We start from the raw sequence: 143,170 nt of genomic DNA on the forward strand, positions 1-143,170 counted from the left end.
GGAGGCTCAGGGGTGACCTCATTGCCCTCTACAACTACCTGAAGGGTGGTTGTAGTCAGGAAGGGGTTGGCCTCTTCTCCCAGGCAACCAGCACCAGAACAAGGGGACACAGTCTCAAGCTGCGCCAGGGGAGGTTTAGACTCGAGGTGAGGAGGAAGTTCTTCACCGAGCGAGTCATTCGGCTTTGGAACGGGTTGCCCAGGGAGGTGGTGGAGTCATCGACCCTGGAGGCGTTCAAGAGGGGATTGGACGTGGCACTTGGTGCCATGGTGTAGTCATGGGGTCTGTGTTGATAGGTTGGACTCGATGATCCTCGAGGTCCTTTCCAACCTAAGTTATACTGTGATACAATTCTACATTTCTGATATAAAACAAATGGGTTTATACCATAAAGAGGAGGAACATTCCACAGGAGGGACAGGTAATTTCAGAAACATTCTGAGGAGTGGCTTTATGGATCTGGAGTGCTGAATGTGTGACCTCCTCGAGTAGTTTACTCAGTAGTGAGGACCTTCTGCCCCTTCTCTTGGACTCTGAGCTGCTTTTCTAAGAAGGATGCATCTCTGTAGCTATACTGAAGATAGCATTGCCCTGGCAATACAAATAGACTAAAACTTGGTGATGCCTTTGAAGATTAGGCTCTGACCCTCAAACTGGCAGCCTGAATAGACCTGAGATCAGCACAGAGGAATGATATAGAATTGCTGCAGCTCTTATCTCCTGGAAAATGAGACAGCTGCATTCTTCCACAGTAGAAGATCTGGTGCTGTCTTTACCTTTGGACAATCTCCATAAGTGATGGGCTACTGTAGCCAAGATCTCTTCTGACAGGATACAGGGAAATGGAATCAAATGCAAGGATGAGTTTTTGCCATACAGCCCATGAGGTAATGAATAGGCTGACGTTTCTGATCGCATTAACATCTGGATGGAAGGAAAAAACTACATTCTAACTACAGAGGTCAGCTCTGGGAGGCAGCTACTGTTATTTTGGCATGGCACATCATTAATCTGAACAATTGGTTCCTCATTCAAGCATTAAATACTGTGGAACTTCTGCTGCTGAATTCTTCTGCAGAAAACTATGCATCCAAACAATTACACATTATGTATGGTTGATGTAATTCCGTTTTCCAAAGTGGTATCATATATCCACTGAAGCAGGATTTCTGTCCAGGCCAACTTAGGAATAAAAGACTTCTTGTCTCTAGCTGATTTCAGAATGCTTTGTTTGGAGCCCAAATGAGAGAGGCTCATGTATGTGTAAAACTAACTCAGAGAGGTGGGAATCCTCTGTCCCCTGGGAATGCCACTACTACATGGTTGATACTGCCTGTAAAATAGGATGTAGTCCTCACAGATATCACTGCTGCAGTTAGATTACACAGTTAGTACAACAGGATTAAAAAGCTAAGAGATCTGTTTAAATGACAAGTGGCACCAGGTGACCCAGCCTTGCAAGAAACCTTACTTGAAATAGAGATGCTGTGTGTCTTCTGTTTCTGACAGACACAAGCTGGACACAAACTGAAAATGCACTCCATGGTGGTATAAATCCACTATAACTTCTGAGTTATAGTGTTACATAAAATCATAGTTACATAAAATCATATTAGTTATATAAAAACATAGAATAGTTTGAGTTGGAAGTGACCTTCCAAATGAAGGCCATCTAGTCCAATCGCCCTGCAGTGAGCAGGGACATATTCAAACTAGATCAGCTTGTTCAGAGCCCTGTCCAACCTGATTTTGTATCTTTATTTTGCATCTTTCCAGGGATGGGACATCTACCACCTGTCTGGGCATCCTGTTCTAATGTTCCACCACCCCCATTTCCAAAAATCTCTTCCTCATATCGAGTCTGAATCTACCCTCTTTAGTTTAAAACTAAGATCCCTTCTCCTATTGCAAGCGTCCCTACTAAAAAGTCTGTCCCTAATTTTTCAATCATCTTAATTCTCTTTGTATCAACTGTTGATTCAACTTCCATATACCTTCTCCCTACAGTCCCACTATGCCACTTAGTTATTATTTCCAGATGTATACATTTAGCAGATCATAGTATCATAGTATCATAGTATCATTCAGGGTTGGAAGGGACCACAAGGATCATCTAGTTCCAACCCCCCTGCCATGGGCAGGGACACCTCACACTAGATCAGGCTGCCCAGAGCCTCATCCAGCCTGGGCTTAAACACCTCCAGGGACGGGGCCTCAACCACCTCCCTGGACAACCCATTCCAGGGTTTCACCACTCTCATGGGGAAGAACTTCCTCCTCACCTCCAGCCTGAATCTCCCCACCTCCTGCTTCATTCCATTCCCCCTAGTCCTGTCACTACCTGAGATCCTGAGCAGTCCCTCCCCAGCCTTCTTGTAGCCCCCTTCAGATACTGGAAGGCCACAATTAGGTCACCTCAGAGCCTTCTCTTCTCCAGACTGCACAGCCCCAAATCCTTCAGTCTGTCCTCATAGGAGAGGTGCTTCAGCCCTCTGATCATCCTTGTGGCCCTTCTCTGGACACCTTCCAGCACCTCCACATCCCTCTTGTAATAGGGGCTCCAGAACTGGAGGCAGTACTCCAGGTGGGGTCTCACCAGAGCTGAGTAGAGGGGGAGAATCACCTCCCTTGCCCTGCTGGCCACACTTCTCCTGATGCAGCCCAGGATCTGATTGTCTTTGCGGGCTGCAAGTGCACACTGAGAGCTCATGTTGAGCTTTTTGTCCACCAGCACCCCCAAGTCTCTCTCCTCAGGGCTGCTTTCCAGCCAGTTACTGCCCAGCCTGGATTTGTGCCTGGGATTGCCTCGACCCAGATGCAGGACCCTGCACTTGCTCTTATTGAACTTCATGAGGTTGGCTTGTGCCCACCTCTCCAGCCTGTCCAGGTCCCTCTGGATGGCCTCCCTTCCCTCCAGCGTGTCTGCTGCACCACACAGCTTGGTGTCATCAGCAAACTTGCTGAGGGTGCACTCAATGCCACTGTCCATGGCACCCACAAAGATGTCGAACAAGACAGGTCCCAGGACTGATCCCTGAGGGACTCCACTTGTCACTGGCCTCCACTGGGACATGGAGCCATTGACAGCCACTCTTTGGGTGCGGCCATCAAGCCAGTTCCTTATCCATCCAGTGGTCACCCATCAAACCCATGTGTCACCAGCCTGGAGACCAGGATGTGGTGCGGGACAGTGTCGAAGGCTTTGCTCAGCTCCAGGCAAACGACATCAGTTGCTCGCCCCTCAGCTATTAATTTTGTCACCTGCTCATAGAAGGCAACCAGGTTGGTCAGGCAGGATTTGCCCTTGGCAAAGCCATGCTGACTGTTCCCAATCACCTCTTGATTCAACTTCCACATACCTTCTCCCTACAGTCCCACTATGCCACTTGGTTATTATTTCCAGATGTATACATTTAGCAGATGAGTTTCTCAGGCTTCTGGAAGAAAAACTACCACAGAAGCCCTTTACCTTTGGTAGGTTAATGGATTTGTGATGAAATGACAAAGAATACTTTCACGTCCCCACTCAGAGCAGAGATGAAAGCCGCAAAAGCAGCGACTGCAAGGCTCCACATTCCCTGCAGTACCACAGCAATGACTTTGGTTCTGTTCCTTTGCCTTTGTGTCTTAACTTTCATCTAAGACTCCCCACAAAGCATCCAGCTAAAATTACTTTTCTTAGCCCGAGACATCTCAGGGAGGGGGACAACCCCCCTTGCTGTTTCACTAAATAAATGCCACTCAATCAACGATCAAACGGTGATGTTTATGTGCAATCTGTTCCTAATTCTCCTAGGCCAGGTGCATCTTAGGTCAACAACAAAGACTGAAGTTAACAAGCCCATTTCCTTACTACTTGGAGCTGATGGAAGATGCTTCAGCGGGGTTTTTGGAGGGCGCTTTACAGATCCTTTTGTTCCTTTCTAATACCTTAATGCAAGATACGTGACACCACCCCAAATGCAAAACAAATAGGAGAGAAGAAAGGGTTTGACTGAAGACAAAATTCAAAGGATGACCCTTCCCGTTTAAGTCTTTTCCGGGACTGCTATATTGATGGTTCAGGTAAAGCTGTTCTGGAAGTGGTAATAACTCCACTGGGAAAGACACCAAAAGACCTTGAAGATTGTTGTTGTTGGCTTTGTTTGGTTCATTGATGGTTCAGGTAAAGCTGTTCTGTAAGTGGTAATAACTCCACTGGGAAAGACACCAAAAGACCTCCTTGAAGATTTTTGTTGTTGTCTTTGTTTGTTTGCTTATTTTTGTTGTTGGTTTGGGGTGAGGGTGTGTGGGGTGTGGGGGTTGTTTCTTTGTTTGATTGGGGTTGATTTTTTTGTATGCTAATGGAGAAATTATGAAGAAAAGCAGGCAAATGACGTTTGTTTTAACCAGTGCTGAGACTACTCTGTGTGTGAAAGTATCAAAGAACCCTCACAAATGCCAATGAAGCCATGGCATTTATATTGCATGATTTGTAACACAAGAGCTGACCTCATCCTTCAAAGACTGCAAATTTTATTGACACCTTCTACTGACTGCAAGGACAGCTGGATACCTAGTGGTGGTGCAAATCAGTCTGTATCTGGCCTAGGTCAGTTTATGGCAAAACTAGTGAAAAATAGCATTCACATCTTTAGTCTTAACTACAGAGTTGTTCTCTTCCATCTCTGGAGATATTCAAGACCCACCTGGATGCATTCCTGTGTGATCTGCTCTAGGTGATCCTGCTCTGGCAGGGGGATTGGACTGGATGAACTTTCAAGGTCTTTTCAAGCCCCTAACATTCTGACAGTCAGTTATTCTTGCAGCCTACTAAATAAGGAGTTTACAAACTTCCTTGAGCAGTGCTAACCGTGGCTGCCAATGTCAGTGCCTACTCTCATTCAGTTTTGCATTTCTCCACTACAGATGCATTTCCCACACTCTGGGAACTTCCACGCTAGACATGTAGCAAAACATGCTCTGAAAATCAGATTCTTCTCTTGCCTCATAATAGCTAGAAAAAACCTGCTGTTTGACCATGGCAAAATTTCCCCTGATGATTGATTCCTAGGTCTGTTTGGCTGATTATAATTCCCCAACCTTCCCTTATGTGATTCACACCCATACATCTGCTCGAGCTTCAGCATATAATTGTTATTCCATACAGACAGCACAGTATTTATTCAAACAAGAGTGCTCTTGTGTATTTCTCCTTCTTTTTTCATTTAGCTTCTCCTAAAGAACTAAATCAGTCATAATACATGACATTGTGTGGGTGTGAATAAAAACCTAATGTTGTTATCCTCTCAAAGGCAGCAGCTGATTACTAAGACAGAATAAATAAAGGAAGTATGTTAAATGGAGTACTGTACATTTACAGTAGGGACAGTGCATTCCAGCTTTCTCTAAAGTACTGTGGCTAGTTAAAAAGAAAGATGATGATGTCTGTTATTTTCTCACATCCCTTTTCATATTATAACACAAATATTTGCTCATCTGCAGATCTGTTGCTACAGTACCAAAAATAACCTAGGCCGTGACACTGATGCTGCAAGGCTCTGACTCCTGTGTTATCATTTTGTCCTGGGAGAAGCAGAAAGGATGCTGGTGGAATGAGCAAGTTGGTACTGCTTGGATTATCTTCATAAAAGAAGCTGCAATGAGTTTGAAAACATTTGTGCTCTGCCAGAGTCAGCTGACTTGGTTCTCAGGACTCTGTGTGGACTGTTGTTTTGTGTTGGCTTTTTTTTTTTCACTTGGCTCACACATGTGTTAGGACTTCTGGAGAGTTCAGTGAACCCAGATCTCAAAGCAAAACCATTTCACTTACATTTGCTAGTGGAGTTTTTAAAAGCTACATTTAGTTGTCTGGGAAATATTTTAAAGGCAATTTTAGGGTCATTTAGCTTGCTTTGTGCAAAGAAATTCCATACATAGACTTCCATACATAGGGCTGGCAGTTCAGCTTCATACAAGGAAGGACCCACTTGTAAAAAAATCGTGTACCTACAAACTTAATGCCAAGTTGTGTGGCATCTGGGTGTGGAATTTGAGCTATTGTCAGTAGCACCTGTTCAGATAAAAGCATAGAATTATGTTTTTTCTCCCCCCAAAAGTACAAAGATTCTCAATAGAGAAATTAGGTTAGGCCACACCTTGAGTACTGTGTCCAGTTCTGGGACCCTCAGTTTAGGAAGGAGGTTGCCTTGCTGGAACGTGTCCAGAGAAGGGCAACAAAGTTGGTGAGGGGCTTGGAACACAGCCCTGTGAGGAGAGACTGAGGGAGCAGGGGCTGCTTAGCCTGGAGAAGAGAAGGTTCAGGGGTGACCTTATTGCTGTCTACAACTACCTGAAGGGGGGTGGTAGACAGGCGGATGTTGGTCTCTTCTCCCAGGCAGCCAGCACCAGAACAAGAGGACACAGTCTCAGGCTGTGCCAGGGGAGGTTTGGGCTGGAGGTCAGGAGGAAGTTTTACACAGAGAGAGTGATTGCCCATTGGAATGGGCTGCCTGGGGAGGTGGTGGAGTCACCATCCCTGGAGGTGTTCAGGAGGAGACTTGACAAGGTGCTTGGTTGCATGGTTTAGTTGATTGGGTGGTGTTGGATGATAGGTTGGATGTGATGATCTTGAAGGTCTCTTCCAACCTGGTCTATTCTATTCTATTCTATTCTATTCTATTCTATTCTATTCTATTCTATTCTATTCTATTCTATTCTACTCTACTCTACTCTACTCTACTCTACTCTACTCTACTCTACTCCTGTTCTGTTCTGTTCTGTTCTGTTCTATTAATAGAGGCTTCCTTCCTGCAACTTTTGTGCTTCCTATCACTGTTTTCCATAGTACTTGAAATCAGATCAAGAGCAGATGAAATGAGTGTGTTTTTATCTACTCATCCACACTACAGCTCTGAACAAGCATTCAGTAACTATGTTTCCCCTCAAACTCACACCCCTTCAGGTACTCCAATTCCAAGTTTCACAAATGGAGTCAAACCAGGAGCTGGCACTCCTGAGACTAAGAGACTCATATGCAGTGAATTGAAAGCTTGCACAGAAAGACTCAAAAGCAGCTTTTTTCTGGAGTCCATTGCATTGTCACAAAGTTCTGTGGGGGAAAACTGGTGAAGGGAGAAGGGATTACATAAATTTAGTTAGCAAAACATTTATAAAGCAGTAGGGTAAGGAGGGCTGCAGCACCTCTCCTGTGAGGACAGAGTGAGGGAGCTGGGGCTGTTCAGTCTGCAGGACAGAAGGCTCTGAGGAGACTTTATTGTGGCCTTCCAATATCTGAAGTGGGCTACAAGAAAGCTGGGGAGGGACTTTTTAGGGTGTCAGGGAGTGATAGGACTGGGGGGAATGGAACAGAAACTAGAAGTGGGTAGATTCAGGTTGGTTATTAGGAAGATGTTCTTCCCCAGGAGGGTGGTGAGACACTGGCACAGGTTGCCCAGGGAGGTGGTGGAAGCCTCATCCCTGGAGGTTTTGAAGGACAGGCTGGATGTGGCTGTGAGCAACCTGCTGTAGTGTGAGGTGTCCCTGCTCATGGCAGGGGAGTTGGAAATAGATGATCCTTGAGGTCCCTTCCAACCCTAACAATTCTATGATTCTATGTCCAGCAAATTAGTTGTGGCTTTAATGGTGGAGCTGGGAAGAGGTAGAAGAGACAGGTAACAGAAAAAAGCAAAGGGAGATATGAAAGCCTGGTTAGAAGACACAGGACAAAACCTTCAGGAAAGCAGAGGTTTCAGTTATCACAGTGAATAAAATATTGTACTTCCAGGCAACTAATTCACACTTAGGTGGGGTCAGTAGTGCCTGTAACTGCTGGTGATATGACACACAAGATGGTGATCTGAGGATTGTTTAGCTGAATAGGTAAAATAAATCAATTTTTCAGTAGAATCAAACAAACTTGCTAATACTTAACTTTGGACTTTTCCACCAATGCATTTCAGCTCTCACTCTGGATTTCAAGAGAGCAGACTTTATCACTTCAGGGATCTGCTTGGCAGAGCATCATGGGATAAAGCCCTGGAGGGAAGAGGGACCCAAGAAAGTGGGTCAGTATTCAAGGACCATCTCCTCTGAGCCCAGGAGCAGTGCATCCCAAGAAGGAAGAAGGCAGGCGACAGTGCCAGGAAATTGGCATGGATGAACAAGGTGCTCCTGTACCTACTTGGGGAAAAAGGAAAGTCTCTAATGGTACCAAGAAGGGGGCATGTAGAGGGACTGTAAAAAGTTGTCTGAGCAGCCAGGGATCAGGTTAGGAAAGCAGAAGTGCAGAGGGAATTTCGTTTGCCTAGGGACATAAAGGGGACTAAGAAGAATTCTGTCAGGTACATGGGTGACAAGGAGGCTAGAAAAGATGTGGGGCCTCTCTGAAGGGAAAATGGACACCTGGTCACAAGGGATACACCTCAGTGTTCAACAGCAAGGGCTCTGGCTGCACCACCCAAGCTCCAGAAAACAAAGGCAGGAAGTGGGAAAAGGAAGATCTGCCCATGATTAGCAAAGATGAGGTTCAAGACCATCTAAAGAACCTGAAGGTGCACAGGTCCATGGGGCCAGACAAGATCCACCCATGGGTCCTGAGGGAACCTGCAGACGAAGTTGCCAAATCCCTGTCCATTGTATTTGAAAGGTTATGGCAATCTGATGCCTGGAAAAGGGGGGAACATAAACCTCATCTTAGAAAAGGGAAAAAAGGAAGACCTCAGAAACTCTAGGCCACCTCAGTCTCACCTCTGTACTTTGGCAAGGTCATCACAGTATCACAGTATCACCAAGGTTGGAAGAGACCTCAAAGATCGTCAAGTCCAACCTGTCGCCACATGGAGCACATCCCCTTGAAGGCTTTGCTAAGGCATATGGAAAATGAAGAAAAGGTTATTGATGGTAACCAACATGGCTTCACCAAGGGCAAATCATGCCTGATGAACATGGTGGCTTTCTATAATGGAGTTATACCATCAGTGGATAATGGAAGACCAACTAACATCATCTACCTGGACCTGTGATAGGATGAGAGGGAATGGATTGAGTCTTGAGGAGGGTAGATATAGACTAGACATTAGAAAGAAATTCTTTACAATAAGAGTGGTGAGACACTGGAACAGGTTGCCCTAGGAAGCTGTGGATGTGCCCTCCCTGAGGTGTTCAAGGCAGGGCACTACAGGCTGGAGTCAGAGTGGCTGGAGAGCTCCCAAACAGAGACAGACCTGGAGGTGCTGGTTGACAGCTGCCAAAACATGAGCCAGCAGTGTGCCCAGGTGGCCAAGAAGGCCAACGGCATCCTGGCCTGCATCAGGAATAGTGTGGCCAGCAGGAGCAGGGAAGTCATTGTGCTCCTGTACTCTGCATTGGTTAGGCCACACCTTGAGTACTGTGTCCAGTTCTGGGCTCCTCAGTTTAGGAAGGACAGTGAGACTCTTGAATGTGTCCAGAGAAGGGCAACGAGGCTGGTGAGAGGCCTTGAACACAAGCCCTATGAGGAGAGGCTGAGGGAGCTGGGATTGTTTAGCCTGGAGAAGAGGAGGCTCAGGGGTGACCTCATTGCCCTCTACAACTACCTGAAAGGTGGTTGTAGCCAGGAAGGGGTTGGCCTCTTCTCTCTAGCAACCAGCACCAGAACAAGAGGACACACTTTCAAGCTGTGCCAGGGGAAGTTTAGGCTCGAGGTGAGGAGAAAGTTCTTCACTGAGAGAGTCATTAGTCATTGGAGTGTGCTGCCCAGGGAGGTGGTGGAGTCACCATCCCTGGAGGTGTTCAAGAGGGGATTGGACGTGGCACTTGGTGCCATGGTCTAGTGATGAGGTCTGTGGCGACAGGTTGGACTTGATGATCTTTGAGGTCTCTTCCAACCTTGGTGATACTGTGGTTCCATGATTCCAACACAAACAATCCTATGAATCTATGAAGTGGAAAAGTTTTTCAGATGATTGCATTGAGTTGCCTTTGGCCTTTCCTTTCAAGTGATGCTGTCAACACAAGGTTTTCTGATACTTTTGATCTTGGTATTATTATTTTTTTAAGATGACAAGCTAACCAACAGCAGGCTTTGCTCTTTCAGGTTGGCACAGATTTGAGTAATGATCCACAGGTGGAAATCTGGTACCTCTTGCCAGCTGTAACATCAGCCCATTCCCAGCTGCTGGGCAGATTTTTTTGATAGGTTTTGCAAGGATTTGGGGGGAATTTTTTTTGGCTGATACACCACAATGAAGCATGAAAAGTTAACTGATGTAATTCCTGTGTTTTACCATTTATTAGTTTCCAAATTCTACTCCCATTTTTCACTTCACATATGGTGATTTGTTCAGGGCCTTGAGTAGGTGAGACATCAGATGCATATTATTGGCTATAATACTATATTCACTTTAATTTAGTGTTGTTTTATTACTCATAGAAACAGACTAGCCAAAGTCCCCAGATATGCTAGTGTGATATGGAGGTTTGTCTGTGGCCAGTTTGCAGCTGTCAGCTCTTAGGTGGCCACAATGTCCAGGGGATTTGCAGGAGCTGTAGAATGTTACTAGTTCTATAAAATTACTATTTTTGCCTGCCAGAAAATTCCTTTCCCAAAAGCCTGTGCTTGATAATATTCCCCACACTCCTCCTATGGCAAATCAACAGTGCTACAACTACCTCAAGGAATGGTTCTGAGATGCCTGAATGCATTGCTTCCTTTAGATTTAACATCCCCACAAAGATGGGGCAAGCCAGGTCTGTGAAAATCAAGGATGAAAAATGAGGTAAAGAATTACACATAAAACCAGGTGAGAACATCACATGTAGAACAACTACAGAATGCTCTTGTAGCTGACACATAACTGGATACCTCTGTTTGCTTCAGTACTCTGACAAAGAGTTCTCATGATGTGCTCCAGCCTTCACAGCCACTCAGTGTCCATAGAAAGAGAGCCCTTTCCAGATAAGGCCTAAGATTAACTACTTATTCATTTTTCCTTACATGGTCCTAGAGTTATGTCCTTAGAGTCAGGCTTTGTTAAACTTCAGAGGCTCTTGATGGGTGTGAAAGGATCCAGTTACCTTAAGAACTTGTGACTTCCTCCTGATTCATGCTCAGTCAGCAGATGAATCCATAACTGTATAAGCAAAGATGATGGTTTCACCTGGAATCAGGCAGTATGGGTGTCAAAGGATTATTTCTTCTATTTCTATCCAGCCAGCCATTTTGAGCCTAAATCTGAACTGCTCTTTCATATAAAGCTCTTCATACATCCACCTTGAAATATTACATAAAACCTAGCATTGGAAGCCTAAAATAATGGAAAAAAATATCAAGCCAAATGTTGCTTAGAAACACATGGTGACCAGAGCAGGCACAGGGGCTGGCTGGAGATCCAGTGCTCTGTGTTGCAATGGGTCTGAGCTTGGTGGAATGGAATGGAATGGAATGGAATGGAATGGAATGGAATGGAATGGAATGGAATGGAATGGAATGGAATAGAATTAACCAGGTTTGAGATCATCAAGTACAACCTATCACCCAACACCATCTAATCAACTAAACCCTGGCACCAAGTTGCCTCAGGGGCAAGGCAGTGGCCCACCATTCCATTCCTTCACTGATCACCTGCAACACTGCTGACCAGAGGAGTCACACTAAAAAACCCACCCAAAACCCAAGCAATATCTTGTGCAACTGATAAAGAAACAATTGGTTGGCCACCACGAACAATAACTTGACTGCAGTCCCACCCCAACACTCTGCACAGTTATAGATAATGAGGTATAAATATGTCATATTTCATTTGGACTAGATCAAGATGTAGATGCCAAAGGGCTGGGACAGACTGATGAGTTTGTCCCTTTCCCTGCCTCCAGAAGAGACAGTTTTTAGGTAAGATTTGCAACTTCAGCTATGCTGAGTGCTTTAGCAGGAGATTGAGTGTGTGATTGCAATTGTAGGCTGGAGCTGGGTCACACCCAGCACTGGGTCACACCTAGGTCACATCAACATTCACATGCAAATAAGATTCCTGGGTTTAACATCCTTCAGAGATTCCAGATAAACTGTTACTAGTACAGACATGACTGTGAGATGAACTAATGTCTCCCTCAAGCTTGTCAAGCTGTTCCTGTGTCACCATCAAGCAAGAAAGAAGAAATAAAGAGTAAATTCACTGTTGGGAATTCTAGACTGCATTTTGCATGGCATGATTACACTCTGTGCAGCACCAAGCATGCAAGTCCCACAGAACCCCAACTGGAAAGTATCTCCATTGCACTAATGAATCCCCAAATATTTGTATAAGCCTCATGAGCAAAGCTCTACTCATGAATAATAATGATGTTTCCTGTCTTTTTGAGTCATTCTACCTTGGAGTTCCTTGGAGTGATGTGATTGTTCTGCATCCTGGAACAATAATCTTCCTTTCGTGAAGCCTCAGTAAAATGGAATACTTTGCAAATCTTCTTGTCATGTCTCATACTTGCAAAGCACTCTCACTGTCTTCTACCTTCTACCATTTCTTGCAAAGTTTGATCCTGGCAAAAACCCCAAAGCCTCCAACTGTAGTTACTCCAAGCATAATACCATGAGCCAAATGAATCCATGATCTAATCCTAAGGACATTGGTGGATTTAGTCCAGAGACAAATGCAGCTTGAAGTTATTTTGAAATGGAACATACTCTCAAGTCTCAGAAGAGCAATAATGTTTGTTTAAAGGTTGGGGGGATCATGTCCTTAGAGCAGAGATAATCATATGACTTACTGTCCATGCAAAGAACTTGAATACAGGAATTTTTCTAAGTAACACAAATAGATGTTGCCTACGAGTAGTCTCTCTTCTCTTTTTCTTGCTGTTGTCTGTTTTCACAGAATTGCAGAATCACAGGAAAATTCAGGTTGGAACTGACCCTCAGGATCACCAAGCCCAACCTACAAGGGATGAACTACAAGGTTCATCCCTAAACCATATCCCCAAGCACCACATCCAAATGACCTTTAAACACATCCAGGTTTGGTGACTCAACCACCTCCCTGGGCAGCACATTCCACAGAATCACAGAACCAACCAGGTCAGAAAAGACCCCAGAGATCACCAGGTCCAATGCCTGACCACTCTTGCTGTGAAAAACTCTTCTACCCAGCTGTAGCTTGAGGCCATTCCCTCTTGTTCTATCACTAATTATCTGTGAGAAGAGATGAGCACCAGCCTCTCCACAATGTCCTTTCCAGTAGTTGTAGAGAGCAATGAGGTCTTCCCTCAGCCTCCTCTTTTTCAAACCAAACAGCCCCAGCTCCTTCAATCACTCTTCTAAGATTTATTTTCCAGGCCCTTCCCAGCTTCCCTGCCCTTCTCTGCACTGGCTCCAGCACCTCCACATCTTTCCTGTATTGAGGTGCCCAAAACTGGACACAACACTCAAGGTGTGGCCTCATCAGAGCTGAGTGCAAGGGGACAATCACCTCCCTGCTCCTGCTGGACACAGCATTTCTAATCCAAGCCAGGATGCCACTGGCTTTCTCGGCCAACTGGGCACACTGCTGGCTCATATTCAGTTGCTTGTCCATTAGAACCCCCAGGTCCCTTTCTGCTTGACAGCTTTCCAGCCACACTTCCCCAAGCCTGTAGCATTGCTTGGGGTTGTTGCGACCCAAGTGCAGGACCTGGTGTTTGACCTTGTTGAAGCTCAGAAGTTCACCTGTTTTTCTGATGTGTCCTAAAAGGACTACTACTAAGTATTTTTCAGTAAAAAACCAAACAACAGAACACCAACCACAACCCCTCCAAAGTTCTACTTTTTCAAACCTAATTTATTGTGCAAGTTGTGGCAGAACAACTTTGCTGTGTTCCGGTTCTCTGCAACTTACAGCTTGCTCTGATAAACCAGCACATGTTACGTTGCCTGGTGCAGAGAGGCTTACAGTCAAGTTCCAAACTAAGCTATATTTATCAGAGATTAGGGCATTTTGCCCTGTACCACTAATATTAATGAGATAATAACTGAGCAGAAGTAACTCTTAGGAAAGAGAAGCTGAAGAAGATCTGCATGATTGTTCAAAAAGTGATTAGAAAAGGCTTATCAACAAGACTGAGTGAAGCTACTGACTTTAACTTCCCCAGCCCTCCCTTTATTTTTTAATCCAAACTTTTGAATTCATCAAAGTTTATACCTCTGAAAAAGGAGGGAATGAAATGACAGTACACGCTGTCATAAATGTAATTTTCTTTCTGCTGCCCCGTGGAAGCTTTGATAGCTGCCATGGGTTATATAAATTTCACTGTGTTCATTGCATTTCACAGAATCACAGAATGCTAGGGGCTGGGAGGGACCTCAAAAGCTCACCCAGTCCAACCCCCCTGCCACAGCAGGATCACCTACAACAGATTACACAGGAACACATCCAGGCAGGTTTTGAATATCTCCAGAGAGGAAGACTCCACAACCCCCCTGGGCAGCCTGTTCCAGTGTTCCATCACCCTCACAGGGAAAAAAAATTCCTCATATTTACATGGAACTTCTTATGCCTCAACTTCCACCATTGCCCCTTGTGCTGTCACTGGGCATCACCCAGCAGAGCCTGGCTCCTGCCTCTTAGCACTCACCCTGCACATCTTTATAAACATTGATGAGGTCACCTCTCAGTCTCCTCCAAGCTAAAGAGCCCTCAGCTCCCTCAGTTTCTCCTCGTACAGAAGATGTTCCACTCCCTTAATCATCCTCCTGGCTCTGAGCTGGACTCTCTCAAGCAGCTCACTGTCTTTCTTGAACTGAGGGGCCCAGAACTGGACACAATATTACAGACGTGGACTCACCAGTGCACAGTAGAGGGGGAGGAGAACCTCTCTCGACCTACTGGTCACACCCCTTCTAATCCACCCCAGAATGGCATTGGCCTTCCTGGACAGAAGAGCACATTGCGGGCTCATGGTCATCCTTCCATCTACCAGGACCCCCAGGTCCCTTTTGCCTTCACTGCTCTCCAGCAGGTCTGCCCCCAACCTATACTGGTGCATGGAGCTGTTCCTTCCCAGATGGTCTAGCTTTTGATCTAGCTTCTTTTCATTGCTGTACTAGGTCAGCATTACTGCAGTGTTAAGGAGGTTGCTTAAGGAGTATCATTGATCTTCTCCCTGCTATCTCTGGTTGTGCGACTTACGGAAGCAGATGGATGAGTCTTTCAAATGATCGAGTTTGGGACTGAGGTATAGCTCAGCACCTGCAATCCTGCATCAGTCAGCATTGTGTCTCTGATATATAACCTCAATAATGCACAGAAGCCCACGTTAGATGACATCCTGTGCATGAGGGCAAGGGGTTTCTAAAATTTAGTAGTGGAGTAGGATGTGTTTCTGAGGAATCAGTTCAATGCCTGAATATAAAATATGAATAGGAGACTCCCGTCAGTTTTTTAAGTCATAACATCTTGCCCTAAACAAGATGACAGTTGTGGAAGCTATTCTGACTCATCTTCAAAGGCTGCAGGCAAATATGCATAGTGAAGGCATAAGAAAGCATCATTCCAAGGAACAGGAAATAAAATCACACAGGCTGAAAGGACTCTGGAGTCAACCTCATCTAACCTTCTACTGAAAGGAGGGACAATGTAGATCTGATTGCTTTGGGACTCCTCAACATGAGCAGAAGCTTCTGTACCGTGAGGGCAACAGAGCACAGGAACAGGCTGCCAAAAGAGGTTGTGGAGTCTCCTTCTCTGGAGACTTTCAAAACTCACCCAGATGTGGGTGTGGCCCGTCCTAGGTGACCATGCTTTGGAAGGGGGGCTTGACTAGATGATCTCTAGAGGTCCTTCCAACCCCTAGCATTCTATGATTCTATGACTTGTACAGTCAAATTATGAGTGTCTCCATGACAGGAGATTCCACCAGCTCTCTGGGCACCTCTTACAGCAGTTGATCACTGTCATAGTGATTTTTTCCCCTTACATTTACTCAGAATTTCCCATATTCCAAGTCATTGCTTCTCATCCTTCTGCTCTGCACCTCAGAGAACAGTCTGCCTCTGTCTTCTTTACATCCCTTTATAGCTAGTTATCCTAGAATCATGGAATCACAGAATGCACCGGGTTAGAAGGGACCTTTAAAGGTCATCTACTTACCCCTTCAGGTGGCTCAGTTGGTAGCCCATCAGACTCTTTATAGGAATCCTGGTCATGACTTCAAGCCTGCAGTGGGCAGTAGTGTCCTCCCTACTCTAGTCATGAGGTCTGTGGTGACAGGTTGGACTCGATGCTCTTTGAGGTCTCTTCCAACCTTAGGAATACTGAATACTGAATAGTCCAACCCCCACTGCAGTAAGCAGGAATGTCCCCAACTAGATCAGGTTGCTCAGAGCCCCATCAAGCCTGACCAATAATGTCTCTAGGGACGGGGCCTCCATCTCCAGGCACAACTTGTTCCAGTGTTCCACCACAACTTGTCATTGGTCTGGAAACAGCTCTACAGTCTTCCCAGGAACACGGATGAGGCCAACTGTCCTGCAGTTTCCTGGATCCTTCTCTTGTCCTTCTTGAAGATAGGTTCATTTGCCTTTTTCCAGTTATGTAGGACCTCTTTTGATCCCCCTAACTTGTAAAGATGTTAGAAAGCAGCCATGCAATGGCACTTACTTGCTCCTTTAGCATTCTTGAAAGGGTCTGGTCCTGTGGTCTTGTGTACACCTGATTAGCTTAAGTACTTCTGTGATAAGACAAAGGCTGTCTGCTATGGTTGATTTTCAGAGGCTTTTAGGAAAGCATCCTCCATAAGAAGAACATCTTCCAAGTGAAAACATCAAAGCAGCCTACAATTATGAATTGACTCAGCTAAAGCTTACTCCTAAAAATGTGTATTACTGTTTCCTGCAGTGGAGTAAGCTCAGAGAAAGCTATTAGAGATGTGAGATGATACATAGGGAATAAGGATTTTGTTAAGCTGTTTCCTGGAAAGCAAGGGACCCACCAGACAATTTTAATTCTCCTTTAGAAACGCTTTCACGATCAGGTTCACTTTTATTATGAACTGAAATTCCTTCTGCAGAGGTAAATACTTATTTAGCTAGCCTGAATTATCAAGAGGCTCCAAAATAAAATTGAAAAGAGGTAGGAAAAGAATAGTATGTCACTCCTATTTCTCCTTCTTTAAAGTGCAGTCATGCCTTGAATGGTCTAGAGAGCAAAGCTGCTGAGAAAGACAAATACAGAACTGGCTTATTTCAGCCAGAACTTGGCACCCATAACACCCATGATACAGACATTCCATTTTGTTGCAAGAACTCTAAGCATGAAAACAGACTTTTGTGTCTTTCTATTTCCTCTTCCCATCTATCTTGTTAACACTGAAAGGTCACCTGTCCCAGAAAGCCTTGTGTGAGCTGCTGTAATGCTGTTCATTGACCTTGTGTTCCTTCTACAAGCGCATATCAGATACACCGCAGCATTTTAAACTGTTACATGGATTGACAGAGTGCAGTCTTAGTACAGAACTTTGGGACACATGCACACCATATTCTCCTCTCTAGGTGAGTTCCCTATATTGACCCTGTCTTTACATCTTTCAGCCTGAGCCCCAAATATCTGTACACTTACTCTACATTCCTTTATTTTCTGAGGGTTAACTTGAGCAACAATATGTTCTGAGAACATTTGGCTAGAAACCAGGGAAGCATCGCTATTTCTTGGGTTTGATTTTAATAAGTTGTTCATTTTTTTGTCCCTTTGGTTTTGCAGTGGCTTCCCCTTTCAGCAGAATGCTAGCTAAGGGAGGTTTAGGCTGGATGTTAGGAAGAAGTTCTTCACAGAAAGAGAGATTGGCCATTGGAATGTGCTGCCCAGGGAGGTGGTGGAGTCATCATCACTGGAGATGTTTAAGAAGAGACTGGATGAGGCACTTGGTGCCATGGTTTAGTTGATTAGATGGTGTTGGGTGATAGGTTGGACTTGAGGATCTCAAAGGTCTTTTCCAACCTCGTTAATTCTATTCTATTCTATTCTATTCTATTCTATTCTATTCTATTCTATTCTATTCTATTCTATTCTATTCTATTCTATTCTATTCTATTCTATTCTATTCTACTCTATTCCATTCCATTCCATTCCATTCCATTCCATTCCATCCCATCCCATCCCATCCCATCCTATCCTACTTAGTTTGTCCTGTCTGTATTTGTATCACTCTCCTCTCTGTCTGGCTAGCACTACTGCCTTTTTTTTTGTCTTTCCAAAAGACACAATTGCACTTGAAGATTGAGGGACAAAGAAGATGCTATAGCAAAGAAAATACCCCCAACTTTTAATATTCCTCATTGGCTCATCACTCTATGGTTTGTGCATGCTCTGAATGTGCCTGATCCCTGCCCTCCAGACAGATGGAAAGGCTCTTGATGTTCTGAATTGAATGCAGACAACATTAGGAACAATATTGCCAGAAGATTAAATCCTTTTGAGATCATAACACTAAAGAAGTGATCTTACATCTGACCTCACTTGAAGAGACAGGAGAAAAGATACAAATCCCACTAGGAGGCACACAATTGGACTCTGGGGTAAGTGTCCTATCTCCCCTCCTATCCAGCTTCCATGTATTATACTGATCCTGCTTAAACCACTTCTCTTCCTTTTTACTGTCTCAAAGGGCTCTTCACAGTCTTCTCTGTTCCTCCACAACTGAATTCCCTGTCTAATGCCCTTGGCCTCTCTGCACACACAAACTATATTACCATGCACACCCAACACAAGTGTCTGTGGTCCAGCACACAGATTCCATAGGTCTATGCAACAAGAAGCTGCCTTAAACTAGAAAAAAAAGAAATAAAATGGTCACCTGTTGTGAAAGGCTGATCTGGAAAGGACTCCCTGCCTTGTTCTATTATTTGTCAGATATGATTACATCTGCCTTTTATTACATCTGCCTTTTATCTTTCATCTTGTTACTTGGTGACAATTGACTGCCCAAGGCTGGCACTCCGTTGTAATTATTCCCTTGGTGAAACTGCAGCCCCACGCTCTGCACTTGCTCTCACAGATCTGCATGCAGCATCTCGAACACATCAGCCTTCAGCAAACAGCCATGCCATTATTTATTTGTTTATTAAATAAGGGACATTTCTCCATGGAAAAACTTAACAGAGGTAGAGAGCATCAATTGCAGATTACACTGACTGCTTCACAAGGCACTAAAATAACTTGACAGGCTGGAGAGGTGGGCACAAGCCAACCGCATGAAGTTCAACAAGAGCAAGTGCAGGGTCCTGCATCTGGGTCGAGGCAATCCCAGGCACAAATCCAGGCTGGGCAGGGACTGGCTGGAAAGCAGCCCTGAGGAGAGAGACTTGGGGGTGCTGGTGGACAAGAAGCTCAACAGGAGCTCTCAATGTGCACTTGCAGCCCGCAAAGCCAATCAGATCCTGGGCTGCATCAGGAGAAGTGTGGCCAGCAGGGCAAGGGAGGTGATTCTCCCCCTCTACTCAGCTCTGGTGAGACCCCACCTGGAGTACTGTGTCCAGTTCTGGAGCCCCTATTACAAGAGGGATGTGGAGGTGCTGGAATGTGTCCAGAGAAGGGCCAGGAGGATGATCAGAGGGCTGGAGCACCTCTCCTATGAGGACAGACTGAAGGAGTTGGGGCTGTTCAGTCTGGAGAAAAGAAGGCTCCCAGGTGACCTAATTGTGGCCTTCCAGGATCTGAAGGGGGCTACAGGAAGGCTGGGGAAGGACTTCTCAGGATCTCAGGTAGTGATAGGACTAGGGGGAATGGAATGAAGCTGGAGGTGGGGAGATTCAGGCTGAAGGTGAGGAGGAGGTTCTTCACCATGAGAGTGGTGAAGCCCTGGAATGGGTTGTCCAGGGAGGTGGTTGAGGCCCCATCCCTGGAGGTGTTTAAGCCCAGGCTGGATGAGGCTCTGGCCAGGCTGATCTAGTGTGGGGTGTCCCTGCCCATGGCAGGGGGGTTGGAACTGGATGATCCTTGTGGTCCCTTCCAACCCTGAATGATACTATGATATTATGAACTTGTATTTAATGTCTGCTAAGAAAGCAGCTGCCCTGCTGCTGTCACTTGTAGCACCCTGAGATTTCCATTTACCCATTTGGACAATTTTAGAGAATTAAGCATCCAGCAACATCCTGAGCACTATGTCCACAGCTAACAGATGCAAGCTAAAATATCCATCAGTAGGTTACCTCACAGTAGAAGTTTAATAGAGTCATAGAATGGCTTAGGCTGGAAGAGACCTTAGAGATGATCTAATCCAACCTCCTGGCCATGGGCAGTGATGCCTCTCAACCAGACCAACCTGGCCTTGAACATCTCCAGGGAGGGCACATCCACAACCCCTCTGGACAATCCATTCCAGAGTCTGGCCACCCTCATAGTGAAGAATTTCTTCCTAAGATCCAATCTAAACCTATTCTTGTTCAATTTAAACCCATTTTCCCTTGTCTTATGGTGGACACAGTATCACAGTATCACCAAGGTTGGAAGAGACCTCGAGGATCATCGAGTCCAACCTGTCACCACAGACCTCATGACTAGACCATGGCACCAAGTGCCACGTCCAATCCCCTCTTGAACATCTCCAGGGATGGTGACTCCACCACCTCCCTGGGCAGCACATCCCAATGACGAATGACTCTCTCAGTGAAGAACTTTCTCCTCACCTGGAGCCTAAACTTCCCCTGGCACAGCTTGAGACTGTAAATGTCCCTCTCCAGCCTCCCTGCAGGTTCCCTTCAGGTATTGGAAGGCGGTCATAAGGTCCCCCATGCCCCCCCAACCCCCGGAGTCTTTTCTTCTCCAGGCTGAAAAATCCAAGTTCCCTTAGCCTATCCTCATAGGCTAGATCGTCGATGTACTAATAAATATGTAAGGAGCTCCACTCAGTGGCAAGAGAACGTATTTCCAGCTATGGTATTTATATATATAACACGAGAAGAAAAGAGTCTTTGGAAATGCAAATATGTAGACTCTCTACTTAATTCAGTCTCTGCATGATTTAGTTTAATCAAAGCACTAGAATCATGACCCTCCACTAATTGTCTGCAATGTTACTGAGAAAATTCAATCACTGCCTGTGGAAAGCTGTTGTTTAATCAAGCAGACATGGAATTAAAAATGTTAAGTAAAAAGCCAGTCTTGCCCAGCTGCTTTAGAACCTATGATTGGCATACTTATTATTCCATGCAGTAATGGGGTGAATTACAGTGTATGATTACATGTCCCTGATTAATCCCAGACAAGCTGGGCTGGACAAATATTTATTGAACAATACATGGCAGTTATTTGGGCAATAAATAGACAGATATGAACCTCTGAATAAAAGGTTCTTAATGACATGTCTTTGTAACACTATTGGAAGCTGATACATAATCACCTTGGCTAAACCAATACAAGCTCTGTATTTTCATTTTTTTTGCTGGGCTTGCATTTGTAAGTAAGCACTTTCTCCACCTTTTTCTTCTTTTTCTTATACCCTCTAGATTTGCTTGAAAAACTAAGGCCTATCTCACAGTTCCTAGCAAATAGAAACCTCTGGAGGTGTTCAAGCAACCTGTGGATCTGGTGCTTAGGGATGTGGTTTAGTATTGACCCTTCAGTGCTGGGTTGAAGGTTGGACTGAGAACTGAAACTTGTTTCTAGTCAACAGTGGGCATTTGTACAAGGATTTTAGTGAAAGTAGATGTGGTAGAAGGGCAACGAGGCTGGTGAGAGGCCTTGAGCACAAGCCCTGTGAGGAAAGGCTCAGGGAGCTGGGATTGTTTAGCCTGGAGAAGGGGAGGCTCAGGGGAGACCTTATTGCTGTCTACAACTACCTGAAGGGAGGTTGTAGCCAGGAAGGGGTTGGTCTCCTCTCTCAAGCAACCAGCACCAGAACAAGAGGACACAGTCTCAAGCTGCACCAGGGGAAGTTTAGGCTGGAGGTGAGGAGAAAGTTCTTTACAGAGAGAGTTGTTAGCCATTGGAATGTGCTGCTCAGGGAGGTGGTGGAGTCACCATCCCTGGAGGTGTTCAAGAGGGCACTGGACATGGCACTTAGTACCATGGTTTAGTCACGAGGTCTGTGGCGACAGGTGTGACTTGATCTTTGAGGTCTCTTCCAACCAAATGTTTTCTGTGATTCTGTGCTCTCCCTATTAAAAATAGCCCAGCCTCAGGTCATAGAATTAGTGTATTTGTAAATATTCTCAAACTGTGGGGAATAAACCTATTTAAATGGAGAAATGTATTTAAAAGGAGGGCAGTGCAGGGAAGATGCCAAAGACCAAAGGCTGTCAGGCTCCAACAGAGTACAAGCAGCAGAAGTCCATCTGATAGAAATGACCACATTAGGATATTGTTCCTCAGCAGGAGGTCGTTGACAGTGCCAAATCAGTTCAGCATCTCTTTTTGCTCCTGCTCTCTGTGTATTCAGCCCCTTGCCTTCTCATCCTTGCTCTTGCTTCTGTTTGAAACACTTCCTCTGGAACATGCTTCTCCTTCTGCTTGCAGCTCTATGACTAAGTGGTTTTCCTTCTTCAACTGCAAACATGCTTCATGGTAGTCTTTCCCCTCCCCATGCTCAGTTTATTGAATGCTGCATTAGAAATATCTACCTGGCATTAGGCTAGCAATGCAGAGTGTAACCTAGAAAGCTGCAGGAAGAAAACATGATGAGGCCGTTGCTAAAGAACCTGTCTGACTGAATTATGTGCAATACATGCCGAGTTAGGCATAGGACAAACCTAGACTTGTAGAATCAGTAAGGCTGGAAAAGACCTCAGAGATCATCAAGTCCAACCTGTCACCCAACACCTCATGACCACTAAACCATGGCACCAAGTGCCATGTCCAATCCCCTCGTGAACACCTCCAGGGGTGGTGACTCAACCACTTCCCTGGGCAGCACATTCCAACGGCTAACAACTCTCTCTGGGAAGAACTTTCTCCTCACCTCCAGCCTCAACTTCCCCTGGCACAGTTTGAGACTGTGTCCTCAGCAGACTTTGTTACCATGCTCTGTCTTTGCATCAAGGATGTAAGAAATTATAACAGCCAGCTTTATTTTCAGCATTTCTGTATGCCCTTAGTCACATTTCCCAATGGTAAGAATGCCCTCTGCACTGCAGATTTGCAGTTTACAAAGGCATATCATTGCTAATGATTTAAAAGCTCTTCCCAGTTGTGAGAGAAAAGCAGAAAAAGGAGATAAGTAACCATCATACTGATTCTTTAGCCTGTTGAAGGAAGAGAAACACCACTTCTCTGATTTTTAAGTAAGGCTCTTGATAGGGTCTTCCAAAAACATCTTCAGATACTTCTGAGGGCAATTCTAGGCATTAGGACCAACTTGGCTCATCTTTATGTAAACCTGAGACCTCTGCATCTCCTTCAGCCTGTCTTAACCAGCACCCCTCTCCTTTATTTAGAATAGAATAGAATAAACCAAACCATGTTGGAAGAGTTCTTCAAGATCATCGTGTCCAACCCATCAACCAATCCAACCCACCCAAACAGCTAACCCATGGCACCAAGCACCCCATCAAGTCTCCTCCTGAACACCTCCAATGACGGTGACTCCACCACCTCCCCAGGCAGCCCATTCCAATGGGCAATCACTCTCTCTGTATAGAACTTCTTCCTAACATCCAACCTGAACCTCCCCTGGTGCAGCCTGAGACTGTGTCCTCTTGTTCTGGTACTGGCTGCCTGGGAGAAGAGACCAACCTCTGCCTGTCTACAACCTCCCTTCAGGTAGTTGTAGAGAGTGATAAGGTCACCCCTGAATCTCCTCTTCTCCAGGCTGAGCAGCCCCAGCTCCCTCAGCCTCTCCTCACAGGGCTTGTGTTCCAAACCCCTCACCAACTTCGTTGCCCTTCTCTGGACTCATTCCCACAAGTCAACCTCCTTCCTAAACTGAGGGGCCCAGAACTGGACACAGTACTCAAGGTGTGGCCTAACCAGTGCAGTGTACAGGGGCAGAATGACCTCCCTGCTCCTCTGGCAAGGCTTATCAGATCCTGCAGTCATTGGAAGGGTTCTCAGGCTCCCCAGGGAGGTGCCTGAATTTCCATCTCTGGAGGTGTTTAAAAGATGCATAGCTGTGGTGCCGACGCACATAGTTTAGCAGCAGACTTGGAGATAGATAATGATTGGACTTGACGACCTTAAAGGTCTTTTCCAACCGCAGCGATTCTCTAAGGGGAGCAGAAAAAAAAACAAAAGGCAAACCTACTTGCTTCCTTTTGGGTAGAACTTATCTGCTGCTGGGTTTGCAGCCTGGAGAAAGCAGAGGAGGAACAGCACCACATGGGAACAGTAACGAAATGGGAAGGCGCTGGGAACGGGACGTAGGGAGGGATTATAACAGCACTGGAATCGATTTATGCGAAACCCTCAACTCCTGAAGTACACACTGGAACTGATTAATGCAAAAAGGTTTGTAGTGAAAACATTCGAAGAGCCCCGGGCCCTATCCCGGAAACAATAAGGTATTATTCCTTCAGGAGTAATACTCTTGCAGGAATGAGGGAAGAGATAGGCGCGATTATGCCACGGCGGTGGCGGAGTCCCTTACGGCTGAGTTCAGAGCAGCCGGCGGGCGGCAGCGCTGCGAGCGCGGTCCGTGACGGCTGTTGTGCCACAGGCGCCAGGCACACTCAGCTGCGCAGAGAGCCGCTGCCCCTCGCTGGCGCTGGCGCTGGCGCTGGGGGACCCACACGCCCGCCACGGCCCCGGCTCCCGCCGGAGGCACACAATGTAACACCAGCGCAACGCCAACCCACCGCCGTCCCGCGCCCAGTGGCACTTCCGCCCGAGCGCCCCCAGTGACGTACTTCCGCTCCGGAGCGCTTCGCTGTCGTCACTTCCGCTCTTGTCGCCGCCGCAATCGCCGCTTCCTGCCCGGGCGGAGGGGACTCGTGTCCCTTTCCACTCTCCGTCTGTGCGCGTCCCGCCACCGCCCCGCACCCCTTTCTCCCCTCTCGCCACCGGGGCCGCCGCCATGGCCATGAGACAGACCCCGCTGACGTGCTCTGGGCACACAAGGCCCGTGGTGGACCTAGCCTTTAGCGGCGTCACCCCCTACGGCTACTTCCTCATCAGCGCCTGCAAGGGTGAGCGGAGACAGGCGGCGGCGCCCGTGTCGCTAGCCCCTTTGTTTTAGTCTGTCCGGCGTGGATGGCCTCGGCTCCAGGGGTTCGGTGTGTGGGGAGAACTGGGCCGTGCCACCACCTGGCTGCCTGCAGGCCGCGTGTCGCCTTCCTGCGGGGATGCTTGCTGGGGCGGGCGGGAGAGCGGGAGGAGGTCGCGGGAAGGGGCCGATGCTTGTCAGAGCGGTTGTGTCGGGGTGCCCGGTTCGCTCAGCGAAACGCTGTTGCTTTTAGAGTTACACCAGTTTATGGCGTTGCCAAACGAAAACCGGGGAGAACAGTTCGTTTTCATGGGGGTCAGTTATCAGGTTGTCCCGGGGGGTGTCAAAGCCCGCATCCCCCCAGGTTGGATTCAAAACATGAGATAAAGTCTCAACTTTTTTTTTGCTTTTTTTTTTTTCCCCTTTCCTCTAAAACTGCCTATTTCTACCATCGGTGCACATGAGCTGTCGATTTTAAAGTTTGCTCACGTTTAACCAAGGTAGCTTGTCTTGCTGAGCACAGAATGATGACGTCCCTCTCCTTTACCATGAGAGTTCTCATCTCATGACGTGAATGCCATTTTACCTTCATATATGAGTATGTTGATCCTACACGTGTATAAATAAATTTAAAGAGACATGCCTTTCTGCCCTGGAGCGCTGCCAGTTCAGCTCCCATCTTCTTGGGGGAACAACTTTTTGCTAGCCTCCCACAAAAGGGAATTGTGTATATTTTAAACATACTTGAATTAGAAACATACAACTTATTTCTGCTTATTGTGAGTGTGAAAATGTAGTTCCTGATTAAAATATCCACACCTGTGCAGCCTGAAGAAAACTATAACATAAAGCCTAAATGAAGTGTGCATTTCTATCTTCTTTATGCCTTAACACAAACACAAAACTTTTGTCTCACTTGGAGTAGTATTTTAATGTCTGTACAGTTTTAGAGGCGTGCAGCAAGTACAGCTGCATAGCTGAGCTCTTCAACTGAACTCTTAGACAGATCAGCTTGGTACAGGATGTGTTCTTTGCACATGCTGGCGCAAGCAAATAGTTTTTAAAACAGCTTCCTTTTTTATCATGTTGCCTGAACGTTGTGTTTGTGTTTTGTGAAGATGGTAAGCCTATGCTGCGCCAGGGCGACACAGGAGACTGGATTGGAACGTTTCTGGGTCATAAAGGTGCTGTTTGGGGGGCCACTTTGAACACAGATGCCACGAAAGCAGCTACAGCAGCAGCAGATTTTACGGCGTAAGTGATCTTGTACTTTGGTTTTCAGTCTGTTGTACCCTTAGGTGACACACAGCTGTAGTCAATGACCAGTTCACTTGTTTTTTCTTTAGTAATTGTTAGCTCATTTATGACTGGCCAGATGGAAAACTAGGCTTCCAGATTCTTGAAAGCATTGATTCCATCACAATGATCAACTATGATTCCTTTTTGATGAATACACTTATTTACTATACCAGTTTGCTGGAATAACATTCCTGTGTGGTTCTGATCTCTGGCACTATAGTTATGCCTGAGCTGAAAGAGTGGTTTATTTTTTTGTTTGTTTGCCTGTTTTGCTTCTGCCACTTAGCCTCTTTTTATTGTAAGAAACCTCTTGTGAAAATTCTAGTGGACTATTTCTCATGTGTTTTTTTTTGTTGTTTCTTTGTGCTGTTTGCAGCATGTGTTGATATTTGGCAAGTTGAATCCTGTTAGTGTAGGGCAATGTCTATTAATAAAGATGCAGAGAAGGGCTGCCTTTGTCTTTAAACAAAAATGGTAATGAATCTGTGTTCTCCTGGAAAAGGGTAAAGAAAAATGGTGGGGTAATACAAATAAAGCTCTAGTAAAAGCATATAAAGCATTCTTATTAAATAACTGGGATATAACTTACAAGATCCCATTTATGATAAAATGTTAACATGGTGTCAGGAAAGACTGCTTACAAACAAATCTGTCCAGGTTGACTCATCCTGGTCCTACTAAAATGGAAATGTTTTCTTTTGCCATTCAGCAAAGTGTGGGATGCTGTGTCAGGCGATGAACTAATCACATTGGCTCACAAACACATTGTCAAAAGTGTGGATTTTACACAGGTAGGGAAAACTTTTATATGTTATTCACCAGGGATGTGAGCTCCTGAGTGGGGTTTGGTTTTAGTTGCTTTTCTACTGTTACATGTTCATTTTAATAAGCAAATAATCCAGTGAATGTCTTGCAGTTTTAAAGGTTATATGTCACTGGAGGTGTTCAAGAGGAGACTGGATGAGGCACTTGGTGCCATGGTTTAGTTGATAAGGTGGTGTTAGGTGATAGGTTGGACTTGATGATCTCAAAGGTCTTTTCCAACCTGGTCCCTTCTAGTCCCCTTCTAGTCCCCTTCTAGTCCCCTTCTAGTCCCCTTCTAGTCCCCTTCTAGTCCCCTTCTAGTCCCCTTCTAGTCCCCTTCTAGTCCCCTTCTAGTCCCTTCATAACAAGTGTGTTAGAGGCTGTCTTGAGAACTGTTATTTTAAGGCTCATGGATGAAGGCTGATATTTTGATTCAAAATAGAGTTGACCCTTTATAACTTCTGTTTCAGGATAGCAATTATCTGTTAACAGGTGGACAAGATAAACTGTTGCGTATCTATGACTTGAGCAAGCCAGAAGCAGGTGAGTCTGCTTTTAGAACTGATTCTTGTTTTCTTGGAATTGAATGAAAGACATCAAATTCAGAGCTTTTTTCTGTTATGAATAACAGAAGACAAAGTTGAGGATTGTTATATAGCATTTATAACCTTTTGCCATAGTTAACCTGCATGCTTTAAGTTTGTTTTTGCAAGTGAGTTAGAGTTTATCTGCAGTGGACTTCAAGGGTAGGATGTTTCACTTCAGTGCAGACTCACTAGAAATAGGTCTAATTAAAATTTAGTAATCTGAAAGAAAAAAAGGCTCCAGGTACTTCAGTATCAACATGAATTGGAACATAATTAACTGCTGATGATTGATGCAAAGCTAGAGAACCTTGATGTTGAGCTAGGGAAACGTTTAAATAAAATGTAGTCAATCAGCTACCCACTTTACATTTATCCTGTTCCTGGAATAAGATCTACAAATGAAGTCGTAAGTGCTTGAAATAATGGAAGTGGAAATCCATACAGCTTACAAAAGTTCTCCAGACTGCTGCATGACATCATTTCGTTATCTTACGTGTATTAAAATGTTTGGCTTTGTTTTAAAGAACCTGACGTTGTCAGTGGACATACTTCTGGCATTAAAAAGGCTTTATGGAGCAGTGATGACAAACAGATTCTTTCAGCTGATGATAAAACTGTCCGGTAAGGAAAAGCAATTTTCATTTTTGTAAGCAGCTCACTTTTTATTTATTGTTATAACCTGTTTGAGAAGATACTGCATCACAAAAAAACCTAACTAAGTAACACAGGTAGTTTCATCCTAGGTTGTCATAGCTGCATGCCTAATACAGTTCTCTTCTGCTGTCAGAGATGTGAATTTTGTAATAATTCTCATTTACCTCATAAATGTGGCCTGCCTGACAAGAAAATATGGTCTTTGAGAACTGCACAGTAGAAGAGATTTTTGCCTTTTTGCAATCCTCAAGGAGATGAATTTGTGGATGGGGTGCTGTGCATGTACACTGGGCCGAGGTATTGCTTGCTGCCTAGTCTTTTGCATCCAGCCTTGGAAGACGTGCAAGGCATGGACTATCCAGGCACTGGGATAAAAGACTGGGAAGAGTATGTGGAAATAGTGCACTATTGATAGACTTAGCCTTCTTTCTGAGTTGAGTAGTGTTCTTATAAGATATCCAGTCATGGGTAAGTGTTTTATTTACTTTATACCCTATTGATAGGAGATGTGCAGCAACCTAGACAAAGCTGGCTGCTGGGAAAATGAGTTGACAAAGACCCTTCCTCAAACTATGTTATCCAGAAAAGATGGGAGATGTTCCTGACAATTTCCTCAGCTTTTTGGCTGATATGGCCAGTGTTGTCTCATCCCTACCTGTCTCACTACTCATACATTTATGGCACAAAGGAGAGAGGACTAGATTAGTTTTTTCTGCTTTGTGAAAAGAATGGGAGAGTGAAGGTCACTGGTGCAATTTCCATGTAGTCTTAACTGAAAATCTGAAGTACTTGTGGAATCAAACCATGTTCTTTGACCTTCTTGATCCAAATCTTGTCATGGATGAGAGTGAAAATGGTTTCATTTGCTGAAGTAATCAGAGTGTTTTTAAATTGTTTTCATTTCCTCTTAAGCCTCTGGGACCGGAGTACCATGACTGAAGTGAAAGCCCTAAATGTTGCAATGTCAGTGAGCAGCATGGAGTATGTTCCAGAAGGGCAGATACTTGTGATAACCTATGGGAAGACTATTGCTTTTCATAGTGCAGAAACGTGAGTAACAACCACTGAACTTTCACAGGTTGAGTGGCGTGCTTGGCTGTGTGTGCATGAAAACTGACTGCACAAGGCTAAAATCACCAGTTATCAGAACTGGCATTCATGGACATCTTTGCCATCTTGTCAGAGGCAGTGTGTGAAACAACTCCTCTCTTCTATAACAGTGAACTGTAACAGTCTAGAAGATGCTAGACCATAAAGTTTTGGTGCTGATTTTGTTTTGCACTAATTGTAATGGAAGGATGTTGACTTGCTGGAACGAGTCCAGAGAAGGGCAATGAAGTTAGTGAGGGGCTTGGAACACAAGCCCTGTGAGGAGAGACTGAGGGAGCTGGGGCTGCTTAGCCTGGAGAGGAGGAGACTCGGGGTGACCTTATTGCTCTCTACAACTACCTGAAGGGGGGTTGTAAACAGGCAAAGATTGGTCTCTTCTCCCAGGCAGCCAGCACCAGAACAAGAGGACACAGTCTCAGGCTGCGCCAGGGGAAGTTCAGGCTGGAGGTCAGGAGGAAGTTTTACACAGAGAGAGTGATTGCCCATTGGAATGGGCTGTCCGGGGAGGTAGTGGAGTCACCGTCACTGGAGGTGTTCAGGTGGAGACTTGACAGGGTGCTTGGTTACATGGGTTAGTTGATTAGGTGGTGTTGGGTGATAGGTTGGACACGATGATCTTGAAGGTCTCTTCCAACCTGGTTTATTCTATTCTAAATAGGTTTTAGCCAGGGTTCAGTTCAGTGCTTCTCAGAGGACTGTTTATATATATGATCTCTTAAAGCAAGTTACACTTAAAAAAGCAGTTGCGTCTTAAAGTAGTTCTGAAGGTGTGAACTTCTTTGGCGTGCTCTGATCTCATTTCTGACTTGATGAGCATGATTTACAGGCATTAAAACGTCCTTCAGAAATTGTGTGGATGTATTCTTAAAAGCAGTTGTGATTAATAGAATCAGTTTCTTTGTTCTTTGCTGTCAGGATGTTTTTTTTGTTGTTTTGATTAACTTCATTAACAAACTTTTCTCCCCCAGTCTAGAGCAAATTAAATCATTTGAAGCACCTGCTACAATCAATTCTGCATCACTTCACCCTGCAAAAGAATGTTTGGTTGCAGGTGGTGAAGATTTTAAACTCTATAAATATGACTATAATACAGGAGAAGAATTAGGTATGTTTCTCTTCTACAATCAAAAATGAGTTGTGAAATGGGTGTTACTTTAATGCAGGAATGACTATTAAAAGAAACTCTTGTACTCAAAAAGTTTTGGCATAGCCTGCTCTGCAAGAGGATGAAAAGGCACATTATCAGTTAAGCATTTTTTTCCCTGGCTCAATATAACTTGAATTATTCTTTTAGAGTTCATTAAAGCCTCCATTAAACAGCTTTTTGCACCTATTTAAAGAAGTTAAGTCATTCTGTATTGCTGCAGTAGCAGGCTGTATGTTAACTTGTGTGCTGCTGTAGCATTCATGAGCTATGTCTAATGAGTTGCAGCTATTGCTTTTATGAACATGTCATGTGTTGGTGTTACATATGCCTTAAAAGTCCCTTTTTAGGTTATTTCCATTGATCCATTCCTTGATTAAAATTGGATTGAGTGACTGGAGGAACAGAGCATGCTACTGACTGACTTTGTAGTTTTGTTTAGAATGATTAAGCACCTGTTTTCTTGCATTTAATAAACATTGAAATGTTACTTAAATTAGAGGTGGCTGAGATACCAGTTAAGAGAAGCTGTGCTTTGCATCATAAGTGAAATAGTGAGAAATTGCCCCTCGCTGGTAATTTTTTTTCTCCCTCCTCCTCCTAATTTCACTTGTTGACTGAAGTGTCAGTTGTTGACTGAAATTTGAAATTAATGATCTCAATATGTTCTCTTGTAGAATCTTACAAAGGACACTTTGGTCCAATTCACTGTGTTAGATTTAGCCCTGATGGAGAGTTATATGCAAGTGGCTCTGAGGATGGTACACTACGGCTGTGGCAGACAACAGTAGGGAAGACCTATGGTCTTTGGAAGTGTGTAGTTCCTGGTAAGTGTGAGCTTTTCCTGGTGAAGCTTGGCTGCTCTGTGTGCAATTCTTACATAATTTTTTATCATAAGTGCAGTCTATCATCTGAATTTCATAACAGTGACTGTACTGTCTTCTGAGCATGTCTATACCCACTCAAGTCTGTTAGATTAAGGATTTACTTTTGTAGCTGTCATAAGCCAGCAGCGTGCCCAGGTGGCCAAGAAGGCCAGTGGTGTCCTGACCTGTATCAGCAATAGTGTGATCAGCAGGAGCAGGGAAATCTTCTGCCCTGTGCTCAGCACTGGTTAGGCCACACCTTGAGTTCTGTGTCCTGTTCTGGGCCCCTCAGTTCAGGAAAGATGTCGAGTTGCTGGAACGTGTCCAGAGAAGGGTAAGAAGGCTGGTGAGAGGCCTCAAGCACAAGCCATATGAGGAGAGGCTGAGGGAGCTGGGGTTGCCTAGCCTGCAGAAGAGGAGGCTCAGAGGAGAGCTTACTGCTGTCTACTGCTACCTGAAGGGAGGTTGTAGCCAGGTGGGGGTTGCTCTCTTCTCCCAGGCAACCACCAACAGAAAAAGAGGACACAGTCTCAAGCTGTGCCAGGGGAGGTTTAGGCTGGATGTTAGGAAGAAATTCTTCACAGAAAGAGAGATTGGCTATTGGAATGTGCTGCCCAGGGAGGAGGAGGAGTCACCCTCACTGGAGGTGTTTAAGAGGAGACTGGATGAGGCACTTGGTGCTATGGTGTAGTTGATTAGATGGTGTTGGGTGATAGCTTGGGCTTGATGATCTTGAAGGTTTTTTTCCAACCTGGTTAATTCTATTCTATTCTTAATCCTATTTAAGCAGTTCAAACCTGTAATCTTATTGAATATAGACAGTTTTGTGGATAGTGAAGCAAACATTCTGATGTATCTTTATGTTTTAGAGGAAGAAATTAATACCACTTCTATAACTCCTTAGGATATTCTAATATCTAGAAAGTGTGAATTATAAGTTCATTTTAGATTGTGCTTCAATTCTGTAAATGTGGGAGCAAGGAGCAAAGCCTAGAAGAGCAGCAAGTGAGTATCCATTGGTGAAATTGTTTACTCAGTGCCTTCTCAACACTAAATTAAGTGGGGAAATGAATTTTTTTATGTAGCTGGGTGCAGAGAACGGGATGGGGAGAACTGAAGGTACTCACTATTTTTCTCCCTCCCTTCTACAGAAGAGGAAAATGCAGAAGCAGCAAAAGCAAGGACCACCCTTCCAGGAACTGCAGAGGAGGAAATAGGTAATGCACTGAACTGCCAGCTTCAACTCAGCTAGGTGTTAACATATCAGTCAAGAGGGTAACAGTCTCTAGTATGGATGAAGTATTTTCCCCAAGTATCTTCTGGCATTTTTCACTCAAAAGATCTGAATGCTTTTTCCTGAAAATGCCCATGTGGTCAGTGTCAGACTAGTGACTAGAGCTGGACAGACTGAACAGATAGGGTAGAATAACTAGATCAGGTTAAATGGGTTAGCACACTGAACTGGTCTTCAAGCAATCCCCGCAGCATTTCTTTGGTTTGTATGTCTAAGGTGAAGTGCAGTAATACTCTTTTTTATTTAACAGCAGAAGATCTTCCCTCTGAAAACTCAGATTCAGTGTACAGCTCAACTCCTGAAGTTAAGGCCTGATGACTGCACCTGTTACACAGCGTATGGACATACAAAACAAAGTCAAGTGAAGAGTGATAAACAGCAGCCTTCCAGAGTGTGCTCTCTACATAAGGCAAGGATGGGCAGTAATTGATGAGAATGCGGTGGACCTGGCTAGGTGTTGTCTGTAAGAGAACTGAGTATCCAAATAAACAAAAAAGAAAAAAAAAAAAGGAAAAAAACCAAACAAAAAGTAAACAAAACAAAAGACAGGTAGTAGAGTTCTGCTGTCTCTTTAGCATGACTGCCTACTGTCTTTTCAAAGAAGTGTGTAAGCCAAACTCCAGTCTCCAATTTCAGTTAGACTCATTGTAGCATGTTTTCTTTTGGAGAAGAGATACAATGGCTTTTACCCAGGTGGGTGGTTGGTTGGTTGATTTTCTTGAAAGTTTAAGAAGTTTGGCTTTAGTTGAAAAGGGGGTTCTGTACTTGAAGTGTTTGGTTCGGTTTTTGTTTCATTGTATGCAGCTTCTGAACATGGAACTGTTTTCGGTTGTCTCTAAATAAAAATGCCTCTCAAAACTTGTATCTTACTGTTGAGCCTTGGGTTCATGGAATGAAAAAGCAACCAAGTTAATTACCTAATCCTTTCCAGCAGCTTGGGTTTCTACTATGAAAGAAAACCAGGAAGAGTGTTTCAGTTGTTGGTGTAGAGGGCAGGGGGCAAGTCCTTTGGAGATGTGAGCTTTGTATCTTTTTATTCTTCAAAGTCTGAATGTAAACATGAGTCTTTAAAATCAAAACCACTGAAAACTCCTAAATTGGACATGTTGCCTGAAGTATTTGGTTGTACATGAAAATCTCGGAGGTTGGCTATGAACCTCTCTAAAGCTTGGGTTTAGTCCTCCAGGCTGGATCAACAAAGTTATTCTTTCAAGGTCACAGATTGTATTTTCTTCATTAAAGAAAATATTGCCATTCTTCTACTTGTCACTTCCTTTAATGTTATGCTGAAGGGTTTATATAATACTTCTGTATGGAAAGGTGCAAAGTTACGTAGAGGTGGTGTTTATTCACACTAGTCCATGCTCTTCCCTGCCCCCAAGAATACAGTACTGCTGTCACCTCTGAAAATTGAAGTTTAACATGTGAAAACTAGGGCATACAGGAGATTTGTGTTCAGACTGAAAAACAGAAAATGTTTTTCTGTTGTGCATCACAGTCAAACCGTGGAACAGGTTGCCTGGAAAGACTGTGAAGTCTCTGTTCTTCAAGGTACTCAAAACCCAGCTACATGTGGCACTAGGTTATTGTATCTGAACCAGCTTAAGTAAGGGGCTGGGTTGAGGAGGTGGGCAGAGGTCCCCTCCAACTATTGGTGTGGGGGAAGTAAGGCAAACAAATCCCATGATTTGTGGCTTTTTAGTGCAATGGTATTGTTGAGAATGTTACCAAACAAGCCTAAAACTAATTTTGGAATAGTGTCCATTTGAATTTTACTCCAAAACCAAGCAACTTGCCACCCTCTGATTTACAGCTAATTGTTTCAAGCCTAAATGGAATTGGTACTAAGGCTATGAAGACTCCAAATCTAATACCTCAGCCTAGAAGCTGTTCACAAACTGAAAGATGTGTTTAAAACAAAAACTTTGTATCCCTCACCCCATAGTGATATGCATTGCAAGCCCTGCTTTTGGTGCCCTATTTCAAGTAAGGTGTGTCAGAGAGACCTCTGGAATAGCGTCTTTGGATTTTGGAGCTGTGGCTGTTTGATGCTTTACGTGATGCTGCTCTTTGTGGTTTCTTTGCTTACACTGAGTGAGTAAGGGTGAAGTTGCAAGGTATTTAATCTAAAAGAAAATGTTAACAGCATTTAATACCTTTTTTCATGTGAGTTTGTGTCATTACAACTTTGGGGAGAAGCGGTTAAAAACAGCCAAAGCCATGAAGTTGTCAGTGGCTTTGTTACTGGAGTTGCATTTTGCAGGTGTTAGTAGGAAGCTTTACAGGGTCGGTAAGTTGTTGCAGCTCGTGTAACATGTTCACAGTGAGCACCCTGAAGATTCAACTCGGAGAAAGTGGAAGATGTCTGGACACATTTCCATCAAGGTTTGGAGTTACTTTCCACTACAGAAACAGCCTGTCTTGGTAATTCCTGCCGCAAATCGGCAGCAGTCTCATACCTTGTGGAAGTTGAGCGCTAGAAGGGGAGGCCATGTGCCGTTACCAACAGCTCCGGTACGGTGGGCTCGGTACCAAGGCGCCGGCGGATGGGGAACTGCATATCCTGGGAGCTGGGGCAGCTCCGCCGAGCCCGCCCTGCCCTGCTGCCCGCCTGCGCGGGGCGGGACCGGCGAGGCCGAAGTCTGCCCACCCCGCCCAGGTCTGCCAGCGGGGGCGGGGAGCCGCCGGTAGTGTGGGCCATGTCGGGCCGAAACCCGGGCACCGAGCTGGGTAAGGGGCGGCGGCTTGCGGGGAGGGCCTGGGCCCCGGCTCCTCCGGAGGCAGCTGTGAGCTGCGGAGCGGTGGTGTGAGGGGTTCCCGAGGCGGCAAGCCGGCGAGCAGGGCTCGGCAGTGCCGCCTGTCCCAGGAGCGGGCGGAAAGGTGCTGGTGTGCGCCCGGGCGGGGGAGGCGCCGCTCGCCAGCCCCCGGCCGATCCACCTCGGCGTGTACGGGCCGGGAGGCTGCCAAACCTTGTGTTCCTGAAAAGCCCAAATAGCCATAGACTTAGGTCTCCTTTAGATCGTTTAACGTGTGCTGGTAACGTGCTGTTCGGGCCCTCTTTTTACCCGGCAGGCCTGCAGGAGGCTTACCTTCCCTTTGGCACTTCAGGTTGCACAGGAGCTGAGGCTTGGCCGTCGCTTTGGGCCTCTGCTGGAGAGGCAATGAGCAGTGCCACAGCTCGCAGAATGGGCAGCACCGCGGGGCTGTCACACGGCTGGGCTCGGGCGCGTCCGGTGAACTGAGACGTCTGATTCTCGCTGAAGAAACTTCCTTGCGCTTCCTTTTACCCAGGAGCTTCGAAGCGATTTTTGTTAGTTTGATTCTGATTCGTAAACCAAGTATGTTAGCATTCTGCCTGTTGATTACTCGCTGATGAGGATTTTCCAGGTGTTTGCAGGTGGTCTGTAGGCTTGAAAGGTAGCTCATTGAGACTCTCGAACGTGTCCAGAGAAGGGCAGCAAGGCTGGGGAGAGGCTTCGAGCACAACCCTGTGAGGAGAGGCTGAGGGAGCTGGGGTTGTGTAGCCTGGAGAAGAGGAGGCTCAGCAGAGACCTTGCTGTCTACAACTACCTGAAGGGAGGTTGTAGCGAGGAGGGGGTTGGTCTCTTCTCCCAGGCAACCAGCACCAGAACAAGAGGACACAGTCTCAAGCTGCACCAGGGGAGGTTTAGGCTGGAGGTGAGGAGAAAGCTCTTCACAGAAAAAGAGATTGGCCGTTGGCATGTGCTGCCCAGGGAAGTGGTGGAGTCACTGTACCTGGAGCTGTTCAGAAAGGGATTGGACATAGCAATTGAAGCCATGGTTTAGTTGTCATGAGGTGTTGGGTGATAGGTTGGACTTGATGATCTTTGAGGTCTTTTCCAACCTTGTCGATTCTATGATTCTCTGCCTCGGGTAAGGCAGAGGGCAACTAAGGGTATTTGCCATTTGCCGTCTGGAGATCCTCATCTGCTAACTGCTGGAGGGTGGGGAATGAGAAAGGGCTACAGCTTTCTGACTTTGCACCCAGCAAACCCAAACTGCAGTGGTGGTGAAGAGGAGTAGGTGGATAATTAAGTGGAGGTGATAGAATAAGCAAAGGACAGCTGGTATGGAACAGAGAGATCTCAAAGTTAGCATGAGCAGAGTTCAGGAGGCCACACTGCACGGTATCACGTGGCTGTGCTGTCTGTCACAAGCAGGAGGCTTTCTGCAGAGCTAAGGTGCATTTCAAATGATTAGCCTGTGGACAACAGGGAGTTCACAGTGTTTTCATTCATATGTTTCAAGTCCTGTAAGTGTGCTTTCAGGTTGCACTCTGATAGGCTTATTCATAGGCTGTTTGCAAGGACAGGTGGGTTTCAGTTGTAGTCTTTCGATTAGCTTCCTTAACAAACTTTTCTCTCTCAGTCTAGAGCAAATTAAATCATTTGAAGCACCTGCTACAATAGGTTCTGCATCACTTCACCCTGCAAAAGAATGTTTGGTTGCAGGTGGTCAACAAACATGTTAATAATATAATGGTAAAAATCTCAGGGTCAGTCAGGAACAAAGCTACTGTGGGACTTTGCAAATGCACTGCAGTTACTTTAGGTGCATGTTGTGCTTTTTATCACTGGTAACCTAATTTTACAGTTAATTGTCAGTGTTTGTTGGGGAGTCCAGAAACTCGAATGTGAAGTCAGTTCAGTTCCTGTCAGTCATCCTCCGACAGACAATACACAGCGAGGACTTTGGAAGGTTTTGCCAGCTTGTGCCAGCAGCTTTGACAGTAATTCAAACCATTTGCCTGGTGTCTCACAGAGCTTTCTGTGGGATTTGAGTTTTCTAACAGGGACACCTAGTGGTCTAATGTCTTTTACTGAACAATAGATTATTTGTCTGCTTTTTACATGCTTGCTACCTAATGTCATTATTTAAGCAGCTTTTAGAGAGCATGCACTTGTTTGTCGGTGACAAGGCAAACTCTTCTCAAATCATGCTATGCAATGCTTTCCCACGTATTTTTTTTTCCTAAATAAATATTTTTTTTGTAAAAGGCCTTAATCCTTCCTCCCCCCTTACCTCCCTCCTGTTGTCCCTGTTCCTTAGTAGAAGAGCAAGGTGTTTACTTAGAATAAAGAGCATGTGCATGTAACACAGATGAAAGTACCATGATTTTCATGGGCTAGTCAGCGTGCCTCTGGTCTAACAGACTGATACAGAAAGTCATGTAAAGAAGGTGGATAAGGAGCTTTTCAAGTTTGTCATTCCAGAGGGATTGCTTGTGGAATCATTCTTAGGTACTTGGGATTCACTGCAATACTTTCAAGGGGCTGAAAGGAGTCAGCCTCTCCTGCTCTGCTTCCAAGAATGCTGGATTACAATGGACTGTGAAAAGCATCAGAATCACAGGATGTCAGGGGTTGGAAGGGACCTCTGGAAATCATCAAGTCCAACCCCCCTGCCAGAGCAGGACCATAGAATCCAGCACAGGTCACACAGGAGCATATCCAGATGGGTCTTGAAAGTCTCCAGAGAAGGAGACTCCACAACCTCTCTGGGCATCCTGTTCCAGTGCTCCATGACCTTTACAGTAAAGAAGTTCCTCCTCATGTTGAGATGGAACTTCCTGTGCTGTAGTTTACATCTATTGCCCCTTGTCCTATCACAGGGTACAACTGAGCAGAGCCTGTCCCTTCCTTCCTGACACCCAGCCCTCAGATATTTATAGACATTTAATAAATCCCCTCTCAGTCTTCTCTCCAGACTAAAAAGCCCCAGGTCTCTCAGCCTCTCCTCCTAAGGCAGTGCTCTAGTTACTTCATCATCCTTGTAGATCCCTGTCCCTCCTGAACTGGGGAGCCCAGAACTGGATGCAGTATTTCAGTTGAGGTCTGACTAAGGCAGCAGGTGCAAGCTGTTAATGCCACTTCCCAGCAAAATACTGATACACACGAATGAGCATCTGTTTTGTACTGTAAGCTGGTAACATCCTCCTTTGGGTTAACTGTGGGCATGCCAGGCATCTGCCACATGGGTTTTCTGTTCCCTGCAGATGAAGTTTTGATGCAACTTCAGAAGTCATGGAGAAAAAACACATTTGGTAACCTTGGGTAGAGACAGCAAATGGCAAGCAGGATGTTGAAAAGCAAAGAGGTAATTTGTGGAGCCTGAACTTACACCTAGATACAAGGCTTTCTTCAGGCCACTCAGGAGGGAGACTGGAAGGAGGAATGGCCTGAATAAGGTTGTGTGACAAAACAAGCAGCCTGGATTTCCTGTCATGTAGTTTTGTCATTTATTGTGTTGGTAAAAGGGTGAATCCTGCCTGACCAACCTAAGTGCCTTCCATAGTGCAATGACTGGATATGCTGGCAAGGGGAGAGCAGTGGATGTCATTTATTTCATCTTTAGCAAGGCTTTTGACACCATCTTTTGCATTATGTTCTATCCACATTGGGACATTTGGATGGATAGATAAGAAAATGGTTACAAAACTGGTTGGATGACTAGGCTGAGAAGGTGATTATCAATAGATCATGCTCTACTTTGAGGCTGCTAATAAGTAGGATAATGCAGGGAGTCTAGCCTGGGATCTGTCCCATTTAGCATTTTTTTTCAGTGACCTGTTAAGAGGCAATGGACTGTTTGCTCATGAGTTTGCAGATGAGACTGAATGAACCAGATCACTCAGAGGGACCCAGAGTTCTGGGGAAATGGGTCAACAGGAGCCCAGTGCCATTCAGTAGGACTGAGGGCAGAGATCTGCACTGGGAAAGGTGAACCAAGGCAACTGCCTGGGGAGCAGCTCTGCTGAAAGGCTCCAGAGCCAGATGGGCAGCAAGCTGGGCAGGAGTCAGCAGTGCCCTGACTAGTGATGACCAGTGGCCTTCTGGGTCATGCCAACAGGCAGTGGCTTGTAGAAAGGGAAGGTTTGTCTCCTCTGCTTAGCACTTGTTACAGTGTATCCGCAAGACTGTCTGGGTTTGTTGTTCCCCAATAGAAGAAAGAGGTGGACAAGCTGGTGCAAGTTCAGCAGAGGGCCACCACGGTCAGGGGCTGCAGCACTTGCTGATGGAGCTGGGCAGGTTCAGCCTGGGAAAGTGACGGCTTCAGGGAACCTAACAGCAGCCTGATTGTCCCTATGGGGAAGGTATCAAGAAAGCAGAGCAAGTCTCTTCATAGAGACAGCAGGCTTGTCTTGAGACACAGAATTTCATACTGGAGATAAGGAAAAACTTCTTCAAGAAGGACAGTCAAATGATAAGACAGGTTGCCCAGGAAGTCTCCATCCTTGGGTACTCTCAAACCCCAACGGAACAAAACCCTCAGCAGCGTGGTCTGAGCTCAGAGCTGGCCCTCTGAGCACAAGATGTTGGACAAATGACCTTTAGACATCTTCCAACCCAAATCATTCTGTGATTATATAGTTTTTACCTCTGTCTAGGTATGTGTGTATTCGTACGTCTGCATTCTGAGAAGTGAATAGTTACAGGTCTTTTGCAAAGCCTGGTCTTGGGACTCTGAGAAAAGGAAAAAAAATCTTATCTGTGTTGCTCAGCCCTCCTAGTTGAAGGGCCAGAAATACATTCATTATGTTTCAATTGATATTTTTAATTATAGTTGGTATTTCTGAGCCATTTACATGTGAGAGCTAGCCTGTTGGCAAGTGGCATTTAGATAATGAAGTGTTGCATCCCTTCTCAAGACAGTGTAATTCTGTTCTAATATATTAATAGCTGGTTATAGCTTGTACTGTGCCTCTGCTTCTTCACTGTTCCTTTATAACACCTTTGGAATCTGCTGGTTTTTAATCACATTTGAAGGACAGATAGATGTCTTGGAAAGAAGTCGCTGAGTGGAGTGACCAAATTAGTCCCTCCCTTGAGGAAAAAGCAGGCACAGCTCATCAATTATCATAGTATCATAGTATCATTCAGGGTTGGAAGGGACCACAAGGATCATCTAGTTCCAACCCCCCTGCCATGGGCAGGGACACCCCACACTAGATCAGGCTGGCCAGAGCCTTATCCAGCCTGGTCTTAAACACCCCCAGGGATGGGGCCTTGACCACCTCCCTGGACAACCCATTCCAGGGCTTCACCACTCTCATGGTGAAGAACTTCCTCCTCACATCCAGCCTGAATCTCCCCACCTCCAGCTTCATTCCATTCCCCCTAGTCCTATCACTACCTGAGATCCTGAGCAGTCCTTCCCCAGCCTTCCTGTAGCCCCCTTCAGATACTGGAAGGCCACAATGAGGTCACCTGGGAGCCTTCTCTTCTGCAGACTGAACAGCCCCAACTCCTTCAGTCTGTCCTCACAGGAGAGGTGCTCCAGCCCTCTGCTCATCCTCGTGACCCTTCTCTGGACATGTTCCAGCACCTCCAGATCCCTCTTGTAATAGGGGCTCAATTATGTGACTTTTCATTACATCTTTTTCTAGGGAGTTTATGCAAGTCCTGTTTTACTCCACAGTCATAAGGACCATGGGTTATTGGGGTGAGGAGAGGTCTCTGGACCTGGGAAGACCAGAGGGAAGAGCAGAGGACTTGTCCCTGCAGGAAGCCAGGCTCCCATTGTTCTGTAGCTTGCTTTCTGAGGAAAGACTTGTCAGTGGTTTTTAAAGTTCTTTGAAGGATGTAGTGATCTGCTCCATTTGATCTACATTTGACACTGTGTGATTTCATGAATGGCACAAGATAGTAGAACTGATTTCTAGTTCAGGGCTCATGCTGTGGTGTTCTGCTTTGAGTATCTGAATACTGGTGACTTGGAGACTAAACTTCTCTTGTGTAAGGAGAGTGGAGTGGAGTGGAGTGGAATAGAATAGAATAGAATAGAATAGAATAGAATAGGAATGGAATAGAATAGAATAGAATAGGAATAGAATAGAATGGAATAGAATAGAATAGACCAGACCAGACCAGGTTGGAAAAGACCTTCAAGATCATCAATCCATCTCAGAATGAAATAGGTCCATAGCAAGAGGTACGATGGATAAACAACTACAGCTTTTGACTCAAAGGAACTGAATAACCCCCAAATCTCTAAGCAGCTTACATCTCTTCAGTGGCTTTGCTTGGCTGTGCATGACCAGCTGGGGTCACCCTGTGACCAGCTGAATAGCTCAGTTCTCCACTCCAGCAGGCTCAGGACACAGTTTCACTCCTGTCTCCAGAAATAACAGCTTTCATCACTTCCCTTACCCATTTTATCATGTGTTCACGGTAAGAGCAGGAGTACACATGCTGTTTCTGGCACAGAAGAGGAAATAACCAGTTGGGGAGGCAGCTTCTTTTGGGGACAGCGCTGCCTTAAAATGCCTGTGAAACTACAGCCTCAGGCATTCTTGAGCTTTCTGTTTCACCATCTGAAGGGATGCCATCTACACATTTTTTTTCCCCCCCTAAGCTTTTGAAAAGCTGAGTCTGTTTTACGAGGAATGTGTTAAGTGTCTTAGATATTTATGTAATTACACTAATGAAGTAGGTTTATTTATTGTTTTCCCAGGAAATGCTGGGTATTTTTGGATTCGTGTCCTTCAGAGAGAGGAGATGAATTTCCTGTTAAGAGTTTGAATATCATTTTTTCAAATGTCTTCAGAGGAAGGAGGGAGGGGGGAGGGGAGAGAGAAAAAAAAAAAGCAAACTTGAAGAGTGATTACAGAATATTGGCTAATTAGCTATAGTGTAACTGCTTTAATTACTTTTATCCCTGAAGCCACATGACTGTGCAGATGACTAGCAGATGACTTACTTGAAAAAAAGAAAAGAAAAGAAGACGTGTTCACACTGCAAGGTTAATAAGCCTAATTAAATATAGTTTTCCTTAGCCAGATACTAAATCATAAAGCTTGAGGGAGGAGGGGGTTTGGGGGGGAGCAGAATGCAAAGGCAGTCAGTTCTGTTTTAAATAATAGTTTTCTGCTGATTTTTAATGGTAAAAAAAAAAAAAGGTTGGGATTGTGAGTGATTGTTCTGAACAGAGACACTGAAAGATTTGGTGAGACCTCACATGGCAAACTTTGAAAGTCTATTTAGAGACAATTATGCTGAGACATATTTGTTTTCACTTGCCCACTGCTTTAATTAATGGGGAAGTGGGCTTGAATAAAAGGTCTGTGTTAGACAGAAGTCTCCATCTGCTGCTGTGTACTACCAGAACTTTTGTCCTTCCTCACCATGTGGGGTTTTTTATTTTTTCTCTTCTTTTTGTGTGACACCATTTTATTTCCTCCAGTGAGCTGCATAATGTCTCACAGTTGTACAGGCAGAGTGGGATTCTGATTTAAAACAAAATCAATAAATATTTGGAGGCTTCTTAAAGTTTTCTGCCTGTGCTGTGCACAGGGGTTTGGTGTCCTACAATTTCACAAATTTCGAGGAAATTTGTGTCTCAGGTGCAGAAATAAAGATAGTCATAGAGTCATAGAATGGTTTGCAGTGTGCCCAGGCAGCCAGGAGGGCCAATGGCATCCTGGCTTGCATCAGGAACAGTGTGGCCAGCAGGAGCAGGGAGGTCATTCTGCCCCTGTACATTGCACTGGTTAGGCCACACCTCGAGTCCTGTGTCCAGTTCTGGGCCCCTCAGTTTAGGAAGGAGGTTGAGTTGCTGGAAGGTGTCCAGAGAAGGGCAACAAAGTTGTTGAGGGGTTTGGAACACCGCCCTGTGAGGAGAGACTGTGGGAGCTGGGGTTGCTCAGCCTGGAGAAGAGGAGACTCGGAGTGACCTTATCACCCTCTACAACTACCTGAATGGAGGTTGTAGACATGTGGATGTTGGTCTCTTCTCCCAGGCAGCCAGCACCAGAACAAGAGGACACAGTCTCAGGCTGCGCCAGGAGAGGTTCAGGTTGGATGTTAGGAAGAAGTTCTATACAGAGAGAGTGATTGCCCATTGGAATGGGCTGCCCAAGGAGGTGGTGGAGTCGCTGTCATTGGAGGTGTTCAGGAGGAGACTTGATGGGGTGCTTGGTGCCATGGTTTAGTTGTTTAGATGGGTTGGATTGGTTGATGGGTTGGACACGATGATCTTGAAGGTCTCTTCCAACCTGGTTTGGTTTATTCTAAATAAAGTTTATTCTAAATAAAGTTTGGGTTGGAAGGGATCTCCAGAGGTCACCTAGTCCCACCTCCCTGCAGTAGATAGGGATGGCCTTAGCTAGATCAGGTTCCTCAGAACCCTGTCAAGCCTGACCTTGAATATATCCAAGGGTGGGGATCTCAATTACCTTCCTGGGTAACCTGTTTCAGTGTTCCACCATCCTCATGGTAAAGAACTTCCTTCTAACATCCAATCTAAATCTGCTCTTCTCTAATTTCAGATCGTTTCCTCTGCAAGCCTTTATAAACAGTCCTTCTGCAACCTTCTTGTAGGCCTGCTTAAGGTACTGGAAGGCTGCTAATAGATCTCCCCAGGACATTCTCTTTTCCAGGCTGAAAAACCCCAACTCTCTCAGCCTGTTCTTGTAGGAGAGGTGCTCCAGCAAAATTATCTCTAGAAGGGTTGAGGCAGACCCCCTCCCCACCACGGGCAGAAATAATGGACTCAAACAAACGGTTTGCAAAAGTGATGGAAAGTTTAAATGGAAAGCGGTGAGTGTGTACAGAGAGCCAGAAGCACAGTGACAAAAGAGATCCCAAAGCAAACCCAGGAACATCCCAACCCCACTTGAGGGCACACCCAAGACCCCCAGGGCTCCTTCTTCCCCCCCCCCCCGCCACTTCTAGGCTAGTCTCAGCTGGCCAGATCTGAGACTGCCCATCCCCCATGGCCTTGGGCCTAGCCAGGCCCATGGCCGGGAGACATCTACCCCCAGTTACCAGGTGACAGCAAGGTGAAGAAAGAGGCAAGTGCCAGACCCCAGATCTCATAGTGGTGCAGAGAATTATGGTAGGAAATACCTGGTTTCCTGTGTCCGCCCACTGCGCTGGACCTCTGGACACAGGAAGCACCCCACATAGCAGAAGGCACCCAGCCCAAACTGCTACAAATAACAACTCAAATGCTTTGTTATGCAAGGGTTTGCCCAGAGGTATTGGTGACCAGAGAATCATAGAATTGTTATGGTTGGAAGGGACCTCAAGGATCATCCACTTCCGACCTCCCTGCCATGGGCAGGGACACCTCACACTACAGCAGGTTGCTCAGAGCCACATCCAGCCTGGCCTTAAAAACATCTAGGCATGAGGCTTCCACCACCTCCCTGGGCAGCCTGTTCCAGTGTCTCACCACCCTCATGGGGAAGAATTTCCTCCTAACATCCCATCTGAATCTACCCAGTTTAGTTTAGTTTAGTTTAGTTCCATTCCCCCTAGTCTTATCACTCCCTGACACTCTAAAAAGTCCCTCCCCAGGTGTCTTGAAGGCCCCTTTTAAATACCAGAAGGCTGCAATAGGGTCTCCTCAGAGCCTTCTCCAGACTGGATGGCCCCAACTCTCTCAGTCTGCCTCCATAGGAGAGGAGCTGCAGCCCTCTGATCATCCTCTTGGCCCTTCTCTGGACACATTCCAGCACGTCTAGATCCTTCCTGTAAGGGGCTCCAGAACTGGAGGCAGTACTCCAGGTGGGGTCTCACTAGAGTGGGGTAGAGGGGGAGAATCACCTCCCTTGACCTGCTGGTTGTGCTTCTCTTGATGCACACCATGTGGGGAGTGGTTCCTGTAAAGATAGGTTCACGCATGCAAACAATGCTGTTGTATTCTGGGTGCCAGCAGACATACAAAGGACTGAATAAATATTACCATGTTCTGGAATCAAGAAGTGAGTCAGCAAGCAATGGCAGAAGGCTGTTTTGTGAGGCTTGTTTTATATTCTATGTGTATCATAAACTTCACAGTCCAGGTCTGGCAGTGCAGTGTCTCTCATCAGCAGTGCGTTCATTCAGTTGTAATGGTAAACAAAACAGGTTGTGTGAGCCATCCAGTACCCTAAGAGAAGTGAGTGCTGTTATGGTATTTTGGATTTGGCATAAGTACAAAAGCCCTTAAAACAATTATAGTGGTTTGAGCCTTAACTGGGAGTGAAGAGCTCAGATGGGGGCAAGGCTGAGAATCTCTCCCCTGCTCCCCCCCCTCCTCCCTCCCAACAGAGAGGAAAAAAAACAGAAAGGGAAGGAGCAAACCCACCAAGCAATAATTTGGAGTTGGCCTGGAAGTAGAGAGGTAAAGAGTTTTCTTTAATATATATATATATATATAAACACAGTAACAGGTAAGGTTCACAAGGGCAAGGAACAAGGGTGGATGGGAGGGAAAAAAAAATCAAGAATACAAAACCAGTCTCTCTCTGAAGAGGTGTGGAGGCAGCAGGGAGAAGGATCAGGCCTGCCCATGTGGCAGAGGAGCAGGAAGGGAGCTGCAGGAGCCAAAAAGGAGCGCTGATGGCTGCAATGTCCTCCCTTTTATACCCTAGCTGGGCGGGGGGGGGGGGGGAGTGGAACAGACTCAGTTTCCCAAGGGGGAAAACACCCTGTAATGAGGGCAAAGCACTCGCAAGCGCTCCACCCCCTGTTTTCAGGCTGGGCGTTAACCCACCACAACAATATGAAAGCACAACTTGCTCTTCAGAGGTTCCAAACCGGGTTGCAAGTATCATCTGATGTCCCACACTGTGTGTTAAAAGAACACAAAAATAGAATAGAATAGAACAAAAATAGAATAGAATAGAATAAACCAGGTTGGAAGAGACCATCAAGATCATCGCGTTCAACCCATCCACCAATCCAACCCACCTAAACAACTAACCCATGGCACCAAGCACCCCATCAAGTCTCCTCCTGAACACCTCCAATGACGGCGACTCCACCACCTCCCTGGGCAGCCCATTCCAATGGGCAATCACTCTTTCTGTATAGAACTTCTTCCTAACATCCAACCTGAACCTCCCCTGGCACAGCTTGATATTATGTTCTCTTGTTCTGGTGCTGGCTGCCTGGGAGAAGAGACCAACATCTGCCTGTCTACAACCTCCCTTCAGGTAGTTGTAGAGAGTGATAAGGTCACCCCTGAGTCTCCTCTTCTCCAGGCTAAGCAACCCCAACTCCCTCAGTCTTTTCCTCATAGGGCTTGTGTTCCAAACCCCTCACCAACTTCATTGCCCTTCTCTGGATGAGCCTTTTCTTTTTTCTCCCCCTTTCCCACCCTAGAACTTGGCTGGCTCTCCAAAGTGTATGTGAATCGACCTGCAGTTGTGAAGCATGCAGAAGAAATTAAAACATGGAGAACTCTGAAAGGTAATTGGCAAGTAAGTGCTCTTTTTATGCATTCCGCTGCTGTATTTTTAAAGCAGTCACTCTCCTTCTCCAGGCTGCAATATTGAATTTTTTTCAAGATTCATGTAAACTTAAAAGATGTGCTTGTCCATGTCTTATTTTAATAATTTGTATTTGATGATGATGGGATGGAATAAGGTGACGCGTTTATCCAAACAAGTTAAAAACCTTATAACTCATGAGTGGCAAAGCCGCAAATGAATTTAAGTCATCTTTATTCATGAGTGGATTAAATTGTATATTACTATCCCCCCACATTTATTCTGTTTCCCAGACAGACTTCTCTGCATGCTGCCTTCTTATTTTTTAATTTAAAGCTGTAAGATATGATCATGGTCCCTGTCAGGTTTGACCTACCTGGATGATTTTTCTTTACTTAAGCATCCCCAACATGTGTGATTCTTTTACTTAACTAGTTCCTAGCTAAAACTGAAAAAAATCCCAACTGGCCATGACACTAGGGGGGGAAAAAAAAGGGGTAAAAAAAAAGAAAGAGCCCACTAATGTTAAAAAGACTAAAATTCTTGACTCCTGACATAAGGTAAATGATCAGTTATTGTCCATCTTCATACAAAATAGGTTGACATAAGCCGTCACTAAAGCCAGTGATGCAAATTCAGGTGACCCGCCTGGTGGATGTGGGGCAGGCTGTGGGTGTAGTCTACCCCGACCTCAGCAAGGCCTTTGACACCGTCCCCCACAGCGAACTCCTGGCCAAGCTGTCAGCCCATGGCTTGGATGGGAGCACACTGCATTGGGTTAGGAACTGCCTGGAGGGCCGAGCCCAGAGAGTGGTGGTGAATGGTGCCACATCCAGCTGGTGGCCAGTCACTAGTGGTGTGCCCCAGGGATCAGTGCTGGGCCCTGTGCTCTTTAACATCTTTATTGATGATCTGGATGAGGGCATTGAGTCCATCATCAGTAAATTTGCTGATGACACCAAGCTGGGGGCAGGAGTTGGTCACCAAGTTGGGGGCTGGAGGGTAGAGAGGCTCTGCAGAGGGACCTCGACAGGCTGGACAGATGGGCAGAGTCCAACAACATGAGATTGAACACATCCAAGTGCCAGGTTCTGCACATTGGCCACAACAACCCCATGCAGTGCTACAGGCTGGGGTCAGAGTGGCTGAGAGCAGCCAGGCAGAGAGGGGCCTGGGGGTGCTGGTGGATGGTAGGCTGAACATGAGCCTGAAGTGTGCCCAGGCAGCCAAGAGGGCCAATGGCATCCTGGCCTGCATCAAGAACAGTGTGACCAGCAGGAGCAGGGAGGTCATTCTGCCCCTGTACACTGCACTGGTTAGGCCACACCTTGAGTCCTGTGTCCAGTTCTGGGCCCCTCAGTTTAGGAAGGTGGTTGACTTGCTGGAAGGTGTCGAGAGAAGGGCAACAAAATTGGTGAGGAGTTTGGAACACAAGCCCTATGAGGAGAGACTGAGGGAGCTGGGGTTGCTTAGCCTGGAGAGGAGGAGACTCAGGGGTGACCTTGTTGCTCTCTACAACTACCTGAAGGGAGGTTGTAGACAGGCGGAGGTTGGTCTCTTCTCCCAGGCAACCATCACCAGAACAAGAGGACACAGTCTCAGGCTGCACCAGGGGAGGTTCAGGTTGGATGTTAGGAAGAAGTTCTATACAGAGAGAGTGATTGCCCATTAGAATGGGCTGCCCAGGGAGGTGGTGGAGTCACCATCATTGGAGGTGTTCAGGAGGAGACTTGATGGGGTGCTTGGTGCCATGGGTTAGTTGGTTAGGTGTATTGGATTGGTTGATGGGTTGGATATGATGATCTTGAAGGTCTCTTCCCACCTGCTCTAGTGTATTCTATTTTATTCTGTTCTGTTCTGTTCTATATGAACTTCAGGGCTGACTGGTATTCATTGAACACCCATTTACAGTGTGTAGCAGTTACCCTCAAGCACTCCTGTTGCTGCTCTTCTGGACAATTTGACAGAAACTGGCCTGGTGTGCATTTTGGTTTCTCCAGTTTCTACATGCTAAACCATCAGATCAGCAACATAAGCTAGTATCTTCTGCAATGTGGAGTAGGTGAGGCATGGTAACACTGGTTTCTACCATCTCAGCAGTAGGATTGAAAGCACTGTGAGGGGAATTGCAAGCAGAGCTGGCTGCAGATGCTTGGGCAGTCAAGGGCAAGGTCTGAGAAACACCACGCAGCAGACTTAAAGGCTCCCAGTGAGCTCTTAGCCATGGAGTTGTAATTGGTGTCTAAAGTTCAAATGGGTTCTTCATGCACTAAATAGCTGCTCTGCCAGAAAATTTGTGTGGTTCCTTCCCTCTGCATGCTGAACAAGTCTTTTACTTGCAAAAGTAACTGAAAACCTGGAAGTGGGAGGAAGGAGGCAGTGAAGGATCAGTCTAATAGTGCAACACAATAGAACAAAGCAAGAATAATTCAATTATACATAGTCCTTAAAAAAGCTGTTCAAAATAGTTGGCACCCTGAGCTTTAGCATGTTGGGCCACTATTCTGGGGTGGCTGAAGCTATGTCTACAAAGAGATCTTGCAGATGACAGCTTGGGAATAACTTGATGTAGCTGAAAGATCTTGCTGGAAGGTGGAGGAAAGAAACTTCCTGCCTGTTGCATGAACCTGAAAGTTTGTGCTTTGAATGTTATGATTGAATTAAAAAAAAAAGGACATAAGCTGAAGAAAGTTAGACCAGATCAGCATTTCTCAAGAGTTTCTTAGGCATTTAAAGTCCCTTGATACCAAATTTTGCAGTCCAGTGGCTCTGACTTTGGAAATAGGCTCTAGGTGAGGAGAAAGTTCTTCACTGAGAGAGTTGTTCGTCATTGGAATGTGCTGCCCAGGGAGGTGGTGGAGTCACTGTCCCTGAAGGTGTTCAAGAGGGGATTGGACGTGGCACTTGGTGCCGTGGTTTAGTCATGAGATCTGTGGTGACAGGTTGGACTCGATGATCTTTGAGGTCTCTTCCAACCTTAGTGATACTGTGAAATAGTGTCAGTGAGAAAATCCAGAGGTTTTCCATAACCTTGGCTGTCTTCAGGTAGTGCAGGTGCAGTAGTGTAAAAATGAAATCTTTTGATTTGACCTAAGTCACTATGTAAAGAACAAAGGCATAGAGAGCCATGAACTTTGACTACAGAGAATCATTTGGAAGAAGGGGATTTAGTATCACTCCCTCCACATGTCTGTAGGACAAATAATTATTTCTATTACTTCTCCACTCTCTGTTCAGTGGAACAGGTTGCTGAGGGAGGTGGTGGAAGCCCCATCCCTGGAGGATTTTAAGGCCAGGCTGGATGTGGCTCTGAGCAACCTGATGTAGTGTGAGGTGTCCCTGCCCATGGCAGTGGGGTTGGAACTGGCTGATCCTTGAGGTCCCTTCCACCCCTAACAATTCTATGATTCTCCTGTGTGGAGTACACAGGCACTGAGCTGCTCAAGTAAGGTTTTACATTTGAAGAATGCCAGAGGCATCTCTCCTGTGTTTGAACACTATCCTTGCAGGATAGTCACCTGCTGTTTATTTCACAGAGGTGATTTTGAACCTTTACATGTTTAAATGAGAGCAGCAGCACAGATTCAAGATTTGAAGCCCATTTCCCACAACACATATTTGAAAATCCCTTTAAAAAAAAGTTCATAGCAGTTCTTGGAGCTCTCTGACTACCTCTGTCATGATGATTCATGTCATAAGAGAGGAGACAAGAATTCTCTTGAATGAAGGATAAAAAAAAATCCAAGTGAAAGCAGCTTAGAAACATTTAAAGTGGGAAACCCTTTTGAGGTGTTTCAGGGTGAAAGTAGAAATTAGTTAGAGACAAGCAGTCAGGCTTAGACCTGTTCAGTCACCCCAAAGCAGCTTTCAGTGTAATGTTTACTGCAGGTTCAGGAAAGGACTTAAGATCTGCAGTGTAAAAGGAACTTAAGATCTGCAGGGTAATACCCTCTTGCAGAAACAAGCTTTGCTGTCTTCACTGACAGTTTCAGATCTTCATCAGTGCTACAGACAGTGAGATTGAATGCACACTCCACAAGTTTGCAGATGATACCAAGCTGAGTGCTGTGGTTGGTAAGACAAGAATGGGGTGCTATACAGAGGGACCTAGACAGGCTAGAGAAGTGGGCTAAGGAGAATGTCCAGAGGTTCAGTAAGGCAAAGTGCAAGGCACTGAGGTTGGGGCAATCCTTAATATCAGTAGAGGCTGGGGGATGATGAGACAAAGAGAAGCCCTGCAGGAAAGGACTTGGGGGTACTGGTGGATGAGAAGCTGGACATGCCAATGAAGCCACTTGCAGCCCAGAAGACAAATTGCATCCTGGGCTGCATCAAAAAGAAGTATGGCCAGCAGGTAATTCTGCCAGTTTGCTCTGATGAGGCCTCACTTGGAATACTGTGTCCAGCTAGGCAGCCCTTAACACAAGAAGGATATGGACCTGCTGGAGCAGGTCCAGAGGAGGGCCACAAAGATATCAGAGGGCTGGAGCATCTCTCTGACGAGGACAGACTGAGATAATTGGGTGGCTCAGCCTGGAGAAGAGATGGCTCCGCCTGGAGAAGAGATGGCTCCAGGAAGACCTTATAGCTGCATTTCAGTATCTGAAGGGGTCCTAGAGGAAGGCTGGGGAAGGGCTTGTAGCAATAGGATGAGGGGCTGTGGTTTTAATCTAGAGCAGGGTAGATTTAGGTTGGACATTAGGAGGAAGCTCTTTACAATGAGAGTGGTGAAATATTGGAACAGGTTGCCCGGAGGTGTGGTTGAGGCCCCATCCCTGGCAACATTCAAGCTGAAAGCTGATGGAGCCCTGAGCAATCTGATCTAGTTGGAGGTGTCCCTGTTCCTGCTGGCTGCTGTGTTTCTAATACAAGCCAGGATGCCAATGGCTCTCTTAGCCACATGGGCAAACTGCTGACTCATATCATCTATGTTACAACCCATATGTTTCCTCGTGTTTAGAGTGAGAGCCAGGCTTCTGGTTCTTGCATCTTCTAAGTCAGTTTGGCTTTGCAATGGTAAACTGAATTACTACATTCTTGGTTTCACTCCCTTGGTAGGCTGCTTGGCTGCTGAAAGCTGTCACCTGCATCGACCTTACCACACTTTCAGGCGATGATACTGCTTCAAATGTTCACAGACTGTGTTTTAAAGCAAAGCATCCCATCAGAGAGGATCTGCTGAAAGCCTTGGACATGCACGATAAAGGTATGACAGCTTTCGGGGTGTGTATTTTGCAGAGAAAATGTTTATAGACTAGAATAAAATTAACCAGGTTGGAAAAGACTTTTGAGATCATCAAGTCCAACCTATCACCCTACACCATCTATGTTTCCTCCTGAGTTTTTCAGTTTTCAGAAAGGTGAAAAAATGGCCTTTTCTTCCTGTGATGGAAGCAGTTATAGTGGGGCAGCACTGCAGAGAGAACAAACTAGGTCCTACATTGTCTTATTGAAAGAACTGTCCTAACTGCAAAATATCTGCTCCTTTGAGTTACTGTGAGAATACATGGAGAAAAAAAAATCCATTTTCAGGCAGCCAAAATGAAGGATGGACTGAGGGCAGCACTGTAAGGTATGATAATTAATGAGAAAATTTGGTGTGGAAGCCACAAGTGTGTAACCTCAGTGTATGCTTTTAATAACAGTCCACTGAGATGTGACTGACACGAGCTGAGTGTTCTGTTCATCTGCTGGTGCCTTTGAGAGATCACAGAAGGGAGAAGTGCTCATGTGGCTCCTTTGGATTTCATTCTTAACTTCTGTTTCTGTAGGTAACTGTTGTGCCTGCCACCTTGTCTGTCAGTAAAGATGCATTCCACAGCCCTAAGCATGTTTTTATTTCTTTCAGAAAACATGCTACCTGCTTGTTTTGGTATTTAAGATAGCAGACATCTTTGCAGCCCAGTCTGCTTTAAGGAATTAGTCCTGTAGTGAGTATGGGGCTGTGTGTGTGTGATGTATTAACATGATTAACACACACACAGACTGAAGGAGTTGGGGCTGTTCAGTCTGCAGACGAGAAGGCTCCGAGGTGACCTAATTGTGGCCTTCCAGTATCTGAAGGGGGCCTACAGGAAGGCTGGGGAGGGACTGCTCAGGATCTCAGGTAGTGATAGGACTAGGGGGAATGGAATGAAGCTGGAGGTGGGGAGATTCAGGCTGGATGTGAGGAGGAGGTTCTTCACCATGAGAGTGGTGAAGCCCTGGAATGGGTTGTCCAGGGAGGTGGTTGAGGCCCCGTCCCTGGGGGTGTTTAAGGCCAGGCTGGATGAGGCTCTGTCCAGCCTGATCTAGTGTGGGGTGTCCCTGCCCATGGCAGCGGGGTTGGAACTGGATGATCCTTGTGGTCCCTTCCAACCTTGACTGATACTATGATACTATGATACTATGATACTAGGGTTCCCAGCTAAGGCAACAGAGTTGATGGGGCAGAAGAGAGCCCTGAAAAACAGGTGGTAAAACCTTCACTGACATTACTGAAGCAGACTCCATCTTGAGACTGTTGATATAACTACGTTGATCGATTAGAGGGTAGAAGGGCTCTGCAGAGGGACCTTGACAGGCTGGAGAGATGGGCAGAGTCCAACATGATAACATTCAACAAGTCCAAGTGCCAGGTGCTGCACTTTGGCCACAACAACGCCGTGCAGTGCTACAGGCTGGGGTCAGAGTGGCTGGAGTGCGGCCAGGCAGAGAGGGACCTGGGGGTGCTGGTTGACAGCAGGCTGAACATGAGCCAGCAGTGTGCCCAGGTGGCCAAGAGGGCCAATGGCATCCTGGCCTGCATCAGGAACAGTGTGGCCAGCAGGAGCAGGGAAGTCATTGTGCCCCTGTACACTGCACTGGTTAGGCCACACCTTGAGTCCTGTGTCCAATTCTGGGCCCCTCAATTTAAGAAGGACATTGAGACTCTTGAACGTGTCCGGAGAAGGGCAACGAGGCTGGGGAGGGGTCTGGAGCACAGCCCTGTGAGGAGAGACTGAGGGAGCTGGGGTTACTTAGCCTGGAGAAGAGGAGGCTCAGGGCAGACCTTCTTGCTGTCTACAACTACCTGAAGAGAGGTTGTAGCCAGGTCATGGCTGGTCTCATCTCCCAGGCAACCAGCACCAGAACAAGAGGACAATCTCAAGCTGTGGCAAGGGAGTTTTAGGCTGGAAGTGAGGAGAAAGTTCTTCACAGAGAGAGTGACTGCCCATTGGAATGCGCTGCCCAGGGAGGTGGTGAAGTCACCATTCCTGGAGGTGTTCAAGAGGGGATTGGACGTGGCACTTGGTGCCATGGTTTAGTAGTCATGAGGTGTTGGGTGACAGGTTGGACTTGGTGATCTTTGAGGTCTCTTCCAACTTTATTGATTCTATGATTCTATGAACTATAAACAAAACTTCTTTGTTCCCAAGCAGCATTTCTGGGTTCTTCCAGTTGCAGTCACTGACATCTCAGTGAGTCCTATTTGACTTTTGTCCTGTCATGTTGGCCTTATGATGACCTAACAGAAATAATCCCAGTGACATTTGGGGCATGCTTTTACTGGTGAAATACTTCAGTTTTCGGTGGACATTGGTGCAGTGATTGAAGTCATACCAGGTAGAACCAAAGGGGAATCAGGCCTCTGGTTTTAAGCTGGACACATAAAATATCAAAGATTAATCTTTCTTTTTCATATTTTTAGAACTTGGATTTATGGACTCTTCAGATAGTTGAAGTATTAAATATGAGGTCAATTATCTGAGACTTGGAGAGAATAGCAGCGTTTTAACTTGGAGTGCAGTAGGATTGCATTAACATAAAGACTGCTCAGTTGCTGCTGGGCTCAGCCTGCCTCAAGAAGTAAGGACAGATCTTGGCAGTGTGGTTTCTCTCACAGTACTCTGATGACTAAGCATGTCATAACTGTACCTGTTGGCATTAAACAGTAAATCTGTTGCTAGAAATCTTTGTGTTTTAACTCCTGCTGATGTAAACTTGCTCCCAAGGTCAGATGAAGGAACACAAGGGAGGTAGCAGTATAGAAAATTCCCTGAAATGTTTGAGGAAATACAACTGAAATATCATAGTTTAGGTGTTTAAGGTCCTTGTGAGAATGCAGGAGGGGGGAATAAAATCAGTGTACACATGCTTGCAGTATGGATTGCACTCTAGAAGGTGGGAATCTAGAATATTCTATTCTATTCTATTCTATTCTATTCTATTCTATTCTATTCTATTCTATTCTATTCTATTCTATTCTATTCTATTCTATTCTATTCTATTCTATTCTATTCTATTCTATTCTATTCTATTCTATTCTATTCTATTCTATTCTATTCTATTCTTGGAGACAAAAAGATCCTCAGTATCTTTAGAATAAACTTTATTAGAATAAACCAAACCAGGTTGGAAGAGATCTTCAAGATCATCACGTCCAACCCATCAACCAATCCAACCCACCCAAACAGCTAACCCATGGCACCAAGCACCCCATCAAGTCTCCTCCTGAACACCTCCAATGACGGCGACTCCACCACCTCCCTGGGCAGCCCATTCCAATGGGCAATCACTCTTTCTGTATAGAACTTCTTCCTAACATCCAGCCTGAACCTCCCCTGGTGCAGCCTGAGACTGTGTCCTCTTGTTCTGGTACTGGTTGCCTGGGAGAAGAGACCATCATCCGCCTGTCTACAACCTCCCTTCAGGTAGTTGTAGAGAGTGATAAGGTCACCCCTGAGTCTCCTCTTCTCCAGGCTGAGCAACCCCAGCTCCCTCAGCCTCTCCTCACAGGGCTTGTGTTCAAGCCCCTCACCAACTTTGTTGTTCTTCTCTGGACTCGTTCCAGCAAGTCAACCTCTTTTCTAAACTGAGGGGCCCAGAACTGGACACAGTACTCAAGGTGTGGCCTAACCAGTGCAGTGTACAGGGGCAGAATGACCTCCCTGCTCCTGCTGGCCACACTCTTCCTGATGCAGGCCAGGATGCCATTGGCCCTCTTGGCTGCCTGGGCACACTGCTGGCTCATGTTCAGCCTGCTGTCAACCAGTACCCCCAGGTCCCTCTCTGCCTGGCTGCTCTCCAGCCACTCTGACCCCAGCCTGTAGCTCTGCATGGGGTTGTTGTGGCCAATGTGCAGAACCTGGCACTTGGATGTGTTCAATCTCATGCCCTTGGACTCTGCCCATCTGTCCAGCCTGTCGAGGTCCCTCTATTCTATTCTGTTCTGTTCTGTCCTGTCCTGTCCTGTCCTGTCCTATCCTATCCTATCCTATCCTATCCTATCCTATGAAAAAAGTTAACTGTGGCTTTTGCAGGCATCACTGTGGCAGCTGTTTGTGTATATCCTGCCAGAGTCACCGACGCTGTGAATGCCTTAAAGGCTGCTGGTTGTAACATACCAGTAGCTTCAGGTGAGTCAATTAAATACTTGGTTGCTATAAAATATTGAGAAAAAACCAGCAGTTTGGACTTGATTTTTTTTTTCCCATCAGAGAGAATAAAGAGAGGAGGCAGCAGGTGGGAGGAAGGAGATGGAGGGAGGGGTTTGCTTCTGGTATAATCTTTTGTTTTCTTTCAACTTCAAGCTTGTCAGGAATGCAAAGTCTGTTTTGCTGGAGGCTTTTCAAAGAGGTCCTTAAGATTTATCAGTGTTTTCATCACCCAAATAGAAATTTAGAATGTGTACTGGACTATGTATCAGTAGACACTAAGTAAATGATGATGGTAATACTAATAATGCAGTATGATATTTAGGAGTTCTAATACAATTCTTTTCTCCCTATCAGTTGTTTGGTTTTTAAGTATAATCCTGCAGGCTGAATTCAGTGAAGCTGTGTGCAGAGGCAAGGGTTATTGCCTGCTGAGCAGCCTGCCAGGTTCAGGACTTGTACTTACAAATCTAATAGTGCCAGCTCTTCTCCAGTCACCACGCATGAGAGACAAGTCTTGAATCTACAATAAGCAAGAAGCAGAATCAACTAATTATGCGGGTTGGAAGGGAGCTCTAAATGTCATCTGGTCCAACCTCCTGCTTAAAGCAGGGACTAACTTTGAAGTTACATCAGGTGTTTAATGCTGAGATCCATGTTTTCTGGCTTTTTTTTGTTGTTGTTGTTATGTAGGGGAAAAAATGTACTAAATGTATTTATATATCAGAGAGAAAGAGGATCTCTGACAGGGCCATTATTTTTAAGGTTTGCAAAGTTACCCTTGGGTTTTGTGCTTGAACATCATACAGGTGACCTTAAGTAGACTTCATTGAAAGCAGTTTTTGCTGTACTGTGATTTAGCTGTTAAACGTATTATTGCTAGGATTTAACATGAAATAAAGAATGAGGAGAGTTAAAAATGTATGTATTGTTTCATGTATGAGTTCACTCCTTGCTTGCTCAATTCTACTGGAAGCAATAAATACTGTAGGCTGCTTTGGAAAAGTTTAAGGCATGTGAAAGAGACCTTTTCACCAGATGCATTTAATATGTTGCTGGATATTGGGTCTTGAGGGAAGAACTAGTTCTTGTGAATGGAGAGGGTAGGATGAAGTGCATTTAGATGCTTTGTATCAGGGTAGGGATAAAAAAAGAGCAATTTTCAGACTCTTTGATGTAATAGAGGTTTATGCAATTTGATGATCAGTGTATAAAATATTTTCTTCCCTCTACCTCCATCCCCCCTCTTGCTAGTGGCTGCTGGGTTTCCATCTGGACAAACTCCTCTAGAAACCAAACTGGCTGAAATAAAGCTAGCTGTGGAATATGGTGCCAGAGAGATTGACATTGTCATTAGCAGGAGTCTGGTGCTGGCTGGCCAGTGGGAAGGTAAGGACCCATCCTTTGGCAAGGAGCCTAAGCCTCTGTATGTGCATGTGCAAACTGTCTTTATGTCTTCCCCAGGTCTTCACATCAGTCCTTGAAGAATTTGGTCCCTCCCCTAAGAGGGGATAGTCTGGGCCACCAAGTAAGAGCAACACAGCTAATTTATGATGAACAATTGCATTTTTTAGGAAGAGAATACTGTTGCAAGGTCCTGTCAGGCTGGGCATGCAGAATGACTTTGTGTTTTGAAAATTCAGGTCTGTTCTTTCTCTGCCTTTAGAGGATGTTGTGGTACAGGATTAAAACAAAAAAAAGAAGCAAGCAAAACCAGGCAAGTGAAATGGAAGTGAATGCCTAATTATTTGAACAGTTTTGTTAGAACTCCCAAGGGGCTGCTAATGTAGATGATACCTTGTTAAATATACATGCTTCAGTTCTTGACAAAAATATGTATTTTACTTGTTTTCTTTTCCCTGGAAGTTGTGGGTACAAATTGACTGTTCATATTATTATTGATGTTCTCCTGCCTGTAGACTACTGCTAATTAGTAAGAACAATAATGCTGAAGATGGTTTTTGCTCTAATTGCCTCCTTAATGTACTGTGAATAGTGTGCCTTAAGTGCTGACAATGCTCCTATAACTAATCACCATGTGAAGGTAAACACATCGTTGTCTGGGAATGAATTTTCCACCTAGTCTCATAATGCAGGGCTGTAGTAGCCTGTTTGCTTGGAAGACTTCTTAAAGGACCCCTGGCACTTGAGTTTGGTTAAGGAAGTACAATCATCATGGTAACAGAATCACAGAATTATTGAGGCTAGAAAAGATCTATGAGATCAAGTCCAGCCTATGACTTAACACCACCACATCGACCAGCCCTTGTCACTGAGTGCCACATCCAATCTTTCTTTAAGCACCTCCAGGGACAGCGACTCCACCACCTCCCTGGGCAGTCCATTCCAGTGTCTGATTCCCCTTTCCGTGAAGAAGTGCTTTCCAACATCCAACCTAAACCTGCCCTGGCACAGCTTCAGGCCATGCCCTCTCATCTTGTCACAAGGTGCCTGGGAGAAGAACCTGAACCCCACCTTACTATAGCTTCCCTTCAGGAGTTGCCTCCTCTTCTCCAGGCTAGACACCCCCAGCTCCCTCAGCCTCTCCTCATCAGACTTTCCCTCCAGTTCCTTCCCCAGTCTTTTTGCTCTCTTGTGGACCTGCTCCAGCACCTCAAGATCTTGCTTGAAGTGAGGGCCCAGAGCTGCACACAGTGCTTGAGGCGAGGCCTCACCAGTGCTGAGCACAGGGGCAGAATTCCATCCCTAGTGCTGCTGGCCACACTGTTTTTGATACAAGCCAAGATGCCATTGTCTTTCTATGCCACCTGGGCACACTGCTGCTAACAAATCATATTGTCTGATTTTGGCCTTCCTTCAGTTAGCATTTAGAATCAAACCAAAACCCCCACACAATTCTGCATCTGTGTCTTCAGGACACAGCCTGCTTTGCACTTGTGCTAACACCTTGACCTTTTCTGTAGTATTTGCCATCTGCATCCTTTTGCTCTTAAATATATGCACCTGTCATAGGCTGAGTTTTAATTTGCTGCTGTTATTCAAAGCCATCCTACCTCGTGCCAGCTTTAAAATGAGAATGCTGGCTGGAGCAAAGTATGACGGGGCTAGAAGTTTGGATTCTAACGTGGGAGGCTTCCTGTTCTGGTTCCTGCTTTTGGGTTCCAGGTTTTCTTGGGTGTTGGCTCCCTTCTGCTGAGATGGCAGTGGGACAGAGAGGGATGTGGCTCCATGGCTTGGGCTTTTAGCTTGCTTGCTTCTGCTTGCTGCTTGCTACTGCTGTCTGCCTTGGGTTTTCTGCATTAGGCTAAGGTAACTGTGCATGTTATCTCATTCATTCAGTAAACTCTTATCTCCCTCCCCTTGTCTCAACCAGGAAGTTTGGTTTTGTGGGTTGTTTTTCCCCTCACTTCTGTGTTGGTGGAACAGACAGCTCAACCCATTCTTTTGGTTGAAACCATCACAGCAGCTTTACAAATCATAGAATCAACCAGGTTGGTAGAGACCTCCAAGATCATCCAGTCCAACCTATCACCCGGTCCTATCCAATCAACTAGACCGTGGCACTAAGTGCCTCATCCAGTCTCCAAGGACAGAGACTCCACCACCTCCCTGGGCAGCCCATTCCAATGGCAAATCATTCTCTCTGTGAAGAGCTTCTTCCTAATATCCAGCCTGAACCTCCCCTGGCACAGCTTGAGACTGTGTCCCCTTGTTCTGTTATAGGCTGCCTGGGAGAACAGACCAACCCCTCCAGCACCCCTCCAGCTCCCCATCACCTCCCTGGGCAACTTGTTCTGCTGCTCTTACTGACCATGGTATATTCATAGAATAATAGAATCAATAAGGTTGGAAAAGACCTCAAAGATCATCAAGTCCAACCTATCACCCAACACCTCATGACTACTAAACCATGGCTTCAATTGCTATGTCCAGTCCCTTTTTGAACACCTCCAGGGACGATGACTCCAGCACCTCCCTGGGCATCACATTCCAATGGCCAACAACTCTCTCTGTGAAGAACTTTCTCCTCACCTCCAGCCTAAACTTCCCCTGGTGCAGCTTGAGACTGTGTCCTCTTGTTCTGTTATAGGTTGCCTGGGAGAAGAGACCAACCCCCACCTGGCTACAACCTCCTTTCAGGTAGTTGTGGAGAGCAAGAAGGTCTCCCCCGAGCCTCCTCTTCTCCAGGCTAAGCAACCCCAGCTCCCTCAGCTTCTCCTCACAGGGCTGTGCTCCAGACCCCTCCCCAGCCTCATTGCCCTTCTCTGGACACATTCAAGTATCTCAATGTCCTTCCTAAACTGAGGGGCCCAGAACTGGACACAGTACTCGAGGTGTGGCCTAACCAGTGCTGAGCACAGGGCAGAATGACCTCCCTGCTCCTGCTGGCCACACTGTTCCTGATGCAGGCCAGGATGCCATTCTCGCTGGATGTGCAGTTTTCTCGATGTGCAAGCTGAGATTACAATTTCTGTCACATATTGTTAGCAGCAGCTCAGGAGTCCTGAAGGCAAGCTGTGTTTTCAGTTTCACGTGGATCACTGGAGCCTGGAGTTGCACATATGTGGCTGAGAGCAGAGCTGAAGGAGCTGTGTTGCGCCGATAGCCTTGTGCTTGTCATGTTGTTAACAAACCTGCCATTAACATGCGAGACAGAAGGGATTCCAGCTCATTTTCCAGTTCCTCATCATGATTACCTCGATCTTTTGGTCTAACAGAAATCAAAACATCTTCCCTCCTCGTCTCACTTCCTACCCTTAACATCAGTCAATGTGACTGACTAAAGAAAGCCAGCAAATAAGAGCTGAGTTGTTGTGTGGTTTTTGTCTCTCTCTCTTTTCTTTTCTTTTAACAGAAAAAGTGGTTTTATTGCCACACTTTTGGACAAGAGCTGTTTGTTCAAAATTTAAGCTGGTTGTTTCCTTGCCCCCCCCCCCAATCTCTTTACTTCCTGTGTTAAAAATACTGATTTATCCCCTTTATTTTGTGACTTTTAAAGACAAAATATATTAAACTAAAGAGAAAACAAAAAACACAGGCAAAAAAAAAAATCTCCAAACAAAAAACTCAACCACATGAAAAACAGTCAAAAAACATCCCCCCAAAAACAACCCCCTCAAAAAAACCCACAAACAAAGCAAGCCAGCCTGTATGGAATATATTTGGAGCCATATGCTCAATGATATAATCTGTAGTAGCTCCACTGCCTTAGCTGTTAAAAGGGCTGTGACATAAGAGCCCTTCTCCTTTGCACCCACTTATTAAAGATCTCTTACTTCTTCCATGACCTCACTGCAGTCCACTGGCTGTCAGGATTGTTTGCTTGAGAAATGTGTAAGGGGAGGAACATTTCCTTTGGTGTATATAATAGCTGCTAAAAATCAATATAAGGGTACTGAATGGTTCCAGTTTTAGGAAAGCCACAAAGCAGACACCTTTCAACACTTCCCCCAGGGATCAGTGCTGGGCCCCATCCTCTTTAACATCTTCATTGATGATTTGGATGAGGGGGTCGAGTCAGTCATCAGCAAGTTGATGACACCAAGTTAGGAGCAGATGTTAGTCAGTTAGAGGGTAGAAAGGCTCTGCAGAGGGACCTCGACCGACTGGACAGATGGGCAGAGTCCAACGGGATGGCATTCAACAAGTCCAAGTGCCGAGTGCTGCACTTTGGCCACGGCAATCCCATGCAGAGCTACAGGCTGGAGTTGGAGTGACTGGAGAGTTCCCAAACAGAGAGGGACCTGGGGGTGCTGATCGACAGCCACCTGAATATGAACCAGCAGTGTGCCCAGGTGGCCAAGAGGCCAATGGCATCCTGGCCTGCATTAGGAATAGTGTGGCCAGCAGGAGCAGGGAAGTCATTGTGCCCCTGTACTCTGCATTGGTTAGGCTGCAATTTGAATCCTGTGTCCAGTTCTGGGCCCCTCAGTTTAAGAAGGACATCGAAACACTTGAAGGTGTCCAGAGAAGGGCAACAAGGCTGGGGAGAGGCCTTGAGCACAGCCCTGTGAGGAGAGGCTGAGGGAGCTGGGGTTGTTCAGCCTGGAGAAGAAAAGGCTCAGGGGTGACCTCATTGCCCTCTACAACTACCTGAAGGGTGGTTGTAGCCGGGAAGGGGTTGGTCTCTTCTCCCAGGCAACCAGCACCAGAACAAGGGGACACAGTCTCAAACTGTGCCAGGGGAGGCTTAGACTCGAGGTGAGGAGAAAGTTCTTCATAGAGCGAGTCATTCGTCATTGGAATGTGCTGCCCAGGGAGGTGGTGGACTCCCCATCCCTGGAGGTGTTCAAGAGGGGATTGGACGTGGCACTTGGTGCCATGGTCTAGTCATGGGGTCTGTGTTTATAGGTTGGACTCGATGATCCTCGAGGTCTCTTCCACCCTTAGTTATATTGTGATACTGTGATACTTTTCCAGCAGTGAAATTAAAACCACAGCTGTGAAAATCATGTTTGGGGGTGGGTTTTGTTGTTTGCTTTTTTCCTAGAAGATCTAAATTTTTCTGACTTCTATAAATGCACCTACTAAAAACAAATCTAAAGGTCATGGAAGCAGTAAGAGGTCTTAAATAAGTGGGTGCAAAGTAGAAGAGCTCTTATGTCACAGCCCTTTTAACAGCTAAGACAGTGGAGCTACTACAGATTATATCATTGAGCAGACTGAAGGAGTTGGGGCTGTTCAGTCTGCAGAAGAGAAGGCTCCCAGGTGACCTAATTGTGGCCTTCCAGTATCTGAAGGGGGCCTACAAGAAGTCTGGGGAAGGACTTGTCAGGATGTCAGGTAGTGATAGGACTAGGGGGAATGGAATGAAGCTGGAGGTGGGGAGATTCAGGCTAGATGTGAGGAGGAGGTTCTTCCCCATGAGAGTGGTGAAGCCCTGGAATGGGTTGTCCAGGGAGGTGATTGAGGCCCCATCCCTGGAGGTGTTTAAGCCCAGGCTGGATGAGGCTCTGGGCAGCCTGATCTAGTGTGGGGTGTCCCTGCCCATGGCAGGGGGGTTGGAACTAGCTGATCCTTGTGGTCCCTTCCAACCCTGAATGATACTATTATACTATGATATGGCTCCAAATATATTCCATATAGGCTGGCTTGCTTTGCTTGTGGGGTTTTTTGGGGTTGTTTTTTGTCTGTTGTGTTTTGTCTGTGTTTTTTATTTGGTTGTGTTTTTTGTTTGGAGATTTTTTTGCCTGTGTTGTTTTTGTCTGGTTTTGGTTTGTGTGTTTCTTTTTTTCTTGTTTGATTGTTTTGGTGGTTGTGGTGTGGGTTTGGTTTGGTTTGGTTTGGTTTGTTTAGTTTGTTTGTTTGTCTGTTTGTTTTCCCCCCTTCTGCCTTAAGACTTAGACTTTTTTTTTTAGGATGAATAGTGTTAGTGCTGTGTTCAAGATGCTGCACAGTACTGGGTATTTTCTTTGAGAGCTCTTGATTTGCTGTTCCTTGGTTTTTGCAGTCAGAAGGAGAGTCATTTGCAAGCTCTTCCTGCTGGCTTTAGCTCACAGTTAAAAATATGCCTGCAAGGTTTTCTGTGATAGAGGTGTTTCCAAAAGTCTTTGTGCTACTGCTGGTGACCAGAGAAGCACTTACCTGCTGTATCAGTCACAGGTGTTACCAGAACTGCAGTGTCCTGCTCCTGCTGCTGATCAGCTTGACAGAACTGAGCATGGACTTTGTGGAGGCACAGGCTGTCCCAGGAGAAGCCTGGGACCCCTTAAAACATTGGGTGCATTTTCAAGTATGATTAACTCCACCAATGCTTTAGGCATTTGTCAGGGAGTTTCAGGAGACTCAAGTTATTTGTGCCTTGATTTAGAATCATAGAATCATAGCAGAGACCTCCAAGATCATCCAGTCCAACTTATCATCCAGCCCTATCCAATCAACTAGACCATGGCACTAAGTGTCTCTTCCAGTCTTTCCTTTAAGATCTCCAGTGATGGTGACTCCACCACCTCCCTGGGAAGCCTATTTCAATGGCAAATCACTCTCTCTGTGAATAAATTCTTCCTTATATCCAGCCTGAACCTCCCCTGGTACAGCTTGAGACTATGTCCTCTTGTTCTGGTGCTGGTTGCCTGGGAGAAGAGACCAACCCCCTCCTGGCTACAACCTCCCTTCAGGTAGTTGTAGGCAGCAAGAAGGTCTCCCCTGAGCCTTCTCTTCTCCAGGCTAAACAACCCCAGCTCCCTCAGCCTCTCCTCATAGGGCTTGTGTTCCAGGCCCCTCACCAGTTTTGTCACCCTTCTCTGCACATGTTCCAGTAGCTCAACATCTCTCTTGAATTGAGGGGCTCAGAACTGGACACAGTACTCAAGGTGTGGCCTGACCAGTGCTGAATACAGGGGAAGAATAACCTCCCTTGTCCTGCTGGCCACACTATTCCTGATGCAGGCCAGGATGCCATTGGCCTTCTTGGCTAACTGGGCACACTGCTGGCTCATGTTGAGGTTTAAAACAACTGAGTACTGAAACTTTTATTTTTGAAAGGAGTGGGAGTTTTTGCACCTGCTCTGTGTCAAAGCAGTTGCTGCTTGCAGTGGGACTGCTGTGCTCTGGTTAATTTTGGCTGTCCCAGAGGTAGTTGCATTTCTATTTGTGCTGCTACTGTCAGGTTGAGAATGTCTTGTGAATGCCAGCTATTGTCTGCAATAATTGGTGTCTGAATAAAGAGCAGTATTAAATACCTACACACCTGCCCCATTAAAGTGTGCCCACTTTCCCACCACCTCAGCTAACCTGATAGACACAGATGATTGAAGATCTTCAATTCCTGTCCGTGGGTTGGTGCATGCTGTCAGATAGTGGGACTGTTCAAATGATCTTGGCACTAATTGCACATAAAAGTATCTTCCAACAATAGGGAGGGTGGTGTAGCTGCAGTACTAACTCCAATGAACAACAGCTGTGAGGAAATACATATTTTTTGCATGGAATCTAACTTAAATGTGCATTTTGTTGATTTTGTTTTGATGGTTTTGGTGGCATATCTTAAGAGGCAGAGAAAACTCTTCTTGTTACCAAAACTAGAAGGACATGAAAGCTGCTCTCTCTGGCTTTCCAAAAGCTTCAGGAAAGAGTCATTCCACAAAGAGGGGCTGCATTTGGATCTAACATGAGCAGTGCTATCAAATGCACAAGAAAATAGCACTGGGTTTTTTGTACTTCCTTTTTGAGTCTCCAATTTGATGTAGGTTTCAGGAGTATCACCAACTGATCAATAAAACATGTTAGACTGCATGCTAGTACTGATTAATTCACACCTTTGGTACACAGTAAGAAACAAGGTTGAAGCCTGGTGTCTATAAAGGGACTTGCTAAGTGCATTAACCAGTTGTCTGCTAATGTGTGTGGCACATCTCAGAGGACCACCCCAGTGATCCCATCCCTGGCCTCATAGTGTGCTGATGGCATCAATAGGATGTGGCAGCGCTGCAGACAGAGGGAAAGGTCCAGTTGTACAGCAGCTGGCAAAGCCTACTAGGTGTTTTCAGGAGGACTGAAGGGAAAAGAAAGCTAGAATTGCTGAAAACATTTATTCTTCAAAGCCATATCCGGGACTGTTTTAGCAAGAGAGGTTTGGTTTAAAGCTGTATTTGAGACTTCAGTAAAAGGCCTTGCAGACTGAAGATTGAGTGTGGCTGGTGAAAAGGACTGTCTTGCAAAGTATCCTGTTTGCTTGTTTTGTGTCTTTTAATTTTTTTTATTGTTACTCAAATGGCAGAAATGCTATCTGCAGTCTTGTAAGAGCTGCTTTTCTCTCCACACCAGAGGGGCCTTAAATACCCCCAAGTGGCCAGCTTGTAACAGCTGTGTTTCGATCATTTCGACCTCTTGTAGTCTCCCTTTGTTTAAAATGTTGTGGGAGCATTGCTGAGTTCTGCCAAAACTGAGGGAAGGCTTTCCCTGTGCTCTTTGTGTTGTGTTACCTAACCAGGCTCACCAGTTCCAGCCTTTTTACTGTTGGTTATGTCCAAGTTTATTCCAGGCCTTACTGAATCTGTGAAAATACAAAACTGCTAGAAAGGTGAGCATACCCCTGGCCATGGCACTTTGTAAATCTGAAAGCAGGAGTTTGTGAGAGGATGGTCTGCTCTGGACCATGTCCATGAGTACCCCCGTGCTGGCCTGCCCTCCCTGCCCCTGCTTGTTCCTGGCTGCAGCTGGTTGTGTGGCTGGCAGCGCACTGAGAAGCTGTGAGCGGGTGGGATGTGTGCTGGTTAGTTTCAGGGTCACGCTGAGTACTTGGAGATGAGAGCTAAGGAGAGCTGCAAGTCAGAAGACAGACTGATAACAAGAGGCCCCCCAAAGGCAGTGGAGCTCTCTGTGGGGAGGGATTTGCTTTTTGGTTTTCAAGTAATGTGAAGATACAGAGATAATGGTCTGCCTTATCTGAGATCTGGAAGTCAGTCCTGCTGTTTGTGTCAGTGCCAGTAGCAGTGCTTATGTGTATAACACTGGCTCATGACACACCTCCTTCCTGAACTCCAGCCTGCCTCCTCAGTGAGCCTGGGCATCAGAGGCAAGGTTTTGGCTCTGCCCTTGCAGCTGTAGCTCCACAGCATGCTATGCAGATGTTGTCCTGCTGGCCCTCTTGCCATGGTGCTTTCTTCATCTTTGCCAATGCCCTCTGAGGTCATGGCACAGGATGCTCCAAGTCCTTGGTAACCTTATGGGCAATGCAACTACTTGAGGTAGTTTGTAAACAAAGATCCATTTGGATTTACTGGTCCTTGAGGTGTGGTCCTGGACCTCAGATTTCCTCACCAGGGATTTTAGCAGACCATGTTGGGTTTTATTCAGGGAATTCTTAGTTTCATGAACCTTCAACTCTAAATCAGTCTCCATGATCAGGCTTCCTGAGATGGTCCCATGGTACTAGGGGGAACAATAGGAAGCAAAGCTAAAAGGTGTATGGAACCCCCAGGAGTAACAACTGGAAGCCAAGAGAGATATGTCATGGCACTACTTGATGGGGTGCTTGGTGCCATGGTTTAGTTGATTAGATGGTGTTGGATGATAGGTTGGACACGATGATCTCAAAGGTCTCTTCCAACCTGGTCTGGTCTATTCTGTTCTGTTCTGTTCTGTTCTATTCTATTCTATTCTATTCTATTCTATTCTATTCTATTCTATTCTATTCTGTTCTGTTCTATTCTATTCTGTTCTATTCTATGTTTGTAATTGGACAACTTGGTCACATTTTTGGTGTCTTTTAGGCTGAGCCCTTTGGCAAACACGCCTGAAGGGGACAGAGGGAGTGACAAAACAGTGTGGACAGGGAAGCATAACAGTCTCTGTGTACTGATTCAATGTAGTAGCATATTTATTGCTGAAAAAGCTGTTTTAAGATAAATTTTGACTATGATAGCATTTTTTACTCCTGATGTATTCATGAGTGCTTGACATACTGTGCACATTCTCAGTTTTGAGAGAACCGACATTAATAGCTATTAAGTAAAGCCTGAAACTGTGTGGCATTGTTAATTACCTCCAGTCATGTAATTTATTGAACTTACAAAACTTAAGTTCTTGAGTGCTAGGACTAATTATAAGATTGGAAATTAATCCAGAAGTGGAAATTACAGCCATACTTGAAAAAGGTCTCTCAGGCAACTCTGATCATTGCCACATGCTTTCATCCACAGGTCTCTACGAGGAGATCCGTCAGTGCCGGCAGGCCTGTGGAGAAGCTCACATGAAAACAATCTTGGCAACAGGTGAACTGGGGTCCCTTGCTAATGTCTACAAAGCCAGCATGATAGCCATGATGGCAGGTAAGTACATGCAATTTTCTGTTTTAAGCTGAGAATGGCTTTGCTGTATTATTTGTGGAGCTTAAAAAATTACAGCCGTGGAAGTTTAGTTTTGCCGATCGTAGAGGCAGAAAAAGTGCAGCGATTTCTGACGCTGCAGGCGTGGTAATGAAGTGTCACTTACTGTGTCTAACCTACAGAAACTGCACTCAATGTTAACACTTAAAACTGCTAAATGACAAAGCTTGTGGGAACAAGGAATATTTGTTGTCAGCTATCTGCTTCTTGGTGTATTTAGTAAGGACAGGCGCATTCGGGGCAGATAGACATTATCCGAGCAGCTGTAGTGCAGTAGATGGCTTGTAAGCTGATCTGAAGATTCCTCCTGAATCCTCACTGTTCATGAAGGTTTTTGTTAAAATAAGAGAGCAAGATCAGTTTTATATTGTAAATGTGCTGCTGGGAATGAATGTTACTAATGCAGTCAGTGCTTTGAGAAACTAAACATTCTCTTACTGCTGAGCTGCTGGCATAAACCTGTGGTTAAGCAACTACTCCAACAGGGGGGGGAAAACCCCACACTTTGATTCGTTCTCAGCAAAAGTGATTTAGTGATAGATTAGGCAGTTATGCTGACACTGGCCTTATCATGGAATTAGTATTATAATTGAGAGGACTGATTGCAGAAAAACAAAAATCTCTGTGGTGGTGTCAGATTTTGCTGACTTCTGTTAAAGTACTTTACAGGACGCTTGCTTGCCCAGGGAGGTGGTTGATGCCCCTTCCCTGGAGATATTCAAGGTGAGGCTCAGTGGGGCCCTGGGCAGCCTGATGTAATTGAGGATGTGCCTGCTGACTGCATGGAGGTTGGTCTAGATGACCTTTGGAGGTCCCTTCCAGCCCAGACCGTTCTATGATTCAATGATTTTTGGTTTGCAATCACTTCTAACCACCTCTGTGAGAGTGCAGTTGAGGGAAATGAACTGTCCTGGAAATGCACCGAGAGGAAGAGCCCTCTGCATTCCAGCCAGCACTGGGATGGGCTAGATTATAACTGGTTTGAACTGACCCAGTCAAAAGCAGTGACAGTCACTACTGGCAGTTAATTGGCACTTCAAAAAAGTGCTCATTCTTCCCTATCTTTGAAAACTCAGTTCCATTTGACCTGATGTTTAGGAGTCTGCCTGCATTTCATTCTGAACCTTTCAGCTAAACATGTTCCTATGAGTGGGATGGAACTTATAGGTGCTGTGTATAGTTTGTGGGCATTATGGTTTTGCACAGCTATAGCCATTGCAGACTGAATGCAGTAAAGTACCTGCTTGAGCCTAGATGTGCAGTAGTGTTATCCTCTCTGCAGCTTTGGGTCTGCACTGGTACAGTTCTCCCTCATTTAACCAGGATTTGAGGGGTGTGTTAATGCCATCTTTAAGCTGCAAAACCCAGAACCAGTGAATAAGGCTATGCTCTTTGAACTCTGCTCCAGACATCTGCTTCTTTTACCATGCTTAAGAGAGGGCTTTTCAAGTATACTGGTACAGGGACATGTAAAGATGTACTGAGAACCACATGGGTTAGTCTGGCTTCTAAACTTTCCCTCATTTTTGTGTTGAATTTTTCCCCCTCTCCACTGTAAGCTCCTCAGATAGAGAATTTCTTCTTAGTTTAGAACAAGAAAAACTCATCCAAGTGCATTCTCAGTATTTAAATAAACATTCAACTTGCTGCTGACCTCATTGTCTCCTTGCACAACTCTGTTTATCTGCTTCAAGTGTAATGGGAAGTGTTTCTGGATTTTACACACTCAGCTATGATGTCAATTGGTGTAATTAGATACAAGGGATCAGTATTATGCCACTAAATACTGCTTGTAATTGGAAGAAGTGTAAGAAATACACATTTTCTGTTATTCAAACTAATGGAATGGAATGGAATGGAATGGAATGGAATGGAATGGAATGGAATGGAGTAGAGTAGAATAGAAATAGAAATAGAATAGAATAGAAATAGAAATAGAAATGAATAGAATAGAATAGAATAGAATAGAATAGAATAGAATAGAATAGAATAGAATAGAATAGAATAACATAAACCAGGTTGGAAGAGATCTTCAAGATCATCGTGTCCAACCCATCATCCAACACCACCTAATCAACTAAACCATGCAAGCAAGCACCCTGTCAAGTCTCCTCCTAAACACCTTCAATGATGGTGACTCCACCACCTCCCTGGGCAGCACATTCCAATGGGCAATCACTCTCTTTGTGAAGAATTTCTTCCTAACATCCAGTCTGAACCTCCCCGGGCACAGCTTGAGACTGTGTCCTCTTGTTCTGGTGCTGCTTGCCTGGGAGAAGAGACCAGAACTGCCTGTCTACAACCTCCCTTCAGGTAGTTGTAGAGAGCAATATGGTCTCCCCTGAGCCTCCTCTTCTCCAGGCTAAGCAACCCCAGCTCCCTCAGTCTCTCCTCATAGGGCTTGTGTTCCAAACCCCTCACCAACTTTGTTGCCCTTCTCTGGACACGTTCCAGCAAGTCAGTATCCTTCCTAAACTGAGGGGCCCAGAACTGGACACAGGACTCAAGGTGTGGCCTAACCAGTGCAGTGCACAGGGGCAGAATGACCTCCCTGCTCCTGCTGGCCACACTGTTCCTGATGCAGGCCAGGATGCCATTGGCCCTCTTGGCCACCTGATGTTACTGACCATTGTGATAATTTTTTGCAATGTAGAGTAGTGAAAAACTCAGGTTGTAAAGCATTTGAGCATTTTCAGATTTGTTGGTGGTGTAGTTTGTTTGAAATACAGCAGATGGCCCTATTGTTAATGATTTTCCTTCCACAGTTATTAATTTTACATGCTGCATATCCATCTGAATACGTGCAGTAATCTCCTTTTTGTGAGTCTCTTACTTTTTCTCTGTAGGTAGGTATGAAAATAAGAATTTGTTGGTGCCCTACATACATTTATTTCAGGCCAGAGTTTCTGACTGATTTGCCAGAAGTGCTGAGAATCTCAGATTCCAGTTGAATTTTGTTTGAGTTATCTATTTGTAGCATTTTTGGTGAAAGGGCAATTTGGCACAGTAGTTTTAAATCCTATCTTTAGTTTCTATAATAATTTTATTCAATTGGTGCCATGATATAAAAGAAATTAAAAAAAAGAAAGCAAGCAGATGTTGGGATCTCTTCCATCTGTTTCCTCTGATTCTGTGAATCTTGTGGGTATGACAGGACCTGGCAACTTAGTATCATAGTATCTGTCAGGGTTGGAAGGGACCACAAGGATCATCTAGTTCCAACCCCCCTGCCATGGGCAGGGACACCCCACACTAGATCAGGCTGCCCAGAGCCTCATCCAGCCTGGGCTTAAACACCTCCAGGGACGGGGCCTCAACCACCTCCCTGGACAACCCATTCCAGGGCTTCACCACTCTCATGGTGAAGAACTTCCTCCTCACATCTAGCCTGAATCTCCCCACCTCCAGCTTCATTCCATTCCCCCTAGTCCTATCACTACCTGAGATCCTGAGAAGTCCCTCCCCAGCCTTCCTGTAGGCCCCCTTCAGATACTGGAAGGCCACAATGAGGTCACCTCGGAGCCTTCTCTTCTGCAGACTGAACAGCCCCAACTCCTTGTATCTGAAGATTTAAAAGCAACCACTCTGATAAACTTGAACTTAGTAATTAGTTTGATATGGGGACATTAGTTATACAGTACAGTGGATTCAGCTGCCAATCTGCCTTTAGAAGTTTTTACTGCATCTTACACATCCAAGTGCCAGGTTGTACACATTGGTCACAGCAACCCCATGCAGTGCTACAGGCTGGGGACAGAGTGGCTGGAGAGTGACCAGGCAGAGAGGGACCTGGGGGTACTGGTTGATAGTAGGCTGAACATGAGCCTGCAGTGTGCCCAGGTGGCCAAGAAGTCCAATGGCATCCTGGCCTGCATCAGGAACAGTGTGGCCAGCAGGAGCAGGGAGGTCATTCTGCCCCTGTACTCAGCACTGGTCAGGCCACACCTTGAGTCCTGTGTCCAGTTCTGGGCCCCTCTGTTTAGGAAAGATGTTGAGCTGCTGGAATATGCCTGGAAGAGGGCAACAAAGCTGGTGAGGGGTTTGGAACACAGCCCTATGAGGAGAGGCTGAGGGAGCTGGGGTTGCTTAGCTGGAAGATGAGGAGACTCAGGGGAGACCTTCTTGCTCTCTATAACTACCTGAAGGGAGGTTGTAGCCAGGTGTGGGTTGGTCTCTTCTCCCAGGCAAGCAGCACCAGAACAAGAGGACACAGTCTCAAGCTGTGCCAGGGGAGGTTTAGGCTGGATGTTAGGAAGAAGTTCTTCCCAGAAAGAGAGATTGGCCATTGGAATGTGCTGCCCAGGGAGGTGGTGGAGTCACCATCACTGGAGGTGTTTAGGAAGAGCCTGGATGGGTGCTTGGTGCCATGGTTTAGTTGATTAGATGGTGTTGGATGATAGGTTGGACTTGGTGATCTCAAAGGTCTTTTCCAACCTGGTTTATCCTATCCTATCCTATCCTATCCTATCCTATCCTATCCTATCCTATCCTATCCTATCCTATCCTATCCTATCCTATCCTATCCTATCCTATCCTATCCTGTCCTGTCCTATCCTATCCTATCCTATCACTTCTGTCCTTTACACCAAAATGTGGTGCCCCTTCAGCTGTGCTGTAAGAAATGCTCATCATGAAGCATTTTAAGCTGAGTTTTCAAAGTAATAGACTTGAAATTGCTCTAGAGGAGGGTTAACTGTTTTGCTGTGTGTTTTTTATGCTTGGTTGGCATTTTTTGTTTGTTAAAGATGGTCACAATAACCTGATTTACATCCTTGCCTTGCTTGATGCTGTATCAGTCCAACTGAGGACATGGTGTGCAGTCCTTAAACTGTTTTCTCTTTGCTATGTATAATGTAAGGCAATCGTGGAGGGAGCACAGAATCCTGGGTGTTTATGTTGCCCTTGCTGAGCATGCAAACATTCACCGGGGTCCTGAAGCACAAAGCCACTTAGATGTGTTGCAGTGTGTGTATAAAATGTTTCTATTTCCCACTTGTCTCATTTGTGAGCCTCAGAAGGCTGATAGCGTAACACAAAGCTGATTTAAAAAGCATTCCTGAGATGTCTGGGACATGATCTCTCTGACTGAGGTTCTTCACCCACACAGAGGTCAATTTAACAGTGTATTTATTGTTGAGGATCTCGGTTGCTCCTGATAAAGTTGCTCTGCTTTGCACAAAGCAATTAACTGACCAGGGAATACAGCCCAGATGTCTCTTCTCCCAAATAACTTCCCAAAGATTTGTATGCAATCTTCTTGTGCTGGACTGAGCAATTATTGGTGTATGCTGAGCACTGTGGCATGCTACATTTGGTCTGATTCACCTAGCAGGTGAGATGTCACACACTGGACGTGAGGCCAGACCGTTGACTTGGAAGGGGATGGTAAGAGGTGGAAAAACCATGCACGTCCGCATCGGCCGGTGTCTTAAAGGAATACTGAGGGCTGTGCTCAGGCTGGAGGGCTGTGCTCATGCACTTTTATATCCAAAGCAGATTGCATAGGCCACTTCTGCAGGCAAGCAGCTGTACTCTTGACTCACAGCCCTTGCAGGACTCCACAGAAAGCATTCACTGCGCACCAGCAAGCAAAGCTGAACCTAGTGAGACATGCAGGTTCTGGCAGTGCGCTGGAGGTGGAGGCCAGCCATAGAAATAGTACTTTGCACAACGTGTCTGTGTGCAAGATGTTAATGCTTGCACCTGCATGAACTCTAGAAAAAGTGTTACTTCACAGTGAGGTATAAGAATAATTTGCCTCTATTTGATTCAGTGGCTCTTGGCTCCTGTATCTGAAATCGCATCTACAAAGTATGATGACTATTTCTGCTTCCTTCTCTAGCACAGTACATAGGGAGAAAGACATCTGAATGGGAGCAGATACCCAGTTCTCTTAAATTCTTTTAACTCTACCCTACAGGCTTGACTGACATGTTAAAATTCTTCTGGAACATTTAAGAACCTATTTCTCAGTGAAAGAGGCTGACAGCCCTCTAAGGACAGTGACTCACTTGGCAAGAATAGTCATTGCAGTGCTAAGGAGGAACATAGAGGCAGGTGGGATTACACACTGGTGGCTCTGTGTCATTATCAAAGGAGCATGTGTTTTCCAGTTAGATGACCAAAGGAAAAGCTCAGCATTGAATCAACACAGTTTTGGTCATTGGTTTTTTAACAACCACTACCATTTCTTGGGCTTCTTGAAGGTCTTGATGGTGATTTGAGTACAAGAATTTCTCCAGGGGAACTGACTTCATCTCTGACTCTATCAGACAGTATCCAGACAATAAGCAGGCAAACTAATTGGTGGTTTTCACTGCCTGGTGTATACTTGTGCAGGCTGTGTCCATTACCTGTGTCTTCATAGCCTCTTGGAATGAACAGTCCTATGGAAGACCAATAGTTGATGCTTTGATACTGTTCTTTCCAAAGTGAACAGAAATAATGTAGCCAGGTGTTTAAGAAGAGACTGGATGAGGCACTTGGTGCCATGGTTTAGTTGATTAGATGGTATTGAGTGATGGGTTGGACTTCATGGTCTTGAATGTCTTTTCCAACCTGGTCTGGTCTGGTCTATTCTATTCTATTCTATTCTATTCTATTCTATTCTATTCTATTCTATTCTATTCTATTCCATTCCATTCCATTCCATTCCATTCCATTCCATTCCATTCCATTCCATTCCATTCCATTCCATTCCATTCCATTCCATTCCATTCCATTCCAATGGGCAATCACTCTCTTTGTGAAGAATTTCTTCCTAACATCCAGTCTGAACTTCCCCAGGCACAGCTTGAGACTGTGTCCTCTTGTTCTGGTGCTCGTTGCCTGGGAGAAGAGACCAGACCTGCCTGTCTACAACCTCCCTTCAGATAGTTGTAGAGAGCAAGAAGGTCTCCTCTGAGCCTTCTCCTCTCCAGGCTAATCAACCCCAGCTCCCTCAGCCTCTCCTCATAGATCTTGTGTTCCAAACCCCTCATCAACTTTTTTTGCCCTTCTCTGGACTCGTTCCAGCAAGTCAACCTCCTTTTTAAACTGAGGGGCCCAGAACTGGACACAGGACTCAAGGTGTGGCCTAACCAGTGCAGTGTACAGGGGCAGAATGACCTCCCTGCTCCTGCTGGCCACACTGTTCCTGATGCAGGCCAGGATGCCATTGGCCTTCTTGGCCACCTGGGCACACTGCAGGCTCATGTTCAGCCTACCATCGACCAGTACCCCCAGGCCCCTCTCTGCCTGGCTGCTCTCCAGCCACTCTGACCCCAGCCTGTAGCACTGCATGGGGTTCTTGTGGCCAATGTGCAGAACCCGGCACTTGGATGTGTTCAATCTCATGCTGTTGAATTCTGCCCATCTGTCCAGCCTGTCGAGGTCCCTCTGCAGAGCATCTCTACCCTCTAGCAGATCAACTTCTGCTCCTAGCTTGGTGTCGTCAGCAAATTTACTGATGATGGACTCAATGCCCTCATCCAGATCGTCAATAAAGATGTTAAAGAGCATGGGGCCCAGCACTGATCATAGAAGGAGATCCGGTTGGTCAGGCAGGACCTGCCCTTCCTAAATCCATGATACTTGCCACTGGGCACTTTGTCCTCAAAGCACATACTGGCAAAATAAATCTTAAAATTGCCCTGTGAAGCATGAGACAAAGATAATAAACAAGTCAAAAGTCAAGCTGAGATCGGTTGTGCATTCCAGGCTTTAAAGCCCACACTCAACCACAAAACTGAGGGTAGACTCAATGGCATGTGAGTTGTAATATGTAGTGATTTAAATATGCATCTACAACTGCAGCTCTAATTTGATACAAAATCAGTCTTGAATCCAAAGCGTTTCCAAATGAAAGACAAACCAAGGGAAGAGGCTTGGTAACATATGAAACAAGAATTTATGTCTTGTTTTAGGCATCTGAAATGCAACCATCTGTACTGAATTTACAGTGTATCTGTAAAGGGCACATTTTGCCCTGTAAAAGGTCCATCAGAAATCAGGGGCAATGCATGGCTATCATTTTCTGAAAGGAGACAGATGTCAGTAGGCTCTGAGTGATTTCCAGGGTGGCAGGTGTCAAGCTCTGGCAGTCCAGTGTAGGGCTGGAGACAAACTAGTGGTTGGAAACAACTGGTGGTTGAGTCACCAACCCTGCATGTGTTTAAAGGTTGTTTGGATGTGGTGCTTGGGGATATGGTTAGGGGTGAACCTTGTAGAGTAGGGTTCTGGGTTGGACTTGGTGATCCTGGGCATCTTTTCCAACCTTAATGTTTGTGATTAGTAAGGACTCACTCTTTTGAATGTATAGGGTGTAGGCCCCCTTCCTGATGGGGGCCTACAGGAAGGCTGGGGAGGGACTTCTCAGGATCTCAGGTAGTGATAGGACTAGGGGGAATGGAATGAAGCTGGAGGTGGGGAGATTCAGGCTGGATGTGAGGAGGAGGTTCTTCACCATGAGAGTGGTGAAACCCTGGAATGGGTTGTCCAGGGATGTGGTCGAGGCCCCATCCCTGGAGGTGTTTAAGCCCAGGCTGGACAAGGCTCTGGCCAGCCTGATCTAGTGTGAGGTGTCCCTGCCCATGGCAGGGGGGTTGCAACTGGATGATCCTTGCGGTCCCTTCCAACCCTGACTGATACTATGATACTATGATACTATGACTTGTCACCTGACTAAGACTTTCATGGTCACAGTCTGGTGGCTGTTTCCTCTCTCCTTCCAACCCAGCAGGAGTTAGAGTGAGTCCAAGGTGTGATGAGGATTTCTTGCTGCTATAGCTGTGTGCACTGGCTGGGGAAAGGTGGCTGTTGAAGTGCAGTGCATTCTTACCTCTGACTGCTTGTCTTCAGAGAACAAAGCACAGTAGAATAGAATCAATAAAGTTGGAAGAGACCTCAAAGATCATCAAGTCCAACCTGTCACCCAAGACCTCATGACTACTAAACCAAGTACAGAGAGGCTTCTCCCACCTGCATTGTCAAACTGCAGAGAGTAATCCCATTTTGCCTTGGTGGTGATCTCCTGGCAGTACAGATTAGATCTAGCATGGGCATGAGCACATTTTAAAATTTCTGTCAGTTTCCTGAGAGCACAGAAAATTATGTTTATGTCGGCTTTCTGCTGTCTGTGTGCATGCAGACAATACCTCATTTGTCCAAAGCTCTGCCCATTCCTTTAGAGAAGCTTGAATTTGCAGAGTTTGTACTACTTCAGCACTTTGCACCATGCAGATGCAGTGTTGTGTGTCATTTTAGGAACATAGCCTTGGTTACTGTGTTGAATATGTAGAAGTGGTTGCAGTTGGCTGCTGTAAGAGGCTCATCAGGACAGTAATTAACACTATGGAATTATATTACTAGTTGGTAACTTTCCTGTCTGTTTGCTGCAGCAGATGTCCTGAATTCTGCACACTCTGCGGTTGTTCTGCACGTTCAGGGCTCTGGTTAACATCACTGAAATCTTGGTGAAAGGAACAAGCACAAAACATGCTGTGGAAAACCAAGATACACAGCAGGTCACAGTGGCACAGTCTTTATGTTCAGTAAGGTAGTACAAGGCTGCTCCCTTAAGTGAAGCAATTGCCTGTAAGCTCAACAGCGATGCTGCAGCCAGTCACCAGAAATGATGTAGGTGTGATAGATAAGCTTGGAGTAGGAAAGTTCTAACAGTGCAGTCGCGTGTTTGAATTACTGATGGAAGTCCATACAAAGAGTAGTAACAGAAAATGTTGGGCTTGAGTAAAGCAGGCCTTGAAGAAATGCAAAATGAGACTTAAATATCTGTCTGGAACTCAATAATGTATCCATAAGCAATCAGAAGTGAAGGAACAGGAAGCGTTTGAGAGACATTAGGTCAGGCTCTAATGAATCAGTAGGATCAGAAGATCAGCAGAAGGATAAGCAGAAGACAGAAGTAATACATAAGAGAAATAGATGTTGGGGGCTGGAGGGGGGTTACATACCAAGAGTCTCTGAAGGAAGAAGAGAGGTAGAGTGTATAAAGTAAATGCTGGTTTCTTTGCAGTTTGTTAAGCTGGAAAGCCAGACATGCATGCAGTGGCACATTTTGTTATGCATTTATTTATGTGCTTACTGAAGTGTGTGCTACCTGCACAGCCATGTCTGAGGGGAGAAGTTATCCAGGGCTGTTCATATTTGTCATGCCAGGGAGCCTGACAACTCAGTTTGCTAATTTGGTGAAAGGTCTGTGTTATTAATGGTGATCTACTGTAAACAAAAAACAGCGGTAGCCTTCTACTGGAGGGGAAGGAATTCCAAGATAGCCCTTTACTGAAGTCAAAGAGGAAATGGCAGTGTAAACCAGATGACATTTGTCAGTTCTGTATTATTTGATTTTGTGTTATCCACAGCTCCACTTGACTATCCACCTCCACCATCCCCATTTACAAATAGAAACAGTGATCTTCTCACCAGAAGAATACCAAGTTAAGTAAGTGACCTCATTGTGGCCTTCCAGGATCTGAAGGGGGCCTACAGGAAGGCTGGGGAGGGACTGCTCAGGATCTCAGGTAGTGATAGGACTAGGGGGAATGGAATGAAGCTGGAGGCGGGGAGATTCAGACTGGATGTGAGGAGGAGGTTCTTCACCATGACAGTGGTGAAACCCTGGAATGGGTTGTCCAGGGAGGTGGTTGGGGCCCCGTCCCTGGAAGTGTTTAAGCCCAGGCTGGATGAGGCTCTGGGCAGGCTGATCTAGTGTGGGGTGTCCCTGCCCATGGCAGGGGGGTTGGAACTAGATGATCCTTGTGGTCCCTTCCAACCCTGACAGATACTGTGATACTATGGTACTATGATAAGTTAGGCAATGAGAAGATGGGTAAGACTGAGGCAGCAGAATGGTTCCTAACTTATCATCACCTGTGTTAGCTTCTCTGCTTTTCCGTATGCAAAATTAACCTTGCACATTGCCTACTAGAGCTCTGTGAGGCCCAGTAAATGAAGATATAAGCAGAAATAGGTTCCTTTCATTAGAAGGCAAAAATTTTCCATGCCTGTGTGTGAAGGCAGAATACCCTTGGTTAAGATGGAAATTGGGAAACAGAGCAAGAGAATGGCTCAAAAATTTCTAATGGGAGCTGCTGATTTATTTACTGGTACAACTAGCCCTAAGAGCAACAGTGGAGGTGGGAGCTGGAGCCAGCTAGCCCTCTGCAATTTACAGACCAAAGAGATAAATGACCAGTGAGTGAGCTGCAGGAAGCCACAAACAGTTTGTAGGAAGGAAATGGTTTTTCATGTCAGATTCTTTCAAGTTGGAATTCAAGCCTGGAGAAGAAAAGGCTCTGGGGAGACATTATATTGGCCTTCCAGTACCTAAAAGGGGCCTACAGGAAAGCTGGTAAGGGACTATTTACTAAGGCATGTAGCACTAGGACAAGGGGCAATAGTTTTAAAATGATTTAGAGTGGATGTTAGGAACAAGTTCTTTACCAGGAGAGTGATGGGACACTGGAACAGGCTGCCCAGGGAGGTGGTGGCAGCCCTGTCCCTGGGAACATTCAAAGTTAGACTTGACGGGACGTTGAGCACCCTGATCTAGTAGGGGAAGTCCTGCCAACCCAGTACGTGCTGTGACTGTATGGTACTTTAGAGTGGATACTGTGTATTGCACAAGTGACCAGCACTGCCTGTAGCAGCAGGTAGGTTACCTCACAGAATCACAGAATGTTAGGGGTTGGAAGAGACCTCGAAAGCTCCAGTCCAACCCCCCTGCCAGAGCAGGATCTCCTAAAGCAGATCACACAGGAATGCATCCAGGCAGGTCTTGAATATCTCCAGAGAGGAAGGCTCCACAACCCACTCTGGGCAACCTGTTCCAGTGTTCGTCACCTTTGCAGTGAAAACAATTTTCCTCATGTTTCCAGAATTTCCTATGCCTCAGCTTCCACCATTGCCCCTTGTGCTGGCATTGGGCATCACCCAGCAGAGCCTGGCTCCAGCCTCTTGGCACTCACCCTGCACATCTTTATAAACACAAATGATGTCACCTCTCAGTCTCCTCCTCTCCAAGCTACAGAGCCCTCAGCTCCCTCAGTCTCTCCTCATAAGGAAGATGTTTCATTCCCTTAATCATTTCTGTGGTTCTGCACTGGACTCTTTCAAGCTGTTCTGTGAAGCCCTTCATGAACTGAAGGGTCCAGAACTGGACACAATATTCTAGATGAGGTCTCACCAGGGCAGAGTAGACAGGGAGGAGAACCTCTCTAGAATAGAATAGAATAGAATAGAATAGAATAGAATAGAATAGAATAGAATAGAATAGAGCAGGTTGGAAGAGACCTTCAAGATCATCACATCCAACCCATCATCCTACACCACCTAATCAACTAAACTATGCAAGCAAGCACCCTATCAAGTCTCCTCCTAAACACCTCCAATGATGGTGACTCCACCACCTCCCTGGGCAGCCCATTCCAACGGGCAATCACTCTCTCTGTGTAGAATTTCTTCCTGACATCCAGTATGAACCTCCCCTGGTGCAGCTTGAGACTGTGTCCTCTTGTTCTGGTACTGGTTGCCTGGGAGAAGAGACCAACCCCCACCTGGCTACAACCTCCCCTGAGTCTCCTCTTCTCCAGGCTAATCAACCCCAGCTCCCTCAGCCTCTCCTCATAGGGCTGTGCTCCAAACCCCTCACCAACTTCGTTGCCCTTCTCTGGACATGTTCCAGCAAGTCAACATCTTTCCTAAACTGAGGGGCCCAGAACTGGACACAGGATTCAAGGTGTGGCCTAACCAGTGTGGTGTACAGGGGGAGAATGACCTCCTTGCTCCTGCTGGCCACACTGTTCCTGATCCAGGCCAGGATGCCATTGGCCCTCTTGGCCACCTGGGCATACTGCAGGCTCATGTTCAGCCTACTATCAACCAGTACCCCCAGGTCCCTCTCTTCCTGACTGCTCCTACTAACCACAGGCCTTATGCACCTCAGGATGGAATTGGCCTTCATGGCCACACGAGCACATTGCTCCTTTCAGCTCTTTTTATAGCACTTCACCCAAAGCATTCTTTTAAATGAAAGAGTTCTGCCGTGCTTCCTGTACACCCATTTTGCTTTACTTTCTTTAGCTTTTGCTTCTCCCTCCACCAGAAAGACCCTACAAGAAATCATAGAGAAGCAGGGGTGTAATAACCCCCCAGAAATCCTAGGGCTTGTCACTGGATCTCAAGAAGGTTTTGAAGCCTGATCTGCAGATTTCTGCTTTTTGACCTGCAGGAATGTGGCTGTTAAACCTTTGAAACCGGTTGTGAAATAGTAGGTTCCAGCGAGTAAGCGTGTACTGGCAACGTAACATACTGTGGAGAGGGGTCAACCTTCTGTTAACAAAGGATCCTAAATGCCTGAGGAGCAATTTTTCTTCTGCTGGTATTCCAGATCTTTGCAAAACATGCTAATACATGCTAATACAGGCTGGGCAGTGACTGGCTGGAAAGCAGCCCTGAGGAGAGAGACTTGGGGATGCTGGTGGACAAGAAGCTCAACATGAGCTCTCAGTGTGCACTTGCAGCCCACAAAGACAATCAGATCCTGGGCTGCATCAGGAGAAGTGTGGCCAGCAGGTCGAGGGAGGTGATCCTCCCGCTCTGCTCAGCTCTGCTGAGACCCCGCCTGGAGTACTGCCTCCAGTTCTGGAGCCCCTATTACAAGAGAGATCTGGAGGTGCTGGAAGGTGTCCAGAGAAGGGCCACGAGGATGAGCAGAGGGCTGGAGCACCTCTCCTATGAGGACAGACTGAAGGAGTTGGGGCTGTTCAGTCTGGAGAAGAGAAGGCTCCGAGGTGACCTTATTGTGGCCTTCCAGTATCTGAAGGGGGCTTCAAGAAGGCTGGGGAAGGACTGCTCAGGATCTCAGGTAGTGATAGGACTAGGGGGAATGGAATGAAGCTGGAGGTGGGGAGATTCAGGCTGGATGTGAGGAGGAAGTTCTTCCCCATGAGAGTGGTGAAGCCCTGGAATGGGTTGTCCAGGGAGGTGGTTGAGGCCCCATCCCTGGAGGTGTTTAAGCCCAGGCTGGATGAGGCTCTGGGCAGGCTGATCTAGTGTGGGGTGTCCCTGCCCATGGCAGGGGGATTGGAACTAGCTGATCCTTGTGGTCCCTTCCAACCCTGACTGATACTATGATACTACTATGATAATTAAGGAATTTCTAAATGGTATACTTTCAATTTATAGCAACTGATGCAGAGAAGTGAGGGAGTCTCCCCCCCTCCCCCGCCCCCCTGCTGCTGCGTTAATTTTCCCCATGAATGAAACCTTGTTTCTATGTTAAATAATTTGTTGGAATTTGAGTTCAAACTTCTGGAGTTTCCTATCGCCTCAGCCTCAGGAATGGTTGCACAGTGAGTAGTTCCAGCCAAACATGCCTTCAAAATGGCACAGCTCCCTAGCATCTCTGAAACTCCAGTATTGAAGGTAATGGTTTGAGAGAATGCAGTTTTAAAGCGTGGAAATGTTATGTAAAGTCAATGGATGTAGAGGGGACTGTTTATTTCTCTGATATTTCAGGTTGGTTTTCTGTTTCAGTTCTGTCAGCAGCAGGTGTAAAATTCTACTAAACCAGCGAAAAATAGGAATAAATATTTAATTTACTGTATCTATCAATTATGCCAAATTGGCTTATGAAATATTAAAGTGTCTTTTAAGAGATGCAAGTAGGAGCGCCAGTCAGAAAATCCTATCCCTTAACAGAAACTTACATAGATGTGGAAATAAACTAAGCATGGTTTTTAGGCCCTGGGATATTTTGTTATTTCTTTGTAAGCTGGCAAGGCCTGGTGATCATGCCTATCTAATTTGAAGGCATAAGCTTATGACAGCAGAAATGTGAAATTAGATTTCTAAACAGAAAGGTGTTGAATGGAAAAATGCACCCGGAAAATACGATCTCGCACGTCAGCAGGGTTGTTTTAAAACCCTGTGGACACTCATTTGAATAAACCCATTCACAGGATCACAGAATTTAATCATAGAGAACAGGGATGTGGTGGCAGACAACGGAGCAGAACAAGAGATGGGCACAACCATAAATGAAGTACATATTGAGACATTAAAATGGGACCAAAATTAGTCATACGAAACAAGAAGTTTGCCCTAAGGAGGTTATGGATAGTTTTCTTCCCAGTAAGCTGTTCAAACCCACTGAGGTCAGTATAAAGGGGCCCCTCAATTCAAGACAGATGTTGAGTTGCTCAAATGTGTCCAGAGAAGGGCAACAAAACTGGGGAGGGATTTGGAACACAAGCCCTATGAGGAGAGGCTGAGGGAGTTGGGGTTGCTTAGCCTGGAGAAGAGGAGGCTCAGGGGAGACCTTCTTGCTCTCTACAACTACCTGAAGGGAGGTTGCAGTTTAGCTGGCTTGTTAATGCCTCTTCCAGGACATGTAGTCAGGTAGGGTTTGGTCTCTTCTCCCTGTTGCAAGCAGCAACAGACCAAGAGGACACAGTCTCAAGCTGTGCCAGGGGAGGTTTAAACTGGATGTTAGGAAGAAATTCTTCACAGAAAGTGTGGCTGGCCATTGGAATGTGCTGCCCAGGGAGGTGGTGGAGTCGCAGTCCCTGGAAGTGTTTAGGAGAAGACTGCATGAGGCACTTGGTGCCATGGTTTAGTTGATTAGATGGTGTTAGGTGATGGGTTGGACTTGATGATCTCAAAGGTCTTTTCCAACCTGGTTAGTTCTGTATTCTGTAAAGACAGTTAACTTTTAACAGATCATGTCCTATGTCCTAGTGGTACTGATGCTGTATTTCAAAGTGTTGCATCATTAAGTGCAGAGAAACAGAATGCCCAAGCTGGCTGCTGGGTTGCATGATTCTGCACACACATTCCTCACTGAGCTGAACAGGACTGCCTACTATAATGCAAACCTTTGTGCTTGTTTTTAACATCCCTCCTGCCTTAGAAATGTAAGGTTTTAACTGGAATGTAAAAGATCTTCTTAAAAGACTCTGTCAGTCTTTTCTCAAAGGAAAAGCTTTCTATCGGAATGTGACCATAGGATATAGGATATATTCTCCAGGAATGTGCCCATTTCAGTGGTGGGTGGAGAGGGAGCTTTTTACCAGCTTGCCTCTGTAGTAGCTTGCAGTACTTTTGGTGAGCTGCACAGTAGACTTGAACTTCCTTGGTAGGTACCTAGGTTACTTGGAGCTCTTCTCCCAAGCTTTCTGTGCTCCTTTAATTCGTGTTGCCAAAGTACAAGCTATATTGGGAAGATGTTGACAATAGCAGAAGGTACTCCTTTCTTCTATGTTCTTCCCTATAGTATGCTTTGGAATTTCATCCTCTGTCCCCAGTTGATATTTTTTTCTTTAGATTTCTTTTCTGAAATGTTAATTTTTAATTTCATCATCTCTCAGATAAAACAGTTCCTAGTTTGTGACTGTGCTTAATTTATAGCTGTCAGAGACAATAGTGTTCCCAGGGCTGTCTTGTAATAGCCCTGCTTTGGAGAGAGTGTTTTCAAACACTAAGGTGACAGCAAGGTCCATAGTCTTCTTGGCAAGTCAGGGCTCTGTCATCTGATTGTCATTTGTACCTTTCATGTTTTTTCCCCTCTAGCATTTGTGCTATAAAGTGATTTCCCTGCAGTGTACAACTACAGCTGATTTCTTAAGTTAAGTTTTCCCTAAATCTGTGGTGTAGAAAAAAAAGTCCTCGTTGATGATGGGAGGAGTCTTTCTTAAGGAGAAAGTCTTCCTTCCATCACCGTTGCAGTTACACATATAATGTGCAACCTAACAGTCTATCCCAAAGATCAAAGAAGTGAAGTCTTGTAGTTTGTCAACAAGATACTTCTCCCAAGTAACTAGTGCTAGGAGGAGAGGAAATGGGTTGCAGTTGTGCTGGGGGAAGTTTACAGAATCATGGAATTAACCAGGTTGGAAAAGACCTTTGAGATCAAGTCCAACCTATCACCCAACACCATCTAATCAACTAAACCATGGCACCAAGTGCCTCTTCCAGTATCTTTTTAAACACTTCCAGGGATGCTGCCTCTACCACCTCCCTGGGCAGCACATTCCAATGGCAAATCTCTCTTTTTCTGAAGACTATCCTAACATCCAGCCTAAACCTTCCCTGGCACAGCTTGAGACTGCGTCCTCTTGTTCTGGTGCTGGTTGCCTGGCAGAAGAGACCAACCCCCACCTGGCTAGAACCACCCTTCAGGTAGCTGTAGACTGCAAGAAGGTCTCCTCTGAGCCTCCTCTTCTCCAGGCTAAACACCCCCAGCTTCCCCAGCTTCTCCTCACAGGGCTGTGCTCCAGACCCCTCACCAGCCTTGTTGCCCTTCTCTGGACACATTTCAGCATCTCAACATCTTTCCTAACCTGAGGGCCCCAGAACTGGACACAGGACTCAAGGTGTGGCCTAACCAGTGCTACGTGTAGTGGAAGAATGACTTCCCTGCTCCTGCTGGCCACACTATTTCTGATGCAGGCCAGGATGCCATTGGCCACCTGGGCACACTGCTGGCTCGTGTTAGATTGGACATTAGGAAAAACTTCTTTACTGAGAGAGTGGTGAGGCTGCCTGGGAGGTGGTGGAGTCACCATCCCTGGAGGTGTTCAAGAGGCTGCAGATGTGATTCTTCATGATATCATTTAGTGGTCATGGTAGCTGGGTTACAATTGGACTCTATGATCTTAAAGGTCTTTTCCAACCTTCATGATTCTAAGATTTATAAATTCATTTCTAAGAGGCCAGAAAGGAAACATATGATGATGTTCCATATTCTGTGCACCACATTAAACTTAAATTATTCAATACAAAATTGTGATTCGTACATCTTCAAAAGCCTCCTTCCCACCAGTCCTGGGAAATGGAATTGTAGAGAGCTCAAAGGAAACTCGAAGCTTTGAAATGGACCTGAGCCCCAGGATTAGAAAGCAACTTGGTGTGGTGTGATGGAAGAGGGTGCCACATGACTTCTAGTCTCCAGCAAGAGGAGATGGTGCTCTGATACATGTTCATCTTTATCTGTGTGTATATATACATATATATATGTGCCATATACTTGCCATTGATAGGTAAATGATTATATTGGCATCAGTTACTGTTCTTGCAGCTGCTCTGGATGTAAGCAAATTTAACTTCATAGCAGCTTGCTTGCTGGTCACTTGCAGCTTTGAGGCAGGCTTCTCTGGGCCCCTCAGCTGGATGGCCCCTGTGTTGTTGTCACAATGCCATTTCCAGTGATTTCTGGCATCTGGGTTAGTTACAGATCACTTAGCTTTAAACTAACTGTGTCCAGAGTGTGCTGCAGAAGCACTGCTTTGTACTTAGAAGTAAAACAAGCATGCTCAAAAATAAACAGCTGTTCTGTTCTTTTGAACAACTTCTTGGCAAGTTCATTTGCAGGCACTTGCTTCTACAAGGAAGAAAGAATTGAAGGAGAAACTTGCAGGCACTTGCTTGTATAAGGAAGAAAGAACTGAAGGAGAAACTTAGGAAGAAAGTAAGGTATTTTTCTGCTGACATATCCAAGAGATTAAGTTAAAAAAAGAGAAGTGTTTGCAAGGGGTAAAGAGAAGCCTTTAGGTTTGAAGGGTTCCTGTGCCTTTCTTACTGTGGGGGAGTTACCATCACTGGAAGTGTTTAAAAAGAGACTGGATGAGGCACTTGGTGCCATGGTTTAGTTGATTAGATGGTGTTGGGTGCTAGGTTGGACTGGATGATCTCAAAGGTCTTTTCCAACCTGGTTAATTCTGTGTTCTGTCTTAGGAACACAGTTTAGGAGTGAAACACAGGAATTTGCAGAGCACACTGCAGTCTATGCATGAAAATGCTGCAGATGAAGACAAATAATTATTAATTAGTAACACAGATGCATTTTGTTGCTTAGCAATAACTCAGAGAAGGGTTCTGCTGGTTGAGATTATTGTCCAATGTCTGGTCCATGAAAGGAAGAAGCAGGTGAGGGTCCTGATTATTTGAATGAAACATTTAAATGGTAGGAGGCAAAGGGAAGGTAAGAACAGAATCCAGAATCCAGATGCCATCCAGAGGGACCTTGACAGGCTGGAGAGGTGGGCACAAGCCAACTTCATGAAGTTCAACAAGACCAAGTGCAGGGTCCTGTGTCTGGGTCGAGGCAATGCCAGGCACAAATCCAGGCTGGGCAGGGACTGGCTGGAGAGCAGCCCTGAGGAGAGAGACTTGGGGGTGCTGGTGGACAAGAAGCTCAACAGGAGCTCTCAGTGTGCACTTGCAGCCCGCAAAGCCAATCAGATCCTGGGCTGCATCAGGAGAAGTGTGGCCAGCAGGTCAAGGGAGGTGATTCTCCCCCTCTACTCAGCTCTTCTGAGACCCCACCTGGAGTACTGCCTCCAGTTCTGGAGCCCCTGTTACAAGAGGGATGTGGAGGTGCTGGAAGGTGTCCTTCACCATGAGAGTGGTGAAGCCCTGGAATGGGTCGTTCAGGGAGGTGGTTGGGGCGCCATCCCTGGAGGTGTTTAAGCCCAGGCTGGATGAGGCTGTGGGCAACCTGATCTAATGTGGGGTGTCCCTGCCCATGGCAGGGAGGTTGAAACTAGATGATCCTTGTGGTCCCTTCCAACCCTGACTGTTACTATGATTCTATGATACTATTCCAGTTGCAAGGAAGCAACTAATACAGCATTTGAAGCATCCTGTATTATTCATAGCTGTGACTTGGGTATAGCTTGTAGGTTTTCTACATTTTCATTTGCTAAATTAGGTGGGACATCACATAAAGAGCAAAGGAGTCAGTGAAACGTAGAGAAATTTAGATCATCATGATTACACAAAGCCTGCAGATGCCTTCCCACAAAATGTGAGTTGCTGCAGCACTGATTTTTATGTTAATTTACTAGTGAATAATTTAAAAAGATCTGTTTATTTTTTAATAAAAAGGAAAGATATAAATTGGCTGAGTGTTCCTAATGTTACTTACAGCTGCCATTGAGCAGCTGTTAGGGCTTCTTAGTGGTGTGCTAGACCAAAATAAGTTTTATGAATAAACAAACAATTTCCTTTTACTACCAATTCTTTCAGGCTGATTCTCTCCCAAATTCACAATAAATGGCTTTTTAAAGTCTCCTCATAAATAATTACCTTTCTTGTGCCACTTTTTTCTAGGCACTTGGAATTTAATTACAATGATGGACTGTTTTAATAAGTTGTTAAATAATTTTATCTTCGTAGGACCGAATCCATTTTCCATTTCTAGCTGACTTCATTGGTGCCTGGGATGTTAATCCTTTTAATTCTTGCTAGCTTACTTGGTACTGCAATTTCACTTCTCTTTAAAAATTCACATTGGAGGAGTAAACAGCATGCAGCATCATCCTTTTCTTCTGAACTCTACACACATAGCTCCACCTTAGCTTGCTGGTTAACGGTGGTCTCCTGTTGCTATTAACCATTTTGTTGCACTAAGTCCGAAAAGGTTGGTAATTAAATGCAGACAGCGCAGTTTTGCTTTGGTCTAGTGTCTGGGGACTTTCAAGCACTCTACAGATGTCTAGCCAAGTGAATACCCTGCTTAGCTGATAGATAAGGGATATGTAATGCTGCTATACTCTAAAGCAGTGTTTTCCAATGTGAGTAATTATTAGCTACCTTTGTATGTGATTTGATGCAGAGAAGTGCTGAACACATAATTCCTCGTAACTTCAGCTGCGGTTCCCTATCTGTTCAAACCCAGCTGCTTTGCTGAAATGTACACCAGGCAGGAGAGAGTAGCTCTGCCTGCTGTTATGCTCTGAAGGTCTTCCTTCAGCCTCCTTTTCTCCGGGCTAAACAGCCCCAGTTCCCTCAGCTGGTACTCATAAAACCTATTCTTCAGACCCTTCACCAGCTTCTTTGACCTTCTCTGGATCTGCTCTAGCACTCTAATGTCTTTCTTGCAGTGAGAGAGTAGCTTTGCCTGCTGTTATGCTCTGAAGGTTCTCCTTCAGCCTCCTTTTCTCCAGGTTAAACAGCCCCAGTTCCCTCAGCTGGTACTCATAAAACCTATTCTTCAGACCCTTCACCAGCTTCTTTGACCTTCTCTGGATCTGCTCTAGCACTCTAATATCTTTATTGCAGTGAGAGAGTAGTTTTGCCTGCTGTTATGCTCTGAAGGTTCTCCTTCAGCCTCCTTTTCTCCAGGTTAAACAGCCCCAGTTCCCTCAGCTGGTACTCATAAAACCTATTCTTCAGACCCTTCACCAGCTTCTTTGACTTTCTCTGGATCTGCTCTAGCACTCTAATGTCTTTCTTGCAGTGAGGACCACAAAACTGAACAGAATACTCAAGGCCTGGCCTCACCAGCGCTGTGTACAGGGGAAAGTCACATCCCTGGTCCTGTTGCTCACACTGTTCCTGATGCTGTTGGTCTTCTTGTCCACCTGAGCTCACTGCTGGCTCTCATTCAGCTGCCTGGCAATCAACACCCCCAGGTCCTTCCCTACTGGGGAGTTTTCCAGCCACTCTCCCCAAAGCCTGTAGTTTTGCATGTGGTTGCTGTGACCCAAGTGCAAGACCCAGCACTTGCCCTTGCTGAATATCATACAACTGACCTCAGCCCATTAATCCAGCCCATCCAGGTTCTTCTGTAGAGCCTTCCTACAGGCAGCTGAGGGAGCTGGGGCTGCTTAGCCTGGAGAGGAGGAGACTCAGGGGTGACCTTATTGCTCTCTACAACTACCTGAAGGGGGGTTGTAAACAGGCAGAGGTTGGTCTCTTCTCCCAGGCAGCCAGCACCAGAACAAGAGGACACAGTCTCAGGCTGCACCAGGGGAAGTTCAGGCTGGAGGTCAGGAGGAAGTTTTACACGGAGAGAGTGATTGCCCATTGGAATGGGCTGCCCGGGGAGGTGGTGGAGTCGCCTTCACTGGAGGTGTTCAGGAGGAGACTTGACAGGGTGCTTGGTTACATGGGTTAGTTGATTGGGTGGTGTTGGGTGATAGGTTGGACGTGATGATCTTGAAGGTCTCTTCCAACCTGGTTTATTCTATTCTATTCTACACTTCCTCCCTTAGTGTCATCTTCAAACTTAGTGAGGGTGTACCCAATCTTCTTATCCAGATCATTGATAAAGATAAGGAGAGCTGGCTGCAACACTGAGCCCCAGGGAACACTGCTTGTGACCAGCTGACAACTGGATTTAACTCTGTTCCCCACCGTTCTTTGGGCCTGGACATCCAGACAGTTATTTACCCAGTGAGGTGTCCCCCCATCCTGCCATTTGCTGCCAGTTACTCTAGGAGGAAGCTGTGGGAGACTGTGTGAAATACTTTATTAAAGCCCAGGTAAGCAACACCCACAACCTTTCCCTCATCCACTGAGAAGGCTTCTTTATCATAGCAGGAGATGAGGTTTGTCAGGTAGGACCTGCCCTTCATGAACCCATGCTGACTGGGCCTGATCACCTGCTTGCTCTGCACATGCTGCATAGTAGCACTCCAGATGACCTAGTCTGTGTCTTTCCCTGGCACCAAGGTCAGACTGATGGGTCAGTAGTTCCCTGGGTCCTCCTTCCAGCCCTTGTAGATGAGTGTCACGTTTGCCAGCCGCCAGTCAACTGTGACCTTCCCAGTTAGAGACGGAAAGCTGCAACCTTTAATGTGCAAAGCTAAAAATTACAACTATTGCCAGGCAAAGCTACAAACTCGGGCTAGATTTTTTTTCCTCTCCTTTAAGAAAGACATAAAATGTACTGTCTCAATGAATAGTGACATTTAATAACCTGCCACTAAATACCCATGAGGACATATACAGATCTAACACAAAGAGACTTTGATACTCGTTCCACAGTATTTCATTTGCAAAAGTGGAATTCCAGAGTAGAAAATGAGAGTATATATATTTAGTGTAGCTTTTTAAAGCTATGAAACCTGTATAAAAAATGTAGATGTGAAGGTTGAATTACCACCTTCATTTTGCCAGTGGACTCAAGGAGATGTGCAAGGAATCCTTTTTAACCCAAACACCCCAGGCAGTTGTTTAATAGGATTGTTGGTACTTTCGGTCTGAGGTGCTCACCATAATTGCAGTCTGTGACCAGATCAACGCACAGGCTGTTGACAAAGGGAGGTGGAGAAACAATGCCCCAACATATTAAATACCATTCTATGAGTTGCTGCCTATTTCTCACAATGCTTAAGGTTTTTTATTTGTTTCCTTCCTTTTTTAACATAGTGCTCAGTAGGTTACTGTGCCAGAAAAATCTGACTGACTGTATAAGCAACATGCCTTTGCAGAGTATCCCTTTGAAATAAAACTGTTTGCTTTGCCATGTAAGCATCATTAATAATACAGCAGAGGGTGGGGAAAAAGATTTGCTGGAAACCCAGAATCATAGAATCAGTCAGGGTTGGAAGGGACCACAAGGATCATCTAGTTCCAACCCCCCTGCCATGGGCAGGGACACCTCACACTACATCAGGTTGCTCAGAGCCTCATCCAGCCTGGGCTTAAAAACCTCCAGGGATGGGGCCTCAACCACCTCCCTGGACAACCCATTCCAGGGTTTCACCACTCTCATGGGGAAGAACTTCCTCCTCACCTCCAGCCTGAATCTCCCCACCTCCAGCTTCATTCCATTCCCCCTAGTCCTATCACTACCTGAGATCCTGAGAAGTCCCTCTCCAGCCTTCTTGTAGCCCCCTTCAGATACTGGAAGGCCACAATGAGGTCACCTTGGAGCCTTCTCTTCTCCAGACTGAACAGCCCCAACTCCTTCAGTCTGTCCTCACAGAAGAGGTGCTCCAGCCCTCTCTCATGGCCCTTCTCTGGACACCTTCCAGCACCTCCAGATCCCTCTTGTAATAGGGGCTCCAGAACTGGACACAGTACTCCAGGTGGGGTCTCACCAGAGCTGAGTAGAGGGGGAGGATCACCTCCCTTGACCTGCTGGCCACACTTCTCCTGATGCAGCCCAGGATCTGATTGGATTTGTGGGCTGCAAGTGCACATTGAGAGCTCCTGTTGAGCTTTTTGTCCACCAGCACCCCCAAGTCTCTCTCCTCAGGGCTGCTTTCCAGCCAGTCCCTGCCCAGCCTGGATTTGTGCCTGGGATTGCCTCAACCCAGCTGCAGGACCCTGCCCTTGGTCTTGTTGAACCTCATGAGATTGGCTTGTGCCCACCTCTCCAGCCTGTCCAGGTCCCTCTGGATGGCCTCCCTTCTGTAACTTGTCATTTTACTATGCTGCCTTGTGTGTAAGTAAGGCCTCCCAGGCTGTTCCCCTTTGGATATTTGTTGTAGCAGGAAAATGCCCAACACCTGCCTCCAGGATAGAATCAATGTATTTATTAGTTGGTATTGAAAACTATCAGTATCATAGAAACACTGCATCCATCAAGAACAGGAAGGTGATCATCACCTTGTGTTCATCATTGGTGAGGCCTCACCTCAAGTATTCTCTTTGGTTCTGGGCCTCTCACTATAGGAAGGACATTGAGCTGGAGCATGTCCAGAGAAGGGCAAAAGTGCTCGTGAAGGGCCTGGAGCATATGGCATACAAGGAGCATCTGAGGGAGCTGGGGTTGTTCAGCCCAGAGAAGAGGAGGCTGAGGGGAGACCTCATTGCTCTCTACAACTACCTGAAGGGAGCTTGAAGCGAGGAGGGGGCAGCCTTTTCTCCTTGGTGTCAAGTGACAGGACCAGAGGAAATGGTTACAAGCTGCACCAGGGGAGGTTCAGGCTGGCTATTAGGAAATATATCTTCACTGAAAGGGTTCTCAAACATTGGAATGGTCTGCCCAGGGCAGTGGTGGAGTCACCATCCCTGGAAGTGTTCAAGCAGCATGCAGACCTGGTGCTAGGGACATGGTTTAGTGTTCACCCTTCAGTGCTGGGTCAAGGGTTGGACTGGATGATCTTTGAGGCCTCTTCCAAACAGGTGTATTCTCTGATTAAACTAAAAGTGCCTATCATTTTCCTAGTAATTGCATGATTAGTGGAAGTGGAATATTCAGCCTATAAGTAACCTATTCTATCTGGCTTGTAAAAGCCCCAAGGGAACAAACACATCACAGATGAGCCTGGTGAGATCTGGCACCTTTTTCTTTTTCTTTCCTTCTTTTCTTTTCTTTCCTGTCAGGCAAAGCCAAAAGCTTGACACTGGCCACAAAGCACTCTTGGGAAATACTTTTGATACTGGAAATCCCCTTGGTGCTGAAGCCTCCACCTGTGCCTGCTGCCTTTTTACGTGGAGGGAAGAGCGTGGATGAGAGGCTGATGCTGGCGCTTTGTCCTCTGCATGAGAAAGAGGCTGGATGCTGGACAGATTGTGACTGTGGCATTAAGACATGACTTTTAAATCTCAAAAATCAATCCTGCCTTTCTCTGGGTTGGAATCAGAACAGAATCTAAAACTGCTTTTATCATGATATGCTGAAAAACACACAGAATGGCCCTGAAGTGTCAGATTGTGGCTGTGTTATGTATACTTAGAAAAAATGATATTCATAGCACCTTCTTGTTAAAGTGGACTGATTTTCTACTTGCTTTTTTTCAGTGTGCACTATTTTAAACAGCTCCTTCTTTGATTTGAATAATTTTGTTACAAGCTAATAGCCAGGGGAGGTTTAGGCTGGATTTTAGGAAGAAATTCTTCGTAGAGAGAGTGATTGTCCATTGGGAATGGGCTGCCTGGGGAGGTGGTGGAGTCACCATCACTGGAGGTGTTTAGGAAGAGACTGGATGGGGTGCTTGGTGCCATGGTTTAGTTGATTAGATGGTGTTGGACGATGGGTTGGACATGATGATCTTGAAGGTCTTTTCCAACCTGGTCTGGTCTGGTCTGGTCTAGTCTAGTCTAGTCTAGTCTAGTGTATGGGCAGAGTCCAAGGGCATGAGATTGAACACATCCAAGTGCCGGGTTCTGCACATCGGCCACAACAACCCCATGCAGTGCTACAGGCTGGGGTCAGAGTGGCTGGAGAGCAACCAGGTGGAGAGGGACCTGGGGGTACTGGTCAATGGTAGGCTGAACATGAGCCTGCAGTGTGCCCAGGCAGCCAAGAGGGCCAATGGCATCCTGACCTGCATCAAGAACAGAGTGGCCAGCAGGAGCAGGGAGGTCATTCTGCCCCTGTACACTGCACTGGTTAGGCCACACCTTGAGTCCTGTGTCCAGCTCTGGGCCCCTCAGTTTAGGAAGGAGGTTGGCTTGCTGGAATGAGTCCAGAGAAGGGCAATGAAGTTGGTGAGGAGTTTGGAACAGAAGCCCTATGAGGAGAGACTGAGGGAGCTGGGACTGCTTAGCCTGGAGAAGAAGAGACTCAGGGGTGACCTTATTGATCTCTACAACTACCTGAAGGGAGGTTGTAGCCAGGTGGAGGTTGGTGTCTTCTCCCAGGCAGCCAGTACCAGAACAAGAGGACACACTCTCAGGCTGCACCAGGGGAGGTTTAGGCTGAATGTTAGGAAGAAGTTCTATACAGAGAGAGTGATTGCCCATTGGAATGGGCTGCCCAGGGAGGTGGTGGAGTCACTGTCATTGGAGGTTTTCAGGAGGAGACTTGAAGGGGTGCTTGGTGCCATGGGTTAGTTGTTTGGGTGGGTTGGATTGGTTGATGGGTTGGACATGATTATCTTTAAGGTCTCTTCCAACCTGGTTTATTCTAAATTCTAAATTCTATTCTATTCTCTTCTAACCTGAGTATTATTTTTAACATAGTTGTTTCAAAGTCACTATCAACACTAAGAAACACAAAGCCAAATAGGTTTGCTAAAGCATGGTATGCAACATGCCATGGAGTGCTGCAGTTCTAAGCAGTCATGCATATTTATCATTTTCTTCCAAACTGCAGTGCTATTACTGCGAGATAAATCAGGATTTTAGCCTCAGTGTGTAATATGTCATGTACTGGACAACATTGTGAGAGACTGAGGTGTATTGATCCAAACCCAAGAATGCCAAGAAGGAAAAAACCTGGCCTAGATCAGTGCTGTTTTAATTGTGTCACAGTTTGGGATAGTTAGTAGTTGTTTAGATCAGTTTAAGTGTGAACAAGTAAATGACACAGTGCAGTTCAGTGTTTGTAAAGGAAGCTTAGATTTTCCAGTCTAGTTTCTCCCACAGCATTTTTTCAGCCTGCTCAGCAGGAGCACGTGGCTCAGTGCTGGTTGGAAAAGGACTCTGAGACCCACGGCAGTGGGGAGCTCACCTCCCTGTGAACCTCCTCTGAGGTTTTCATGGAGGTTTGCAGCCCTCAGCAGATTCCTAGCCCATGGCAGACACAGTGCTGCCAATGCTCCCAAGGCTTAGCCTTTCTGTAGTGGGACGGAGAAGAGTGAGCACGAGAAGAGTGCAGGGCATTGATAAAGCCACACTTCAAATCCCAGAGGTGGGATGCATTGATTTATTTCTTCTTTCTACCTTTGGCTCATCATGTATCATTAGGCAAACTGCTTAACCATTCCAGTAATGCCATCTGCAAAAAGAAATAAGGTTAATATAGGTCATACACTGCAAAGCCCTCGAATGTAATACATGGTATACCATTTTAAAGAAGAAAAACGAGATCTCAGTAAAGAAACATGAAATTTAACAACAGGTAACAATGTAGGGATTCCTTAAGCTTCCTTGTGGTCCCACTAATCACTCTTGGAAGGATATCTTGCTGCTTCCTCATTGGCGAGGAAGAGGCACAGCTGCTCCAGCAGCACGTAGTTGCCTGAACTCCTCCTGCACCCTGGCACCTCCTAATGCTGCTGTCTGGTAGTATGAGAGGGGACTGTGAGCATGTTTCCTCCTGTACTGTGGTGTGCTTTGAAGCCTAAAGCCAAGAGCCGCTGCTGACAGGATTTCCAGCTGAGGCCTCTCAGCCTGGAGAACATGTCACTTATTTATCTTCTCTTTCAACATACTAAACAGGGAGTGGATTGGAAGGAATGCTCCAAAAATCATAAGAGGCTGTGCTATATAGCCAAGCAACAGAAAGTGGTATGGATCTTTCTGATGAACCTTCTAAAGGAATGCACTTTAAATAAACACACAAGAAACTAATACTAATGAAGTAGTAGTATCCTATGGAGACCTGTGGTAGACACCAACAGTGCATTAGCAAGCCATGTATAATTCAGCAGTGCTGAATTCTTTCAGACATCATTGTTTAAGTATGGATGTAACAATTTGTCCCTTCATGTCCATGTGTAAGCATTCTTAAGGGCATCCCTTGGCCTGCAGAATGCTGGAGGTGGTCTACAAGCGAGGAAGCATCCATACTCAGTCTCGAAAACCAAACTGAGATGATGGGATGAGTCATAAGAAAGGTTGTCCTATTTTTAAACAGCTCACAGAATCACAGACACATTCAGGTTGGAGAAGACCCTCAGGATCACCAAGTCCAACCCAGAACCCTACTCTACAAGGTTCACCCCTAAACCATATCCCCCACGCACCACATCCAAATGACCTTAAACACATCCAGGGTTGGTGACTCAACGACCTCCCTGGGCAGCACATTGCAATGCCTGACCACTCTTGCTGGGAAATAATTCTTCCTATTGTCTACTCTAAACCTACCCAGTCACAGCTTGAGGCCATTCCCTCTTGTTCTATCACTAATTACCTGTGAGAAGACACCAGCATCAACCTCTCCACAAGGTGTTTTCAGGTAGTTGTAGAGAGCAGTGAGGTCTCCCCTCAGCCTTCTCTTTTTCAAATTAACCATCCCCAGCTCCTTCAGTCACCCCTCATAAGATTTATTCTCCAGGCCCTTCCCCAGCTTCCTTGCCCTCCTCTGCCCTCACTCCAGTACCTCAAATTCTCTCTTGTATCGAGGTGCCCCAGAACTGAACACAATACTCGGAAGTGTGGCCTCACCAGAGCCGAGATGTTAAATATGGAACTGTATGTTTAGCCTATAAAGTGATTTTATTTCTTTTTTTTCCTCTGTGCAAGCATTTTTCCCAAAAGAATTACACAAAATAGGTGGTTTGCAAAAAAAAAAAAACCCAAGTTATGAGCTAGTGTTTTTAAAACCTCTAGCTTAGACACAGGTGTGTGGAAACGTTTGTAGGCACTTAGCCAAGTGGTCTGGCAGCGTAGCCATATGTGATGGAGTTAAAGCTACTGCTGAAGTGAGTTGTCATAGCTTCGTGTTCTCTTCTCCTGCTGAACAGCAAAGTTAAGCTAGCAGGCCATCTATTTTATCTTGGCACTGGAGTAGGATAAGGACATGTAAGTGGACAATTACGATGACTCAGCTGCCAAGAATTAGCTACCGCATTAGTCTTTTATATCTTGCCCTGCCTTTTATTTTCAGAGGGATGATAACCTGGTCGCCTTTCCTCGGGTTAATTGTGTGTGAATCTTAAGACCCTTTTTTAGGTACTCATAAAATAGAAAAATGACTTGCTAATGGGTCTCTATGCACATTTGATAATGTACTATTTTACCATTGCTACCTTGTCAGCACAGACGGCAAGGGCTTTTCCAGGCCCCCTCAGCAGCATGCCTCTTTTTGCCGCCCGTCCTGCAAGTCTTGAAAGGGTTTTGTTCATCCTGTGTTGCTGCCTATTGTTACATCCGAGTTGCAGCAACCAAGATGTATTTGTGCTCGTTGCAAGTACTTACAAAGTAGCGTGGCATAATTGTCCCTCTGCAAGCATCTCTCTCGAAACTATTGTTTAAAACTGCCAGACGTGCCTTTGTTCTTTATTAAGAGTAAGGCAACAACACAGTCTGTAGTTATCAGGCGATAATCATTCCCCAAGGGCTTTTGAAGCACTTCACAACCAAAAGGTTGGGATTACTCCACGATTGCTATACTGCTTATTATTCCTTATTGCTTAATTATGGAACCAGAGTGTGTTTCCTGGAAGCTGTCATCTAAATAAGATTTTCCAGTTTTCATGCTGTACTTCAGTGTTGTGTGGATTGGGAAGCTGTGTAGCGTTTTGAGATGCTGTACAGGGTAGGTAGCAGGAGGGTGAGCCAGTCACATCTCCTCTTCTGACCTTTGTGAGACTGAGAGACCTTGGGCAAATCACTCAACTTCTCTGTCTCAGCGTTGCACCTCTGCTCAGGTGCTACCCTAAGTAAGGCTGTGTGAGTACATAGACCAGGAAGAATATAATGAACTTCATCTTGACCTCTAGATACAGACTCAGACAACATGCTATGAAGGCGCTGGTTTTCTGTTTAGTGTGTTCACGTTCAGCTGGCTTATTTTGAGTGGCCTTTGCTGGAGGGGAGTGGCAAAGTTGGGTGTGTATGATGAGCAGGAGCAGAGGGGGGGAGGGGATTTAATATCATAAAATCCTTTACCTGATTTTGCAAGATGTGTGACTGCAGCAGAAGTGGTCTGGCTCCCAGTAACCCCAAGAACTTGGTTGCTGTCAGCCAGAGAGTGACCCTTAAACAAAGGCTGCAGCACTGTTCACAGGGTTTATTCAGATTTCCATCTCAAGTTAAAGTAAGCCAGTACAGTTTGTGCTTGCCAGGCTATGGTGCTGTAATGCATCATGTGCAGGTGAGTTACTAGGCTGGCAGCAAGCCCCTCTGAAACGGGCACGTAATGCCGCTGTGTTTCAAAAAGGTCTGAATGTCTCCACTCATTGCTGGTTCAATGAGTCTTACATGAGTAACTGCCTTGAAAGGCAATGTGCTGCTGTGCTTACTGGAAAAGGGTGGAAAATGTGGCCTTTTCCAGGCTCCCTGAGCCTAGAAATCTGATCTGAGGAACTAATTTTTTTTCTCAGTCTTTAATTTAATGTTTCCTGTAATGTACTCTAGGAGAGATGAAAGCCATCCAGCATGTATTTTAACAGCAGCCTTCATTTTTTGAGTGCATGCATTCACAGGACAGTGAGAAGATGGGCAATGAAACTCACTTTCCAGATGAAGCTCCTGCTGAAGTTCACTCCTGAGCCTTGTTTTTCCTTTGCCTGAATAAGAAAGAGAATAGAATAGAATAGAATAGAATAGAATAGAATAGAATAGAATAGACCAGGTTGGAAGAGACCTTCAAGATCATCACGTCCAACCCATCAACCAATCCAACCCACCTAAACAACTAACCCATGGCACCAAGCACCCCATCAAGTCTCCTCCTGAACACCTCCAATGACAGCAACTCCACCACCTCCCCAGGCAGCCCATTCCAATGGGCAATCACTCTCCCTATAGAACTTCTTCCTAACATTCAGCCTAAACCTCCCCTGGCGCAGCCTGAGACTGTGTCTTCTTGTTCTGGTGCTGGCTGCCTGGGAGAAGAGACCAACCTCCGCCTCTCTACAACCTCCCTTCAGGTAGTTGTTGAGAGCAATAAAGTCTCCTCTGAGCCTCCCCTTCTCCAGGCTCAGCAACCCCAGCTCCCTCAGCCTCTCCTCATAGGGCTTGTGTTCCAAACCCCTCACCAACTTTGTTGCCCTTCTCTGGACACGCTCCAGCATGTCAACATCCTTCCTAAACTGAGGGGCCCAGAACTGGACAAGATTGCTGAAACTCCTTTATTGTGACAAGTTTGGCATAAAGTCTGCTTAGTGAGGTGCTTTTTGTGCCAGGGGTTGATTTTTAAATCCCTCTTTACCTTCCTGAAACCTAAACACTAATAGCACCTTCCACTGTGGTGTTCCCCCGCTAGCGTGCATCTTCTGTCTTCTTGGAGAGGCTGCATGCAGTCCTGCTAGCAAGAGCTCTTGTGGCCTAAATAGCACTTTTTTTTCCCCCCCCCAGGAAATAAAAATGTATTGTTTTCATTGTTAGAGGATGCTACTAAATTGGCTGTATGTTTGTCTAATAATCACATCTAAAGCTGATTATTCCGGTAATAGCCTTAAGATATTATTTTAAAATAAATATATAACTGCACTCCTTTTGGTGCTAATACTAGTTTTTAATCTCTTCTTGTTTCTGTGAAGCCTGGATGAGATTTTCAGAATTGAATAATAATTTGATCCGTTAATCTTTTGAAGCTAGTAATTTTATTTTCCCCTCTTTGCGGTCTCTGAGGCTCACAAATGAATAGAGCTTCATTACTGGAGTCTGCATTTAATAACCATTATCCATTATCTTGTAATTAAGACTCCCTGTAACGAATCATGAGGACAATGCAAAAATACATAGTACATTTCTTTAATGAACTGGAAAATGTTCATCTTGTTCTATTTAGTAATGAGTTGCTGAATAGTCGTTAAATCCACTGGAGAATAGAGCGAGATGGATTTTGAAGACTATCTTGAGTTTGTGGTTAATCTATTAGAATTAAAATTTCATCTTCTATTTTTATCAACAGCTGATTAGAAGTCATTCTGTTTGACCAAATTGATTAGAAGACCATATACAAGGGCAGCTGTTGTTTAATGAAAGTTTTTAATGAAACTGTACCACAGAGACTTGTAATTATAAGACTTATAAAAGCTTTGACTTACCCTATGCTAGGAAGACAAAAAAAATAGAAGGGAAAAAAAAGAAGGAGAAGCATTGCACTGAAGGGCTTTAAGTGCTGCATTTCAAAAAGGAAATTAAAAATATCATTTGGCAACGCTGAAGTTTCACTTCCACTGTTGCTCGTTTTAATGTGACTATCAGATGTCCAGAGTGTCTCTCTGGAAAGGGAGCAGCTCTGAGCTACATAACTAATTGTCTCTCCTATGTGCTCCATTCTTTGCAGAGCTCAATCAAGTATTAATTGCCTCTTTTGAATGTTGCACTTCCTCGGGAGTTAGAACTTGTGGTGGGTTCCCCCCCCCCCCCCCAAGTAACTGTTTCTCTTTAGAATGGGAAGTGTCATAGGAGGGGACAATTTAATCACCAAAGGGCTGAGGTAGTGCCTAGACAAGAAGAATAAACCAAACCAGGTTGGACCTTCAAGATCATCAAGACCTATCAACCAATCCAACCCACCCAAACAGCTAACCCATGGCACCAAGCACCCCATCAAGTCTCCTCCTGAACACCTCCAATGACGATGACTCCACCACCTCCCTGGGCAGCACATTCCAATGGGCAATCACTCTCTCTGTACAGAACTTCTTCCTAATATCCAACCTGAACCTCCCCAGGCGCAGCCTGAGACTGTGTCCTCTTGTTCTGGTGCTGGCTGCCTGGGAGAAGAGACCATCATCCGCCTGTCTACAACCTCCCTTCAGGTAGTTGTAGACAGCAATAAGGTCACCCCTGAGTCTCCTCTTCTCCAGGCTAAGCAATCCCATCTCCCTCAGTCTTTCCTCATAGGGCTTGTGTTCCAAACCCCTCACCAACTTTGTTGCTCTTCTCTGGACTCGTTCCAGCAAGTCGACCTCCTTCCTAAACTGAGGGGCCCAGAACTGGACACAGGACTCGAGGTGTGGCCTAACCAGTGCAGTGTACAGGGGCAGAATGACCTCCCTACTCCTGCTGGCCACACTGTTCTTGATTCAGACCAGGATGCCCTTGGCCCTCTTGGCTGCCTGGGCACACTGCAGGCTCATGTTCAGCCTACCATCAACCAGTACCCCCAGGTCCCTCTCTGCCTGGCTGCTCTCCAGCCACTCTGACCCCAGCCTGTAGCACTGCAAGAGAAAGCCAGGGTCTTACCAGGCATGGTGTTAGGGATATAATTCTGATTATGCCTAAACCATAGGATGCACAAAGATGCCTGGCTCTGCCTTGACTGAGACCTAGCTGTGTGCCAGTCAGCTGCAGTGTGCCGCAGCGCACCACCAGAACGTAGCCTAGGCAACTTTCTAGTTTGAACCAGTAGTGCAACTTTCCTTTGCTTACTCTAGGGAATGTTGTAGAGGCATCATCATTCAATTAAGAGACAAAATGGACCCTAAGCCAAATTTGAAGTGGAAGCAGATGCAGTTCCAATTGACTTAAGTGGATGATGCACTACTACATGATATTTGAATTATCCCTCTTCTTCTCTCAATTACTTTTGATAATTAATGATCCCACAGTACACCTTTTCTGAATAGTAGGTTCCAGGGATGAAGTGCACCCTAATGCAATTAAAGAAGTTTTGTCATTGTTTTGTGTCAGTGCAGGATCACACACTGCCAGGCAATTTGTTGTTGTTGTTATTTTCTCAGCTTTTTCTTCTACTGTGCTGCAGGATTTGTTTTAGGCCACCCCAAAACAGCAAGAACGCACAAGAATACTACAGGATAGGATAGGATAGGATAGGATAGGATAGGATAGGATAGGATAGGATAGGATAGGATAGGATAGGATAGGATAGGATAGGATAGGATAGGATAGGATAGGATAGGGTAGGGTAGGGTAAGGTAGGGTAGGACAGGACAGGATAGAATAGAATAGAATAGAATAGAATAGAATAGAATAGAATAGAATAGAATAGAATAGGTAGTGGAGAATATTGTTCACAAGTGATAAACCAGATAAATACAAGCCAAGGCTAGTTCTCCTTCTTCAAATAACAGAGAGCTTTTCCCCTTTTCACTGCATTATATTATACCATGGCTTTAAAGACAATAATTTGCAATGGTACAGTTGCAAAGCACCTAAGAAGGGAATTTGCCCCCTGTTCACAATATTACACAGCTGATCGCCTAAATACATACAGGATCTCTTTGCTTCAAACAGCTGTGGGAGATAGAATGCTAGACTGTCAAAAGGAAGACTAAATAGATGCAAAGTTAAATGAAAAAAAAATAGATGAAAATTGTTTCTGCTCAGGAAGTTCATTGTGGAAATACTAAGATGTTGATTTATGGGCAAAATTTGTTCAGAGGAAATAATATCCATTGTTATGGTTAGTCAAACACGTTCCTATTAGTGTATATACAGACATATAATGAGTGTCTGCACATTATATTGGCCTGTCCTGAAGAGACTGTTAGTCTCATAGCTGGAGCAAGCAAATAATAGCTGGGATGTTCATTTAGCTGCTGGGATGTCTGACTTCTTCTGGAACCAGATGAGTATGATCCTTCTGCTCTAGCCTCTACCAGGGCAAGGTTAGCACTGAACACCACAGGGATGTGTCACAGAATCTCAGAGTGTTAGAGGCTGGAAGAGACCTCGAAAGGTCATCCAGTCCAACCCCCCCTGCCAGAGTAGGATCACCTAGAGCAGGTCACACAGGAATGCATCCAGGCAGATCTTGAATATCTCCAGAGAGGGAGACTCCACAGCCCCCCTGGGCAGCCTGTTCCATGTAACGGAGTGCCTGTAAAGGAGTGCTTCATAACTGTTCTGAAGCACAAAGACATCTTTGGAGGGTGTACTATGTATGTGCAGAGTGGGTCTTGTTCTGAAACTACCCTAAAGCTTTTTACTTCCTTTCAGGTTCTGATTTTATAAAGACATCTACAGGAAAGGAGGTGGAAAACGCAACCTTTCCAGTTGGAATAATCATGATGAGGGCCATTAAGGAATTCTACTGGCAAACTGGCAACAAGGTAATTCTCACTACCTTTGTGACAATTAGCCAAACAGCCTCACCCAGAAGGAAATGAGACTGTCATAGTTTCAAAATGGAGAACATCCAAATCCACATCCATTAGCTTCTGTGGCTGGATGAGCAATAGCTAATGGGATTTCTCTCTTGTATCCCTGGTGCACTTTTGGCTTTCCTTCCCTGACTGTCACATAATTCCCGAGAAGTGCCTGCAGTCTTGATGTATCCACTGCTGCATTTGGGTTTGAGTTTTGTTTCACCATGTATGATATTGAAATGGTCATCTGCAGTAATTAAGAGGTTGAATCTGAAGCTGACAGTGATTTTCATAGTGCCATAAACCTCCATGGAGCTACACAGATTTGTAGCTGTTGAGAGTCTGTACACAGCTGTGTCTTCTGACTCTGTTCTGGTAACACAAGGGATAAACTCTGTTCTTTCCTCCTTTGCCAGAGGGGCCTTCCAAGGGGGCAAGAAGGTAGATCCAGTTGGATTCAGTTGTCTCGAATGAACGGAAAGTGGGACAGGAGTGAGAGGAACATTGTGTCCTGGTACACAACATTTTGCTGTCAGGTCACTATTGAAGTCAGTGGGGGCAAGGAACAAGGGAGAGTGCATGGCAGAGCCAGTGATAAACTATCTGTGTGTCCATCCTTCTGCTGAAGCAGTGAGAAAGGAGGAGGTTGTTCAGGAAGACTCAAGCCACCTCTCACCTCCTTACGCACAGGCAAATCAGGGTGCTGGTATTCAGTAGTGGGCTTTGTCCTCACCTACAGCCTCAGGGAAGGAAACCATATCTCTAGTTAAGACCCTGTCCCCTTTTCTGGGTCACCCTTTAGAATAGAATAGAATAGAATAGAATAGAATAGAATAGAATAGAATAGAATAGAATAGAATAGAATAGAATAGAACAGAACAGAATTAAGCACGTTGGAAAAGACCTTTGAGATCATCGAGTCCAACCTATCACCCAACACCATCTAATCAACTAAACCATGGCACCAGGCACCCTATCCAGTCCCTTCCTAAACACCTCCAGTGATGGTGACTCCACCACCTCCCTGGGCAGCACATTCCAATGGCCAATCTCTCTTTCTGGGAAGAACTTCTTCCTAACATCCAGCCTAAACCTCCCTGGCACAGCTTGAGACTGTCCCCTCCATCCTCTCCAGCTCATGGTTGTGTCCCTTCTGCAGGTGGCCTTTCAAAGTATGGTGTTAGGCCATGGGATGAACAGTGGAACAGGGGCTGAGATGGCTTTAGGGGCCACTGGAGCTTGAGGAGCATGTGACAGCAGGTTACACATGTCCCTCTGCTCCCGGTCCTCATCTGGGTGGGGATAGTGGCGATCTCTGGGCTATCCTCACTTCTGCCTTCCCCAGCCTGCATCTCTCTCTACTGAAGCAGCTCCAATAGTCTTGCTTCTGTAGCAACATCTTCACTGATGCTAAACTGAGACAGATCCCTGGGGCCAGGTGACTCACCTTGGCGCTGGTACTGCTTGCAGGAGCTGTGTGCCAGAGGTTGGGCTCTGCTGCACTAATGAAGCTGTGTCCCTCTAATGGGATATAAATGTCACATTCACCTTTCTCTTCAGAAGGATGCATTTGTGGAAGGAAAAATAGGTTATTAAGCAGGAGTGCTGATGTTTGCCTGCACGTGTGTGAGCCTGTGAACGAGATGTAAACCAACTTTGTGTGCTTTTACTAACGGAAGGCAATATTATCAGTGACAAGAGATTCCTAAATGGTTTTCTTCAACAAACTAATTTTGCTGCTGGAGGAACGCTTGCCAGCGAGGCCTTGGCTGGGCAAAACAGGTTAATACAGAAATGAGACTTCTCAGAGGGAAGGAAGAAGTTGCAGAGTATCATTTATGGAGCGATAAGCTGCGGCGGCGATATGAAAAGGGTGCGGTATAATGGGAAATAATCTTTCCCCCGTCATTATTGAAGGACAGACATAAATTGGTTTTTCTGTTGGGAAAACCCCCAATCCAGAAGAACTTATTACTTTTTATAATATAAGGTGAAGAGAAAAAATTCTTGAGGAGATGAACTTATTAAGCAAAATAATGAAATGCTGTGAAACAGCAGGAAAGTGGTAGGTGGACTTTATACGGCTCTTGAATTAAATACCAGCCCCCCCCTCCCCCCTTCTTTTTGCTTTTTTATGGCAGTCAGATGTGCCATTTGGAAAACAGGCAAATGAAAGAGGGGGAGGACAGGTTCATCTGTCAGCTGGTTTTTTTTCTGCTATGAAAAGAGCATTCAGAATTTGCTAAGAGGGGAAGGAATTCTGCATAATGATTTTAATTCTCTTATTAAGTCTCTCTTACTTGTTTTTGCCACAGATTTGTCTCAAAGAGCTGTAGTATTTCTCAGAATAAATCTAAATTGGAATTTCATGAGAATTGCTCTTCCTGAGGGAAAACACATTCCCACTGTTTTAATTTATTTTCTAAAAGATGCTTTTCCAGTTGCTGTGGTTTAAATTAGTTTTGGAACTCCAATCTTAACAGATGTGTGCATACAATCTTCCATCCATCCATCCATCCATCCATCCATCCATCTATCCACTTATCCATCCACCCATCCATTTATCCATCCATCCATCCACCAATCCACCCATCCATCCATCCATCCATCCATCCATCCATCCATCCATCCATCCATCCTTCCATCCATTCATCTATCCATCCATCCATCCATCCATCCATCCATCCATCCATCCATCCATCCATCCATCCTTCCATCCATCCATCCATCCATCCATCCATCCATCCATCCATCCATCCATCCATCCATCCATCCTTTCATCCACCCACCCATCTATCCACTGATCCATCCATCCATCCACTGATCCATCCATCCACTGATCCATCCATCCACCCATCCACTCACCCATCCACCCTTCCATCCATTCACCCACCTTTCCATCCATCCATCCATTCACCCACCCTTCCATCCATCCGTCCATCCATCCATCCATCCACCCATCCATCCACCCACCCATCCATCCACCCATCCATCCACCCATCCAGCCATCCACCCATCCATCCACCCATCCACCCACCTACCCACCCATCCACCCACCCATCCATCCACCCATCCATCCACCCATCCAGCCATCCACCCATCCATCCATCCATCCACCCATCCATCCATCCATCCACCCACCCATCCATCCATCCATCCATCCATCCATCCATCCATCCATCCATCCATCCATCCATCCATCCATCCATCCACCCACCCACCCATCCATATATCCATCCATCCACCCACCCATCCATCCACCCACCCACCCATCCATATATCCATCCATCCATCCATCCATCCATCCATCCATCCATCCATCCATCTACCCACCCACCCATCCATCCACCCACCCACCCATCCATATATCCACCCACCCATCCATCCATCCATCCATCCATCCATCCATCCATCCATCCATCCACCCATCCACCCACCCACCCACCCCCCAAACCCCCCCCCAATTTCATCTTTTGGACTTACCAGGCTTTTCCTTTTTCTTTATGACCTACCTGGAAGCGTGCTGTTGACACAGTGCTTCAGTGTGAGAGAAGGATTTATTCTCTGTTTGTTTGTCCTGCAATCACTATTAAAAAAAGAAATTGCCACATTTAAAACCAGATATTCTTGGATTCCACTTTTATATCCATAACCAGTATGAGGAGATTCTCAGTGCATTGGGGTTTCAGGAACATAGACGCAGAAATCAGAAGGAGGCTGATGGGAAGGAGGTACCCACAGTATCATGGTATCACAGTATCACTTAGGTTGGAAAGGACCTCGAGGATCATCGAGTCCAACCTATCAACACAGACCCCATGACTAGACCATGGCACCAAGTGCCACGTCCAATCTCCTCTTGAACACCTCCAGGGTCGATGACTCAACCACCTCCCTGGGCAACCCGTTCCAATGACGAATGACTCGCTCGGTGAAGAACTTCCTCCTCACCTCGAGTCTAAACCTCCCCTGGTGCAGCTTGAGACTGTGTCCCCTTGTTCTGGTACTGGTTGCCTGGGAGAAGAGGCCAACCCCTTCCCGGCCACAACCTCCCTTCAGGTAGTTGTAGAGGGCAATGAGGTCTCCCCTGAGCCTCCTCTTCTCCAGCAGGGGCACAATGACTTCCCTGCTCCTGCTGGCCACACTATTCCTAATGCAGGCCAGGATGCCATTGGCCCTCTTGGCTGCCTGGGCACACTGCTGGCTCGTATTCAGGTGGCTGTCAATCAGCACCCCCAGGTCCCTCTCTGTTTGGGAGCTCTCAGCCACTCTGACCCCAGCCTGTAGCTCTGCATGGGGTTGCTGTGGCCAAAGTGCAGCACTCGGCACTTGGACTTGTTGAATGCCATCCCATTGGACTCTGCCCAACTGTCCAGTCTGTCAAGGTCCCTCTGCAGAGCCTTTCTACCCTCTAACTGACTAACATCTGCCCCTAACTTGGTGTCATCTGCAAACTTGCTGATGACTGACTCGACCCCCTCACCCATGGTAAAGCTTTGCAGCAGAGGGTAATACAGAAGGAATCACTCTGTGCTACTGTACAGATTGAACTTTTTTGTGGGTTTTTTTGGTGCAGAAACACTTTCTCCTAATTCTTGGTTTTCAGGACTTTGGTAAGTTGCTGCAGGCCAAGATTTTGGCTGGTGCAGATGACAGAATTTGTTGGCAAGGGATTTGATAGCTGCATGTCAGTAGCTCTGTCTCAGAATGTTTAAATGGCCCATAACCAAAAGATTGGCATTAGGGGATCATGCCAAGTCACCTCTGCACAGCAGGCTGATCATGGGATTCAATGCCTGCGTTGCCTCAAAGATAGTTTTTGTGTGTGTGTGTGCCTATATATACAGAGCAGTTCACCTGACAAAATATGACACAAAAATCACAGAATCACAGAACACTGCAAGGGGCCTCCAGAGATCAAGTCCAACCCCCCTGCCAAAGTAGGATAAAACATCTCACTACAAGTGAGCCTACAGGAAGGCTGGGGAGGGACTGCTCAGGATCTCAGGTAGTGATAGGACTAGGGGGAATGGAATGAAGCTGGAGGTGGGGAGATTCAGGCTAGATGTGAGGAGGAGGTTCTTCCCCATGAGAGTGGTGAACCCCTGGAATGGGTTGTCCAGGGAGGTGGTTGAGGCCCCGTCCCTGGAGGTGTTTAAGCCCAGGCTGGATGAGGCTCTGGCCAGCCTGATGTAGTGTGGGGTGTCCCTGCCCATGGCAGGGGGGTTGGAAGTAGCTGATCCTTGTGGTTCCTTCCAACCCTGAATGAAACTATGAAACTATAAGTGACTGAAATACCTCACATCAAGTGACTGAAAGCATATCCAGCATGTTTTGCTGTTCCTGTGAATCACAAAACTTTGTGTTTTGGGTAAAGTCAGACCTAATTTAATTCCTATTGGGAAAATACTTGTGAAAATTAAACCTCTGCTAGCTCTGACTGTGCAGTGCACAGACCTTTTATAAAGTGCTGCCTCATGTGCTTGAATTCAGCATCTTTAGGGGCATATCATTGCATATATCATTGTTAGACATTCAGAATTAGGTTACAACATGGGCAGGAGGTGATGTGCAGGTAACCCAGGTCCTGTCTAAATGCCTTGACCTGATATGTACTGTTGGCAAAGTACTCTCATCAAACCTCCAACCCAGCCCCTGGGAAAGTGCACTGGGCTTAGAAGTGTTACTCTCTGAATTGCTGTCCCTTGGGATGAAAATGTTATCATTTGCAGTGGTGTCTGAGGCTTGATAGCTCTCAGCTGTCAAGTCCAGAGCTTAGACTGTTTGCAGTCAGGTACTTACCAAGTGGAGCTGTTATGTGCACCACAGGCACAGTGAGACTGCAGGTGTGGAAATGCTTGATTGCTCTTCTAGGGTTGCTGATGAATGAAAATGTGTATTGCACTTCCTTTTATTTATTTATTTCTTGTCTCTCTCTGTATATACAGGTTGGATTTAAACCTGCTGGGGGCATTCGGACAGCACAGGAAGCTATTACTTGGCTTATGCTGGTGAAGGAGGAGCTGGGAGTGGAATGGCTAACACCAGAGCTCTTTCGCCTGGGTGCCAGTAGTTTGCTGGAGGACATTGAGAAACAGGTTAGTTGTTAATGGTGGAGGGAAAAAGTCAGCATTGCAGTTGAACTGGCTTGCTGCTTTTGCAGAATATGCCTTTTGGTGCTGTTTAAAAGGTAACAGAACATACATCTAATTCATTATTAACAAGTAGCCCAGTATTTCTTTGCCAGTTACTGCAAACATCTGGGAGACTGATATTCCAGCAGCTGGCAATTGCCAGGGCCAGGCTGGCAGTGAGCAAAGGGACTCAGTTTGTACATATACGGAGTGCTCTGCAAATTGGTGCTAGTACACTTCTTTGCACTCTGTGGTGGGTTGAAATCCTTCCCCCCCAACATTAACTTTGCCAGAGCAGCTCAGTTGGAAGCGAATGACAGCTGCATTTATAGGCAAAACTACAGTCTACAATGGGATGCAATGAATATGTACAAAATATCCAGGACTGACAATATTTACAGGTATTTACAATTAACAGCACAAGAACCCCCCTGGTCAGAGACCAGAGGAAGCTACTAGCTTCTCCTTTCCTGCCTCCACCCCCCTGTACAAAAAGAAAGGAGAAAGGAGCAGAGAAAGTTGCTGTTAGACTTAAGCAAAACAATGCAGCCAAGGCCAAGCAGGAGCAAGTTAGTATCTCTCCAGAGCAATGAACCCAGAAGAGAAGAAGGTATTATTTTGGTGCAACAATCTTATGGTAGACCTCTCTCCAATGGGATTGTTTAGAATGCTCTTCATTTTCCTTTTCACACCCAGTAGTGATTTATTTACATTTTACTACTTCTCTGTTCAAGATCTGTGAAAAATTTTAAAGGCATAGCCTAAAACTACCCCACACTCCTAGATGTTTCCACTTCAGCTGACCATCAAAGCATGTCACAGGTCCTTTGTGTCACTGTGCCACAACTGTTCACAGCAGAGTCCTGTGCTGTAGAGAAAATCGTGTCTCATCCTGCCTACAGTACTGCTGACAGAGAAGTTTTTACACATGGATCATTTCCTGGAGAAGAAAATCTGTCAAACCCTCATTGTTCTGCTTGCCTTTGTTTTTGTGCAGGCTGGTCACTGTGTTTCATGGCAAGCAAAGAGTGTATGAGGTGCAGGGGCAATGTCTAGTTCCCAGTGGGAAGAAAGGTTAGAATAGAATAGAATAGAATAGAATAGAATAGAATAGAATAGAATAGAATAGAATAGAATAGAATAGAATAGAATAGAATAGAATACAATCAACCAGGTTGGAAAAGACCTTTGAGATCATCGAGTCCAACCTATCACCCCAAACCATCTAATCAACTAAACCATGGCACCAAGCACCCCATCCATTCTCTTCCTAAACACCTCCAGTAACAGTGACTCCATCACCTCCCTGGGCAGCACATTCCCATGGCCAATCTCTCTTTCTGGGAAGAACGTCTTCCTAACACCCAGCCTAAACCTCCCCTGGCACAGCTTGCGACTGTGTCCTCTTGTTGTGGTGCTGGTTGCCTGGGAGAAGAGACTGCTAGGAGACCCCACCTGGCTATAACCTCCCTTCAGGTAGTTGCAGAGAGCAAGAAGGTCTCCCCTGAGCCTCCTCTTCTTCAGGCTAAGCAACCCCAGCTCCCTCAGCCTCTCCTCATAGGGCTTGCACTCAAACCCCTCACCAGCTTTGTCAATCTATCTACCCACAATGCTCCTCACTGATGCAGGGTACCAACCCCTAAGGATACAGCACAGCTGAGAACAGTGTAATGTCATAGCAACTATGAAACCACTGGAGCAGCTGAACTTCACTCCCATGTTCATTAAACCCAAGAGATGAGGTGATAGGAGCTTTAACCAAGAGAGTTCGTGTGCTGTTGCTGCTGGTAGGAGAACATAAGATGTAGGGGACTGGGGGGAGGAAGAAAGCTTCAATCTGTTCCCTTTCCCCACTGTTTCTAGCAACTGAAATACCAATGTGTCTTAAGAAAAGTAGAACAACTCTCTCGATCTCAGGTGAATATTCATGACTGTTGAAACCCCCTGGCTCACTCCTGCAGTGAGAATAATACTGGCTTTCTTCATTGCCAGACTTCCTCTGCCTCAGTCTTGACCTAGAATCACATCCCTGGTTGTGACAAAGCAGCATGAGCTTTCTTGTTGCCACTCTTGTTGCTGCTGAGTCTTACAACACAGCCAGTGATTGTGACACATGATTTACTCTGATTCCTTAAGGGTGGCATCCCTTTTTCTGACAGGCATTGCACAAATGCCCCAGTCATGCTGTAATGACCATCTAAAAACATGTAAGACAAAATGTCCCAACCATTATAGTCAATAAAACAAGCAGGCATTTAAAAACAACGACAGAAAGTGAGAGAATGCTTCTCAACCCCAAGACAGCAGAGTTAAAAGAACAGTTTGAAAGGGGACAGCAATGTGCCATTGTGGCCAAGAAAGCCAATGGTATCCTAGGGTGCATCATGAAAAGTCTGACCAGCAGGTCTAGGGAGGTTCTTCTCCCCCTCTACTCTGCCCTGCTGTGACCACACCTGCAATACTGTGTCCAGTTTTGGGCTCCCCAGTTCAAGAGAGACAGAGACCTGCTGGAGAGAGTCCAACAGAGAGCCACAAGGATGATTAGGGGACTTAAGCATCTCCCCTGTGAAGAGAGACTGAGAGCCCTGGGGCTGTTTAGTTGGAAAAGAGAAGGCTGAGAGAGGATCTGATCGATGTCTATCAATATCTGAGGGGTGGGTGTCAAGTGGAAGGGGCCAAGCTCTTCTCGGTGGTGCACAGGAATAAGCCAAGGACCAATGGATACAAACTTGAACAGAGAGGATTTCAGCTCAACATGAGGAGAAGGTTCTTTATAGTGAGGGTGACAGAGCCCTGGAGCAGGCTGCCCAGAGAGGTTGTGGAGTCTCCTTCTCTGGAGACTTTCCAAACCCCCCTGGATGCATTCCTGTGTGGACTACCCTGGGTGATCCTGCTCTGGCAGGGGGGTTGGACTGGATGATCTCTGGAGGTCCCTTCATACCTCTAATGTACTGTGAGACTGTGAATGAGCCATATAAAAGCATCAGCAATTTTGAGTACTTGGAATATCACTAAATAAGACTGAAGTGGTCAAAATCAGGTTACAGTGAGAGTGTAACATACCTTCTGCTTGCCTCTTTTTGAAAGCTTAGTTAAAAGCAACAGGAGTCTTGTCTTTTTCTTTGGTTTTTTTCCCAAGCAAAGCATCAGGAGCCCTTAATTCAGATCCTGTAAACAAGTATATAAAGGTACATTACATCACAGTTTATGCACACAGACACACAAACAAGTATCCATCATCTTCACCTGGCGTGCCTCTAGTTGGTTACTTCCTTGACACGTGGAGATTTATAGCCATATAAATGATTCTGTCATAAACTGTCTTCTTGTTTTATTTTTTCTTGCAGATTTTCTACCATGTGACTGGTTCTTACCCACTTCTGCATGACCTGGCAATGGCTTAGCCACAAAACCAACTCAGGATTACTTTTTACGACACAGGTCTTTAACCAACCAGCCCTCACAAGTCTTCTACCGAGCAAGGGTGTATGATACAATTAAAGGCCTGATTCTCCCTCCTTCCTGTTTTACAGTGTTTAAAAATGTGCTCAAGTCTGTTGGCTGTACTTGACCCAAAAGCATGAAGAAATGGTGCTTCTGAAACAGTTTAAATGCTAATGCTTACCGATTTGAAAAGCTACTCCTGCAAAGTTTTCCTCGGCCCAGCCTGAGAAGCCTCTTAATGACAGCCCTGAGATACAAGGGACAAGATTAGAATAACCTTTATTAGAATAAACCAAACCAGGTTGGAAGAGACCTTCAAGATCATCGCATCCAACCCATCAACCAATCCAACCCACCCAAACAGCTAACCCATGGCACCAAGCACACCATCAAGTCTCCTCCTGAACACCTTCAATGACGGTGACTCCACCACTTCCCCAGGCAGCCCATTCCAATGGGCAATCACTCTTTCTGTATAGAACTTCTTCCTAACATCCAACCTGAACCTCCCCTGGCGCAGCCTGAGGCTGTGTCCTCTTGTTCTGGTACTGGGTGCCTGGGAGAAGAGACCAACATCTGCCTGTCTACAACCTCCCTTCAGGTAGTTGTAGAGAGCAATAAGGTCACCTCTGAGTCTCCTCTTCTCCAGGCTAAGCAAGCCCAGCTCCCTCAGCCTCTCCTCATAGGGCTTGTGTTCCAAACCCCTCACCAACTTTGTTGCTCTTCTCTGGACTCGTTCCAGCAAGTCAACCTCCTTCCTAAACTGAGGGGCCCAGAACTGGACACAGTACTCGAGGTGTGGCCTAACCAGTGCAGTGTACAGGGGCAGAATGACCTCCCTGCTCCTGCTGGCCACACTGTTCCTGATGCAGGCCAGGATGCCATTGGCCCTCTTGGCTGCCTGGGCACACTACAGGCTCATGTTCATCCTACCATCGACCAGTACCCCCAGGTCCCTCTCTGCCTGGCTGCTCTCCAGCCACTCTGACCCCAGCCTGTGGCACTGCATGGGGTTGTTGTGGCCAATGTGCAGAACCCGGCACTTGGATGTGTTCAATCTCATGCCGTTGGACTCTGCCCATCTGTCCAGCCTGTCGATCTCCGTGTGCAGAGCCTCTCTACCCTCCAGCAGATCAACTCTTGCCCCCAGCTTGGTGTCGTCAGCAAATTTACTGATGATGGACTCAATGCCCTCATCCAGATCATCAATAAAGATGTTAAAGAGCACAGGGCCCAGCACTGATCCCTGGGGCACACCACTACTGACTGGCCGCCAGCTGGATGTGGCACCATTCACCACCACTCTCTGGGCTCGGCCTCCAGCCAGTTCCTAACCCATCGCAGTGTGCTCCCATCCAAGCCATAGGCTGACAGCTTGGCCTGCCAGCACTTTGCAGTTGCAGGGGATGACATATCTCTGGGATGCCTCAGATTGCTAATTAAGAGCTACAGATTCTGCAGCAGCTTTCCATTCACCTCAGACAAGATCATCTGCCCCCGGATGTGTTGCACACTTAATTGTTATGTTGATTCACTTTCAAGCATTGTAACCTGAGCAAATGAAACTTGAGGAGTACTTCCTTTTATAAAATGGCTCTGTAGCAAAGGAACTCTCTCTTTTTTTCTTTTCCCCTGTATTTTTTTTTCCCCCCAAACTTGGGCACAGACATCCATATTTAGACCCTTGAATAAAAGTGGCTTGATTTCTAGAACAGCTGAGTATCCACAGTTACTTCTGAAGTTAATGGGAGCTCTGGGTGATCAGAACAACTGAAAATCAAGCAGCCTCTATATAGGTGCCTAAGTATGCATTCAGGGGCTTATTTTTAGGCATTTCACTCTTCAGAATCTTAGTCTAACTTGCTTAGAAGCTCCCATTCCTGTCTCCTGTCATTGTAAAACACATTCATGCAAATCTTTCCATTTTGGTGTAGGGAGGGGTGGGCAGTTTGCAGGTGTCACTGCTGTGCTGGCTGAACTTCAGCCTCACCATTCTAAAAGGGGCTCTTTAAATTAAAAAGCCATTTGAATTGTGTCCTAGATGAGGTTTACAGATTTAATGCAGAAAAGGACTTTTCCCAGAGCACATGAAGAACAATACCAAAATCAGCAGCACCTTTTGAATATCAGACTGGAGCCAGGAGCTTCATTATTTCAGAGCTGCATTCTGCTCACTCACCAGAGTTGTACTAAAAACTTAATTATCTTATCATCATGACTAGTCTCACTGATTTAAGTAGGTCTCATCAGGGAAGCAAGAGGAGAAGGGTTTTGCTGTAAATCAAGCTACAAGGTACATTTATTACAAGGAGATCTGTGCTTCATAAAGATAATAACTCAGTTATTTGTCTGGTTATACCACCTGAATCACTAGTGCTCTACAAAACACCTTCGGTAGCCAGGAAGGCTGAACGGGGGTGGCAAGTCAGAAAAACAGTGTCTATAGAAAGCAAAATCCTACATGCAGTGCTCAGCCCTAGAAAAAGGCCTGGTTTTCCCAGGAAATACTTCATCCAAGGCTCTCAGCCTCCTGCTGGTTCAGGTCTCAACACAGCAAATGAGGCTGAGCTGTGTTCACACATTTGTTTTCCCGGGAAGTAGCCCTTTTTTTGGCCACAGCTTTTCCTTCTGCTTTCACTGCTGGTTTCTTGAAGGAACAATCCAGTGCCTCTTTGTGTATCTAGGGGAAAATTCCATGCTTCCAGAGAAGGGCAACAAAGCTGAGAAGGGGTTTGGAGCATAAGCCCTATGAGGAGAAGCTGAGGGAGCTGGGGTTGCTTAGCCTGGAGAAGAGGAGGCTCAGAGGAGACCTTATTGCTGTTTACAACTACCTGAAGGGAGGTTATAGCCAGGTGGGGTCTCCTAGCAGTCTCTTCTCCCAGGCAACCAGCACCAGAATAAGAGGACACAGTCTCAAGCTGTGCCAGGGGAGGTTTAGGCTGAATGTTAGGAAGAAGTTCTTCCCAGAAAGAGAGATTGGCCATTGAAATGTGCTGCCCAGGGAGGTGGTGGAGTCACCATCACTGGAGGTCTTTAGGAAGAGAATGGATGGAGTGCTTGGTGCCATGGTTTAGTTGATTAGATGGTTTTGGGTGATAGGTTGGACTTGATGATCCCAAAGGTCTCTTCCAACCTGGTCTGGTCTATTCTATTCTATTCTATTCTATTCTATTCTATTCTATTCTATTCTATTCTATTCTAAATACAGAGCCTGTTGTATGAAGTGAGGTTATAGACAGGTGGATGTTGGTCTCTTTTCCCAGGTAGCCAGCACCAGAACAAGAGGACACAGTCTCAGGCTGCACCAGGGGAGGTTTAGGTTGGATGTTAGGAAGAAATTATATACAGAGAGAGTGATTGCCCATTGGAATGGGCTGCCCAGGGAGGTGGTGGAGTCACCATCACTGGAGGTGTTCAGGAGGAGACTTGATGGGGTGCTTGGTGCCATGGTTTAGTTGTTTAGGTGGGTTGGATTGGTTGATAGGTTGGACGCGATGATCTTGAAGGTCTCTTCCAACCTATTCTATTCTATTCTAATATGAATAAGTCACCTTCCACCTTGGTGGGAGCTCCCTGTTGGTTGCCAGGCTGACTCCCTGCTGTGCCCTAACTGCAGCCACCCACTGGGTTTTGCTGCTGTTTAGGTCTGGCTGTATAACTGTCAGACTGTATCCCAGCACTATCAGAAAACAAGGATTCTCCTCACAGTTATCCCACACTTGCTTGCAAAGCACACTTTTTTCTTGGCTGTCTTTTGGACACTGAAGGGCTAGAGAGAAGCTATTTTACAGAGGTGCTTTAGTTTCTAGGTGAAAGACTCTGTTTAATTCATTAAAATTAATGAAGGTCCAACTTTGCCACCTCACTATTTAATGTGAGTACCTCTGAGAACAAGCTGACTGTTTCCACAGGAGTTGTGCGTTGACTAATGGCTTTGCCAGGGGGAATAGTGTATATTTCTGTTGACAGCCCCTCTTGGTTTGTGCACATGGGCTGCTGTTGCTTACTTTGCTTCAGTGGGAACAGGCTCTATTTGTGGAGGAAGACATTTGGCTTACTGAAAAGTTGAAGACAGCTGCTTCACTTGGAGCCCAGAAAGCCAATCACATCCTGGGCTGCATCAAGAGAAGTGCAGCCAGCAGGTCGAGAGAGGTGATTCTTCCCCTTGGCTCTGCTCTGGTGAGACCCCACCTGGAGTACTGCATCTAGTTCTGGAGTCCCTATTACAGGAAGGATGTGTAGGTGCTGGAACGTGTCCAGAGAAGGGCCACGAGGATGATCAGAGGGCTGGAGCTGCTCTGCTATGAGGACAGACTGAAGGAGTTGGAGCTGTTCAGTCTGGAGAAGAGAAGGCTCTGAGGAGACCTTATTGTGGCCTTCCAGTATCTGAAGGGGGGCTACAGGAAAGCGGGGCGGGGGGGAACTTTTGAGGGTGTCAGGGAGTGATAGGACTGGGGGGAATGGAACAAAACTAGAAATGGGTAGTTTCAGATTGGATGTTAGGAAGAAGTTCTTCCCCATGAGGGTGGTGAGACACTGGCACAGGTTGCCCAGGGAGGCGGTGGAAGCCTCATGCCTGGAGGTTTTTTAAGGCTGGGCTGGATGTGGCTGTGAGCAACCTGCTGTAGTGTGAGGTGTCCCTGCCCATGGCAGGGGGGTTGGAACTAAATGATCCTTGAGGTCCCTTCCAACCCTAATAATTCTATGATTCTACTACAAACATGGATGTGAATTACTGTGCAGCTCCAAGCCAACCAGTGTGTTGAGAGAAACTGGATTGGGAACTAATTTAATAATGATTTCTGTAGAAAACTTTAGAATAGAATAGAATAGAATAGAATAGAATAGAATAGAATAGAATAGAATAGAATAGAATAGAATAGAATAGAATAGAATAGACCAGGTTGGAAAAGACTTTCAAGATCATTGTGTCCAACCTATCAACCAACACCACCTAATCAGCTAAACCATGCAACCAAGCACCCTGTCAAGTCTCCTCCTGAACACCTCCAGTGATGGTGACTCCACCACGTCCCCAGGCAGCCCATTCCAATGGGCAATCACTCTCTCTGTGTAAAACTTCCTCCTAACATCCAGCCTAAACCTCCCCTGGCGCAGCCTGAGACTGTGTCCTCTTGTTCTGGTACTGGCTGCCTGGGAGAAGAGACCAACCTCTGCCTGTTTACAACCTCCCTTCAGGTAGTTGTAGAGAGCAATAAGGTCACCCCTGAGTCTCCTCTTCTCCAGGCTAAGCAAGCCCAGCTCCCTCAGCCTCTCCTCACAGGGCTGTGTTCCAAGCCCCTCACCAACTTTGTTGCCCTTCTCTGGACACATTCCAGCAAGTCAACATCCCTCCCAAGATGAGAAGCCCAGAACTGGACACAGGACTCAAGGTGTGGCCTAACCAGTGCAGTGTACAGGGGCAGAATGACCTCCCTCCTTCTGCTGGCCATACTGTTCCTGATGCCATTGGCCCTCCTGGCTGCCTGGGCACACTGCAGGCTCATGTTCAGCCTACCATCAGCCAGCACCCCCAGGTCCCTCTCTGTCTGGCTGCTCTCCAGCCACTCTGACCCCAGCCTGTAGCACTGCATGGGGTTGTTGTGGCCAATGTGCAGAACCCGGCACTTGGATGTGTTCAATCTCATGCCGTTGGATTCTGCCCATCTGTCCAGCCTTTTGTTTTGGTGTGGCATATTAAGGCGAATCCCCACACTTTGGGCAAGAGAAGAAAAGGAAAAAAGAAAGAAGAAAAACTGCAAGAGGGTGTGTAAACATCTTCAAATAAAGATTATTTTGGTTTGGGGACAATTTTTTTTTCCCAAGGAATAATCAGAGGGCTCAGTGTTACAGAGTGACTGGTGGCCTTTGTTAACTTGCTTGTGATTCCAGTGAATTGTATTCCTGTTGTATGAGGTTGTGGACCCCCAGTGTGACCTAGAGCCTTGCCTCTTACACCTGGTTACTGCTGGCACCAGCCCAGCATTGGTCTGTTGACAGGCCTAAGTGATGCAGGGGGATGAATCTGAGCCAGGGTTCCCATCAGGAGCAGCAAGGGACTGGGCTGGAGACATAGCACAAGGCATGTCCAAGGGACCCATCCTTGAGACAGCTATCAACAGCCCAGATTCTGTGGTCCATCCCAGAAACAGAGGCAGAAGCAGGGCTGGAGACCAGTTCTCCTGCAGTGTAGCTCAGGAAATTGCTGAGCTAAAGTGAGGCCCAGAAGCCCCACTGCTGTGGCTGGGGGAAGGCTAGGCAGGGCCAGAAGCATCAAAGCTTATTCCAGTACTGAACCTGTGAGAGAGCCAAACATGTGGGACACAGGGGCCAACACATGTTTGGACTTCAGGTTGGAGGCTGGTGTGGCAGGACCTACACCCTGACCCACAGGGAGCTGGAAGTGCTCCCAATGTGGTCTCCTTGGCTTGCTGCCCTTCACCCTGGCTGACACTTCTACTGACCTCTCTCCCTTCCAGCACCAGAACAAGAGGACAGTCTCAAGCTGTGCCAGGGGAAGTTTAGGCTGGAGATGAGGAGAAAGTTCTTCATAGAAAGAGTAATTGGCTATTGGAATGTGCTGCCCAGGGAGGTGGTGGAGTCACCACCTCTGGAGGTGTTCAAAAAAGAATTGGATGTATCATAGTATCATAGTATCAGTCAGGGTGGGAAGGGACCACAAGGATCATCCAGTTCCAACCCCCTTGCCATGGGCAGGGACAGCCCACACTAGATCAGGCTGGCCAGAGCCTCATCCAGCCTGGGCTTAAACACCTCCAGGGATGGCGCCTCGACCACCTCCCTGGACAACCCATTCCAGGGCTTCACCACTCTCATGGTGAAGAACCTCCTCCTCACATCCAGCCTGTGGCACTGGGAGCCATGGTTTAGTTAGTCATGAGGTGTTGGGTGATAGGTTGGACTTGGTGATCTCTGAGGTGTTTTCCAACCTCAGTGATTCTATGCTTCTTTCCCCTCACTGCTGGCCGTGTGCCGCTGTTCAGTTCCTGTGGTCGGCGGGGCGGTTGGGATTTATGGGAACTGCTGCAGCTGGTTGTCAGCCCTGCAGACAGCACATGAGAGGTGATGGAGACCAGGGGGGGAGCAGCGCTCTGTTGCTGCCTAGGCTCTGGGAGCTCAGCTTTAGTGCTGCGCTTCGGGCCATTAGGAAAGGAACAGGCAATTATGTGCTCCCGTCTAAATATATTTCAGAGCATAACATATGTTTGCTGCAAGTCAGTCTTGTACACTAATTTATTATTTTTATAACACTTATTCATTTAGGATTTTAAATAGCTTCCTTTTGTAGGCTACATCACTTTGCAAAGAAGAGAGTAAATTCAAGAAGAAAGTTCAGTGGAAAGTGCAAATCTAGAAGATTCTGCGTCAGCTTATTTACAAGAAGAGGGAATTGGGAGAGAGGGTAAGCTTTTTTTTTCCCCCTGGTTTGTAGGAAACAAAGATATTAAATAGTAATTATATGTGAAGTGTACATATCAGCTGGGGCAAGTAATACTTTGATATCTTCATTTCATCAGTCACATAAGTTCATTCTTTCATTTCCTTTGTGAAGCAGGGAACATGCATTATATACCATAGCACATGCTACTGAGACAGGAAAAAAAACCTCATCTACTTTTCATTTTATTTTGCTCTGTTGGAACTTTGACTCTCTGCCTCCCTTGGGGGTGGGGAAAAAACACAAAACAACAACAGCAAGTTTTATCCAAATCTTGGTGAGCTTTTGCTGATATTACCAGTGCTTCAGCTGGGTGATAAGTACAGTGTGCAGGAGGAGGAGGGAAGAGCTTTTAATTAGATGTAACCTGCCCAGGAGAGAAAGGCATTGTGCCCAGTTTTGGGCTCCCCAGTTCAAGAGAGACCGAGACCTGCGGGAGAGTCCAGCAGAGAGCCATGAGGATGATCAGTGGACTTGAGCATCTCCCCTGTGAAGAGAGACTGAGAGCCCTGGGGATGTTTAGTCTGGAGGGGACTGAGAGGGGATCTGATCAATGTCTCTCAATAGCTGAGGGGTGAGTGGCAAGTGGAGGGGGCCAAGCTCTTCTTGGTGGTGCACAGGAATAAGCCAAGGACCAATGGATACAAACTTGAACAGAGAAGGTTTCAGCTCAACACGAGGAGAAACTTCTTTAGAGTGAGGGTCACAGAGCCCTGGAGCAGGCTGCCCAGAGAGGTTGTGGAGTCTCCTCCTCTGGAGACTTTCCAAACCCTTTAGAATAAACCAAACCAGGTTGGAAGAGACCTTCAAGATCATCGTGTCCAACCCATCAACCAATCCAACCCACCCAAACAGCTAACCCATGGCACCAAGCACCCCATCAAGTCTCCTCCTGAACACCTTCAATGACGGCGACTCCACCACCTCCCCAGGCAGCCCATTCCAATGGGCAATCACTCTTTCTGTACAGAACTTCTTCCTAACATCCAACCTGAACCTCCCCTGGCGCAGCCTGAGACTGTGTCCTCTTGTTCTGGTAGAGGCTGCCTGGGAGAAGAGACCATCATCAGCCTGTCTACAACCTCCCTTCAGGTAATTGTAGAGAGTGATAAGGTCACCTCTGAGTCTCCTCTTCTCCAGGCTGAGCAACCCCAGCTCCCTCAGTCTCTCCTCATAGGGCTTGTGTTCCAAACCCCTCACCAACTTCGTTGTCCTTCTCTGGACTCGTTCCAGCAAGTCAACATCCTTCCTAAAACTGTGTGGCAGTTAACACAGGGGTGAAGCATCTCACACCTGAGGTGGTGTTTGGATGATCTACTGCTGCAAGCTGAAGGGAAAAAAAACCTCTTTGCTGGTATTTCCCTCTTTTTCTCCTTATAGGATTAGATTTCCTGGAGCTTTGTCTATGTGCCAAGCCACGCATGACTGTGGCCTGGGTGCCCCTGGCATGCTGCCACCCTTTCAGAGCCGTTCACATTGCTTCCAGGAATGACACTACACACCAGCTCTTCCTATGGGCACCAGTGTGCCAGGATCATGGTCACAAGCAGCCATCATGCACCAGGATCATGGGCATTGGCAACCACCAGTTGCTGCCACCCATCCTGGATGCACTCCTGTGTGGACTACCCTGGGTGTTCCTGCTTTGGCAAAGGGGTTGGACAGGATGATCTCTGGAGGTCCCTTCCAACCCCTAATGTTCTGTGATTCTGTGATTGTCCATCTGGTCAGTCCTTACTTAACAGGACAACCAAGGATAAGAGTATCCTTAATATGCAGAAACACCATAGGCAAATTTCCTGAATGACAATTTAAAATCAAATCCCAGGAAACCAGAATTATCCTAAACTGAGAAGTAGTAAGACTGAGAAAGAAAGAAGCATCAAGAAAGGTTAGAGTGTGCACTCTCTAAAAGCAAGAGTAAGCAAGGGATGGCTCCCAGACAGCTATATTGGAGAGGCTTTCCCTGTGTTGTAGGCAATTTACAGAACCTTCCCCTTCTGTGAGCACCTCCAGCAATTACTATTCAAGACAGTGTAGCAAAGTTGTTTTAATATCCTTTACTAAAATTGAACATTGGTGTAATGAATGAGTGCCAGCAAGACCCTCTAGCTGTTCTTAATGGTTTTAAGTGGCTCCAGTTTGAGCACTGGGGACATCTTGTGGATTGCTAATTCTTGGAAATTGCAGAAAATCTGGGCTTCTGGAAGCAAGGCAAAGCAGTTTCAGATCTCTGAGATCAGAAGGAGTGTTTGAAAACATTGAATTGTAAAAGCATCTATTTAGAATTGCTTCCTTAGATGAGAGGAAAACAAAGGATGTGTTAAAGAATGCTAACAAAGTGAGGGAGTCTTGCTGGAATTGACTCTCCTGGCTTTCTCAAGTCTTTCTTCCTCTGTGGGAGGAGTAGAGGAAGGAGCTTTGCAGGCTTAGCTGGTAGAGATTAGCATCATCTACCCAGTACAGTGTTGTGTAAAACCAAACCTCAACATGGATGATGGACAGGAAGGATTCCAAAGCTGATTTTTCCAGTTCAATATCAGCACAAGCATTTGTTGCTCAAAGACTTAGATGAGTGCTCTCTTACTTCCTATCATAGCAAGCAAGCAAACAGGAAATGCAGCCAACCAGTTCATATCCTTATGCCTGGGCCAAGGCCAGTGGCAAGGCTGGTTTGGTAATCCCACAGGTCCCTGCTGCTGTTGCAGCATGGAGAGCAAGTGGGCTGGAAGAGGAGCCTGCCTGCTGCAGGAACGAGCCCCCACTCTTACCTCTTGAGAGGTTGCCCTGGGGGTGGAAGATGCTAAAACTGTCTGTAGTGATTACTGGTCCATTGAGAACTCTTTTTTGTTTTTTCTTCCACCTTAGTGCTCAAATCTGAGCAACCAGCTTATGAAGAGAAGCTGGAGAATGCATATTCTCCATGATTTAATTTAATTACACCTAAGTTGATTAAGGATGTTATCTTCATTTCCAGGGGAAATGAAACATTCAGCCAGCATCATGTCAGAAGGCTGGCTGAAGGCTGGCACATCTCAGCCTTGGAGGCTTTCTGCTGCCTTCAGCAGTCTTGGGTTTTCTTCAGTGTACAGGCACTGGCTGACCCAGAGTGGGATTTCTCACTCAAACCTGTTTAAAGGCACTGCTGGAGAGCAGTGAGGAGGAAAAGGACCTGCGGGTCCTAGTAAATGGAAGGTTGACCATGAGGCAGCAATGTGCTCTTGTGGACAAGGAGGCCAATGGTATCTGGGTTGTATTAGAAGGCCTATGGTCAATAGGTTGAGAGAGGTTCTCCTCCCCCTCTACTCAGCCCTGGTGAGGCTTCATCTGTAATATTGTGTCCAGTTCAGGAAGGGCCTCAGGGAGCTGCTTGAAAGAGTTCAGCACAGAGCCATGAAAGTTATGAAGGGATTGGAACATTTTCCTTACGAGGAGAGACTGAGGGAGCTGAGGGCTCTTCAGCTTGGAGAGGAGACTAAGGGATGACCTCATTCATGCTAATAAAGATGTGCAGGGTGAGTGCCAAGAGGATGGAGCCAGGCTCTGCTGGGTGATGCCCAATAGCAGCACAAGGGGCACTGGGTGGAGACTGGGGCATAGGAAGTTTCATGGAAACAGGAGAAAGAATTATTTCCCTGTGAGGGTGACAGAACACTGGGACTGCCCAGGGGGGTTGTGGAGTCTCCCTCTCTGGAGATATTCAAAACCTGCCTGGATGAGTTCCTGTGTGATCTAGTATAGGTGATCCTACCCTGGCAGGGGGGTTGAGCTGAATGATCTCTTGAGGTTCCTTCCAACCCCTAAGATTCTGTGACTCTGTGAACCAGAACAAAGAATGCCTATCGAAGATCTTAACAAGAAGTGCTTTGTGTTCTAGTTAGCACAAATCTGTCCAATTCCCCAAAACCCCCTGAATGTCATCACCCCATCTGACAGCAACTGTAACGAGGCCTCTGGGAGGGCAGTGACAGGAAGATGTAGATAAAGGAAAAACAGAGGGGTGAAAAAGAGAAGTTGTGAGAAGTAAGAGAGATCATTGCTGTTATTGCTTCACAGAAGTGTAATCTTTTGTGATCTCTTTGGAACAGGAGGTAAATAATGAAACACAAGGGAGGGAAAATATTAAAATAAATATAGTGAGTGAATGCATGTTAAAACAGATGTCAGATTAAAAATAACTGAAAAGGAAACTCTACTGTAGGGGAAGAGCTGCTTTTCCTTCCACATTTTTTATTCCACCTTCATTAGGCAGAAAGTGAAAGAGCTGTAAAGGAAAAAGGGAACTTTTGTTGTTTCTCTCTGAACATTAAGAGAAGCCTAATGCAGGCGCAGTGGGGATCCTCTGTGGTGCCTGGTGCTGGAGCAGTTCTCGGGGTGAAGCCTAGAAGCAGCAAGGATGTTGAACAGATGCACTGTGTGTGCTGAGCCTTGGGACTTGGAGCTTTAAACCTGCAGAGCTGCAGATCCAGGTGGTTTCATCCTCTCTGTCCTCCTTCCCTTAGTCCCATCAGGGTTGACAAATCTTCTCATGAGAAAAAAACAAACCCTGCAATCTGGTAGGGTCACACCACCCAGTGGTGCCCCTCTAACTATAGATCTAGGCACCAGGGACTTCATTCTAGTTTCTTCAGCACTTTAAAATGGACTGTTTCAATGTTCACAGGATCACAGGATGCTAGGGGTTGGAAGGGACCTCCAAAGATCATCGGGTCCAACTCCCTGCCAGAGCACGACCATAGAATCCAGCACAGGTCGCACAGGAACACATCCAGATGAGTGTTTGATGATAGCAGAGTGGGGAACATCAACACAAACACTATTCTTCCCTACGTGGCAGCTAGACAACACCCATCCTTGGAGGTGGCAAGGGCTCATAAAAATACTGGTGTCACTCTGGGCCTCTTCTGCTAAACCTGCTTCAGTATGACTCCTAAAAATTCATAGTCTGAAAATTCACCTGTCCTGTACCTCTTTAAAGCTCAAGGAACTTTAAATAAATACATTGAAGACATGTGAGCAACTTTTTAGGGTGTCAGGGAGTGATAGGACTGGGGGGAATGGAGCAAAACTAGAAATGGGTAGATTCAGATTGGATGTTAGGAAGAAATTCTTCACCATGAGGGTGGTGAGACATTGGAACAGGTTGCTCAGGCAGGTGGTGGAAGCCTCCTGCCTGGAGGTTTTTAAGGCTCTGAGCAACCTGATGTAGTGTGAGGAGTCCCTGCCCATGGCAGAGGGGTTGGAACTAGGTGATCCTTGAGGTCCCTTCCAACCCTAACAATTCTATGATTCCATGTTGAGGCTGGAGTAGGAACTGCTGCATTTCTTGGAGAGCTAGCATGGGTCATTTGACTTGATCAGAGGAGTTAATGAAATGGGAATAGACTTTATACGTTTTCCTTCTTTATTCCTGAGTGTGGGATGCAGGTTTGACAAAAAGGAAAAGGCACAGCTCTGTGAGTAATGCCTCAGCTTACAGAAAGAGTCAGCAATGACAGATGACAGCTACCATTACAGCATCAATGTCCAGCATGCTCAAACTACTCAATGGGATCCAGAGCAGGTGGGTATATTCCTACACTTTTGCAGAAAAATATCTTTAACCTCTCCTTGCTGCTATCTTGAGCAAATTCCCACAGCTCCTGTTTCTTTAAGACACTTCAGCTAAGGAAGAAACAGCTAAGACAAAAAAGTAAAAGGCATCCTAAAAGGTATCCCCAGCAGGCTGCAGGCAAAGCTGTTATGCAATTTCTGGAACTTTTCTTAAGCTTGTGCTGAAAATGCCAGGTCAGATCCCAGTGCAGAGTCCTCCTAATGAGAACTGCTGAGGAGCAGGAGCATCTGGGCTTTACCTTGGCTTCAGATTTGCCAGAGAGGAAAGAGAATCACAGAATCACAGAATGTCAGGGACCTCGAAAGCTCATCCAGTCCAACCCCCTGCCAGAGCAGGATCACCCAGAGCAGATCACACAGGAATGCATCCAGATGGGTCTTGGATATCTCCAGAGAGGGAGACTCCACAACCACCCTGGGCAGCCTCTTCCAGTGTTGTCACTCTCACAGGGATATAATTTTCCCTCCTGTTTCCATGGAACTTCCTATGCCTCAGCTTCCACCATTGCCCCCTGTGCTGTCATTGGGCATCACCCAGCAGAGCCTGACTCCATCCTCCGGGCACTCACCTTGCACATCTTTATCAACATGAATGAGGTCACCTCTTAGTCTCCTCCTGTCCAAGCTAAAGAGCCTAAGGCCCCTCAGTCTCTCCTCATAAGGAAGATGTTCCACTCCATCATTTTTGTGGCTCTGTGCTGGACTCTTTCAAGCAGTTCCCTGTCCTTCCTGAACTAAGTGTCCCAGAAGTGGACACAAGAAAGTGTAGCCCAGAGCAACTCCAAGCAAGTCAGGATGGAGTTGGTACATTAGCAACGTGGGAGAGTACACTGCTTGTTAAATGTATTGTGTTAGACTACAGTCAGATGAGACAGTGTCAGCAGCATGTAACATTCCCAGGGGGGATGGCAAGGTATTCATGCCACTTACTGGACACACAACACCTCTGCCCCTGGGCTGTCTGAGACACAGCAGGAAACAGGGATGTTCCCAGTAGCAGTAGCTGGGGAGATGAAGTCTCCAGGAGGTTCACAGAATCATGGAGTATGTCTGGTTGGAAGAGACCTCAAGGATCATCCAGTCCAACCCTTGACCCAGTACTGAAAGGTCAACACTAAACCATGTCCCTAAGCTCCAGGTCCACACACTACCTGAGCACCCCCAGGGACGGTGACTCCACCACTGCCCTGGGCAGCACATTCCAGTGTTTGGGAACCCTCTCTGAAGAAATATTTCCTGACATCCAGCCTGAACCTCCCCTGGCACAGCTTGTTACAGCTCTAGTCCTGTTGATTGACTCCAGGGAGAAGAGGCTTCCCCCTCCTCACTCCAACCTCCCTTCAGGTAGTTGTAGAGAGCAATGAGGTCTCCCCTCAGCCTCCTCTTCTCCAGACTGAGCAGCTTCAGCTCCTTCAGATGCTCCTTGTAGGCTATGTGCTCCAGGCCGTTTATGAGCCCAGAACTGAGCACAGTACTCAAGATGTAGCCTCAGCAATGCTGAGTACAGGGGGATTATCACCTCCCTGTTCCTGCTGGCTGCAGCACTTTCCCCACAGGTTTAATTTCATTCATCCCCCAACCCTTGCTTCTCACTGAATGGGAAAACTCATGACCTTCTGCTCTAAAGAAGCAAATAAATGCATTTAAAAAAACAAAAAAAATATCTTCAACTGCAGGAAAATGTCTGTCTGCTCTTCACTGAGTGTTTGCAGAGCTGCCTCCTCCAGGGGAAATGTCTTTGTTAAGTGTTAATTCCATTTCATTTTGCTGAACGTGTCTGCCATTTTCTCCATTAGAGGGCTGCAGAGCAGTGTGTTACAGTGCTTTAGAAGCGGATTTCAACCTGTATATGTACTTTGGGCCTAATTTCCTGCTGTATAGCTCTCCTGAACTCAATGGGGTGTAAAACTGGTGCAACACATGGAGAGGGAGGGGAGGGGTGGGGAAAAAAAAAAGTGCAGCGCCTCAGTATACCTCAGTGCCTTGGGTTTTGCTGACAAGATTAAGAAACACCGAGATGCTAAGGCAGAATTTTAAATACACATGTGACAGGTGAGGCAGATGAGGAAGTTAATTGCTGCTTGTGTGTTTGAACACAGCATAATTGGTCAACAGGGTGTGTTTTCAGAGAAGAGGAGGGAAATGCGTGAGCAAAGCAGAAGCAGAGCTTTAAATCCTCCTGCAGAAACTATGCTTGTTCTAGGCTTGTTAGGAGCCTGGCATCCTGGCCTGCATCAAGGATAGTGTGGCCAGCAGGAGCAGGGAAGTCATTGTGCCCCTGTACTCAGCACTGGTTAGGCCACACCTTGAGTGCTTTGTCCAGTTCTGGGCCCTCAATTTAAGAAGGACATTGAGACACTTGAACATGTCCAGAGAAGGGCAATAAGGCTGGGGAGGGGTTTGGAGCATAAGCCCTATGAGGAGAACCTGAGGGAGCTGGGGTTGCTTAGCCTGGAGAAGAGGAAGCTCAGGAGAGACCTTATTGCTGTCTACAACTACATGAAGGGAGGTTGTAGCCAGGTGGGGGTTGGTCTCTTCTCCCAGGCAACCAGCACCAGAACAAGAGGACACAGTCTCAAGCTGTGCCAGGGGAAGTTTAGGCTGGAGGTGAGGAGAAAGTTCTTCCCAGAAAGAGTAATTTGCCATTGGAATGTGCTGCCCAGGGAGGTGGTGGAGTCACCATTGCTGGAAGCGTTCAAGAGGGGATTGGATGTGGCACTTGGTGCCATGGTTTAGTAGTCATGAGGTGTTGGGTGACAGGTTGGACTTGATGTTCTTTGAGGTCTCTTCTAACCTTATTGATTCTATGATCCTAAGCCCTAACACTTACAAGAGTCATAAACATTATATTCTCCATCATGCTCTGACTGGGGCTGGAGTTGGTGAGCTAGTTGCTTGGGCTGAAATTTTTGAGGTAGATCATAGAATCACAGAATGGTCTGGGTTGTCAGGGACCTCTGAAGGTCATCCAGTCCAAACCCCTCTGCAGTCATCATGGACATCCTCAACTAGATCAGGTTGCTCAGAGCTCTGTCAAGCCTCACCTTGAATATCTCTCCAGGGATGAGGCCCAAATCACCTCCCTGAGCAACCTGTTCCAGTGTTCCACTACCCTCATGACAAAGAACTTGTTCCTAACATCCAATCTAAATCTAGTCTTCCCTAATTTCAAACCATTAGCCCTCATCCTAACACTGCAGGCCTTTGTAAACATTCATCCTTCTTGTAGGCCCCCTTCAGATACTGGAAGGCTGCTATTAGGTCTTCCTGGAGCCTTCTCTTTTCCAGGCTGAACAACGCCAGCTCCCTCAGCCTGTCCTGATAGCAGAGATGTCTTCCTCAGCTGAGCTTTCTTCTGAAAAACAGTCAGAAAATAAAGAAGTAAAAAAATGCAAGTGAGATGGGGGGGTTTTAATTCACACTCAGAATATTTGGCAGTTATGGTCTGTGAAATTCCCACATTTAAGAGCAGGAACCTATTGCAAGAGGCAGAGAAGTCCCAGTCCTCAGCATCTGCCTTTCATGGGGTTAGTACAGCACATGGTGGCAGTGGGAGGACTGCAGTTCTACTGGCAGGCAAAAGCTAAGCTATAGGGAGAGAAAGATGCTGGCACAGGTTGAAGAAATAAAGGAAACAGGGAATGCCAGTGTGAGAGGGTGAGTGAATGGAGAAGCATGGAGAGGAGATGACTCAGGAGACCAGAAGCAAGAACTGGCAGCCGCACAGCAAGAATTGGTTCAGGCAAGAACAGCAGGAGCGAAGCTGCTAGAAATGCAGTTCCTCCTCAGGAAGGAGGAATACTGAGACCAAAAGAAAGTGGTTCACAGACCTAATCTGTCCATGAATCTAACTTGGGGGAAGAGGGACAGGCAGACCAACCAGGAGAAAACACTGTAATTAAAAGTGGCATTTATGAAGGTTGATATAGGGTGGCATGAGCAACCTTAGTACTTCATGTTCTGTAACTCTGAAGTGCTTCACCCTCCAGACCACAGTGTTTATTCTTCATTTCTTGTTGTGCATGCTGTAAATTTAATTCATCTCTGCAATTAACTCATGGAGGCAGGGACTGATTTTTGTGTGTATTCAGTTTTCAGGCAGCACTTGCTGCACTGCGTTGTAGTTCCTGGCCAGTGCTCTTACATGTCACTAATGCAGACAGGCAAAAGCATGTTCACAGAACTGTCAGGGTTGGAATAGACCTCAAGGATCATCCAGTTCCACCCCTCCTGTCATGGGCAGGGACACCTCACACCAGATCAGGTTGCCCAGAGCCCCATCCAGCCTGGCCTTAAAAAGTCTCACCACCTCATGGTGAAGAACTTCTTCCTAACATCCAACCTGAATCTACTCTTCTCTAGCTTGGATCCATTCCCTCTAGTCCTATCACTACTTGACTTCCTATAAAGTCCCTCCCCAGCTTTCTTGTAGCCCTTTTAAGATACTGGAAAGTCTCAATAAAGTCTCCTCAGAGCCTTCTCTTCTCCAGACTGAACCACCCCAACTCTCTCATGCTGTTCTCATAGGAAAGGAGCTCCAGCCCTCTGCTCATCCTCATGGCCCTTCTCTGGACAAACTCCAGCACCTCCAGATCCTTCCTGTAATAGAGGCTCCAGAATTGGACACAGTACTCCAGGTGGGGTCTCACAAGAGTGGAGTAGAGGGAGAGAATCACCTCCCTCGACCTTTGGCCACACTTCTCTTGCTGCAGCCCAGGATCTGGTTGGCTTTGTGGGCTGCAAGTGCACGCTGGTGGCTCATGTTGAGTTTCTTGTCCACCAGTACCCCCAGCGGTGGAGGTAAATGCGAATTCCAGCAATGGAAGAGAATGATTTGATACAAAATATTAGGAATATATCAGGTGCAACAGGTGAAAATAACTAGTGGAAAATTTAGACTAAATACCAACAGTGAGGCTGTTAGGCATCAGAAGCTCCTCAGCTGGGACCTGACTGACTACGAGACAGCTACGTTCAGGAAACGCCAGCCTGTGCTCAGAGACAGACGAGCTGAATGGCCTAATGGGTCCACTCTGTCTTTGACTTCCCTGATTCTACACAGCCTCCCCCAAAACCCAGCACAAAGGAGTGTCAAAAGATGCAATCCATATTCATGGCCCTTCCTGGAGCTGCAAACTGTGAAAAGAAATCAAGCCGCTCTCTCCCGCGGACTGCGGCGGAGAGCAGGCTGTAATCCAAAAGGATGCCAGCTCGCAGAGTGCTCTATGAAAATCTTATAAAGCTCTGCAATGCTCCATAAATAATTTTCAAACAAGAAGCTTTTTGTTTCAGTGGTGGCAATACTGCAAAAAAAAAAAGGAAGAATGGCAAATAGCTGTCAAAAAAACCCACCCAAACCCAAAGCAAAGCAGCTGCAACAGCCTGCGCTCTGTACCCCTGCTAACTTTAATCACTGCAAGAGTTGCACACAGAGTTAGCAGCCATTTATTAGAAAGCTCAGATGATCAGTGCAGAGGTTTAGATTAAAGGTGGGCTGGAGCCTGGTACCTTGCCAACGGGGCGCCAAGTGACAGCCTGTGGAATAAACATTCTGGCACATCAGCATGCTATAAATCCTCCAAATGAAAGGAATTAAAAAGGCCAGGAGCAATTTTCCAAATGATTTATGATTGAAAGTGAGCTTAGGACTGCTTTTATTGACCCAGGAGCACCTCCTTTCACATCCTTAAGGTGAGAGAACCACTCTGCTTCTTCTTTCCCCTGGATTTCTTAGGTTAGCTTGTGTGATGCGAGGCTGGTGAGAGGTCTGGAGCACAAATCCTAGGAGGAGAGACTGAGGCATTTGGGGTTGTTTAGCCTGGAGAAGAGGAAGCTCAGGGGAGACCTTATTGCTGTCTACAGCTATCTGAAGGGAGGTTGAGTACTTGAGTACTTGAGTCCTTGTGAGAGACTAAAAGTTGGCTCTCCTGGTGTGACTCAACAAAGATAAAATCACTTGCTGCTTGCCCAGACAATAGCTGATATGTGTTGGGCAGAGCCACTGGAAGGAAGGTGCAAAGATCATGTAGGAATCCTGTCTACCAATCCTGGATGCAAATCACCTTGTGATTGCATTGTGATAACACTGGACTGCAGCTGGCCTACAACAATGGCCCAAGGACCCAGCCATCAAGCCTTCAGGACAAGATCATTTTCCAGCCATCAGATACCCCAGGAAGGGAGGATGGTGAGACAGTGGATTCACCACCTGTTTCCTGATGTGTAAGGAGTGTGGGGGCATGTAGATGGAGAAGGAGGAGGCAGAGCCCGCCCCCCTCCATCCAGACCTCTGCCCAAACACACAGGAATACACAGAAAGATTTCCTGGGGAATGATACCTGGATATTTACCTAAGGATGATTTCCTGGCCCCTGATTTCCTGAGGGACAATACTTGGACACATAGCTAAGGACTAAAAACTGCATAAAAGACTTGAGCCACTACTGGCTTAGAAGAAGGAAAATGCAGGAGAAAAACGGAGATGAAGGGAAACACAGAAGAAGGAGCATGCCGCTGAGAAGGAATGCACAAGGGATGGAAAAGCCCAGGATAAAGCTGCTCTGGAGAAAAGAGGCCGTGGAGCCTGGAAGAAGTAGACTGAACCCTCTCTCCATGTCCTAAGTTCCGCCTGCTGCAACTCATGGAGCTGAAGAGGCTGCCCAGAGGACCACATCTCTTCTACAGCCAAAGCCTCAGCACCCTTTCTCTACAAACCCAACATCTCCTGCAGCACCTTTCCTCCACAGACTCAAACTGTCTTGGGGGGGTGAAGGGTGTGGTAATATAGTTCCTTTGCTCTTTTCTCTTTCTCTCTCTCTTTTCTCCCTCTCCCATTCTTATTTCCACTTTATTTATGTAATAACTAGTCTAGCTGTTGATATTTTGGCCTCGTTTGTGCCTCTAATTTCACAACACAGGAATGTTCAAAAGAACTGAGTCTCTTTCCCTCCTTGGTCTGAGACAGTCCTGTGTCCAGTTCTGAGCCCCTCAGTTTAGGAAAGGTTTTGAGTTGTGGAAGGTGTCCAGAGAAGGGCAACAAAGCTGGGGAGGGGTCTGGAGCACAGCCCTGTGAGGAGAGGCTGAGGGAGCTGGGGTTGCTTAGCCTGGAGAAGAGGAGGCTCAGGAGAGACCTTATTGCTGTCTACAACTACTTGAAGGGAGGTTGTAGCCAGGTGGGGGTTGGTTTCTTCTCCCAGACACCTGGAGACCTTATTGCGCTCTACAACTACCTGAAGGGAGTTGGTCTCTTCTCCCAGGCAACCAGCACCACAACAAGAGGACACAGTCTCAAGCTGTGTCAGGGGAGGTTTAGGCTGGATGTTAGGAACACATTCTTCATAGAAAGAGAGATTGGCCCTTGGAATGTGCTGCCCAGGGAGGTGGTGGAGTCACCATCACTGGAGGTGTTTAAGAAGAAACTGGATGAGGCACTTGGTGCCATGGTTTAGTTGATTAGATGGTGTTGGGTGATAGGTTGGACTCAATGATCTTAAAGGTCTTTTCCAACCTGGTTAATTCTATTCTATTCTATTCTATTCTATTCTATTCTATTCTATTCTATTCTATTCTATTCTATTCTATTCTATTCTATTCACTTCAAGCCATGGTTTAGTGGTCATGAGGTGTTAGGTATTAGGTAATAGGTTGGACTTGATTATCTCGGAGGTCTTTTCCAAGCTGGTTGATTCTATGTTTCTATGCAGAGGTGAGCACCACAGGAGAATCCTGGATGGAGGGGGGAGGCCATGCAGGCACTTTGGCAGCACCCTCCTTGTTGTGAGGCTTAGCTTTTCACGGCCCAAGGGTGAGAGAACTGCAAATCTGTTCTGACATTTTAAGTATGTGAAAAGACACCAGTGGTGGGCTGGGGTTTTCTTGTTGTTGTTTTTTGGGTTTGTGTGTGTGTCTTCTTTCACAGCTATCCCACACTCGTGCTCCTAAGTGCGCATATAAACATTTTATAACATGGGTTTGGAATAAGGCTAGAAAAAACCTAAACTTCGGAACCGTTCCTGAGCAGAAGGTTTTTCGTCTCAAAATAGCAGTCTGTTGCAAGTCAGCCCTTTGCTCCAGACGTAGAAAAGATGCAGCACTATCTGTTAGTGTGCTTCTAAGTGTCAATATTGCTGAATGTGTCATTAAAATACAATTTTCCTATTAGTATGGGTAGGCTTTCTTAAGCAAAAAGCCAGTGCTTTCACTGTAAACTGAAAGGCAAAAGATTGTAGTTTGCAGGCAGAGTACTCTGTTGCCTACCTAAATAGTGAACAGTGTGTTCAGAGGCAAAGAAAGGCAACAGGATGCTGATTTGCATTAATAAGGGCATCACAAGCAGGGATAAAGATGTCATTCACACACTCTACTCAGTGCTGGTCAGGCTGCACCTTGGGTGCTGTGCACAGTTTTGGTTCCTGCTATACAAGGAGGATGCAGACAGTCTGGAAAGGGTCCAGAGAAGGGCCACAAGAATGCTCAGAGGACTGGCAGATCTGACGTATGAAGGAAGGCTGAGAGAAATGGCTTTGTTCAGCCTTAAGAGGAGAAGGCTCAGGGGAGACCTCATAACCACATACAAGTACGTAAGGGGCAACTTTCATGTGGAGGGAGATTCCCTTTTTACACCACATTCCATTCCATTCCATTCCATTCCATTCCATTCCATTCCATTCCATTCCATTCCATTCCATTCTATTCTATTCTACATATTCTGTGGAATGTCTTTAGGAGTCAATTTTCACAGAATCACAGAATGTTAGGGTTTGAAAAGGACCTTGAAAGATCATCCAGTCTAACCCTCCTGCCAGAGCAGGAACACCTAGAGCAGGTCACAGAGGAATGCATCCAGATGGGTCTTGGATATCTCCAGAGAGGGAGACTCCACAAACCCCTAGGGCAGCCTGTTCCAGTGCTCTGTCACCCTCACAGGGGGAAAGAAAATTCCTCCTGTTTCCATGGAACTTCCTATGCCTCAGCTGCCACCACTGCCCCTTGGGCATCACCAAGCAGAGCCTGGCTCCATCCTCTGGGCACTTACCCTTTAAATCTTTATAAACATGAATGAGATCACCACTTAGTCTCCTCTTCTTCAAGCTAAAATTTTGCATCTATCTTGTGATGCTTCAGATGTTTCCATCCTGGGGCAGTAGAGCAAAACAACTTTTGTAACTGGGTTGAAGGCTGGTTCTTCAAAGACAACAGCTCAGGAACTGGCATACAAAACTAGGTATGTGCTGAATGTGACCTTTCCTTTGATGGGCTTTAGAATAGAATTAACCAGGTTGGAAGAGACCTTTGAGATCATTGAGTCCAACCTATCACCCAACACCATCTAATCAACTAAACCATGGCACCAAGCACCCCATCCAGTCTCTACTTAAACACCTCCAGTTATGGTGACTCCACCACCTCCCTGGGCAGAACATGCCAATGGCAAATCACTCTTTCTATGAAGAACTTCTTCACCTCCAGCCTAAACATCCCCTGGCAAAGCTTGAGACTATGTCCTCTTGTTCTGGTACTGGTTACCTGGGAGCACCAGAACTCATGCAAGGTTCTTTCTGCCTTTTTGAGGGGCCCACACTCACTTAAACTCACTCACTTCCCAGCCTCCATCAAGCCTAGGCAGTGTCCTCTCTCTGGGGGCACCATGAGTAGACTGTTGTATGGGGCACCTGCATTGCAAGTGGGCCTTTGTGACCTTGTGGGCTCATTCCTTGCCCTCATGTGGGGTGGATGTGGTGGGAAGGCATGGGGTTAAGGCCTTTTGGAATTATGGAATGCCTTTCTTGAATTCAGAAGTATTTATTCACCTTCTTGTAAGCATCTTGCATTGTGGTTTATTTGTTGTGCTGCTGATATTGACCCTGGATGCATAACTTACTGATTGCCAGTTAATTGCATGTCATTAATAAATCAATAAACTGCTTTGATCCTGATCTGCTTTAAAACATATGAATTGAGCAGCTTTTCCCTGCAACAACACTGATCCTTCTCTGTCCATTTCTGAGCAGCAAAGCAATGAAGTTGTAACACAGCCCTCCCCTCTGCCCTGAATGCAGGTATCTCTTTGCATGTCCCATACCTTGTCCACCATGCTGAAAAAAAGGGACAGAGTGAAGCAAGAAGGAGCTGGACACTACAGGAGAAGTTCCTCATGGGGCTGGATTTGAAAGGTGCAATGAAGTGTTTTCCAGGTAGTCTTCTCACCCAGGGTAGGGGAGAAGACTGACAAGCTCTTGCAGCACAGGGAGAATACTGCAAGTTGAACAAATTGTACTGGGGGAAACAGAAGGGACTGGAGTAGTCTCAAACTGATTGAGTACTGAGAGGGCTTTAAGCTATTCAAGCTTCCTCCCCGTGAAGCCTGTGCTGAAGCACTGCAGACTCATAGCTCAGTAGCTTCCCTGCCTCTGTGCAGACCAGGTGTTAGTTTTCTCTGCACATCCAGTCTGGTCCTGAACTCTCTTCCCATGAGCAATGGCTTCTATGATAGTAATAGGCACCCGTGGATCCCTATTTAATATCAAATAACCTGAGATAAGCTCTCCATCTGCATAGTAGGTTCACTTTCCTCCTTTTTTACCCCCCCATCTAATCTGGTTTGATTTAGACATACTAAGCCATAATTTTAACAAGGCAGATGCTGCTAGAAGTGCAAGATGCAACCCAAAGTGTTGTGTTTAAAACAGGAGTGTGAGTAGATGCAGTGAAGGGCATTTTAGCATCTTTCTGCTCCATACCAAGTTCTCCATCCTAAGTGAAGGGGCATACCTTAAAACACTTGCCTGGGAACCAGATGTGCTCCTCAATGACCTGCAGGGCTGTGGTCCTACCCCACAGCCCTGTGCACCCTCAGTTTGGTGTTTCAGCATTTGAATCTGAACTGCTGGAGTATACAGAATACAGAGTTAATCAGGTTGGAAAAGACCTTTGAGATCATCAAGACCAACCTATCACCCAACACCATCTAATCAACTAAACCATGGCACTAAGTGCCTCATCAAGTCTCCTCTTAAACACCTCCAGTGATGGTGACTCCACCACCTCCCCGGGGCAGCACATTCCAATGGCAAATCACCCTTTCTGTGATTGGCATCTGTGGTCCCGATGAAGCATCTGTGGTCCTGTTAGTGGGGCTGCCTGTCCCCCACCCCACCAAATCTGCATCACATCTCCCAGCGGAGAGGCTGAGCTCCCGTTCTCGGAGAGAGCTCTCACTTTGGCAGTTTGTTAGGATGTATGCCTTGTCTCCTGGGGCCTTTTCCTCCCTCTCTCTCTCTCACCCACTCCATCAACACTCCAGCATGCAAACGGGATGCCATCAGGCGCAGTTATTAATACACAATAGAAGTGCCATGTGTGATTGTCTGTGAACGCTCCAGTGTTTTGTGTAATGCAGATTTAGAGATTGCATTGTAAAGTCATTTTAAACTCTGAACTAATGGGTAGTTTGGCAACAGCTTCTGAGTATGAAATCATTATTAATTCCTTTAGCACCATAATAACATTGATTTAGATGAACTCTTGTAACATAGAAATTGTATAGTATTTAGCTGTAATTAACGTCCCCTAATTAGGAAGTGTTGCCAAGTAGTTTTCTCTGCTGGCTCTGTTGTACTTAAGTGCAGCTGGATGAAAATTAACCACAAAGGGAACAGCTTGTGTTTTATGTGAAGTTTGCCTTTGATTGATTAAAAAAATATTCCTTGGTACTTTATTTTACTATCAAAAAGGGTGCACTGGATTATCAGGGTTACAGAGAGCCACAAAGTCCACATGCTGTAGGCTGCACACTCCTTTGCAATGTGCATGAAGCCCAACAACTTAACTTGTGCCCTCAGAAAAATCCACAGGCTTACTTTGCCTCAGTAGCCCATCATGAAGAGGAGTGCATTTTAACGCGGCTGCCGTTAATAACGCTGGCATAATTTAATGTCCACTCGGAGGAGAGAGTCACAGGCTGCAAAGCTGAGAGAGAGGCATTTGTTGATGTGAAAAATGCTGACATTTTTGGAAATTCAAATTGCAAATGAAATACTGCTGTCAGTTTACTCTGCAACTTCATAGCATATGGTGCTTCTGCTGGTGGGTGTTATTTCAAAGTTTGCAAATCACACTATGAGAAGTGTCCCTCTGGTGAGCTTTTGCAACGCTTAGCAACTGTGAATCAAAAGTGACAGTACAGAGGAAGAGGGATTGGGGAAAGGGGAAAAAAGTTCTCTCTCTCAGTCAGTAGAACAAAGTCCATGAGGAGAAGTTAATACGTTTTTGCAGGGGGGGGGGGGAAGGAGGCCAACATGCTAAAGCTAAAAGAGATCCAGGGCCTCCATTCTTGCAGAATAATGTACAACATCTTCTAAATTGTTAACATGAAAATATGGCTTCTCTCTTCCAAGTCCCTTTGATTTTGGTGTGGCAAGAAAATTAAACCAACTGTCAGATAGAACATGTCACTTCCAAAATTAGGACTAAGCTGCTTCAAGACGTCGTGCAATCCCCTCAGAAGGTCCAGATGTTTCTCGTACCCGCCTCTGAGAAATGTTCTTGCAAGCACAAAGTAACGTTTGCCATTTGAAAACCTTTGTCCACCCTGAGGCTGTCAACAGAGGAAAAAAAAAGCCAGAAAAAACAATAGAAAATCATTCTGCATTAGCCCAGCAAAGTGGATTCCAAGTGGTGTGATAAAAAACACTTACTGATAAGGGGAGTATAAACAACCAGAGTAGGGTAACATCCTACACCATGGTTTTCAAGAATCTGCCACCCAGTGACTCCTTTAACATCACAGTATCATAGTATCATAGTATCATTCAGGGTTGGAAGGGACCACAAGGATCATCTAGTTCCAACCCCCCTGCCATGGGCAGGACACTCCACACTAGATCAGGCTGCCTAGAGCCTCGTCCAGCCTGGGCTTAAACACCTCCAGGGATGGGGCCCCCAGCCACCTCCCTGGACAACCCATTCCAGGGCTTCACCACTCTCATGGTGAAGAACCTCCTCCTCACATCCAGCCTGAATCTCCCCACCTCCAGCTTCATGCATCTACACTACCAAGAAGTGGATGTGAAAGTTGGATTCTCTGTGGTTTGATCTGACCATAGTTGCTGCTTCGTGTTCTGCTCCAGCGAGTGATTTTTGGCACCAAGATGGAAGCTTGGCTGCGTGGTACAGACCTCATCAATTTGCCAATCAAGCTGGCTGAGAATAGAAAGTGATGGAGCTGTCAGGAGTAGTTCAGCCATAAGCAATTCTAAACTAAGCAATTTGGAAATTTCAATAGTTATAATGACCAAGATTCTCTGTGTTGGCCCTTAATTACTGGAATGTCAATTCAGCTGAAAATTGCCTTTCCCAGGTAATGATAATTCGTAGCAAAGTCTTTGCTTATACACCCACCCATAGCACTCATTAAGTCAAGCTTCTTCCTTTTGTATGAAAAGCTGTCAATTTGAAGTGACATCACCAATCATCTGCCATCTAAAAAATCTCTAGGCTGTCTTGCTGAAGGCAGGCTTATTCCCTTTTAGCTGTGGAGCAGTGCATGGCAGTGCAGCCCGCTGATACAAGCAACGTTGCACCAAGTCAGTGTAAGGAGTTGCCCAGTTTGGGCACTGCTAAATGATGGACTGCTCAGATTTGGTCACTGGCACCTCAGGTGAAATCTAGAGCCTGTGAAATAGCAGTACTTGTTTATTTGTGAAGGGAACTCTGCTACCCAGACCTTTACAGCACTCGACACTAGAAGAGAAGGCTGAGAACCCAGGGGATGTTCAGTCTTAAGAGCAGACTGAGAAGAGATCTGATCAATGTCTATCAGTGTCTGAGGGGTGGGTGTCAAGTGAAGGATGTCAAGTTCTTTTGGGTGGTGCACAGTAATAAGACAAGGAACAATGGATACAAACTTGAACATAGAAGGTTTCACCTCAACATGAGGAGAAGGTTCTTTATGGTGAGGGTTGCAGAGCCCTGGAAGAGGCTGCCCAGAGAGATTGTGGAGTCTCCTTCTCTGGAGACTTTCCAAACCCACCTGGATGCACTCCGGTATGGACTACCCTGGGTAATCCTGCTTTGGCAGGGGGGTTGGACTGAATGATCTCTGGATGTCCCTTCCAACCTCTAATGTTCTGTGATTCTGTTATCCCCTCTGTCATTTCTTCTGGGAAGGAAAAGGAGAGGGAAATTCCTGCATTTGCTATATGGGCATAAGGGACAAAGATGTGTGGAATGAACCTGCAGTGCATGAACTTAGCCCCACGTGTGCCACGTACCGTATTTCTTACATCTCTGCTGTTGAGTTTCAAATGATTGTATTGCAACTGTCCATGCCAATCTACAGTGGTGGAGATCTCCAGTTGTTTGCTTTGTGAGAGGGAAAACATGAAAAAGAAGCCAAAGCATCTTCATGACCAGAATGCGTATATCAACAATCCATTGTTATTGCAGCCCACACTGGTAGTAGTATTTCTTTTCTATAGAATGCAAACAGCACCCTGCAGCTATGGGTACAGAACACCTACGCTTTGGTCCTCTCTTCCAGTTGAAATGGGAGAGGCTTTGCCTTCTTCCTTCAAATGAGTGTTGTGGGATTCCAGGGAAAGCAAGGAAAAGAAAGAGTCTCACGCTCGCACCTGCTGAAAGAGTCTGTCACAGGCAGAGATGCAAGTGTGCCTTGCATCTAAATTCAGACTAGTTCAAACCATTTACTGCCTCTTCCTGGCAATGTGTCATGTGCCCTAAGGCAGTACTATACCTCTCTGGACATCATAGCCAACATGTGGCATCATTTTATGCACAAAAAAGGAGAAAAGAAGTTCCATGACTGGTTTGAAAAGGGCAGAGCATATCTTCCATGCTGCCTTCTTGACTGTGGTACCTTCCCTCACCGGCCCTACACACTGGATGTGCCATTCCATCGCATCTGTAACAGCTGCATAAGGGTTGCAACTGTGTTCTTGCAGTCAGTTTCTTACAAGTTTGGATGCAACTTGCTCGCTGTCTCTCCTCACTCCTGATTCTTGGCTTGCACACAATGAAATAGTAGGGGCCTTAGGCGCTTAAAGAAAAAAGAAGAAGAAAAAAAAAGTCCACAAAAAACCAGCCCTCAATAAATCCCCTTAAGGGCCCATTTTAATTCTCCTTATGCTCCTGATGTGCAAGTTCTTACCCTGCTATCCCCCCTAGAAGCAGTTTATTTCTGTCTGTCAGTACTGACAAAGTGACAAAATCCCCTTTCCCACCCACCATGTAATTGCTCTGTTGTTGCCCTTCCTACACATCGCTGTAGAAAGAAAGCTCTCACTTTATTTGTACTGCCAAAGTGAATAGCATCTCTTTCCCCCCTCCCTCCATGTGGCTTTCAAGTAGTCACACTATCATTAGTTATTTCTGTTCTGGAGGAATTCTTCATCTGAAAAGGGAGCATATTTCATGGAAGTAAAGCAAAGGCCTGAACAGAGAGCTCTCACATGTGCCCACAAAATCCTGAAGGTGAGAAATCTGGGGCTTGTAAGGAAGGTAGAAGCAATCATTACAATGAAAGGCCATTCAGAGAAGGGTAGCAAACCAAGAAAACCAAATGATCTGGCTGCATTTCTTAGTTCTATTTTCCTGATAGTGAAGGCTTGGAGCAGAGTAGGTCTCTTTGTTCCATGCTTGCACAGTGCTATGTTGTTAATTTTAGTCTATGACAAGAAAAGTATCCATTAGGATAGGCTTTTGTTTTACTTTTCTGGTGGCTGTCTCTCTTTTCTCCATTTAAACTTTCAGTTTGGGCAGAAAACAAAAGTAGTTCTAGAATAGGTCTAAAGCTGCAGGGTCTTTTTCCCCCCAGTTCTTTGGGATTTATTTATCCATTTATTCTACAGGTGCACCAGAGATTAATTTCCCCACCTCATCTAGGTGCTAGGTGGATGATTAAAAGAGGACCACATCACCTCCATCATCAGAAATAATTTCTTCAACCTGCTTTTACTGAGGGACCTTGACAGGCTGGGCAGATGGGCAGAATCCAACGGCCTGAGATTGAACACATCCAAGTGCCAGGTTCTGCTCATTGGCCACAGCAACCCCATGCAGAGCTACAGGCTGGGGTCGGAGAGGCTGGAGAGCAGTCAGGCAGAGAGGGACCTGGGGGTACTGGTTGATAGTAGGCTGAACATGAGCCTGCAGTGTGCCCAGGTGGCCAAGAAGGCCAATGGCATCCTGGCCTGCATCAGGAACAGTATGGCCAGCAGGAGCAGGGAAGTAATTTGTGCCCCTGTACACTGCACTGGTCAGGCCACACCTTGGGTCCTGTGTCCAGTTCTGGGTCCCTCAGTTCAGGAAAGATGTTGAGTTGCTGGAAGGTGTCCAGAGAAAGGCAACAAAGCTGGGGAGGGGTTTGGAGCACAGCCTTGTGAGGAGAGTTTGAGGGAGATGGGGTTGTTTAGCCTGGAGAAGAGGAGGCTCAGGGGAGACCTTCTTGCTGTCTACAACTACCTGAAGGGAGGTTGTAGCCAGGTGGGGGTTGGTCTCTTCTCCCAGGCAACCAGCACCAGAACAAGAGGACACAGTCTCAAGCTGCACCAGGGGAGGTTTAGACTGGATGTTAGGAAGAAGTTCTTCATAGAGAGAGTGATTGCCCATTGGAATGGGCTGCCTGGGGGGGTGGTGGAGTCACCATCATTGGAGATGTTTAGGAGGAGACTCGATGGGGTGCTTGGTGCCATGGTTTAGTTGATTAGGTGGTGTTGGATGATGGGTTGGACTTGATGATCTCAAAGGTCTCTTCCAACCTGGTCTATCCTATCCTATCCTATCCTATCCTATCCTATCCTATCCTATCCTATCCTATCCTATCCTATCCTATCCTATCCTATCCTATCCTATCCTATCCTATTCTATCTCCTGTGAACACATCACCATTCACTGCAGCATGGTTACATGGAGACGAGAAATGGAGTCTCAGAA

At 46.0% G+C, this 143,170-nt stretch overlaps 2 protein-coding genes across 5 annotated transcripts; both read left to right on the forward strand.

The window, feature by feature from the left end:
- The first annotated feature begins 24,806 nt into the window (after positions 1–24,806).
- STRAP (serine/threonine kinase receptor associated protein) lies at positions 24,807–34,074 on the forward strand. Of its 2 annotated transcripts, none has more exons than XM_068141881.1 (10): positions 24,807–25,042; positions 26,178–26,313; positions 27,068–27,149; positions 27,633–27,705; positions 28,274–28,370; positions 29,316–29,453; positions 30,482–30,618; positions 31,335–31,484; positions 32,675–32,740; positions 33,071–34,074. In XM_068141881.1, exons 1-10 carry the CDS (start codon positions 24,931–24,933, stop codon positions 33,130–33,132), a joined length of 1,053 nt encoding a protein of 350 aa, XP_067997982.1. In that variant the 5' UTR covers positions 24,807–24,930; the 3' UTR covers positions 33,133–34,074. The 2 variants fall into 2 exon arrangements, with proteins under 2 accessions (XP_067997982.1, XP_067997981.1); XM_068141880.1 differs by having other exon boundaries at positions 24,808–25,042; positions 33,068–34,074.
- A 1,398-nt stretch (positions 34,075–35,472) lies between these two features.
- Positions 35,473–114,860, forward strand: DERA (deoxyribose-phosphate aldolase). 3 transcript variants are annotated; one of them, XM_068141883.1, is made up of 10 exons: positions 35,473–35,547; positions 46,929–47,026; positions 52,094–52,241; positions 56,317–56,412; positions 57,685–57,819; positions 68,034–68,162; positions 103,422–103,534; positions 109,519–109,668; positions 113,052–113,145; positions 113,238–114,860. In XM_068141883.1, the coding sequence occupies exons 1-9, from the start codon at positions 35,517–35,519 to the stop codon at positions 113,106–113,108; spliced, it is 957 nt and encodes a 318-aa protein (XP_067997984.1). In that variant the 5' UTR covers positions 35,473–35,516; the 3' UTR covers positions 113,109–113,145; positions 113,238–114,860. The 3 variants fall into 3 exon arrangements, with proteins under 3 accessions (XP_067997984.1, XP_067997983.1, XP_067997985.1); XM_068141882.1 differs by having other exon boundaries at positions 113,052–114,860; XM_068141884.1 differs by lacking the exon at positions 109,519–109,668 and having other exon boundaries at positions 113,052–114,860.
- Positions 114,861–143,170: the final 28,310 nt, after the last annotated feature.

The sequence above is a fragment of the Melanerpes formicivorus genome, unplaced genomic scaffold, assembly GCF_026170545.1.
Source record: "Melanerpes formicivorus ecotype bairdi unplaced genomic scaffold, bMelFor1.0.p_v2 SCAF_8, whole genome shotgun sequence".
Classification (NCBI taxonomy): domain Eukaryota; kingdom Metazoa; phylum Chordata; class Aves; order Piciformes; family Picidae; genus Melanerpes; species Melanerpes formicivorus.

Excerpts from the sequence above, each read along its gene's own strand:
- STRAP (XM_068141880.1), top strand. The coding sequence starts at position 24,931 with ATGGCCATGAGACAGACCCCGCTGACGTGCTCTGGGCACACAAGGCCC. Across the intron at positions 31,485-32,674 it reads TTGGAAGTGTGTAGTTCCTG|AAGAGGAAAATGCAGAAGCA; the intron begins GTAAGTGTGAGC and ends TCCCTTCTACAG. Across the intron at positions 32,741-33,067 it reads AACTGCAGAGGAGGAAATAG|CAGAAGATCTTCCCTCTGAA; the intron begins GTAATGCACTGA and ends TTTATTTAACAG.
- DERA (XM_068141882.1), top strand. The coding sequence starts at position 35,517 with ATGTCGGGCCGAAACCCGGGCACCGAGCTGG. Across the intron at positions 56,413-57,684 it reads TAACATACCAGTAGCTTCAG|TGGCTGCTGGGTTTCCATCT; the intron begins GTGAGTCAATTA and ends CCCTCTTGCTAG. Across the intron at positions 68,163-103,421 it reads CATGATAGCCATGATGGCAG|GTTCTGATTTTATAAAGACA; the intron begins GTAAGTACATGC and ends ACTTCCTTTCAG.